The sequence below is a fragment of the Aulonocara sp. 'chitande type north' Nkhata Bay genome, linkage group LG3, assembly GCF_057382095.1.
Source record: "Aulonocara sp. 'chitande type north' Nkhata Bay isolate Kocher_YH1m ecotype deep benthic linkage group LG3, A_spYH_male_GT1.1, whole genome shotgun sequence".
Taxonomy (NCBI): Eukaryota; Metazoa; Chordata; class Actinopteri; order Cichliformes; family Cichlidae; genus Aulonocara; species Aulonocara sp. 'chitande type north' Nkhata Bay.
In genome coordinates this window covers 14152197-14284439 of record NC_141346.1, presented here as the reverse complement: position 1 = coordinate 14284439, position 132243 = coordinate 14152197, and the positions used below count along the sequence as shown (strand labels likewise).

The 132243-nt window shown below is 41.7% G+C and overlaps 6 protein-coding genes and 1 pseudogene across 8 annotated transcripts in view; 4 read left to right on the top strand and 3 right to left on the bottom strand.

Moving 5' to 3' along the window:
* Nucleotides 1-18152: 18152 nt before the first annotated feature.
* LOC147334080 (Fc receptor-like protein 5) lies at nucleotides 18153-21868 on the bottom strand. The gene is made up of 5 exons (XM_086286702.1): nucleotides 21791-21868; nucleotides 20947-20982; nucleotides 20557-20820; nucleotides 20001-20246; nucleotides 18153-18279 (listed from the first exon to the last, which is right to left on the bottom strand). Exons 1-5 carry the CDS (start codon nucleotides 21819-21821, stop codon nucleotides 18167-18169), a joined length of 690 nt encoding a protein of 229 aa, XP_086142828.1. The 5' UTR covers nucleotides 21822-21868; the 3' UTR covers nucleotides 18153-18166.
* An 11517-nt stretch (nucleotides 21869-33385) lies between these two features.
* On the bottom strand, nucleotides 33386-37544 carry LOC147334079 (Fc receptor-like protein 5). The gene is made up of 7 exons (XM_086286645.1): nucleotides 37428-37544; nucleotides 36939-36974; nucleotides 36549-36812; nucleotides 36224-36469; nucleotides 35969-36145; nucleotides 35116-35200; nucleotides 33386-33803 (listed from the first exon to the last, which is right to left on the bottom strand). The coding sequence occupies exons 1-7, from the start codon at nucleotides 37456-37458 to the stop codon at nucleotides 33797-33799; spliced, it is 846 nt and encodes a 281-aa protein (XP_086142771.1). The 5' UTR covers nucleotides 37459-37544; the 3' UTR covers nucleotides 33386-33796.
* Nucleotides 37545-43835: 6291 nt separating this feature from the next.
* On the bottom strand, nucleotides 43836-45316 carry LOC147334078 (Fc receptor-like B). The gene is made up of 5 exons (XM_086285867.1): nucleotides 45208-45316; nucleotides 44718-44753; nucleotides 44331-44591; nucleotides 44007-44251; nucleotides 43836-43928 (listed from the first exon to the last, which is right to left on the bottom strand). The coding sequence occupies exons 1-5, from the start codon at nucleotides 45236-45238 to the stop codon at nucleotides 43836-43838; spliced, it is 666 nt and encodes a 221-aa protein (XP_086141993.1). The 5' UTR covers nucleotides 45239-45316.
* Nucleotides 45317-55739: 10423 nt separating this feature from the next.
* Nucleotides 55740-74670, top strand: cysltr3 (cysteinyl leukotriene receptor 3). The gene is made up of 5 exons (XM_086286581.1): nucleotides 55740-55809; nucleotides 61702-61885; nucleotides 68476-68643; nucleotides 68986-69153; nucleotides 72283-74670. Exons 1-5 carry the CDS (start codon nucleotides 55803-55805, stop codon nucleotides 72797-72799), a joined length of 1044 nt encoding a protein of 347 aa, XP_086142707.1. The 5' UTR covers nucleotides 55740-55802; the 3' UTR covers nucleotides 72800-74670.
* A 5171-nt stretch (nucleotides 74671-79841) lies between these two features.
* On the top strand, nucleotides 79842-111744 carry LOC147334076 (kinesin-like protein KIF1C). 2 transcript variants are annotated; one of them, XM_086286436.1, is made up of 28 exons: nucleotides 79842-80434; nucleotides 94623-94748; nucleotides 95710-95786; nucleotides 95938-96016; nucleotides 96364-96464; nucleotides 96576-96641; nucleotides 96717-96895; nucleotides 97244-97355; nucleotides 97443-97520; nucleotides 97628-97693; nucleotides 97789-97867; nucleotides 98138-98216; nucleotides 98335-98483; nucleotides 99817-99936; nucleotides 100068-100195; nucleotides 100535-100614; nucleotides 101186-101261; nucleotides 102085-102164; nucleotides 102731-102825; nucleotides 104749-104832; nucleotides 105040-105220; nucleotides 105423-105495; nucleotides 105565-105663; nucleotides 105768-105929; nucleotides 107273-107584; nucleotides 107666-107755; nucleotides 107826-108060; nucleotides 108227-111744. In XM_086286436.1, the coding sequence occupies exons 2-28, from the start codon at nucleotides 94643-94645 to the stop codon at nucleotides 109111-109113; spliced, it is 3873 nt and encodes a 1290-aa protein (XP_086142562.1). In that variant the 5' UTR covers nucleotides 79842-80434; nucleotides 94623-94642; the 3' UTR covers nucleotides 109114-111744. The 2 variants fall into 2 exon arrangements, with proteins under 2 accessions (XP_086142562.1, XP_086142561.1); XM_086286435.1 differs by having other exon boundaries at nucleotides 108185-111744.
* Nucleotides 111745-114741: 2997 nt separating this feature from the next.
* gp1ba (glycoprotein Ib platelet subunit alpha) lies at nucleotides 114742-120642 on the top strand. Its single transcript, XM_086286481.1, has 6 exons — nucleotides 114742-114926; nucleotides 116096-116191; nucleotides 116301-116492; nucleotides 117354-117449; nucleotides 117569-117748; nucleotides 118087-120642. Exons 1-6 carry the CDS (start codon nucleotides 114765-114767, stop codon nucleotides 119404-119406), a joined length of 2046 nt encoding a protein of 681 aa, XP_086142607.1. The 5' UTR covers nucleotides 114742-114764; the 3' UTR covers nucleotides 119407-120642.
* Nucleotides 120643-131106: 10464 nt separating this feature from the next.
* Nucleotides 131107-132243, top strand: part of LOC147334074 (uncharacterized) — a 15819-nt pseudogene continuing 14682 nt past the window's right edge. Inside the window, exon 1 of the transcript XR_015128409.1 lies at nucleotides 131107-131262. The product of XR_015128409.1 is annotated as an uncharacterized LOC147334074 (transcript). The remainder of the gene's footprint in view (nucleotides 131263-132243) is intronic.

Genomic DNA, 132243 nt, shown 5'->3' with positions numbered 1-132243 from the left:
ATGCCCCAGGTTGACCTGGACTGGTTAAGCACTGCTTATTTTTTATCATGTTGGATTTAACCAATGCCTACGGGCAGATTCCCTTGTCTGCAGAGTCCAAAGACAAAAACGAGCTTCTGCACTCTGTATGGTTTGTACCATTCGTCACTCTTCTGTTTGGCTTCTTTGGAACCGCGGCCATTTTTCAGCACGTGCTGGAGCGATAGCTGCGTCCTCACACTGCATATGTTAATTCCTACCTGGATGATGTTGTCATTCATAGTGATACCTCGGTGGATCATGTGCAGTGGTTGGTCACGGAGTCCGTGAGGCAGGCAGGGCTGATGGCAAACCCAAAGAAGTGTGTGGTTGGATGGAGGGAGGTACAGTATGATAAAACTGGCACAGAGCTTCCCCCATGTATTACCAAAGATTCACATCAAACTTATCCCATTCTTGGTTGGTTTAATGAACATTTTTTATTGTCACAGTTTGATACTGATGATTTCTTGTGAACACTCCTTCAGTTTGAACCCAGTGACAGTATCAAGTTATTATGTTTATGTCTTCTCTCACCCCCGTTCTCTGCGGCCCGCTGGAGCGGGGGGGCTAGGAGGAGTTGGCCGTCCGACTGCAGTCTGGAGTGTGGGGCCTCCCTGCTGCTGCGGAGTCGGCCTCTCCCCACCGCAGGGAAAAGGGTAACACCACCTGGGTCTGGGTGCAGTTCCCCCCTCCAGGGGCAAGGGTACCTAGACCCGGTTTGTAGAGTATGCTTGGGGAGTGTGATCGTGTGTACAGCGTCTCTTTATGTCTGTCTCCACGTTGGTTGAGTGTGGAGTAAGTGCATATGAGAGCATGAGGGTGGGAATGGATGTTTGTATCTGTGTGTGCCTGTATGTCTGTGTCTATATGTCAGGTTGGGTATCAGACGCCACCTCTCTGGGGACACCTCAGGCCCTCCAAGGTTTGGAGGCCTCTCTCCCCCCACCACCACTTCCCCTGCCAGTGGCGGACTCCCTCAGACATCGGTGCGTTGGTGGTTCTTTGTGTCTGGGGATGGGCGTCCAGGTACACACCGGCTCACTCCTTGGCAGCCGCTTGTCGGGGCCTGGAGCCTGGGGCTCGCTCGGGCCACTTCGGGGTGGGGTGGGGTGCCCCCGGCCTCTCGGCCTGGGGCTCGGTCACTCAGGCACGGCTGGCTGCCGGCGGAGCTCACGGGCGCGTCACTGCAACTCCCCCTGGCTTCTGCTCCGCGGCTGCTGAGTGACCCCTCATCTGGGACTCTCCTCAGCTCTTTCTGGGACAGTGGCGCGGCTGCCCCTCTGTTGGTCTTCCTTGGTCTCTTGTGTTCTGGGGGCCTCTGGATGTCTGGAGTTTTGATCTCCTCCATACCTGCTTCATGCCCTGGAGGACGGGGCTGTGGCCCCCCCACACCCTCTAGCAGGTCATTACATGAAGGAACCTTTTAAAAAACAAGCGCGTCCATGCTCACAGGTGTACACACGGGTGATCACACCCACAAACTACACCCTTTTTGGCTCCTACCTCAAAGCACACTGTGTTCTGTTGATCTTATGTGCTGCACAATAATGTTTAACATTTAGTATTTACTGTCATATTCCCATATATCATTGTGATGTTGTTTATTCTATTACTCTTGTTCTCTTCTGCTTGCTTTCTTTTTTCTTTCTCAGCAGGTGATCCAGGTGATTGATATATGCATTTTTTTCTCTGCTCATTCTGTTGGTTTTTGTCTTTTGCCCTTCTCCCCCGTCCCTCTTCTCAGCTGTTTCTCTTTCCCTCTTTCTTTCTCCCCTTCTTTCCCCCAGTCAAGTCTGTCCCATATTCAGTAAGTGAAAATAAAATAAACAATAAAAGGTGAATCAAATGGACCATTACGGCAAGGCTGGGATGGTCAGTTTGGTAAAGTAAATCCGTTGGGCATCTTTCTTTACCTTTAGACAATAATTCTGATGGCAAAAGAGCCAAACGGGACAGGCAAAAAAAAAAAAAAGTTATTATGTTTATTTTCATGTTAGTGTTTTCATTTCCAGCCTTAAAGTATCTCCACGTGATGTTCCTCTTTCACGTTTTCTGAAAATAACTGTTCCAATTCAGGATCTGCATCCTTCAAGACCCAATTTGAAGGCTGATTACGTCACGGCAACATGATGAAGCCTGTCCCAATTCGAAATGCAGCCAAAAATGCGCCCTTCATTTCCCCAGATTTGAAGAATGGGTCAGGTGTATCATTTGTGGCCCAACATATCCCAGAATTCATAGCGCAGTGGCTGTGGCCAATTTTTTCTAATAAAAACGGTGGATGGCAGAACTGTGGTGAAGAAACTTTTCAAAAAAAGCATAAAATATTATCTCACTTATTTATGTGCAAATGTTAAATATGGAAGAACATTACAATATTACTGTTGGCCAGTGATGGCCAAATAAAGCTTTCTATCTGGAGACCCAAAATATGAAGCACAGTTTGAATTTTCAAATGAAAGTGTACTGCTTCATTATGACTGCCCACTCTACAGAGTGACGTTCACAATTTTGTTTGACATTGGCCCACTGTTGTGTTGCTTTGAACAGCTTTGAAAATTGTTATGTTTATTTTTTAAATATTTTTTATCAATACTTTCCTTTTTAAAGATTTACCATGGTGTGGTCTTTCTTTGCTTGTGACTTCTTGATGTTGGTAAATGCAATAGATGAAAAATACATTTAATATACATATAATAATGTACAACACACTGTGACGTGCTGTGAGGTCTGGACAGGTATGTTTAATAATATTATATTAGGTCAATTTTCTTGCACATAATTTTGACCTGGGGTTAGAATTGATCGTAAACTGAAAATGGAGAATGCTTATGAACTTGTTAAGTAAAAGCATGGTGCATTTAAGGTAATCCTGTTTCAAATCTATTTTTATTTAAGAAGAGGATTTGTTCCATTCTGTTTCTTTTCTTGGAGATAATTTCTTCTGCCTCAGAAAATCATCTCACATGGAACAGAAGAGGCTGGAGTGCACAGAAACTGCAATGTAAGTTGATACAGACTCTTCCTGGGTACCACAGACTATCAGCTCAAAAATATTAAACAAATTTAATTGCTGCTAATTTTGTAGAATAACATTTTAAGTTCATTTTAAAAATACATATCTTTTGATTAGATTAAATTCAAAGAGTCTAAGTCTTTCTAAAGTTAATAAATGATATTCATATTATGAATATTATGATTTGTTTTGTTCAGACATTTTAAGTTTCTTAAGCAAACAACAAGAACAGAAAGCTGGAAAAACCCGCCCGATGTACCAAAATCAAAATACTCCCACACAACAAAACCTCCTGTCTTCCTTGCTGGCTCCATGTCTCTTTATAGAATAATCAGTGGTTTGCTGTCTCTCACCATCAAAACACTCCATAAATCCCACAATTGACTTCCTTATAAATCACTGAATCAGTTACTTTCTAAATGAAGCTTCGGACGTCACTGATCATGTGACTGTGGCCAAACAAATTAAGCCTCGACACAGTGCTTCTGAAACAGTGTGTTCTTTTTTTTCTGACACACACACCGGAGCCTCAGGTTCAAGTGGGCCATCACTACTGTTAGCCACATGTCGGCAAAGTTAGGCGACATTAGTGATGTTTGTACTTTCAGCTTTAACTTGGTTTTAAAGCCTTGACTTTAAAATATACACCGTTAAAAGTTGACCTTAATCTTACAGAGAATGTGATGATTTTATGGATAATTAAAGTCAGTCATATCACCGCACAAGCAGGGTTCACTGCACTGTTAATGTTAGCTACTGTATGTTATATTTAACAAACTTTAACGTGTGTGTTACATCCCCCAGGAGGATGTCTCTTCTCCCTATTAACCCTTTGTTTTGTCCATGCTCCACCTCCTCTGTTCTGATTGGATGTTGCGCAGAGTCCGGCTAATTGGTAATCGCGTCACTGCAACTCCCCCTGACTTCTGCTCCGCGGCTGCTGGGCGAGCCCTCATCTGGGACTCTCCTCAGCTCTTACTGGGACAGTGGCGCGGCTGCCCCTCTGTTGGTCTTCCATGGTCTCTTGTGTTCTGGGGGCCTCTGGATGTCTGGAGTTTTGATCTCCTCCATACCCGCTTCACACCCTGGAGGACGGGGCTGTGGCCCCCCCACACTCCCTAGCAGATCATTACATGGAGAAACCTTTGGAATGCAAGCATGCTGATCCACACAGGTATGCACACATGGGTATTCACAGACGCGGACTAAAGCTTTCTTGGCTGCTGCCTCAAAGCACACTGTGCGCTGTCTATCTTGCGTGCTGCACAATATCGTTTATTACTTAGTAAATACTGATATCTATGACTAGCTAGTTTATTGTGATGGTGCTTTGTTTTCTCTATTATTATGTTGCTCTTTGTTGTTTGCTGTCTCCTCTGTTTGTTTTTGTTTGTTTGTTTGTTTTCTTTTTTTTCTCCATACAGGTGACCCAGGAGTTTTTTTTTTTTTTTTGTCTCTCTTCCCCCCCCTTCTCACCGTCTCTTCTCCCCTTTGGTTTCTCATTCATTCCCCCTGTCCTATTTATTAAAAAAAAAAAAAAAAAAAAAAAAAAATGACAAAGGATGAACTGAAGCTCTGCCATCACGTAATGTCGCATACTGCTGTTTCTGATGTCATTTAGAAAAAAAAAAAAAAAAAAAAAAAAAAAAAAAGCACATAATACATAAAAATGAAAATAGCCTTATATTTAAAACAAGATAAAACAGTACAGAATAATTAAATAAAAACAAAACAAAAAAAGAAACAGAAGTGGCCTGTCTTATCTCTAAAGGCAGATTGTTCCACAGTTTTGGAGCTGTTACAGCAAAAGCACTATCTCCTCTACGTTTACACTCAGTCCTGGGTAGACTCCCAAACAGCTGATCACCTGGTATCTAAATACACATTTTGGGGTACCAAAAACCATCACTGCAGTCAGGTCTGGACTGCGACAAAAAATTGCCCTGGGCATTTTGACTGGATATCGGCCCACCAGGTATTAAAGCCATAAAGTCTTTGAATGAAAACAAACACAGCTGTGACAGTGATTTACACTGTCTTCTTGGTATATGTATGATTTCTATACATTTTACATCAGATAAAACTTTGGTTCAGATAATTATTTATTAAAAGTTACACATTTTAAAAGAGAATAAGAAAGAAAAGTATTTCTTTGTGCCCCCTTTCCCTGTTAATGCCCTACCTGGCCCCCTGGCAAAACTTTGCTAGATCCACCCCTGCACAGTTACCAGCTGTCAGCTACGTAGAAAAGGATCCTGGTGTTATTTGTCTCTCAGAAACCTGTTCAGCTCTGATGATTCAATAAGGACATCTCCTGGTTCCATCTTCACGTTTCCTTCTCACCACATATCAAACCAATATCATCAACAGCAGCTTTTACAGCTGTGGCTCCAGCAAACATCAGCTGATCAAGCTGCTTAAACGTGCTGCTGTTGTTTAGCGCGACATCTGCTGGTTTCCTCTTTCTAGCGCAAAGTGGACGATAAACGAATAAGAGAGAAAAGCCGAGGGGAGAGAATGAGAGAAGAAGAGGCAGCTGACGGCATAAAGATGCAGAATAACTCCAGCTTTGTGTCTTTTTCCATTCTAACTGAAGTCCGGGACAAACTGTTCCGTTTCGCCTCAATACAAAACACGTAATATTTTCTCTGAATACGAGACAATTACGTTTTTTACGGGACAGTTGGCAACTTTACTAACTAGCCTTATGAATAAAATAAAGTTCACTATCAGTAACATCATAGAACCCGCCCAGCCGTATATAAACTCCGTCATGCTAGCTAGTACACAGGACACGTTATTGTAACTGTAAAAAGTCAGCACAACAAAAATAAACTCCACCTAAACTTGGTTTATATCTGACCCAGATCGACTGCAGGTCATAACTTCTTACCTGAAGTTCAGTAAGAAGCGGACCGCCGGCCGCCTCGGGTCTGTCCCTATGACTGTAGCAAACATTAACAACACCTCCTCCCATTGTGCAAAAATGAAGCCAAAATATCCTGCTTGTGAAGGCTGCCATCTTGCATTTTTGGAGCCAGAGTCTGCGCAGTAGTGTCTTGACGTGACCGCACATACGCCCCCCCCCCCTACACTTTTTACGTAGCCCGGCTGCTCCAGTTTATTTGCTGATGGGTTTACCGCGACTGACAACTCGTTCAATTAAGGTAAATACAACCATGTCACTGTTATGAAAAAGGCACGCAACTTATCATCTCATAGTTCTAAAACATCTAAAATCACTCTGTTATTAATTTGTTTGCTAGATTAGTCGCTAGCATACGCAATGGGTTGGAGCCTTGTTGCTAGCTAGTTAGCGATGCTAGATGCAGATGTGTAGCGATGTAATGCTGTCCTTTGAGATTTTAACATTTAAGACTGTGAGTGTAAAGGATCTAAAGCTGTTTAAAATCTTCAGAGCCCTCTACGTCCTGGTAACATGGAAACTTTAAAAACAGCAGCAGGTTTCAGTGGTGTAGTCTAATTTGTTCTTTTCATTTAATAATAGAGTCCATATTATATCAATAGCTACATTCACGCTGGGGAGAAACTAGTGAGGGAGACTATGAGGACTAAGCTGGGTTTCCTGGGTCCAGAGGTTTGGAGAAACTTCTTCCCTTTCTTTCATCACAGCTGTCCTGTGCCAGATGTTCTGTTGACCCACTGAGAGAGGCTTTATTTAAGAAACACCAGGAACACTGAAGCTCATCGCATGGATCAAGCAGGACTCATGATCTTCACCAGCAGCTCCCTCACAGGGAAATCTTCAGCACTCCCAGGAGATGGATAAACCCAGCATTTCATGAACACTGTGATGATACCTTTGGTCTGTGTAATGCTATAAATACTTAGATACTCCCCAGAGGCTCCGGACTTTTACATACAGATATTATATTCAGTCCTGTAGAAAGTTATATATTTAAAAATATATGATCCTCTCTGGTTACTCTGGTACAAATACCTCTTAATCACTTTATGGTAAATAACAGACTATCTGCAAAAACTGTGAAAGAATTCCAGATCACAAGTTTGTAGTTCGACATACAAGTGACGACCTTTGACCTTCATCAGATTTTATTTAACTGTGTCAGAGAAAATCAGCTTGTGCTCTTCGTGCAGCTGAGTACATCAAGTGTTTAAAACAGAAGCTGTGCAGGTCTGAGATCAGCAGCTTTGTGAAAAACCAAACTGAGATCCTGTTAATGCTGATATACAGTGACAAAGTGACATGGATGATGAATTCTTTGTCTTTAACTTTATCAATAAAACAGCTGCAGCTTTCACTGCAGCACGTGTGGTACTTTAACCTTTGTACTGTTTTCATCAGTTAATTTTGCTGTTAACATGTGAACATGATGGATGATCTGTCTGCTGTCACTGGGTGGTGCTGAGGTCTGAATCTGAGGGCAGCTCCTGTAATCACAAACAGAACAGAATTATCACAAACTGAAATTCAAATCTGAAATAAAGCTGATCCTTCTTTCACCAGAGTTGGGCAGTAATGCGTTACTGTAATCTGATTACTTTTTTCAAGGAACGAGCAAAATAAGGGATTACTATTGCAAAAAAAAAGTAATTAGATTACTGTTACTTTCCCTTAAGCATCTACGTTACTGCGTTATGAGGAATATTTAGCTGATGTAGAGTTTAGAAATGTGTTATCATAGAATGTAGAACTATTGTAGAGACACTGTCCTTAAAGTAATGAAGGTCTCATTGTGTTGTGAACTTAAGAGTAGATTGTAGAAGGCTTCTCCCCCACTGAGTGGAAATTCCCCAGAGGATGTTTTAGGGTGGGGGTCTCTACATGTGTAACTGGATACCTGTGGTCTGGAAGTGAGAGGGGTTTTATGACCTCTAGGGAGTTACCTACACCCACAGTGTTTTAACGGTCACGCACACACATCCACACGCACACTTACTTACGTGCTCGTGCACATAGACACAGACACAGAGTTTGCAGCACACCATAGGGGGGGGGTTTATGATGGGGTCGCCCTATAAAACTGTGTTTCACAGACAAAGGGGTGAAGATTTTTGCAGAGGGGCACCGGCCTCGTCTTCCCTTCTAGAAGTGGATGCTTAAATGAAGATGAGTAAATGAAGATGAATAAAGGTGAATAAAAGTTTTGTGAAAATGACTACTGAGTCCGGTGCCATCTCTGGATGCTCGAGGAATAAAAAGAACCGGGGTAAAACTGATTTCCCGACAGTTTTGGTGCCGAAACCCTTGGGAATTCGCTCGAGGCCCAGAGATGAATTGGCAGAGCTGAGCTCGTGAAACGAGGCGAACAGAGAGCTAGCTCACATGATTAAAAGGTAAGCACGACCTGTTTATTTTCGAACCGTGCATATTGTTTAAAGCCTAAATTATCTGTTCGCTAAGTTGAACGTATCCCAGTGTAAATTCACTCAGTAGAAAAAAATAAAAGGCGGCTAGCGTCCGTCTCAGTGCGTTAAAGCAAGAGACTTTTGTAAGAACTCCAAGTTGATGTTTAGCGCCCCGTAAGAAAATCTCAGTGCGTTAAAGCAGCAGATTTTTGTTACGGACTAATAGAATCGGTGTTTCATCCGTCTTAGTTATTAGGAAAAAAGTGGCGGTGATCCGTCCTCTTGCGTTAAAGCAGGAAACGTGTGTTACTATTAGTTAGAAAGCGGGGCTGAGAGGCCTCGTCGCCAGCTGAGCGCTGCGCGTGTCACGGGTTTGGTTACCCCACCTAGTCTCGAACGCGGGGCTAGGACCTGAAGGCAGGAGATCCAGGGTGGTGACCTGGGGATTCGTGGCTCCTTAAATAACTAAGTCGGGGAGAGGTCCCTGTCACAGTCTGAAGTATGCATAAAAGCAGGATCGGTTGCTTTCGCCGGTTAGATTCCAAGCTGAGTTGAACCGGTGCCTGATGCAGAAGGAGGACGGTGTAGTGTGTGTGAAAGCGCCGTTAGAGTCGGCGTCTCATCTGAAGTACGGGAGTCAATTAAAGTAACAAAAAGAATTCGTGTCTAAAAGTGTGTGTTTATGGTGTGCAGAAATCGCGGCAGGCGGCCGTGTCGCGAATTGTTGCAAACTGTGAAGTTAATTGGGGGGTTTAATTTGGTTTTATATTTTTTTGGGGGAGAGTAGCTGCGGTATCGAGTCCGTGGCGCAGTTTGAATGATTTGTGAAGTGTACGAGAGCGGACGGCACCCGCTCTATGTGCTGATTGGGGCGTTGTCCTGAATCAGCAGAAGTGTCTCGCAGAAAGTTTGAATGGGACTGCGAGAAGCATGAAGTGTGCCAGCCTCGAGGGGGCGGGTTCACAGGTGGGACGAACGAAGAGTAAAGTGTGAGTGTGTGTGTGAGAGAGAAAGAAAAGGTGGGGGCGATTGATCAGCCCGTGAGTGTGTGTGAATTCCTTGATGACAAATGGCCTGCATTTGTATAGCGCTTTTCTAGTCCCTAAGGACCCCAAAGCGCTTCACACTACATTCAGTCATTCACCCATTCACACACAGGCGATGGCAAGCTACATTATAGCCACAGCTGCCCTGGGGCACACTGACAGAGGCGAGGCTGCCGGACACTGGCGCCACCGGGCCCCCTGACCACCACCAGTAGGCAAACATGGGGTTAGTATCTTGCCCAAGGATATTTGGCATGCAGCCAGGAGGCAGCCTGGGATCGAACCACCGACCTTCTGATTAGTGGCTGACCTGCTCTGCCACCTAAGCTACAGCCACCCTTTATCTCCCAAAGAGGGAGATAAAGTAGATTAGTTGATTTTCTGTGAAATAATAAGAGTCAAGAAATCGTAGTGATCAAAGAGGAGAAAATGAATTAAAAGTAAATAAAGCAAATTAAAGAGTGGATTAGTGCTAGAGTAATGATAAATAAGTTCAAAATAATTAACAACAACATCAAGAAGATTTTTGTGTTTGCGGTTAAGAATAAATAAAATTTCATTTTTGGGGTTTAAAGTCAGTAGAGTTCAAAACAAAATAAGCAGAGATGTGTTGCTTTAGGAGTGATGAAAACATATGCAGTCACAGTGAATAATGAAAGTCTCTCAGTCTGTCGTTTACAGGTGGGGAACGGACCTGGATCAATTCTCCACGGGCAGCAGTCGGAAGAAAATTATAGGTTGAAATCATTAGAAAAAATAGAAACACCCAGCCAGAATTTTTTGGCTGAATTGTTTTGCAGCTTCCCGTCCTCATCCTGAACAAGCAAGCTCCAAGGAAACGAATCTCTCCCTGAAGACACAGAGTGCAGTTCCAGAAGCACGAGCATGAACATCAACAGTGGACAGAAGTCCAAGAGACAATACCAGAGTTCTGAGCAGAGAGGTCCAGCAGCGCTGTGGGCAAACGGCATCAGAAAGAGAAGAACCACCATCTAGATTGGATGGATGGAGATGCGTTTCCAGCAAGCTGCAACCTCACTGTGTGTGAAGGACTTTTGAGAAGACTGTCTGAGTTTGACATTTGCCATGTTTGGAGTGAGATGGCAATGAAAGAGACAGTGGGACAAAGAGAGACACGGGACAAAGCTGAAAAAACTGACTGCCATTGGACTGAAAAGTGGGAGAGAAGGAAAGGAGCAGAAGAGGACTGAGGCGGCTGTTTTAGTGTGGGGAATCAAATTAGGTTAAGGAATCCGGGGAGACAAGCGACTGCCTGGAAGTGGAGGATTGACACAGTGTCCAGACCACCACAAAAGGGGGGAGGAAGACAAGCACTGAGGTATGCAAGTGTACTGTTAGAAAGATGGAAAGGTGACACCACACATGCAGCTAATATGCACCAGAGATAAAAAAAAAAAAATGATACACAAAGTGTTACACATTAAGAGAGGGCATTTCTAGAAGGGGTTAACAACACACAGTGTGGTTGCCGATGGTAACCTGCAAGCATTTGGGGTTTAGCTGTGCCTGACTATGACAGAGTTTTTCATTTAGATGTTTCTGAAACAAAATTTGGAACGGAGTTTTGTTTCAGAAAAAGGGGGAAGGTACATGAAAGGATACATAAAAACAAAATGTATTAACCCAACTAACACACACACACACACACACACACACACACACACACACACACACACACACATGTAATGAAGATCAAACACAATTTTAAGTAGGTAATTTTGTTACCATCATCCTGTCTGGTTTATTGAGTGGATTGAGAACTGATACATAGACGACTGAATTAGTATTATTTTGGGGAACATGATAGCAGGGGTGAACAGAATCCTGCAGCCAGAGTTTAAATGAGAGAAACTAAATGAGTGAAACTAGCAGATTTTTTTGTTTTGTTTTGTTTTTTGTTTTGTTTTGTTACTGAAGTATGGGTGTTTTCTCACCTATAAGAGAAAGAATATCCTGTGACAAGTCCTAAGACCGGGCTTCTGTATTTTTTCTTTTTATTTTGTTTTTCAGTTTTATTTGTCATTTTTCATTTTATTTTTATTTTTTGAACAGTGCACTGATTTTTGTTTGTGAATTTCTTTTCTTTAAGCAGATCTGCACGTCGGGAATTAAAAGCGCTACACGTCATCGAGAGAATTGTTGCAAGTGAGTTTCTCCACATTAAAATGGGCTCTGGAGAAAGCCACTTATTTGGGACAATTAGTCCCTGCCTAAAAAAGATTCAGCGAGGTAATCCGATCTAAAGTTCTTCTTTTTCTTTTGAAATGACGTCATTTTGCTGAAAGTGGAAACTAAATGCGACGATAGGTTCCACTATCAGCAAAGAAAGAAAGAATGGATGAATGAATGAATGAATGAATGAATGAATGAATGAATGAATGAATGAATGAATGGAAATAAAATAAAAACAAACTGACTGACTGGTAAAAGCTGACAAGACTTAACCACGACTCAAGGTTAAGCTCCACCTAGACAGGACAAAAGGGTGGATGAATTTATGTGTTTCCTTTTACAGGAGCAGAAAGATGACAGCAACATCTGAGGTTGCGTGATGGTTTCACCTTTTAAATGCCATTTTCTGTGTTTGTGAATCTACCAGGGGTGTATTATTCATGTTGCTCACAGAAGTTACTGTGAGAAAGTGTGTACACACCTGCGCAGCGCTAATATTTGCATTCTTTTCTACAGCATTACAGTTCTTCATGTGATTTGATGATGTGATTTCTAACAGAACAATTGGTGGATGTTTGTTTCTCTACTACAGGTTATGAGTTGGTGATGCTGTTACACTGTGTTGTTGGGAAAATGTGAAGGCTACTTTGATGATGTGAATAACATGTGAGAAATTTTCTGTGTTGAAAACTAGTGTCACTTCTTTCCACAGCTATGGATGGCTAACTTTATGGTCTTTTTATGGCACCTCTGGAATGTGGATGGCCGACGCCTGCCCACCACATGAGCCATGTGTGCTGCTAATGTTTGTTTTCTTTAAGAGTGCATGTGGAGGATTCAGCAGAAGTGGACAAGTGACATGAGAAAAACAAATAAGGGATGCAGTGTTTATGGAATAGTTGAATATGGGCTCATTAGCCTGCCACTATTGAACTCAAAGTGATAAAATGGGTGGAGTGAAATTGTTTAAGGAAAGTCACAGATTAATTGTGGAATAAATTGGGAATATTCATGATTTGGGACAAATTATGGTAATAATAGTGATTTCATGATTGGAGAAAACCTGCACATGATACTTGTCTGTTATGCTGAGTACTTTATCACTCTCATGATCTATAGTTGGTTGCAAATGTGAAGTTTGATTTAACAGATTTGTCTTCCAGGTTACAGGCTCCAGGTGGAGCTGGGAGTTAAACAAGCTTAACATGTGACTGCTGATTAATGTTTTTACACAGGGTTACAGGTTGGAGTGTGGCTGCTCCAAGTGGGAAACCCTAGAGATTGCTTTAGAGAGAATGTGCAACATTCTTGTGCATGTCTCATTGGGGAGTTGACACATGGCGAAAGCCGTGTGACGAGAGGAGTGTTAATTTTTCAATTTGTAGATGTCGTGAGGTGCCATGACGAGAAGGAGTGGCTGAGAGGATCGTCCACAAGATGGGAGCTGAGGCCAGGAGAGAGGCTTCAGGAGGATCAGAGATCATCTTCAGCACAGCAGACATCACACAGAGAGCTGTGCTACTGAGCTTCCAGGAGATCAAGAGGAGACTTCCCACAGCAAGATTTTAAATAAAATGAAAGATTCAATGTTGACGCTGAGGAAGACGACTAAGGTGTACGACGTGCTCTGCCTTAAACCTTCAGCAGCGTTGGAACATGAGAACCTGAGGGATGGAGAGAGCGTGCCAAGCTCTAAAAGTGACGGTGCAGAGGAAGTCCAGCGATGGAATTGTGTTTCTGTGTGAGGCACAAATACTAGGAGACTGGGAAATAGTTGACACCACTTTTCCCAAGGATGAAGATCACCTAAAGTGTGTCACTTTGCCATGCAGATTTGATGCTCTGCAGAGAAGCCTTCTGTGAGGGAGAGATGTAAACAGACGAGCCTTTTATTTACATTTAAATCATGTTAACTTCTCTAGGCTGGTTGAGGGGGAATTGGAGAGAAACGGTAGTGTTAGGTGTGACTTTTTGAATCAGTTGTTCTGTTAAAACATTTTTGTGGGTGGATGTTAACCAAACTGTAACCATTACAAATGAACTTTTTGCTTTTTACATAAAAAGGCTGAAAATGATTTTAAAAAAGACAGCTAACACTTACTTTTAGTTATTCTTAAGAAATTCTTAAATCCTCAAACACTCTTCTGATCATCAGGATGGAACAAAAATCCATATAAAGATAAAAAGTGAGAGTTTCTCTGTCGGTTAAAAGGGGCCCGATTAAGGTTTGTTCAACACAAGCAATTTCTTTTTTGTAAAAGTAATCTGTGGGTGAACTGACCTTTGTACTAAAAAGCTGAACGAACTGATTCCTGTTCCTCTTCAACACCACTGTGTGTGACATCAAAGCTCACATCCTCATTTTTTTGACAAAGATCTACTGTATATGCAAAGCAAGTGTCACAGTTACAGCAATTGGATTTGTTTCCAAGGAAACAGGTAGATATGTAAAGACAAAATCTGTCTGTCTCTCAGTGAACTGCAATATACTTGTTCTAATGAATAAAGGTACAGCTGTTCTGGAGAACTTTGTCCACCTTTGATTGTCTTTAAGTTGTGTTGGAGCCACAGAGAGCAAATCTTTGTTCTTCATGGAGAACCAGTGAGGCTGTTTGGACTTTCCTATGAAACGTCAGTGCAGGAGTCTCTCAGTACATCTGTCCTTGTGCAGTTTTTGTGTGGGTGACTGGCACTCCTGCACTTGGCACGGGGAGCTCCATCTGGGCCCTCCCTCTTTCCCCTGCTGGGATGGACGAACAGTTGTGATTGAGATGTGTGACTCTAGGTCTTCAGCACTCTCGGGGGTCCATGAACAGCCTCAACCTCATTTCCAAGTTCATTTTCATGACAAATGCTCAACACAGACACTCACATTCTCTCTGTCACTTCTAATATCTTAGCGTTCTTCTCCTGTCTTCTCCCAAAGTGGCTTTCATCCACTTTTTTGCTCTGGAAGTGATAATGAATTAAATAGTAATAAAATAAATAAATAAAACAAAAAGATAAAAAAGAGAGGAGCCTACAGAGAGTCCATAATGCATCTCTTTGTGTTTGGCACAACAAAGCATTCAGACGATGATTCTGCTTCTAAAACTGCCAGACAAAAAAAATATGCTCATCCACAGACTGTATGGGAGCATCACACAGACTCAGATACCTGCTAATTAATGCTCAGTATCATTTAAATCAAATCCCAGGATTTCTCTCACCAAAACTGGGGAATTTTTTTAAGTGATAGAAAGCAGCTCTGATACCCTTAACAAAACAAAACCGTGACTGACTTCCTCACTGTGACTCAGAGATAAATATGACCACATTTTGTGTCTCAGACTTTTGGACCAATCACAAATATGTCTGTCTCGTCTCTTTTCAGTTCCATTTCTTTCAGACAACCAGCTCATTGGTTTGTTATATTATCAGAGGACAATGGTGAGTAAAACTGCATAAGTGTGGTAAAATACATGAAAATTATTTATGATAATAATAATAATAATATCAAGCAAATGTATGTAAAGGTTGAACAGTTAGAACCTTTTTCCCACTTGTACCTAATTGAATCCACTCAGTTTTGTCCATTTTCCATTAGAATTCATACCTCCTAATATGTGGGGTTGTTAGAAATGTTGCCCAAAGTCCATTTACGTATGTGACACAAACACAACACAAAAATAGAGGACCCCTGATTGCCTCCGATTGCTTTGAACCCTGTCCAGTATAAAAAAATTACCTGTTATTAGGTACTACCCCCTAATGGAAAACCTTAAAAACCAAGTCAATCTGACCCGAGTAGATACTCGTGAAGCAGGGCTAATAAGAACGAAGGACTAAACTTTGCAGAAGACCTGATTGAATTTCTCTTTGAGCAGATCTAAAACTAATTACAAATGCTAATTCAAACATAATGTCTTTAATTTGGCCTTCAGTGCTACTTTCAGGAACTATCGTTTTTTTGGCTGATTTTTTACTGGTTTTTGCTTTCTGCTTCTTCAGCCAGGTCTCTGCAGCAGGTCAGAGAGTATTCCTCGTGCTCTTTACCAGAGCAACTTTTATCCAGCCAGCCTGTTAGTGGATCGGGTTAAGCTCACAGATGGTTTGTAAGTGGAATGAAACCATCATTTAGCATGTGTTTAAAATGCAAACAAATCCTAACCTTACCTCTAGGGTCACCAGGTGGGCACTGAAAGCTCAAGCTATTAATGACTGCTGTCATTTAGAAAGAAGCTGCTATGCTGTAACACCCAGTATTACCAGTAGATGGCAGCAGATTTCAAATGTTATTCCTGGGATCACTGTTAGTAAGAGGAGCTCTGAGCTGAATCACGAGTCACATGTTCATGAGTCTACTTTCTCTCTTCAGCTCTCCGTTTTCATGCTATGATATTTTTTATTCTCCTGTATCACTAAATAAGTAAAATATTTCCTAAGAATAAATACACAGTGTACTGTTTTCCCCTTTTTTGTCAGCCAGTTAATAAAGAACCTGTGATACATTTATTGGTTAGTTGACCTCGAACAAGTCAAATTTTCCATCTGGCACCTTTTTGAAACTGCAGACAAGCAACAGACAAACCAGGTCCCCAAATGTAGTATCCAACAAAGATAAAGAAAATATAGAAAACAGTAAAACTCCAGAGGACGCAGCATTATAATAACAAATGACTTTTTTAATGTAAGACTTTTAAAATGGTGCTTTTACCAAAAGGCAAAAGTAGAAAATCCAAAGGGTTTAATAGAGAAATTAATGAAAGACTGAAGGCTGGTAGAGAAAAGACAACTAATCAACTGAAAGTCGGTGTTAGATTCTATTCAATGGAAACATATTCAATTATATTTTATCTGATTCAGATTTATTTCTAATGTCATGGATTATATGTGGATGTCCTCTGGTCTGAAGTGCTGGGGGGACCAGTTAGAGACCAGCAGCTGGACATCAGTGGTTGGACTGGTGGACTACTTCAGTGAAGAGTAGACGACGTCTGGCTCTGGTTTAAAGTCTGAACACAAACACACACAATTCAAACAACAGGAAACATGATTACAAGCTTTGTAGTTCAATCAAGACCTCCAATCTCCACCTCTCTGCATCACACACAGTCCCAGTTCAGACTTTACTGGGAACCAGCTCAGGTACAAATCACAGAGCTTCCATACTGCTCACATGTTAACTGCTTCTTCAAATTCAAAATCTCAAATGTGGAGCTCACAAATCTGTAACCGTTAGCTGAAGAAATGCATGAAAAGTCATTTTTTCCTGCTTCCACCTTCTCTCTCTCTTCTTTCTCACAGTCAGAACAATGTGACTTAAATGTGACTTAAAACAGGAACCATTATTTAGTTTTTATTAAAATCGTTAACAAATGGAAACTGTTACACTGGAAATGATACATTTGTCTTGTGGATTATTTACATAACTCATATTTTGGGTTACAAGCATCAACAAGGAGATATTTTAAATAAACATCAATGTAGAGACCCAGGCCCTGCTGACAGGTATATGAGTCAGGTGTTACATGTTATTATTATTTGCAATGTTGCATCACAATGCCAGTAAGTTTATTTTAAAAGAGCAGCTGGTTTTCTGACAAACACACACAGCCTCTGTTGTGATCAGAAGCTTCCACTGTGGTTAAAATGTGTTAAATGTTCACTGTGTTGCAGATGTTGAGAAATTAGAGTAGTGTGACAGACACACACTGTGTTTTCACGGCGTAGTTGTTATGTTGTGAAGGTGTTATGCACCATGTTGGTGTTTGACACATTAGCATGAAGGTACTTCACCACAGCTGTGTCGCAGCTGTGGTGAAGTACCTTGTGTTTTTCCCAGCTGTCAGCACTTCTGCTGTGAACCAATGAATGACGGACAGAACGGCGAGGTGTTTGTGTGAACAGGAAGGTAGCGTCCACAAAGCTGCCATCTTCTTTCAGTGCAGAGTGAGACGCCTCACCACAAGCTGGAAAAACAGTGAGAACTCTCACCAGCATCAGACTAACTGCGGTCGTCAGCAGGATGTTGCTGCTGTTTAACATGCAGAACTTTAGAAATGATGCTGTAACCAAAGGACCGTTTGAGAGGCTGAAAACACACATTTGATGATCTTGGGTCTCTTTATGTGTCTCAGGCCCAGATCTCGTTCACACTTGTTTGTGAACGACATCTGGGCCTCATATGTGCCGCTACTGTACTTCCAAATACTCTGTGATCCAGATGTGGCCCAAAAATCATGATATTAAAGGTTAATAATTTCAAGTCTATATGACAGCTAGCAAACTACATGCAACAGCTGCCATCCGGCATCACAGATGCTAACAGAGTAGGAAACAAGCTGAAGTTGTCTAGAATGGTTCATAAAAGGTGAATTTCCATCATTGTTCACGACCACATGTGGTTCTAAGAAAATGCAGATGGGCCTCACTTAAATCGAACAATTCTGAGATATTTTACTCCTGCTACAGCAAGTCAGCGAGCTGCACTGTTGAACTGACTCCTTCATCAGCATCAACACAGACCCGTTAATGATGACGTGAGTCTCACCTTCAGGTTTCCTGTCAACATCTTGTCTCACCAGAAGAACCAATAACACCAGTAGACTGATCCAACAGATGACAACACAGAGAGAACAGGAGGAGAGAATGATGGAGGAGAGATGGATGTAGGTGTGGTGGTGTGTTTGTCTAAAATAAAGCAAACGCACTCATTAAGTTCTCGTCACATTGTGAATGTTGAAACCTCTTGATACATGCTCAATCATTCAGGTAAGTAAATCTCCAAATATTGATTCTGTTCATCGGCACGTAGCGTTTTTAGTGGGAGAAACGTCATGAGACCGATTGTCTGTATGATCAACTCGGTCACCTATAACATCTCCAAGTCTCTTCACTTGTATCCTAGTCACAGAAGCGTTGGAGGTAGTCCGTAAGAGATTACAGGATGACCCCAACCTCAGCAACAGGACCACTCTCAGCATCGACCAAGTGTGTTTGCTTCTGGAACTGTGTCTTCATTCCACCTACTTCACATACAAGGGTCAGTTCTACAGGCAGAAACGTGGGTGTGCCATGGGCTCCCCAGTTTCACCCATCGTGGCCAATTTGTACATGGAAGAAGTGGAAAAGAGGGCTTTGCTATCCTACCCTGGAACACCACCAAGCCATTGGTTCAGATATGTGGATGACACCTGGGTGAAAATCAAATCTCAGGATGTACCACAATTCACGGATCACATTAACTCGGTGGACCGACACATCAAATTCACCAGGGAGGATATGAAAAGTGTCAGGTTAGCCTTCTTAGACTGTGAGATTTCCATCAGTAATGGGGGACATCTAAAAGCTGACGTGTACCGTAAACCTACACATACGGATCAGTATCTAAGGTTTGACTCTCATCATCCACTGGAGCACAAACTGGTTGTCATCAGGACGCTACAACACAGAGCGAACACCATCCCCACTGACACAGCGGCCAGGGAGGCAGAAGAACAGCACATCAAGAAGGCCCTGAGTAAATGTGGTTATCCCAGCTGGACTTTTGTCAAAGCTGGAAAGGCACCTAAAGAAAGCTCCAGCCGATCCAGGAGAGAAGAACAACCGCTGCCTAAGCGAAAACCTGTAGTGATCCCATATATGTCCAGAGTATCGGAGCAGTTGAGACACATTTTTTCTAAACACCGTGTCTCTGTGGCTTTTAAACCCCAAAACACGCTGCGCCAAAAATTGGTCCACCCCAAGGATCGGGTCCCCCGACACAAACAGAGTAACATAGTGTACGCTGTTAAGTGCAGGATTGCCAGGATTTATACATCGGGGAAAACAAACAACCTCTGGCGAAGCGGATGGTACAACACAGAAGAACTACCTCGTCAGACCAGGACTCTGCAGTCTATTTACACCTACAGGCCAGTGGACACTCTGTCAATGATGAGGATGTAACATCCTGGACAGGGAGGAACGCTGGTTTGAGCGCGGAGTCAAGGAGGCCATTTACGTGAAAAGGGAAAGACCATCTCTGAATCGAGGAGGGGGCCTAAGGGGACATCTTTCATCATCTTACAATGCTGTGATTGCAGCCATTCCCCAACTCTCTGTGAATGGTACTCATGGCCATTGATCAGTGGGTTTTGATCAATGGGTTTTGGTCAGTGGTCATGTGAATTTGCATAATTATGATCAAGGAACTGACCTCCCAGCCCATTGTTCCTTCAGTGGGCTGGTTTCATTCATTATGCAAATGTACTGTTTATAAGTTTGGGGAAACCTGCCGTCAGCTGAGACTGAAGAAGTCACTTGGATGAGTGACGAAACGTTTCTCCCACAAAACGCTACGTCCAGATGAACAGAATCAACTTTTGGAGAATGTTGAAAGCTGCAGAAACACAGACAGGTGAGTGTGTCACCTGTGACAGTGATCCAGCTGGATGGAGACTCTCCATGACCGCTGATGTCACACTTGTAGAGGCCTTCATCAGACCTGGAAACATGCTGGATGGTCATGTGACCTGTAGTCTCATCCCCAATGAGGGAGCCATCTTTATAGAAAGCAGCTGTGAGGTTGGAGGGAGTGGTCTTTGTTTTACAGAGCAGAGTGACGTCATCTCCCTCCATCACAGGGAGGACAGGACTCTGCAGGATCACTGATCCACCTCAACACAGACAACAACAACAATCTTTATTTATAGAGCACATTTAAAAGCCAAGGGCATGCCAAAGTGCTTTACATAAAAGAATAAAAGAATAAAACAATTAACACTATAATATCAGAGTCATATAAGTGTGGAATTATGTTCACAGGTAAAAACCACTAATAAGAGTAAACTATAGCACATAGCTATAGCAAAGTAAAGCTGTACTTCGCCTTATTTCTAAGGCGAAGTACAGCTTCAGAGACAAACTACAGCATTTCATCCATTTACACACAGCTTCATCAACACTAACTCCACACACTCAGCTTACCAGTGACTGTCAGGTTAACCATGTTACTGATGGGACCCTCTCTGGACTCACACCAGTAAACTCCACTGTCATGCTGTTTCGTTATACTGATGGTACAGGAAGAACCAGCACCTTCTCCCCACCCATCTCCACACTGAGTCCTCTGTTGTTTGCTTGCGTTTCTCCTCAGAGTCCATCCAGCAGAGCTGTCGTCCTCCTCACAGCTCAGAGACACAAAGTCTCCTTTAAAGATCTGAGAGCTGCTGGGACTCACAGTCAGACGAGCTGTGAGGGTTACAATGAAAAACTGATGATCACGTCTTTGAGATCTTTACTGAAAGTTTTAATCCAAATGTGTGAAACCTGTCAGAGTTTATCAGGTTTAAACTGTGACAGAAGAAGGTTACTGACCTTGGTTTGTTGTGCAGCTCAGCAGTGAGATCAGAACTAAAGAGAAACAACACTCAGGTTGATTTGACATAAACACACAAAGGTGATCACTCAGAACAACTTTGTATTATTTGATGTTTCCCTCTAAGACAGAAACATCAAACTCTCCATGTTGTGTCGCCTACAGCCCAGTTTGATCTTCCTGTCAGAGGAAACGTGGATCTAAACCAGGTCAGCAAAAAGCTGCTCGTACTAAACCAGAGACTCCAGGATTTCACTTTTCAACTTCTCGATGATCAGAATTATTAAATAAAACTGATCACATCATTTCATGCTTCATGAGCTGCTTCTGGAGTTACTGTAGAACAAGGAAGTACTTCAAGTTACATTATAGTTACACTGAATACATACAAACAACTAGTACTGAACTAAGGTCTGTCCTCTGCTCTGTTCACACAAACACCAACATTTTATTTCAGCTTTTCACTCATAAATTCATCAGTAACTCTGTTTGTTTCTATCTCAAAAGCAGCTCTTAATGTTATCACAGTAATTATGTGCCCTGATAACACCCATAGTATATAAAAAATATCCACAGCATTTAAATAACACAGTAAAGTCATGTGTCCTCTGTGCAGCTGTGTTGATATAATGAGTGAATGATTTGATCTTTTCACTGCCTGCTGTGTTTCCTCGACTCCTGAGCAAAGATAAAGAGTCAGTTCAGACCTGCAGTTGGTCCTCGTGGTGTTTGAACTTGAATTCAGCCTGATTTGTTTTTCATGTCTTCACCTCCATCATCAGTTATCAGGAGAGCAGACAGTCAAAGTACAAGAATTCAAACAAACACAGAGATTCTACTTACAGAGCAGACACAGCACAGATGTTTCCTTCATCGTCCTTCTCACTCATTTGAGCTTCTTTTCATTTCTGTCACTGACACCAAGTAAAGCCCGCCCTCTTCCTCTGAGCACCAGCTTTCTATTGGTTCAAACACAGAGGTGAGAAGTATTTCCTTTCCATGTAGTGGACGTCCCCTCAGTGAGAGAGGCAGATATGAGCTGAAACACAGGAATCAAACCAGGGACGCTGCTGTTATGGAGCTGAACTGGAACCATTCAGACACTGAGGCCCTCTGAACACACTGAACACATGCAGAGAAGTGTAGAGGGAGTAGAGCAGTGGCGAGAGGACACATCCCTGAGGTGCTCCTGTGTTGATGTTGATGCTGTTGGAGAAGCACCTGCCCACCCTCACCACCTGAGTTCTGCCAGTGAGGAAGTCCAACACCCATGCACACAGACGGCTGTTAAGTCCCAGATCCCTCAGCTTTGTGAACAGTCTGCAGGGCACTATTGTGTTAAACGCTGAACTGTAATCAACAAACAGCATTCGCACATAGTTACCCTGTTTCTTGTCCACGTGGCTGAGAGTGGTGTGTAGGACGTGGGCGATGGCATCCTCTGTGGATCTGTTGGATCTGTAGGCGAACTGCAGCGGATCTGTGGTGTCTGGGATGGAGGAGGAGATGATGTTCTTCAGCAACCTCTCAAACACCTTCATTACTACCGAGGTCAGTGCAACTGGCCGGTAATCGTTCAGGGATGAGGGTTTGCTGTTCTTGGGCACAGGGATGATGGTGGATCTTTTGAAGCATGTGGGGACCACAGACTTCGCCAGGGACTCGTTGAAGATGTAAGTGAACACACCTGCTAGCTGATCAGCACAGCAGCGCAGCAGACGGCCGGTGATGCCGTCTGGCCCCGCCGCTTTCCTTGTGTGTGTGTGTGTGTGTGTGTGTGTGTGTGTGTGTGTGTGTGTGTGTGTGTGTGTGTGTGTGACCCCATAAACGACTTCCGTAAACCTGCTGGTCTGGAAGTCCAGCAGTTCATCTAAACAAAAGGCACTTAGACTAAAACTGACATAACTACGTTTATCCTACCACAAAACAATAGGAGAAGGTACGACCTGTCGCATGCTCCCAGGATGTGGGTGTGAATGCTGGAGCACTCTGAAATGCACACGAAGTCTTTGCAGACTATTAGGGATCAAACCTCTACCAACATGACATTGATTATACACTCTAAGCATATATGAGTAGATATTTCTAAGCATAAATGACAATCAACAATACAAATCTAACAGGATGTGAGTGAAAATTTTCTACTTAAAAGCTCGTTAAAAAATCACCTTGCTGCATTTACATATAAAGGATCTTCACATACTTTGCCTCCCCATGTAAAATTTCCTAGATCTTCCGCCAGTCAAATGGTATACCTGGGGTATCATACTGTTGCTATTTGTGTAGCTGTTCCCTCGCTGCCTTGGTTTCATAAATGACAGTGTTAATTTTTGTGAAGGAGATAATAATAATAATGGATTGCATTTATGTGACCCGTGGTAGGTATAGTAGGCCACTCACACTGAACCCCAGCTGGGCAAAACACAGGCAAATCTTCAGTGGTGTCTTCACTCAGGCGGTGCATGCAAAAAGCGGCAAGACCAAAGAAAAAAGGATTTGTATTTCACCCCGCCACCTGATCCAACTCACCACCAGGTGGTGATCAGTTGACAGCTCAGCCCCTCTCTTTACCCGAGTGTCCAGAACATATGGTCGCAGGTCTGCTGATACGATTACAAAATCGATCATCGACCTACGGCCTAGAGCGTCCTGGTGCCACGTGCACTTATGGACACTCTTATGTTCGAACAGGGTGTTCGTTATGGCCAAACTGTGGTTAGCACAGAAGTCCAATAACAAAACACGCTCGGGTTCAGATCAGGGAGGCCGTTCCTCCCAATCACGCCCCTCCAGGTCTCGCTGTCGTTACCCACGTGAGCATTGAAGTCTCCCAGCAGGACAACAGAGTCTCCAGGTGGAGCACCCTCCAGCACCCCCCCCCCCCCCCCCCCAGGGACTCTAAGAAGGCTGGGTACTCTGAACTGCCACTCGGCGCATAAGCGCAGATGACAGTCAGGACCCGTTCCCCGACCCTAAGGCGCAGGGAACAAACCCTCTCGTCCACCGGGAAAAACCCCAACGTACCGGCAGCAAGCCGAGGGGATATTAGGATACCCACCCCAGCCCGCTGCCTCTCACCAGGGGCAACTCCAGACTGAGACAGAGTCCAGCCCCTCTCCAGGAGACTGGTTCCAGAGCCCAAGCCATGTGTAGAGGTGAGCCCGACTATATCTAGCCGGTACCTCTCAACCTCACGCACTAACTCAGGCTCCTTCCCCACCAGAGAGGTGACATTCCATGTCCCTATTGCCAGTCTTGGCAGCCGGGGGTCAGTCCGCCAGGGCCTCCGCTCCTGGCCGCCACCCGACACACAATGCACCCGACCCCTATGGCGCCTCCTGCGGGAGGATGGGCCCATGTCTCCTCTTCGGGCTGTGCCCGGCCGGGCCCCATGGACTAAGGCCCGGCCACCAGACGCTCGCCCTCGGGCACCCTCCCCGGGCCTGGCTCCAGGGCGGGGCCCCGGTAACCCTATCCCGGGCAGGGTAAACTGTTCCCTCGGTGTCCTTTTCATAAGGGTCTTATGAATCGCTCTTTTTCTGGTCCCTCACCCAGGACCAATTTGCCATGGGAGACTCTACCAGGGGGCAAAAGCCCCCAGACAACATAGCCCCTGGGATCCCAGGGACACACAAACCCCTCCACCACGATAAGGTAGCGATTCACGGAGGGGTACAATATGATACAACATATTGAAGAAAATCACCTCCATTATAAACGGTTACTGCTCGTCTGTTTCTGCTGCTTCTTTGTCCCTCACTGTAAACAGCCTCACTGGTTCTCCATGAAGAACAAAGATTTGCTCTCTGTGGCTCCAACACAACTTAAAGACAATCAGAGTTGGACGAAGTTCTCCAGAACAGCTGCACAGGAGGTCATGATCTTTACTCATTAGACCAAGTTCATTTTATTTCACTGACAGACACTGTGGAGGGTTGTCTGTATACACCGACCTGTTTTCTTTGAAACAAGGTCATTTCCTGTTACAGTAATACATTGCAAATGAGGCTGACTGTGGGTTAAATGGTTTACAGATATCTAAGATGCATCTGTAAAAACAGGATGTCAAAGTGAAACAGGAGTAATTTGAATCAGCTTTGTTCATCTGAGATCCGTTCACCTACAGATTAACTTGCTACATTATTTTAATTGTTCACATTTAAAAATGCTTGTGTTGAATAAACCTAAAAAGGAGTCAGTGAGTCATATTTCATCCATCAGTGATTGTGGCACAATGTTGTGTTTAACATGTTACAGAAAAACAGCATTATAAAGAATTTTTAAGTTGTTTTGCGGGGTTTTTTTTGTCATTTTACAAAAAATCTTGTAATATAAGAGTTAAACTCTAATTTCAACCAGTTGTCAGACACCAAACAAAGTTTGTATGCAGCTTTGCAAGCACAATTTTTGCCCCCATGTTGTTTTCAGAAAGAAGAGGCTTTCTCATGTTAACAGTCAACACTGCTTCAGTCTTTATTTAATTGTGTCATGAACCTAAACATTTTGTGCTGCTGTGCTGCTGCTTTGTCTTTTCTTTTGGGGTTTCATTTCTTTTTGTCTTTCCTTTCTACTTTCTGCTGCCAGCTTCCTAGAAGTTAACATTCTAGAGCACAGTGGCGCCGTACATGCCAGATATAGAAGGCATTAATGGACTGAATCATCCAATTAGAGGACTTGGATACATGCTCTAGATTGAAGGATTCATTTATTTTAATGTATATTTTGTTTTTGTTTTACACCACTCGGAGGAGGCCCTTTGTCTAGCTGCGGATCACCAGTGTGTTTCTGCAGTTGGGCTAGCCAAGGGGGTGTATATTAGGTTTATTTTTAAATACATTATAATTTTGTTTGGTTTTTTTTCATTCAGATGAAAGTGTGTGTGTTTCTGCTGCTTTTTTCTCCCTCACTGTAAACAGATGTACTGAGAGACTCCTGCACTGAAGTTTCATAGGAAAGTCCAAACAGCCTCACTGGTTCTCCATGAAGAACAAAGATTTGCTCTCTGTGGCTCCAACACAACTTAAAACGATAAATGGCCTGTATTTGTATAGGGCCTTACTTAGTCCCTATCGACCCCAAAGCGCTTTACACTACATTCAGTCATCCACCCAGTCACACACAGGTGATGGCAAGCTACATTGTAGCATCTGACAAGGGGGGCATCCTTGTCAGATGCCCGAACCACCTCAGCTGGCTCCTTTCGATGTGGAGCAGCAGCTGCTCTACTCTGAGCCCCTCCCGGATGGCCGAACTTCTCACCCTATCTCTAAGGGAGAGGCCAGCCACCCTTCGGAGGAAGCTCATTTCTGCCGCTTGTATCCGCGATCTCGTTCTTTCGGTCACTAGCCACAGCTCATGGCCATAGGTGAGGGTAGGGACGTAGATCGACCGGTAAATTGAGAGCTTCGTTTTTACACTCAGCTCCCTCTTCACCACGACAGACCGGTGCAGCGTCCGCATTACTGCAGCTGCAGCCCCAATCCGTCTGTCGATCTCCGGCTCCCTTCTCCCATCACTCGCGAACAAGACCCCGAGATACTTGAACTCCTCCACTTGGTGCAGGAACTCATCCCCGAACCGGAGTGGGCACTCCACCCTTTTCCCGCTGAGAACCATGGCCTCAGATTTGGAGGTGCTGATCCTCATTCCCGCTGCTTCACACTCGGCTGCGAACCGTTCCAGTGCGAGCTGGAGGCCCTCACCCGATGAAGCCAACAGAACCACATCATCTGCAAAAATCGGAGATGAGATTCTGAGGCCACCAAAGCGAAAGCCCTCCGCCACTTGGCTGTGCCTAGAAATCCTGTCCATAAAAATTATGAACAGAACCGGAGACAAAGGGCAGCCCTGGCAGAGCCCATCACCCACCGGGAACGAGACCGACTTATTGCCGGCAATGCGAACCAAGCTCTTACAACGGTTGTATAGGGATCGAATGGCCCGTAGCAATGGACCAGACACCCCATACTCCCGCAACACCTCCCACAGGACACCTCGAGGGACACGGTCGAATGCCTTCTCCAAGTCCACAAACCACATGTAGACTGGTTGGGCAAACTCCCATGCACCCTCAAGTATCCTCGAGAGGATAAAGAGCTGGTCCAGTGTTCCGCGACCAGGACGAAAACCGCATTGTTCCTCCTGTATCCGAGGTTCGACTAGCGGACGAACTCTCCTTTCCAGCACCCTGGCATAGACTTTCCCAGGGAGGCTGAGGAGTGTGATCCCCCTGTAGTTGGAACACACCCTCTGGTCCCCCTTCTTAAAGATGGGGAACACAACCCCGGTCTGCCAGTCCACAGGTACTGCCCCTGATCTCCACGCAACATTGCAGAGGCGTGTCAACCAGGACAGCCCTACAACGTCCAGAGCCTTCAGGAACTCGGGGTGGACCTCATCAACACCAGGGGCTCTGCCACCACAGAGCGTTCTCACTCCCGAGGCGTAACATGTCGACGTTTTGTCACGTCCCGCGGCGTTCCTGAGGAACGCGAAAGGAGACCTTCGGCGTTCTTATGGTACGCGGCGGGTTATTGCTGGAATCCAGTGCAATGACGCTCCCGCGGTAGTAGACGTTCCAGCCCTGTATTCCAGCCCTAAACCTAACCTTATCCCTAGCCCTGACCATAACCTTATTCCTGACCTTAACCAGGACTTTAATGATGTTAAATAGCGTGTTTCTAAGCGATTTGAAGAAAAAGAGCGAACATGTGTAGGTTCAGTCCAGACGGTTCTCATATTTCCTCTTTTTCCGAGGTCGTCATTTAGGAACGTGGTGGGTAGCCGAAAACGTAATATGGTGACGATTTGTCACCTAGCGTAAAATGTTACGCTTTGGGAGTGAGAACGGGTTGGCCACCAAGGAGTTGTTTAACTGCCTCAGTGACCTCGCCCCCGGAAATTGGCGGGTCATTCCCCTCATCCCCAGACTCTGCTTCCTCCTCGGAAGATGTGTCAGTGGGATTAAGGAGGTCCTCGAAGTATTCCTTCCACCGCCTGGCCATTTTCTCAGTCGACGTCAGCAGCACTCCGCCAGCACTATACACAGTTCAGGTAGAGCACCGCTTTCCCCTCCTGAGACGCCTGACGGTTTGCCAGAATCTCTTCGAGGCAGTCCGAAAGTCTTTTTCCATGGCCTCTCCAAACTCCTCCCACACCCGAGTTTTTACTTCAGCCACTGCCCGAGCTGCATTCCACTTGGCCTGTCGATACCTGTTGGCTGCCTCCGGAGTCCCACAGGCTAACCTAGCCCGATAGGACTCCTTCTTCAGCCTGGTGGCTCCCTTCACCTCTGGTGTCCACCATTTGGTTCGGGGATTACCACCGTGGCAGGCACCAACCACCTTGCGGCCGCAGCTCAATGCAGCAGCTTCGGCAATGGAGACGCTGAACATGGTCCATTCGGACTCAATGTCCCCAGTCTCCCTCGGAATGCTGTTGAAGCTCTGCCGGAGGTGTGCGTTGAAGATCTCGCGGACTGGGGCCTCTGCTAGACGTTCCCAGCACACCCTCACTACGTGTTTAGGTGCACCAGGTTTGTCCAGCGTCCCCCCCCGCCACCTGATCCAACTCATCTCAGCTCAGCCCCTCTCTTTACCCGAGTGTCCAGAACATATGGTCGCAGGTCTGCTGATACGATTACAAAATCGATCATCGACCTACGGCCTAGAGCACCCTGGTGCCACGTGCACTTATGGACACTCTTATGTTCGAACAGGGTGTTCGTTATGGCCAAACTGTGATTAGCAGAGAAGTCATTTTGTACAACCATTTAAAAATATTACTAAAACTAAAATAAGAGAACAATCAGGTGTCACAATAAGATGCCCCACAAATGATGTGTGCCAGTAAAAAACATGTTTTTCCACCAAAAGACAGAACAGCACAGGGATAAACCTGCAGGCCTGACAACAGGAGGTGTATCACTCTGCTGGTTTTCTACTTAGTGACAGTGTTTACATTGCAAATGTGCCTTTGTGATATAAACAGAGATGGGCAGTAACGCGTTACTTGTAATGTAATGTAATTTAGGAGTAACATGGCCTTGCAAACCTAACATCTTAAGATCTTAAGAGATCCACAGCTCTTCGATGGGGTGTCACGGGGTCCCCAGGAAAAAAAAAAGTAAAATAATAACATAAATTATTCAGTAGCATTATACAAGAATACCCAGTAATGTCCCTGCCTACAATTGAAAGAAAAAAGGATTTGTATTTCACGCAGCGTCTTCACTGTCTGCAACGATATATATATATATATATATATATATATATATATATATATATATATATAAAGGTGTTTTCATGTAAAAAACTAAAAGACAATCAATATCTGCTGTGTCTACTGATACAGAAAAATAAAACAAGAAGCAAACACAATCGACAGCCGCAGCAGTCACAGTCCATCGATTTACACCACGTTAAAACAAATTAAAACACACTGATGTGTCGGGTCCTTTGCCCGCAGCCAGAAATCCACTTGGCAAAGCAGCAGCTCGGTACTCTGTAAATGAAAGCAGGAGATGACTTACGCTGGACAGTAAAACACAGGAATATCCCTCCAACTGTATTGTTTTCCTTACCTGTCCACAAGTTCCCGTCACACCCTAATAAATATTGGTCAGTGGCGGTGGAGTCCACTACACATTTCTCACAAGAACGCAATGTTTCCCACCTACAAGGGTGCAAATAACTTTAAATCTCTGCTAAACAGCCAGAACTCATCTCATGACTCATGAGATGCCACTGACAGCCAGTTGGTGGAAAATAGTCTGCTCATGTCACATTTTCAGATTGCTTAGAGCCCCAACAAAGTAGGTACTACAGAAGTACCCGGTGCCAGGAACTACCACCTAATGAAAAACTTAATTGGAACTTCAGTGGAGCAAAGTTTCAGGTCAGACTCAGTGACACTCAGTGACACATCACAGCACTTCCACACTCCACAAACATTAGCTGTGAGACATGGATGAAATAGACAAAACCCAAACCTTTAACCCACAGAGACCATCAGCTTGTGTCTCTCTTGTCTCCCCCTCAACAGGCCGAGCTGTGAGACTTAAACACAGGAACCACCAGCAGAGTCTGCAGCCTCTCTGTCCAGAGCAGCTTTGCAGAATTCATAGTTCACAATAATTTAATCTGATATTGGTGCAGCTCCTCAGTCCATCCTCAGTCTGACAGAAGCAGCTTTAGCTGTGTGGAAACTTCTCATCTGGGTTTTATCTTAAATATTTTGCATTCAGACGAAGAAGAAGATGTCTTGTTCACACATTTTTATACACTAACTGCATGTTACAGCTGTGTTTAAACAGTATTTATAATGATGCATCGGTGGGTGAGTGCAGATATTTTTCCAAAGAGCCAGTGGTTCCACCTCTGGGCGGAGTCACCGCAATCCAGCGTGCAGTCCACACCTGTTGGCAATCAAGCTGTTGGTACTTAAGACCAGCGATGGTCCTTTGCCAGATCTTCCTCTAACCTCTGTTAGTGTGGGCCGCCACAACGCTCGTGAAACTTTGCTCATCTTGTGCTCTCTCTGTTTACAGTAATCCACCTGGTCACCTCGCTGAAACATGACTCACCTTCAGTAGGATGCTGGTCTTCTTGGCAGCTTCTTGGTCACTCCTTATGCTCACTTCACTCACCTAACTCGACTACTTGATTCCTCTAGATTTATCTCTGCTCACCTGGTTCACTTACCCTCTCCACGCCATCAATCCACCTGCAATAAGTGAGACATTTCACGACCTCGTTTTCACTCACCTGAACTGCATCCAAACACCTTTTGAACCTCGTCTCCTCTCATTACTGTAACTCTGAGCCTCCTGGTCCAACCCCTCAGTCTAACTACCCCTTTGCCCCAAAGTCACAGTGTTCAAGTGAAAACTGCTTCATAGTATTTCCTGTTTATTTCATAGCTCACGTTTGCATCATAATTCACAGTTCATGGTTTGAGTCTCAAGTTGTATATTTTGTTATCATGTTTATCAGTGCCTCCGTCTGTGTCTGTGAGTCCGTTCTCCTGGTTTGGCCTCCCAGCTGTGACGCCATCTTCTTTCAGTGCAGACCGACACACTAACCACAAGGAAGAAAGCCGACACGTTCTCGTCAGTGTCCTCAGATTCAGTCTGACTGCAGCCAACAACAGGAAGCTTCTGCTGTCGTTTCACTGAACTCAGTTTGCAGAAGTTAAAAGACGTAAAAGGTTTTAAAATGTTTCACTGCGTTATTGGACAGTTCGGGAGGCTGAGAACACTTTGTTTTGTTCAGCCTTCTTCTTCTTCATATAACTCATATTAACAACTAACTCATCTTTTTTAGAACTTATGTGTGAGCTGAAGTTGTGCGACATCTGAAGCACACTCGAACACAGACGGATAAAAACCACGTGAACATCATCAGGACGTTTTTATGCAGAAGTGAAGAAGAGCAGCTTTACCTCTTATCTGTGATCGTTTGTTCTTGTCTGTGATGATTTTTCCATAAGTGACGTCTTCAGTTCTCACTGCTGAGTAAACTGCAGCTGGATCAGTGTCTGCACAGTAAAACACACACAGAGGACGTCACTGCAGACAAAACAGCTGAGAACAGACATGAAACTGCTGCCACTCACCAATCTTTATATGAAACACTCAGAGAGTTTTCAGTTACTGCTCAGGTTATTTTAGAAATTTAAAATAGTTTAACATGAAGTCAAATGTGAGATAAACACACCTAATAAAGGACGAACTGAATGATCTGCATTCAGTTCCTCACAAAAGCTGAATGTTGGTTATTTGCACTAACAGGATATTAAAGTCAGCTCACACGTTAGCCAATCAGACTAACAGGCTGTCACTATTAAAATATTAACTTTACCAGAGGTAGGCTCAGAATTTAGATACTGAGACAGAAGGAATGTAAGATGCTGGTGTCATAAATATGAAAGACTAAATGTTAAAAGGAAAACTGTGAATAATACAGCAGGAAATGTGCTTAATTTACACCAATAATAAAATATATTTTCATGTTTAGTAAATATGATAACAGTGTCTGACCTGTGTGAGTTTACAGAAATGCTCTTACAAATAACTCACGTGTTTCTTCCTCTATTTAAAATTCACACCTCTGTGTTGAAGCACACGTAGATGAAGCTTTTTTTCCTCAGAAACAGTCGCAGACTCGTTAGTGTTAACCACAGACGACAAACACACAGAACTTAACATGGTGTGAAAATCTACAGACAGACTGATATATATTTGACTGATACCATCATGCTGTTAAATGTAAAATCATTTACTCATAATCCAAACTGGGTTTATTTTACACATCGTCACAGGCTTCCAGTTTCTTAAATTCAGCTACTTTTGCTTCTATGACATAATTAATCTTAATCTAATTTAATGTTATCCTAATTTAACATTAAATCTTAATTCCGTCCAACTGTGTCTCTGACTCCTCCCACTACAACACTGAACAAACCAAGAGCACCAAATGCTGCAGTTCCTCTAATGTCCACTTGAGATTTGTAAAGTCAGTCACTCTCCATAGACACTCATGTGAACATGTTCAACTTTACAGCAGAAATAAAAATGTATAGAACCTGCTATTAAAAATATATTTGGTCTCTATAGCTAACACTACCCTTCATTTGAAGTATGCCTGAGTTGAATGCCTTCATAACCCAGCTGTTCAAATGTTAATGAGCCTGAAAGTTTGCATTATTAGGGGCGTGGCCTCTTTGAGAGGTCGATGGACACAGGCTGCTGTAACTGCCAACTGTCTGTTAGGCTTCACCTCAGCCAATTGGACCTCTGGACCATGTTTGTGCTTTGGGGGTATTTTTAATGCAAATGTGTAACCAATACTATGTGGCTTATTGCATAAACAAACATTACCAGTTCTGGTAAGTTTAAATCTAGGATCTTGTTTTTATGTTACAAAGCTCTATTTAGCAGCTATCAGTGCCTTTCTGTTGACTCCTTACAGTCTATGGAAGCAGCTTGATAGCAAGCTATCTGACACTAGCTAATAAATTAGCACTGCACCCTTTCATCAAAGCTAAATCGCTCTTGGCAATAAAGACAAACATGATGTTGGTAAAAATGTTAAGGCTGGAAAAAGCAGTGGAGATTTAAAACAGAGAGATTCAAATCTCCATGTTTGAATGAAGTGAACATACAGTTCACACCTCACCCTGGGCCCCCCAAATTACTTCTGCTTTGTTTGACTGTGTGCTGTTGGTATGTGATACTTTAATATCAGTGTATGTGAATCATCTTCAGCAGCTTTGTCTGAATATGCTGAAATTCCACAGTGACATAATCATAATTAAATCATAACGAAACCAGATATATCAGGAAGCATCAATGTTTAAAACAAATGAGAACAAACCCTCAGAAGCAAGGCGTTTGCCATGGGAATAAGTGCTAAGAAATCAAAAAAAGAAATACAAATCACATTTTTATTTTCTTACTGCAGATTTGCTGCAAAATGCATTTTTTTAATTCCAGTTAAAATGTGTTGTATGTAATTTTTTTGAGTTGTTTAACTCATTTCACTTCTACAAAAGAGGCACATAAAAAACACATAAAAAGCATAATTTTTAAGACATGAAACATTTTTATAGAACCATGAAGCTTTGATTCCTTATTAAAGGACACTTTAAAAAAATCCATGATGCAATTTTTGAGTCCTATGGGTCTATGGGTTTTCTCAGTGAGAAAAAAAAAGACTTAAGACATCTAAAAATCTGTGGATGTCCTCTGGTCTGAAGTGCTGGGGAGACCAGTTAAAGACCAGCAGCTGGACGTCAATGGTTGGACTGGTGGACTACTTCAGTGAAGAGTAGACGACGTCTGGCTCTGGTTTAAAGTCTGAACACAAACACACACAGTTCAAACAACAGGAAACATGATTACAAGCTTTGTAGTTCAATCCAGACCTCCAATCTCCACCTCTCTGCATCACACACAGTTCAGACTTTACTGGGAACCAGCTCAGATACAAATCAGAGCTTCCGTATGAATAACATTGTAGTCCAATTTAGATGTTGGTTGGGGTTGACCTTCTGATATAAGATATTCACAGCAATTGACCTTATTTTTACCAACTCAGAGACCTTGTTGTACGACCTTCTCTACTCCGTTAGTACATTTCCCCAGAAAAGGCCAAGAAAGTCATTTATATCATTTATGGAGTCTTTTGGCTCTTGTGCAGGTTGTCTTCAGACTGTTGGTGGCCTACCTCACTTGTACTGATTCCTAAACAATGAATGCTATAGTAAAGTTGAAAGTTTGCACTTCAATCACATCTTGATTAATTGATTTTAAACCTGCTGTGTTGGTGCACCGATGCAAAATTACAAAATTATATCCAATAAATTTTGAACATCACTGTAAGTTTGGGTATCTTTAATCTGATATTACATAACAGATGCTGTATTTTACATTTGAGGTGGACATTTTCTGCTAATTTCTAGCTGCATGTTTTTCTTTTCTACTACAGTAGCTTTGTATGATTCACAGTTCAGTATAATCCTTCTTTACATGGGGCCTTTGTGCAGCCTCTGTCTGATGCCAGCTGTGTTCCCTCCTGTCCCTTTAATCAAAACTCTCTTCTGATTGGTTGATTAAACAGCACGTGGGTGGGGCTTGACTGGTTGAGATGGACATATTGATACCCTGCCTCTGTGACATCATTCACACACAACAACAAATAAAAATAGACTGTGGTAGAGTGTTTGGAGCACTCTGCTTTCTGAGCTTTTGCTCACAGAGATGATGATGATGATGATTATTATTATTATTATTATTATTATTATTATTATTATTATTATCATTATCATTATTATTATCATTATTATTATCATTATTATTATCATTATTATTATTATTATTATTACTGTGATGATATTTGTTGTATAAAAATGTATTAAAGCTTAAAACGTAATATCATAGTTGTTGTTCAGCATTGTTTCAAGACCAACAGGGGTGGATTTAACGAAGCTCACATCTTGCTGCTCATGTTTCTTTAAATGAACTAGACAACTTAACAGGAAATCATTTGTCACGGAGAGCTCACAAGTCTGAGCTCGAAGACTGAGCAATGATGTGGTTAGCTTAGCTTAGCATGATGTGTGGAAACAGGTTGTGCGGTTGGGTTTTCTCTGTTAGAGAGCAGTTGTACCTTGGACTCCTCTTTCTGATGGTTTTGTCTCCAATACTGACGTCTTCAGCTCTCACTGCTGAGTAAACCACAGTTGTATAAATCTCTGCAAAATAAAACACATTTAAATTACAGCAGGAATGAAATCTGCACATTTTCTTTATTATTTGTCTAAAAAAAAATCACTCATTTTTTACAGAGAGCAGCAGGTTTTTGCTTTTTCCTCATTTTAACACCTCTGAATAACAGAAACCGCCGGCTTTTGTGTGAAAAAAGAACCTGGTGTCCACAAAGCTGCCATCTTCTTTCAATACAATCAGACACACTTCATCATGAAGCAAATATGTTGTCCCAACATGAAAACTGTTATTAGCCAAAGTAGCACACGCGGCAGTGACAAATCTAACCAGAACAACAAAACTCTCTCTGAGACTGGAAACCACCTAAGCTCCCAGATAAAGTGTTTCCAGTTAATGTTACATTTTTTCCTGTGTTGCAAGTGTCACTCTGCATTTAACTTTCAGCAACAGGAAGTTGCTGCTGTGGTTTTACACGCATGAGGTAATAAAAAAATATTTAATGAAGACAAATCATCACATTAAGACCCAGTCTGAGAGAATGAAAGAAAAACACATAAGGATATTTTTTTCTCTCTCCACACCTTTAACATTACAATTTCTTGACAACTTGTGTGTCACCAAAACCAAAATCAAACACATCTGAGCAGTTACAGCTTTGACACCTGTTCTCTGGGCCAGATGAAATACAGACGAGCCACATTTGAATCAAACTATTCAAATGAGCTTTTTTTAATTTAAAACAACTGGCTGCCATCTCAATGCAGTGCAGGTAATACAAACTGACAACAACCCACCTTCAGGTTTCAGGTCAACATCTCTTCTCACCAGTAGAGCCAGTAACACCAGTAGAACCACAACACAGACTGACCCAACAGAGATTAACACAGGAAGAACAAGAGAGGCTGATGTAGGGATAGAGGTGGATGTATATATAGGTGTGGGAGTAGATGGAGATGTGGTTGTAGGTTTCCCTTAAACATACAACATGTAATCATTAGTTTACTGTGAATGTTGAAAGCTGCAGAAACACAGACAGGTGAGTGTGTCACCTGTGACAGTGATCCAGCTGGATGGAGACTCTCCATGACCGCTGATGTCACACTTGTAGAGGCCTTCATCAGACCTGGAAACATGCTGGATGGTCATGTGACCTGTAGGCTGCTTCCTGATGAGGGAGCCATCTTTATAGAAAGCAGCTGGGAGGTTGGAGGGAGTGGTCTTTGTTTTACAGAGCAGAGTGACGTCATCTCCCTCCATCACAGGGAGGACAGGACTCTGCAGGATCACTGATCCACCTCAACACAGAGACAAACTACAGCATTTCATCCATTTACACACAGCTTCATCAACACTAACTCCACACACTCAGCTTACCAGTGACTGTCAGGTTAACCATGTTACTGATGGGACCCTCTCTGGACTCACACCAGTAAACCCCACTGTCCGACGTGAAGATGTAGCTGATGTTACATGAAGAACCAGCACCTTCTCCCCACCCATCTCCACACTGACTCCTCTGTTGTTTGCTTGTGTTTCTCCTCAGAGTCCATCCAGCAGAGCTGTCGTCCTCCTCACAGCTCAGAGACACAAAGTTTCCTTTAAAGAACTGAGAGCTGCTGGGACTCACAGTCAGACGAGCTGTGAGGGTTACAATGAAAAACTGATGATCACGTCTTTGAGATCTTTACTGAAAGTTTTAATCCAAATGTGTGAAACCTGTCAGAGTTTATCAGGTATAAACTGTGACAGAAGAAGGTTACTGACCTTGGTTTGTTGTGCAGCTCAGCAGTGAGATCAGAACTAAAGAGAAATGACACTCAGGTTGATTTGAGGTGAATGTAAAGAACAACTTCGTAATATTTGATAATAATGAATTCTAAAATAAAACTGCTCTCATCATTTCATATTTCATGCTCTAATGTAGTTACTGTTACACAAGGAATCACATACAGTTATGTTATAATAATATGTAACTGTATGTATTAGTAAATACAAAAGACTAGCACTAAACTGAGGTCCACGTAAGGTTCAACGGTCTGCTCTGTTCACACAAACACCAACATTTTATTTCAGCTTTTCACTCATAAATTCATCAGTAACTCTGTTAAACTTCAGACCTGCAGTTGGTCCTCGTGGTGTTTGAACTTGAATTCAGCCTGATTTGTTTTTCATGTCTTCTCCTCCATCATCAGTTATCAGGAGAGCAGACAGTCAAAGTACAAGAATTCAAACAAACACAGAGATTCTACTTACAGAGCAGACACAGCACAGATGTTTCCTTCATCGTCCTTCTCACTCATTTGAGCTTTTTTTCATTTCTGTCACTGACACCAAGTAAAGCCCGCCCTCTTCCTCTGAGCACGTATTCTTCCTCTATTTGAGAGTTATTGGTGGATTTCTAACCTCTTAATGATTCATGTGATAAATTTATTCCAGAATATGCACTTAGACACTCTGTAGTTCCTCTTTTGTTGCAAAACTAAAATTAAGTTGTTTTTTTAAGTGTAACACACAGAAATACATAAAACCTTTTGTGCTTTCAAAAGTTAAGAAACCAGCAACGTTGTTTTGACATAATTTGAGGTTAACTGAGATGATTACATGATATTTGAGTTTCTCTGTGATAATCGATAAAGCACATCCTGACATTATGACTTCATTCACAACACATCAATTAAAAATATCATTTAAAACGTCGACTCTACTTCAGTCTGCTGTCAGTGTTGCAGCTTAGTTAATGAAACAAACTACAACCATTATAACCATTTAGTGGACGTCCCCCTGAGGCAGCATGGTGATGCTGTTGTCTGACTGGAAGAAGGTGCTGGGTTTGAATCCAGCCTCCATCTTTCTGTGTGAGCCAATCACATTCTCTCACAGTTTCTCCTCTCAGCACCTTTGCTGTGAGCCAATCGGTGAAAGGATAGAACTGTGACGCCTTTGTGCTAAAAGCAAAGCCGCCATCTTCTCTCAGTGCAGACTGACACACTAACCACAAGCAAGAAAGCCGACATGTTCTCATCAGTGTTGTCAGGCTCATACCATAACACCTTTACTGATAAAGCACTTTAACATAAACCAGGGTTCACAAATGTATGTTGTTCATATATAAATAACATAAACAGAAAATAAAATCATATAAAATAGAGTCACCCTCTTAAAAGAGTGCCAAAGGCATCAGCACATAAACGTGCTTTAAGAAGCGTTTTAAATTCAGAAAGCAATGAGGCCAACATGGCTAACATGGAAGGATCATTGCACAACTTCGGAGCAGCTACAGCAAAAACGTGGTCACCTCTAAATTTGTGCTTAGTTTTTGGCACCATAGGCAGAGTTTCAGGCTGAGAGCAGCCAACAACAGGAAGTTTCTGCTGCGGTTTTACTGAATTCTGTTTGCAGAAATTAAAATAAAAGGTTTTAAAATTGTGTTAAAGAACAGTTTGAGAGGCTGAAAACACTGTTTGGTCTGTTCAGCCTTCTTTATACGACGCATTAACAACAAATTCATCCTTTTAGTTGTGCAACCTTTAAGGCACAAATAAAAGAGAAAGAGCTGCTCCAGTGTTACAGATCACATGACCATCCTCAGGATGCTTTAATCCAGAAGTGAAGAAGAGCAGCTTTACCTCTCGTCTGTGATCGTTTGTTCTTGTCTGTGATGATTTTTCCATAAGTGACGTCTTCAGTTCTCACTGCTGAGTAAACTGCAGCTGGATCAAACCGTTCTCCTGGTTTGGCCTCCCAGCTGTGACGCCATCTTCTTTCAGTGCAGACCGACACACTAACCACAAGGAAGAAAGCCGACACGTTCTCGTCAGTGTCCTCAGATTCAGTCTGACTGCAGCCAACAACAGGAAGCTTCTGCTGTCGTTTCACTGAACTCAGTTTGCAGAAGTTAAAAGACGTAAAAGGTTTTAAAATGATTCACTGCGTTATTGGACAGTTCAGGAGGCTGAGAACACTTTGTTTTGTTCAGCCTTCTTCTTCTTCATATAACTCATATTAACAACTAACTCATCTTTTTTAGAACTTATGTGTGAGCTGAAGTTGTGCGACTTCTGAAACACACTCGAACACAGACGGATAAAAACCACGTGAACATCATCAGGACCTTTTTATGCAGAAGTGAAGAAGAGCAGCTTTACCTCTCGTCTGTGATCGTTTGTTCTTGTCTGTGATGATTTTTCCATAAGTGACGTCTTCAGTTCTCACTGCTGAGTAAACTGCAGCTGGATCAGTGTCTGCACAGTAAAACACACACAGAGGACGTCACTGCAGACAGAACAGCTGAGAACAGACATGAAACTGCTGCCACTCACAAATCTTTTTATAAAACACTCAGAGTGTTTTCAGTTACTGCTCAGGTTATTTTAGAAATTTAAAATAGTTTAACATGAAGTCAAATGTGAGATAAACACACCTGATAAAGGAGGAACTGAATGATCTGCATTCAGTTCCTCACAAAAGCTGAATGTTGGTTATTTGCACTAACAGGATATTAAAGTCAGCTCACATGTTAGCCAATCAGACTAACAGGCCGTCACTATTAAAATATGAACTTTATCAGAGGTAGGCTCAGAATTTAGATACTGAGACAGAAGGAATGTAAGATGCTGGTGTCATAAATATGAAAGACTAAACGTTAAAAGGAAAACTGTGAATAATACAGCAGGAAATGTGCTTAATTTACACCAATAATAAAATATATTTTCATGTTTAGTAAATATGATAACAGTGTCTGACCTGTGTGAGTTTACAGAAATGCTCTTACAAATAACTCACGTGTTTCTTCCTCTATTTAAAATTCACACCTCTGTGTTGAAGCACACGTAGATGAAGCTTTTTTTCCTCAGAAACAGTCGCAGACTCGTTAGTGTTAACCACAGACGACAAACACACAGAACTTAACATGGTGTGAAAATCTACAGACAGACTGATATATATTTGACTGATACCATCATGCTGTTAAATGTAAAATCATTTACTCATAATCCAAACTGGGTTTATTTTACACATCGTCACAGGCTTCCAGTTTCTTAAATTCAGCTACTTTTGCTTCTATGACATAATTAATCTTAATCTAATTTAATGTTAACCTAATTTAACATTAAATCTTAATTCCGTCCAACTGTGTCTCTGACTCCTCCCACTACAACACTGAACAAACCAAGAGCACCAAATGCTGCAGTTCCTCTAATGTCCACATGAGATTTGTAAAGTCAGTCACTCTCCATAGACACTCATGTGAACATGTTCAACTTTACAGCAGAAATAAAAATTTATACAACCTGCTATTAAAAATATATTTGGTCTCTATAGCTAACCCTCTCCTTCATACGAAGTATGCATGAGTTGAATGCCTTTATAACGCAGCTGTTCAAATGTTAATGAGCCTGAAAGTTTGCATTATTAGGGGCGTGGCCTCTTTGAGAGGTCGATGGACACAGGCTGCTGTAACTGCCAACTGTCTGTTAGGCTTCACCTCAGCCAATTGGACCTCTGGACCATGTTTGTGCTTTGGGGGTATTTTTAATGCAAATGTGTAACCAATACTATGTGGCTTATTGCATAAACAAACATTACCAGTTCTGGTAAGTTTAAATCTAGGATCTTGTTTTTATGTTACAAAGCTCTATTTAGCAGCTATCAGTGCCTTTCTGTTGACTCCTTACAGTCTATGGAAGCAGCTTGATAACCAAGCTATCTGACACTAGCTAATAAATTAGCACTGCACCCTTTCATCAAAGCTAAATCGCTCTTGGCAATAAAGACAAACATGATGTTGGTAAAAATGTTAAGGCTGGAAAAAGCAGTGGAGATTTAAAACAGAGAGATTCAAATCTCCATGTTTGAATGAAGTGAACATACAGTTCACACCTCACCCTGGGCCCCCCAAATTACTTCTGCTTTGTTTGACTGTCTGCTGTTGGTATGTGATACTTTGATATCAGTGTATGTGAATCATCTTCAGCAGCTTTGTCTGAATATGCTGAAATTCCACAGTGATATAATCATAATTAAATCATAACGAAACCAGATATATCAGGAAGCATCAATGTTTAAAACAAATGAGAACAAACCCTCAGAAGCAAGGCGTTTGCCATGGGAATAAGTGCTAAGAAATCAAAAAAAGAAATACAAATCACATTTTTATTTTCTTACTGCAGATTTGCTGCAAAATGCATTTTTTTAATTCCAGTTAAAATGTGTTGTATGTAATTTTTTTGAGTTGTTTAACTCATTTCACTTCTACAAAAGAGGCACATAAAAAACACATAAAAAGCATAATTTTTAAGACATGAAACATTTTTATAGAACCATGAAGCTTTGATTCCTTATTAAAGGACACTTTAAAAAAATCCATGATGCAATTTTTGAGTCCTATGGGTCTATGGGTTTTCTCAGTGAGAAAAAAAAAAGACTTAAGACATTTAAAAATCTGTGGATGTCCTCTGGTCTGAAGTGCTGGGGAGACCAGTTAAAGACCAGCAGCTGGACGTCAATGGTTGGACTGGTGGACTACTTCAGTGAAGAGTAGACGACGTCTGGCTCTGGTTTAAAGTCTGAACACAAACACACACAGTTCAAACAACAGGAAACATGATTACAAGCTTTGTAGTTCAATCCAGACCTCCAATCTCCACCTCTCTGCATCACACACAGTTCAGACTTTACTGGGAACCAGTTCAGATACAAATAAGAGCTTCCATATGAATAACATTGTAGTCCAATTTAGATGTTGGTTGGGGTTGACCTTCTGATATAAGATATTCACAGCAATTGACCTTATTTTTACCAACTCAGAGACCTTGTTGTACGACCTTCTCTACTCCGTTAGTACATTTCCCCCAGAAAAGGCCAAGAAAGTCATTTATATCATTTATGGAGGCTTTTGGCTCTTGTGCAGGTTGTCTTCAGACTGTTGATGGCTTACCTCACTTGTACTGATTCCTAAACAATGAATGCAATAGTAAAGTTGAAAGTTTGCACTTCAATCACATCTTGATTAATTGATTTTAAACCTGCTGTGTTGGTGCACCGATGCAAAATTACAAAATTATATCCAATAAATTTTGAACATCACTGTAAGTTTGGGTATCTTTAATCTGATATTACATAACATGCTGTATTTTACATTTGAGGTGGACATTTTCTGCCAATTTCTAGCTGCATGTTTTTCTTTTCTACTACAGTAGCTTTGTATGATTCACAGTTCAGTATAATCCTTCTTTACATGGGGCCTTTGTGCAGCCTCTGTCTGATGCCAGCTGTGTTCCCTCCTGTCCCTTTAATCAAAACTCTCTTCTGATTGGTTGATTAAACAGCACGTGGGTGGGGCTTGACTGGTTGAGATGGACATATTGATACCCTGCCTCTGTGACATCATTCACACACAACAACAAATAAAAATAGACTGTGGTAGAGTGTTTGGAGCACTCTGCTTTCTGAGCTTTTGGCTCACAGAGATGATGATTATTATTATTATTATTATCATTATTATTATTATTATCATTATCATTATCATTATCATTATTATTATTATTATCATTATTGTGATGATATTTGTTGTATAAAAATGTATTAAAACTTAATAAAAACGTAATATCATAGTTGTTGTTCAGCATTGTTTCAAGACCAACAGGGGTGAATTTAATGAAGCTCACATCTTGCTGCTCATGTTTCTTTAAATGAACTAGACAACTTAACAGGAAATCATTTGTCACGGAGAGCTCACAAGTCTGAGCTCGAAGACTGAGCAATGATGTGGTTAGCTTAGCTTAGCATGATGTGTGGAAACAGGTTGTGCGGTTGGGTTTTCTCTGTTAGAGAGCAGTTGTACCTTGGACTCCTCTTTCTGATGGTTTTGTCTAAAAAAAAATCACTCATTTTTTACAGAGAGCAGCAGGTTTTTGCTTTTTCCTCATTTTAACACCTCTGAATAACAGAAACCGCCGGCTTTTGTGTGAAAAAAGAACCTGGTGTCCACAAAGCTGCCATCTTCTTTCAATACAATCAGACACACTTCATCATGAAGCAAATATGTTGTCCCAACATGAAAACTGTTATTAGACAAAGTAGCACATGCGGCAGTAAGCAGTCTAACCAGAACAACAAAACTCTCTCTGAGACTGGAAACCACCTAAGATCCCAGATAAAGTGTTTCCAGTTAATCTATGTTACATTTTTTCCTGTGTTGCAAGTGTCACTCTGCATTTAACTTTCAGCAACAGGAAGTTGCTGCTGTGGTTTTACACGCATGAGGTAATAAAAATATATTTACAAATATATAGACAAATCATCACATTAAGACCCAGTCTGAAAGAATGAAAGAAAAACACATAGTGATATTTTTCTCTCCACACCTTTGACATTACAATTTCTTGACAACTTGTGTGTCACCAAAACCAAAATCAAACACATCTGAGCAGTTACAGCTTTGACACCTGTTCTCTGGGCCAGTTAAAATACAGACGAGCCACATTTGAATCAAACTATTCAAATGAGCTTTTTTTAAATTCAAAACAACTGGCTGCCATCTCAATGCAGTGCAGGTAATACAAACTGACAACAACCCACCTTCAGGTTTCAGGTCAACATCTCTTCTCACCAGTAGAGCCAGTAACACCAGTAGAACCACAACACAGACTGACCCAACAGAGATTAACACAGGAAGAACAAGAGAGGCTGATGTAGGGATAGAGGTGGATGTAGATACAGGTGTGGGAGTAGATGGAGGTGTGGTTGTAGGTTTCCCTTAAATAAACAACATGTAATCATTAGTTTATTGTGAATGTTGAAAGCTGCAGAAACACAGACAGGTGAGTGTGTCACCTGTGACAGTGATCCAGCTGGATGGAGACTCTCCATGACGCTGATGTCACACTTGTAGAGGCCTTCATCAGACCTGGAAACATGCTGGATGGTCATGTGACCTGTAGGCTGCTTCCTGATGAGGGAGCCATCTTTATAGAAAGCAGCTGGGAGGTTGGAGGGAGTGGTCTTTGTTTTACAGAGCAGAGTGACGTCATCTCCCTCCATCACAGGGAGGACAGGACTCTGCAGGATCACTGATCCACCTCAACACAGAGACAAACTACAGCATTTCATCCATTTACACACAGCTTCATCAACACTAACTCCACACACTCAGCTTACCAGTGACTGTCAGGTTAACCATGTTACTGATGGGACCCTCTCTGGACTCACACCAGTAAACTCCACTGTCATGGGTGAAAACATCGATGTTACATGAAGAACCAGCTGGTTTTCCCCACCCATCTCCACACTGAGTCCTTTGTCCTTTGCTTGTGTTTCTCCTCAGAGTCCATCCAGCAGAGCTGTCGTCCTCCTCACAGCTCAGAGACACAAAGTCTCCTTTAAAGATCTGAGAGCTGCTGGGACTCACAGTCAGACGAGCTGTGAGGGTTACAATGAAAAACTGATGATCACGTCTTTGAGATCTTTACTGAAAGTTTTAATCCAAATGTGTAAAACCTGTCAGAGTTTATCAGGTTTAAACTGTGACAGAAGAAGGTTACTGACCTTGGTTTGTTGTGCAGCTCAGCAGTGAGATCAGAACTAAAGAGAAATGACACTCAGGTTGATTTGAGGTGAATGTAAAGAACAACTTCGTAATATTTGATAATAATGAATTCTAAAATAAAACTGATCACATCATTTCATATTTCATGCTCTAATGTAGTTACTGTTACACAAGGAATCACATACAGTTATGTTGTAATAATATGTAACTGTATGTATTAGTAAATACAAAAGACTAGCACTAAACTGAGGTCCACGTAAGAGTGCACCACTCTGCTCTGTTCACACAAACACCAACATTTTATTTCAGCTTTTCACTCATAAATTCATCAGTAACTCTGTTAAACTTCAGACCTGCAGTTGGTCCTCGTGGTGTTTGAACTTGAATTCAGCCTGATTTGTTTTTCATGTCTTCTCCTCCATCATCAGTTATCAGGAGAGCAGACAGTCAAAGTACAAGAATTCAAACAAACACAGAGATTCTACTTACAGAGCAGACACAGCACAGATGTTTCCTTCATCGTCCTTCTCACTCATTTGAGCTTTTTTTCATTTCTGTCACTGACACCAAGTAAAGCCCGCCCTCTTCCTCTGAGCACGTATTCTTCCTCTATTTGAGAGTTATTGGTGGATTTCTAACCTCTTAATGATTCATGTGATAAATTTATTCCAGAATATGAACTTAGACACTCTGTAGTTCCTCTTTTGTAGCAAAACTAAAATTAAGTTGTTTTTTTTAAGTGTAACACACAGAAATACATAAAACCTTTTGTGCTTTCAAAAGTTTAGAAACCAGCAACGTTGTTTTGACATAATTTGAGGTTAACTGAGATGATTACATGATATTTGAGTTTCTCTGTGATAATCGATAAAGCACATCCTGACATTATGACTTCATTCACAACACATCAATTAAAAATATCATTTAAAACGTCGACTCTACTTCAGTCTGCTGTCAGTGTTGCAGCTTAGTTAATGAAACAAACTACAACCATTATAACCATTTAGTGGACGTCCCCCTGAGGCAGCATGGTGATGCTGTTGTCTGACTGGAAGAAGGTGCTGGGTTTGAATCCAGCCTCCATCTTTCTGTGTGAGCCAATCACATTCTCTCACAGTTTCTCCTCTCAGCACCTTTGCTGTGAGCCAATCGGTGAAAGGATAGAACTGTGACGCCTTTGTGCTAAAAGCAAAGCCGCCATCTTCTCTCAGTGCAGACTGACACACTAACCACAAGCAAGAAAGCCGACATGTTCTCATCAGTGTTGTCAGGCTCATACCATAACACCTTTACTGATAAAGCACTTTAACATAAACCAGGGTTCACAAATGTATGTTGTTCATATATAAATAACATAAACAGAAAATAAAATCATATAAAATAGAGTCACCCTCTTAAAAGAGTGCCAAAGGCATCAGCACATAAACGTGCTTTAAGAAGCGTTTTAAATTCAGAAAGCAATGAGGCCAACATGGCTAACATGGAAGGATCATTGCACAACTTCGGAGCAGCTACAGCAAAAACGTGGTCACCTCTAAATTTGTGCTTAGTTTTTGGCACCATAGGCAGAGTTTCAGGCTGAGAGCAGCCAACAACAGGAAGTTTCTGCTGCGGTTTTACTGAATTCTGTTTGCAGAAATTAAAATAAAAGGTTTTAAAATTGTGTTAAAGAACAGTTTGAGAGGCTGAAAACACTGTTTGGTCTGTTCAGCCTTCTTTATACGACGCATTAACAACAAATTCATCCTTTTAGTTGTGCAACCTTTAAGGCACAAATAAAAGAGAAAGAGCTGCTCCAGTGTTACAGATCACATGACCATCCTCGGGATGCTTTAATCCAGAAGTGAAGAAGAGCAGCTTTACCTCTTATCTGTGATCGTTTGTTCTTGTCTGTGATGATTTTTCCATAAGTGACGTCTTCAGTTCTCACTGCTGAGTAAACTGCAGCTGGATCAGTGTCTGCACAGTAAAACACACAGAGGACGTCACTGCAGACAGAACAGCTGATAACAGACCTGAAACTGCTGCCACTCACAAATCTTTATATGAAACACTCCGAGTGTTTTCACTTACTGCTCAGGTTATTCTAACTTCATGTTAAAATAGTTTAACATGAAGTCAAATGTGAGATAAAGGAGAAACTGAATGGTTAACATTCAGTTCCTCAGAGCAGCTGAATGAAGCTGTGAGGAACCGAATGTTAGTTAATTGCACAGAATATTAAAGAAGTGAGTTATTAAGTATATTTTCATATTTAGTAAATATAGCAGTCTTTGATCTGTCAGAGTTTAAAGAAATGCTCTTAATGATAATAACAGATTGCATGTATATAGCGCTTTCTAGGCACCCAAAGCGCTTTACAATTCGTTCACTCTAACATTCACACACTGGTGAAGGCAAGTTACTGTGGTAGTCACAGCTGGAGCAGACTGACAGAAGCGAGGCTGCCATATCGCACCATCGGCCCCTCTGGCCAACACCAGTAGGGTGCTGCAGCCACTGAAGGAGCTGCTCAGGGATGACAGCTTAGCCACCATTCTCCCTCACTCACCACACTGGAAGTCTACCACCAGCTCCTTGGTTTTATTAGTGTTGATCTGGAGGTAGTTCCGCTGGCACCAGTCCACAAAGTCTCTGTACTCCTTGTCGTCCCCATCAGTGACGAGGCCGACTATTGCAGAGTCATCAGAGAACTTCTGCAGGAAGCACTGGGTGGAGTTGTGGGAGAAGTCTGCAGTGTAGATGGTGAAGAAGAACGGAGCCAGAACCGTTCCCTGTGGGGCCCCCGTACTGCAGACGACCCTGTCTGACACACAGCCCTGAGTCCTCACATACTGTGGTTGGTCGGTGAGGTAGTCCAGAATCCAGGTAGTGCGCTGATGGTCCACTCCTGCTTGTCCTTCAGGACTGTGGGAAGAATGGTGTTGAAGGCACTGGAGAAATCAAAGACCATGATTCTCACAGTGCTCCCAGTGGTCTCCAAGTGAGAGAGGGAACCATGTAGGAGGTGAATGACGGCATCATCCAGTCCAGTGCCAAGTGAAGCCGTCTTCCTCTGAGCACCAGCTTTTCTATTGGTTCAAACACAGAGGTGGAGGGCTACGTTTTTTCTTTGTGAAAAGACAACTTAAAAAAAACATTCAAACATGAAGCTTTTTTTTTATAGACAGTGGCAGAGAAAAGGACATTAAAGAAACTGATGGACATTATGAACAATGCCAGGCATCCTCTGCACACGGCCATTAACAACCAGAAGAGTCTGTTCAGTGACAGGTTGCTTCTCCCCAAGACAAGAACTAACAGACTTAAAAACTCCTTTGTCCCACACGCCATCAGACTGTTTAACTCCTCTCTGGAGGGGAGAGGGAGGGGAACAACTAAGCTGTAGTGCCTCTTCACCTCACTGTGCAATACCTTGTACAATACTTTTTGTAAATAGTCAACAGTGCAATAGACTCAATACTTGAAATGTGCAATTCACTTGTATTTTTATTTTTATTCCTATTTATTCTATTTATTTATTATTTATTTATTATATCTATTTATTTATTTCTATATCCCCTTTGTATATTTTATTTATATTTGTCTCTGTATTTATATATGTGTGTGTATGTGTGTGTGTGTGTGTATATATATATATATATATATATATATATATATATATATATATATATATATATATATATATATATATATATATATAATATTCTGTAACTCTGTAACTTCTGTCGGTGCTGTGCTTTTTTTGGAAATCGAATTTCCCAGAGGAACCCACCCGAGGGATTAATAAAGTTCTATCTAATCTTATCGTTTATCTAGAAAAGCTAAAAAATGTATCATTGAGTAGTTTTTCAACATAATTTGAGTTTTTGTGGTAAATTTTTATATGTACTTATATGCCACAATTTTACTCTCTTAAGTGCTTTCTGTCTAACATTCAAACTGATGGATGCATCAGACAAAAAGTTTTTATGGTAAATGGCCTGTATTTATATAGCGCTTTACTAGTCCCTAAGGACCCCAAAGCGCTTTACATATCCAGTCATCCACCCATTCACACACACATTCACACACTGGTGATGGCAAGCTACATGTTGTCCAAGGATATTTGGCATGCAGACTGGAGCATCAAGGGATCAGTTCACAAGCTTTATAATTAGTGGGTGATCTGCTCTACCTCCTGAGATGAAGCCACTCCAGGAATGCCAACAATTATCCATCTGTTTAATGGAGACATCAATTGCCCCCTTGTGTCAACATCTTGTAGTTTGGTTAATGAATAAATGTATTTGCTCCCACATGGTTTATTTATGGCCACTAGAGGGAGATGTTGGACTTTAAAGACTAACATGGATATAAACAGATCATCAACATGTCGTTAATATTTTGTCAATAATAAAATGACAGTAATGTGATTACAGTAACAGTAATGTGATTACACTCACCAGTGTTAGTAATGAACAAAATCACATTAAAAAAAATTAACCACCATCTGGACACTTATTTATTTGATGGACTTTATTGTTACCAAACAGAACTGTTCTGGACTCACACGTCCAAGTTAATAGCACCAACATGTACAGATAAAGAGCAACAAATCAGAAGTTCATCTACTGCACTGATTCTTTTATGTGCAGCAGGTTTTAAGCATGACAGAGATTCTCTGCTTTGTTAAGCCGCACACTAGACAACACTATATACCACTAAACAAAGCTCCAACTGTGGGTCTTAATGTTATGGACATGTGCATATGTTATTTGGAGAATGTATAAATATTGTTGTACTTGATTCTAATCTGCTGTCAAGTCTCATATGCACAAAAAATGCAGTTACCAGAACACAGAACAAACACCAGGTAAAGCTGTTCAATCAATAAAACTAATTTCACCTGAGACAGACTGAAGTGATTTACACATCTCTGTTATCAGGCTGTGGGACATAAAGTTTAATGTTTAAAGGGGTCCAGTGTAAAGATCCACAGCTCTAATGTGCAGCCGTCACCTTAGAAATAAACAGCAGCACCGAGAGTGTGCTAAGTGGTTAAAATATTTCTCATCACCATCTGATAACAACTGTTGTTGTGTGGAGGAAGGGTCACATGACTTGCAAAACACTCCTTTTAATGTGAATGCAGGCAGGAGTGTGAGCAGAAAGCCCAGCTGAACAGACATCGATAACCACATTTCTGAAACCAGTTATCTGCAGCCAGCTAATGATTGACTGTGTGTTGAACTACACCCACAGTGTACACTGCAGGTTTCTCTAAGTTTCATCTCTGTGAGACTTGAATGTGTTTTAATATGAGTTATATAGGAATATATAAAGGAACTCACAAACTGAATATTTTGTGTTCCCAAGTTACTTTTTTTTTATCAACAGAAAAAAAAATGTTTGAAAATACAAATCCTGTAATTTCCAAATACAGGACATAAATAGGAAAACCTATGCTACAGAAAAGTACAATAAGATGAGCAGCTGGAAGCCAAAAAAAATTCCCATCAACAAATCGCATGAAAACTGTGAAGATGAACAAACACTGTAGTTCACAGAGTCTCTGACAGACAGCACAGAGACACACTGACACAGTCTGAACAGGTTTGATGATAATCAGGGAAATTTAACGTCAAACCAACTCTGGACATGTTTGATGTCTGTCTGCTGGATGATCAGAACATCTGTCTGTATCTGAATGTTCAGTGACAACACTGAGAGTCTGAACAGCAGCAGGAGAAAAACTCTGAGACATTTCAAACAGGCTGCAATTCAACAGGAGGCTGGTCTGAATCCTGATTCTGCTTCTTTTTATGTTTTCTGTAGATCAGAAAAACAACAAAATCAGTAACAAGAAGCACAGCAAAAATTGACAGACCAACAATTAGTACTAGAGATCCATTCTCTGTGTGTCCTCCGTGGTGAGCCGTGGTGGGTTTTTGATCTAAAAGACAAAACAACACAGAGCAGAGAGGTTAAAGGTTGGAGACTAGGAGATGGTGAACTACAGAGACCACAGAGCTTTATTTATTTGTAAAACAAACTTCCTGAAATTCTTAGGTTTTAATATCAACACTTTTGACTACTGCAAGTCATTATTATCAGGATTATTAAATCTTATGATTTAATAAAGAAATTTGCAGACTTGCACAGAGATGGTAAAATTATGATGACGGACAATGGAGATGAAGACAACAGACGACGAGGACAGAGAGGAACAGGGGTTTACACCAAGGAGGCAGTCAGAGGGAACTCGGGACAACTGGAGACATTTAAGGATGCAGGGACTGACAGAGACAGGGAAGACGTCTCATTGGGACGAGTAAAGTTTACCTTGACTGGATGGGCAGCTCTCTGGGTGCTCAGCAACCCCAAATCTAATCTAATCTAATCTAATCTAATCTAATCTAAGATGTGATATTGATGAGCCCGTTAACTTTCCAGGCTTCAAACAGGTTAAACTTTATTGATATAGCAGCTCTTCTCCCATCTTACTGGCATAAACATTTAAAGCACTCACAGCTGATCTGTCTACAGCAGGGGTTTTAGTTTCAGTCTTCATTGTGTGTTTAACCTCTTCATATTTTTCTGATATTGTAATTTTATCTTCCTTTGTAACATCTGCCGCCATGGCTGTGGTTGGTCAGATGTTGCCATCAACGGGGAAAATCCAGGATTAACTTAGCGAGTTGCTAATCAGGTTCGTGTGATTGTTTTTCTCCTGACTGATGATGTTAGTGTGAATCCAGATAACAGAAAGATCCTTTAGCCCTACAGAGACAGAAAAACGCCACATTAAACCTCCCCGAGTGGGTTTAGGACCAACAGTGAAACATGACAGACTGCTGTGGTTGACCTCTGACCTCTAACTGATCCTGTTTGATCTGTGAAAGGATGAGCTCAGATGAAATCAGGTGTGTGAGGCAGAGAAATAAGAACAAGGACTTTGGCTACGTCCACACTAATGCATTTTCGTTTGAAAACACCGTTTTCTCTCTGTTTTGGCTCTCGAAAACGCATACATTTGAAAACGGTGCTTTCACATCGCAGTGTGCACAGCTAAAATGGAGACTTTTTGAAAACAATGACACATTTTAGTCATGTGATGCAGTCAAGTGACCTATTAAACTTAGAGAGCAGAGGGCATCATACAGCAGTTGTTTTGTTTGCTCTCAATTTTGACAGCCCTATCAGTTTGTGCATGCTTCAGATAGATTTTCTTCCAATTCTCTAATTCTCACTCGCTTTTGCCACTTTGTACTGTTGTGTTACTCGCAGCAACAACTCCATCTCATTGTTAGTCCATTTAAAAACCTCGGTGCTTTTCCTCAACATTTTCCCGCAACGTTTCAAAGAGCCGAGGCAGCTGAGGCAGGCCTTGCATTTCATACTTGTGCTCAATGTGGATGCACAACTCTGTTAAAATGAAACCGATGGTGGAGACGCCGAGGATTTTCAGACGAAAACGCTGTTTTCAGATCTCTCCGGGGTAGTGTGGACGTAGCCTTAGTTTAGGTGTGGTTTCTATTAAGGAAGGGTCTTAAGTAAGCATGCAAATTGTGACTATTTTTTAACATTTGACACATTTATAATTCTGTGTATTGCTTTTGTCCTTCAGCTCCGGGACTGTTCATTGTTTTGGGATGTTTATCTTCCTGACCGGGTTGGAAGGATGGACAAATTTTATTGCTCTGAGTCATTTTGTAGGCCACACTTAAGTTATAGTATGTTAATTCCCAGATTGAATAGAATTTTTTTATAATTTTGTCACAGATCGTAAAACAACCTGTAGCTGTGATCCATGCAGAGAAGGGCGAGGACCATGGTTGGTTGGTTCAAGGATCTGCTTCCTTTGGTCGGCTGTCAGTCTGAGAACTGCCTTGTTTTAAACGTAGGTCAGGTTTTATAGAGGTCCGACTGTCTGACTTATCTGAACATGTAGAGAGCGTCGCTGCAGCTTCCTGTTTGGCCCCTGATGAAAACACCAGAACAAACGTGCTTATCACAGGAAAAAAAATCTGTACGAGAGCTTTTCCTCTTTGATAAAGTTTTTGTGAGAGCTGGACCGGAGGGGTTTGAGGTTTACAATCAAGAATCAAAAGTATGTTCATTGAAATAAAAGGAGAATAAAAGCAGTGTGACCGTTGTCTGTTAACTCCCAGTTCTCATCAATGGGACCAATGACAGGAAGGTAAAAAGATAAGATTACAGCCAAACATCCAAGTGCTTGATGATAGTTTGGAAAACTTATGAACAATGTGAGTCCTGAGCCTCTCCTCCTGTCTTTATATTTTGTGGAAAATGAGAAATAAAAGCAGTGACGGAAACGTGTCCAAACATTAATGAAAAAGCATAAAAGGCAAAACCAGAGTCAGGTTAAGAGTCCATATTTGGTGTGCCCACCTTTGTTCTACAGCACAACCTGAACTCTCTTAATCAGATCTCTTGTCATTTCTTTAAGTCGTCTTTAGGAATAGTTCTCCAGGTGTTTTGAGTGCTTTTTGCTTTTTGTTCTGTTCTCTGTGAAGATGATCCCACACTGCTTCAATAAAGCTGAGGTCCGCGTTCCGGGGAGGCCAGTCCATGACCGATAGTGTCCAGGTATTTTACTGCATTGTTAGTATGTTTAGGTTCATTGTCATGCTGAAAAATAAAGCTGTTTCTTAGCAGAAGGTATTACATGGTGGCTCAAACAACGCCCGTATGTTTATTCATTTATAATTCTATCAATTTTAACACGGCCTCCAACCCCTCTGGCTAAAATGCAACCATGCAAACCATGACGGAGCCTCTACCATGTTTTACTTGTGTAGTTTGGCGTGCCTCAGCCTTTTCCTTGACAACTTCTTGGCAGACATTTTTCTACTGAGACCATTTCTGATGAGGCTTCAGTATACAGTCAGGTCCTGTGTCAGCTGTTTGCTGGATCTTTGCCTACTTCCTTATAACGTGACTTTCAGACACTCCTCAGCACTGGTTCATTGCTTGTGTTCGGAGCTGTTTTTATGCTTTAATGATTCATGGGACTGGATTCTAGGATTTAAGGACTAGACAGGAAATGAAACAAAAAGCAGCCAATGTAAAAAAAATAAAACAAATCAAATAACACTACTGCTCAGAATAAAGGCAAGAAAGAAATTTACAAGAAAGCCTCCAAAGAGATTTCAGGCTTTGCTGAAGAATAAAATACTGACATTGTAGCTTGTTATAACTGTACAAACTCTCTTTTTGCCGTACAAGCTGTATTCCCACATGTTTCAATGAATCAGTGCACCTTTTTTCCATTTTCCTAATGAAATATAAAAACATGAGGGGAGGTTTGAGACTTTGGGGCATCTCTGTAATTACACAGAATGTTCTCCGGCCCATTTTCTTTTTCTCACTTCCTTTTCCATTCTTTATTAAGCCCTCATCCCAACTTTTGTTTTAGATGTGTGGCTGCCATCAAACTTAAAATTAAGTTTGTGCATTTTATGTTCAATATAGGTATTTGTTGTGCCTGGAAATGAACAAATAAATGAATGAATGAATGAATGAATGAAGTAATACGTTTCCTAAAATGATACTGTTCTCAGTTTGTACGTTTGATATTGTCAAGTCCGGCAGGAGCAGGACAAAAAGCTAAACTAAGTGCGGCAGCTTTATTGCTGTAGCTTGAAAACTCAAGTCAGGCAAGGGGGGAAAAGCCTGAGTGAACGACACAACAAGGAATCGAGGGAAACTGAGGACATAAATGCACACAGGCTCAGGAGAGGATGGCCAACAAGTGGGACTCATTACAGAGTAAAGTGACACAGGAAGCAAAACTGATGCCGGATGAGAGATTATCAAAATGAAATGAATGAATGAAACTGGAATTAACAAACACAGAGACGAGGACAAAGACATGTGAACTTGACCCTGGGGCTAAGGATAGACAGACAGAAGACAAGTGGGATGACAATGGGACAAGAAGGGAGAAAACACAGGGAATACAAACATAAACCTAACCTGAGACAGGAAATGCAGAAAGACACTAACATTATGAGGAACCAAAGGACTAGAAGCAAAGATAAACTCAGAAGCACAAAGAAAAAAATATTATACTAAATAATACAAACTGAACATAAATCATCACTTTAATCCAGAAAAAGTCAAAACAAAAAACTAATTACTGGGTCAGACGACCATGACAACAATGCTTTTATATGTTTTTATTTATATGTTATTCAGCATGCCAACTAGTTATTCTTCATAACTACTTCCCTGAATCGGCAGTGGGTGATTTATGCACCTGCAGCTTTCCTCGCATGTGGTAGTCATTTCTCACGGTCAAGAAGAAGAGAGAGAGCCCACGGCCCTCATAGGAGTCGTCCTTGAATAACACCACTACTGTTAGTCAAACACGTTTATAATTTTGCTGCTTAGTAAATTAGTTGGACTCAAAATACAGAAGAAAGAGGAAGAGACATTATTACAATCAAAGGGATGTTTAATTTTGTGTAACTCCTCCTGTGTAACTTATGAAATTACACAGATTCTGTATTTTTTTAACTAAATTAGAAGAAATATTTTTTTCTACCAATTTAAATATATTTGGTATTCATTCAGGTGTTGGGGGGGGGGGGGGGGGTTTCGGGAGAAATATCACACTGTGGATGTGGAGGTGAGGATGACTGAGTTGTGTGACGTTTTTCTCTAAGATGCCTTCAGTTACAGGTAATTTTCAGAGTGGATTTCTGGTTAATCCTTCACTCGGTCATGTAAACAGTTTGGTGCTTTCCCCTAACTAAAATGCATTTCCACTTTTAGAATTGGATTTCAGTTAAAAACTGGACCCACACAGGTGGGGAGCTGTAAACAGGAAGCAGCTTTAAATGTAAGTGAGTCTATATTTGTCGGCAGATTCATAAGAAGTCATGAAAATAAGCGTTGTGTGTTGGCTCTCTGCCCAGACTGTAAATGTGTGTGTGTGTGTGTGTGTGTGTGTACACGCCTACTTCCAACTAAAACCACACGACACACCCACAAACTCAGTGACTTGGAGAGCGGTACAGTGCAGCTGTGAACACACACTACAGGACAGACGGGTAAACGGATGAGCCTGTGACGAGATGAGCGGTGAGTGAAAATGTTCAGTTAATTAATGGAGAAAATAAAAAGCTGGAAGCAGCGAAGGGTTAAAGAAACTCTTTACCCAACAGGCTCAGATTGTGCTTTTCCTTCACAGCCTTACATGGACTGCAGTAGCGTTAGAAACTGACGGCTCTGTGTTCTGTTTACTGACACATCAGCTGCTGTCTTTGAACTTCTGCCTTTAATTTTAACTGGATCAGGTGGAAACCTGTGTCATCTCTGTGTCTTAAGTTTGTACTTTATGTTTTTAAGACATTAAAGAAATGACAGAAAAATGTAAACTGGAGCTCAAAGATGTAAAATAAGAAGAAGAAGAAGAAGGAAAATAACTGTGAAAAAAACTTTTCTATAAGAAGAAACCTTTGAAATGTAGTAAGTCTCTGTGATTTGAAAACCTCCTTTCTCCTTGTCATTACGGTTAAACAGAGCTTAAGCTTTTGAACAATGAGTGATGCTGAGGTAGGTGAACCTGATCTGAAATCCTCAGGTGCAGCTATGTGAAACTTGATGCGACAGAGAATAAACGGGAAATAAAGCAACATCAAACATAGAGTGCTTCCAGATGGGCTCTTTCGTAATATTGAAAAAGTGGCATCCTGGATCCATTAGAGGGGCCGTAAAGGTGGGCAAGGTTTAAAAAAGCATTTTATAGTCTAAAAAAAATAACTCAGCACCTACAGACAAGCAAACAGAAGAGCCAAAGGACTTCAGGGAGATGCTAAATAACCTGAAGGAGACACAAAACGACCACATGAAATACTACAACGAGGTTTTATGTGACTGCAAACTCAAAGCGACGACAGTGAGAAACACAACAGGTTGAAAGCAGCCAGGAGACAATAAAATCATAACATGGCGGGATCACAGAGCTGTGTTCTTAATCACAAATCACTGCTTTTTTACTATTGAATAAGGTTTGCTAAAAAGGGTAAAAATACGCTATAAAAATAAGACACAATAAAACATGTTTGCCTAAAAATGTCTTCATTATTAAACAAGTTGTAATGAAAATATTTACTCCACTGCTCTCCAACCTGGTTGTGAAAACAAGTCTGGGTGTATGGGAACCTGTGGGTGCGGTTGAATATTCAGTCTTGCTTGGGAAGTTTCCCAGCTAAGACAAGTGGCCTGTTATTAGTTGGGTGGCAGCCATAATGAGATCTGTTTGAATTGTCCCAATACCACAGAAAGGTGCTTCAGTGCTTATGTCATCCTTCAGCAGAGGAAACACTGCTTCATCCTTTTTGACGGAACAGGAGGCAACTGCATCCTATGATTCATAGCTGTGCACCATTTTTTTTAATGATTGCATGTATATTAGTAATAAGTTTTGTGCTGTAACCTGTAGATCAGTTTAGAATTTTTGACAACAACTGAAAATCATACTGCATGAAGAATGTAGATCGTATATAAGCTCTCTAAATTATTACGACTTTAATAAAGTGGAAAAAAAAATTTAAATTGATTCATGTTTACTTCAGGTATGCTGGGATAAGTGATGGATGGTGAGAATTTTTCATCAGCCATAAAAACCTCAAACAAAGAGCAGCAAAAAAATCAATAATTTAACGGTTATTTGTTTCTTTGTTTCTAAAACTCCAGCCTTTATAATGAACTGATCTTTTTCACTGGTTTTACTCATTTATACAACCCAATTAAAACAGCTGGGGTGAGATGAACATTTTGTACTCCATGTGGAAGAGAGCTGGAGATTAATAATAAGTAATATAAAAGTATATAATAATATATAATAATAATAATTAAATACACAGTGAGTGAAAAAGAAACACTGACTGTATCATATCACAGTGTGAGAGCGAAGTGCTCTAATAGGGTGATATGGTACTACAAGGTCATTAAGATAAGATGGGGCCTGATTATTTAAGACCTTGTATGTGAGGAGCAGGATTTTGAATTCAATTCTGGATTTAACAGGAAGCCAATGAAGGGAAGCCAAAACAGGAGAAATCTGCTCTCTCTTTCTAGTCCCTGTCAGGACTCTTGCTGCAGCATTTTGGATCAGCTGAAGGCTTTTCAGCGAGTTTTTAGGACATCCTGATAATAATGAATTACAGTCGTCCAGCCTGGAAGTAATAAATGCATGAACTAGTTTTTAGCGTCACTCTGGGATATTCACAAAAAGTTAATTCAGTGTCTTATATATAAATTATATAAAAATATACTGTTCAGCTGAGACTGGAGAAATAACTTGGATGAGTGGCAAAGCATTTCTCCCACTGAAAAACCTACATCCAGATGAACAAAATCTCTTTACCTATATGATTGAGCATGCATCAAGGCATCTGAGACAGGGTGTTTCTAATTTTAGAGACACAAGAAAGCAGTCATCCATTTCTGTTTAAAACCAGTTAAGCCTCAAATGGCTTGCTGAGCTTCCTGCTTGAAAATGACATGCACAAAATGAATAGAGTATTTCTCTGCAACAACAAACTCTGTGTAAACAGTCTTGGCATAAAAATGAAGCTAACACTTGTGAAATTTCATCAGAAGTGTAAATATTAAGATGAGATGAAATTTTACTTTGTTACTGAACTTAGAATACAAAAAAAGTAAGTAAATTTTTTCCTTGGCTAAACTTTTTTTTTTAGCATATAATATTAGCCTACATTATTGGTACATGCTTTAGTTCACATTTTAATACAAGAATTCAATAATCAACATAGAAACATAATCTGTCCAAAGATTTATGCTAGCAGAAAGTTAGCGGCCATCCAGGTCTTTATGTCTTTAAGACATTCCTGCAGTTTAACTAATTGGTGTGTGTTATCTGGCTTCATGGACAGATAGAGCTGGGTGTCATCAGCATAGCAGTGAAAATGTATGCTATGTCTTCTAATGATGCTGCCTAAGGGAAGCATGTTATCATCAGATACAGAATGACCACACAACAAAAACATTTGAGGGAGCAACTGCAGAGCTTTACAAGTAACAGAGATAATTTTACTGTTGTTTTGTTGTTGTTGTTGTTGTTGTTGTTCTTTTTTTGTTTTTTAGCAGAGTGCAAATGAAAGCAACTGTGAGACCTTCTATCTGTAGCCAGTCACTGTGGGCCAAATGCAGTAAACTATTTTCCAAAGAGTCAAAGTTTGCAGCAGCCAGGCCGAGCAGTGCTCCAGTATTTGTATTCAGTGGATTAAATATATATGGGGAGATCAAAAGTAAACAATGTTCAGAGTTGATGCTGAGAAGAGAAAAGTCAGAGGACAAACTGTTTCATTGTTTAGGTGCTAAATGATGCTGAAGTAATGAAAACTAAACTGTATGTAAATTATAGATATTTCACAGACACAGAGAACAGAGTGAGTGGGAAACACCAACGCTTACTTTAGCGGAGGTTTTTTTTATTCAAACCAATGCTATGTGCATGCTTTGGAAAGGATTGCTGGCTTTTAACCTTTATTATAAATGTGTCAGTTTATATTTAATGGTTTTTTGCAAAGCTCATATAAAAACGATGTACTTGTCTTTTGATGAAAGGTCATAAGTACGTTAGCTGCCAGCTCTGTTAGCATGTTCACTTAGAATGTTACATCCATAAAGTCTGCAGATAATATGGATGTGAGGTTGAAATTTTAATGATAAATTCCATCTAAATACAACAGGCGAGTGAATGCTTCTCTGTTGACTTTCATTGAAGTTATAAAATAAGATCACAGCTTTTAAATCCTGAGGTCTCTACATTGGCCTTAATTTCTTCTCATTCATTCTCGCATTTAACATCAAAACACTTGATTGGAATTATTAATCTTTTTAAAGACTTTATATTGACTCTCATCCATTTTCAGCCCCAAAACACAAAACCACTCATTTTCATTCAACATAACCTCTTAGCACCAAAATTATCAATGAAATCTCTATTTGTATGAGATCTCTGCATGAGTTTTAAGGTATAACATCTGAAGCTTTCTGAAACTATGCGTGTTTAGCATGTGGCTAAAGGGCAATTGTTGGGTTTCAGTTTTATTTGAGATGAATAAAATCTTTAGTTTTTTACTGATAGAATAATTCCTTAGAAAGCTGTAGACATATCAGTAAAAAAGAATTTGTGGGGGCAGCTCGAGACACGATAACTGGCGCCTGATAACGGTCATGGCCACCTCTTAGCTCAGTACCTGCAAAACAAGCAGCTTGTCCCCTCCAGTTTTAACTGATTAGATAGATGCACATTCTCTACCTGCTACTTTCATTTTTAAAAAAGCATAACTCAAACTGTTGTTGTTCATCTTTTTATATATATTGTCAAAGCTGCTGGCTTTTACTCTAAAAGCATACTAAAGTTCACCAAGACACAGGTCTGTCTTAGCCAAGTAGAGCTTTTCTGTTTTGTCCAAACCTCAAAAGGGATTAACTGTTTTTTTTAGTGGACATTGTAGGCTTTCTCGCACAGTTAACCCTGCATGTGTAAGTCAGTTATTCTCCACCTCAACACATGTTAGCCTGCAACATTCTTCTTTTCCATTGGTATTTTCTTGAATGTAGTCACTGATCGTTAAAGTGCTGCTTGTTTCTGTTTTTGTGGACACACCTTAAAAGGCTGGTGTAAATGCAGTGCAAAATGCAAAGGTTATATTGCAGTAGGGAAATGCTCTGGGAAACCTTCATCTTTTTTACTTTTCATGAGAGAGGTTTTATTATAAACTCCAGAACATGTTTCAGCTCTATAAGGCTACAAAGTCACACATTCACCCCATCATAAGCAGATCTCTGCCAAACTTTGAGTTAAATTTAAAAGGATGAAATATAATCGTTTATGCCGCCTCCTCACAAACAGTGGATTTCATAAGCTATTTAAGTCCATGATTATCATTTTGCATTCAACAATTTACATTTCATGAGATAAGCATCCAGCTGGACAGCCTGAATTCAAATATAGAGTGCAGGAACAAACAGCGCTTTTCTCACCTGCTGGACCTATTAATAAAAGCAGCTTTATTTAAAACAGGCTGGCTGTTTTGGTTTTGTATACCTCATATGGATGCACAAGAGTGAACAGTTTCCTGGTTGTGCCTTTTTTGTTTAGGCTCATTCAGACATCTCAGCTCTTATCACAAAATTATCTTCAGTTGATTGGCATCTGCAGTCTGACCCAAACTTCACCCATGTGCTTTAGCCCTGAGATAACAGCTGCACGAGGAGGAAATAAAGCAGTATTTTCCTTTTAGCTGAATTTTAATAGAAGCAAACATTAGACTAAAAAGTCCCTCTTCTGTGACCTGAAACTTAAAGGTAAAAGAAATGCATAATGTCCCCATCACCAAAGTGTTACTAACTAATTGTTTCTATTAACCAAAGCTTTTGCTCTGAGGGCTGCTGACTAAAAGCGAACCAAATATTGTTTTTGTTCATTTACAGAGCCACTAAATATTTATCCTGCATAAAAGGAGACTGTACATAAGCCCCCTCCTTCTGAATTTTTGGAGTCTCATTATTAGCATTTTGCCACAACAATATTAGTGTTGTGAAGCTGGATTTGAACCTATTTCGATAAGATATTACATACCAGCTAAAACAAACTAGCTTAGTTAGCTAAAAATGGGTATTCCAGTATTTAGCCACATCCTGTCCATTACCATCAAGCTTGACAACAATACTAATTTAAATAGCGTTTCCAAAGAAAAAAAAACTTTATTCAGTTCTACAATCTTTTAAAGACACTTAGCTGGGCCTCAGTCATGCTGAGCTTTGCCCTGTTATTTTAATACACTAATGGTATGTATAACACTTCTGATATATTTTGTATTAAATGGTGCGTTAAAAATTTAATTCTATTGAGATTACAGATGATTGTAATCTCAACATTCACATTTCTGACACAAAAAATCATCTTCTACTAAAAATATTTGTGTGTTTCACCAGCACGACAGATGAGCATGACTGTTGCCACGAACAACAACACTGCAAAGTCCCACTTGGCATGCTTCCACGAAGATGATGCCTTCAAGTACAGCGCGTACAGATACACATATCTGCTCGTGTTCCCTGTGGCGTTTATCTGCAACATCGGGGCGCTGGCAGTGTTCTTCAGGCAGAGCAGCCGCAGGTCAGGACACGCAAACACAGAAACATGTGCCTCTCTTTTCTTGGTTCTATGCATTGACTTATATTCAATTTACTTTATTCATATATGTTTTAATGTATTTCATATATATATATATATATATATATATATATATATATATATATACATATATATATATATATATATATATATATATATATATATATATATATATATATATATATATATATATATATATATATATTAGGGGTGCAACGATACACAAAATTCACGGTTCGGTTCGGTTCGATACTTTGGTGTCACGGTTCGATATTTTTTCGATACAAAAAAAATGTTCATGCATTTTTAATTTGTCATTTATTAAAATTATAAATATATATTTTAACTCAAAAGTACAGTTTTTAAATTTAACCCTAACCCTTGTGCATGTTTTTTATTTTGACAGCGAATGCACACCTGCGGACCACTTATGTGCAGCCCTGGTTATTTAGCTCGTCATATTGCAGCCACAGAAATTATTTTGTCCATGAAACCATAAAGCTGCACTTTCTTTTTGCCTTATAGTCTCATTTGTCATAACTTCTCCGTTTTGTGGTAAGCTTTTCTTTGGCTGTCACTTCTTCACCCTGACCTGTCTTATTTGGCTCAGCAGAACTGAAATGCTTTTACACACGCACTCACATAAGCTCAGCGATTCTCTGCGCGATCAACCTCTCACATGTTTAAGCTGCGGGAGATTTCACTTGTCATGTTTCCATAGTAAGCTAACGATTAATAAGACGATGTCAGAGGAATTGGTGCACAAATTATCATCACTCACAGATCAGTGCTGTCGCTCTCTATACACAGTTCGCACGATTGCAAAGTGAAAGCAAAAAAACAAGCGCAAATTCAAACGCGACTTCAATATGTCACATATTGACAGTGGCTCACCGATGCCAATGACATAATTACCCAGCTACATTTCTGAAAGAATGCAAAAGCATTGACATATATTTTTCCTACAATAGCCCGACGGGCAGGGAAGAGATAGATTTTGGTAGCCCGACTGAAAAAAATCGCTAGCTCCGGGACGTCGGGCTAGCGATATTGCGAGCCCTGTATCTGATTGAGGAATCACTCATCTTTGGAAAAGAGAGTTTATTACAGAGAAATGTCTCTTTCCAAAATAAAAGCTATACTATCCGCTTCTTCTGGGCTATATTCTCAGCAGCATAAGGAGAATCATGTGCTAACAGCTGTCTAAATGACTCGGCTAAAGTTAGTAGCATGCTTGCTTTTTTTTGTCTTTGCATTAGGATGATGTCGGCGTAAATGTGCAGTCATATTCGTTGTGTTCCCACTAGTGCTTTCAGGTTAATCTCGTTGAAATGACCTTAACGCCACAACACGGCAAATCTCCGTTAACGAGCTACCGCCGATCGCTCCGTGCATGGGGCTAGACGGCCAACACGTTAACGAGCTAACTGCGCTAACACACTAGTTCACACCAATGTAATTGAGCATTGCATGGCACATCCAACATACTGTTTTACTTTAGTCCATGACTCACTTACCTTCAGGGTCATAAGTCACATGAAAACCAAAATAATTCCAAACGCCAGATCTGAATGAGGTTCAACTTGCCTGTTGCAAGGAGAGCTTAACTTCTGTCTTGCTAGCTTGCCCTGCGCTCTTCCTTCTGACTATGCTGTCTGTGTTGAGCGCTCAGTGGATCTGCGCTCGACAGTGCAGCCTAGGCGGAGTAGTCGAACACAGATTCACTGAGCGCTCAACACAGACAGCATCGTCAGAAGGAAAGTTGATAAAATAAATTACAAATGTTGTATTGTTCGATACATATGCGTACCGAACCGAAAGCACTGTATCGAACGGTTCAATATCGATATGAATATCGTTGCACCCCTAAGATATATATATATATTACATAATTGTTACTATGCAAACCCACAAACACACATCAAGTTTCTCCTGTTCTCATTGTTTACCATTACAATAGGCAATTAGCAAACAAAAAGCATGTCTCTATCTCCTGAGTACTCTGAGATTATTGTAATTTGTTCTCATTATATAAAACTACTATGAACATCCCTGTGGTGAGGTGTGCGCACACCCAAATACAAATCCCAGAGGCCAACTTAAACATAAAAAAATCCCTTTACTGGGGTGTTACAGGCCATCTGGAAGGCAGTAAATAATCATACATCTAGGGGGGGCTCATACTAGGGAGCGCAACAAGTATGCAAAAAAATAGATGCAAATTGAGGCTCTAATAGACACACAAGTTAAACAGGGAAAGAACAGCTAGGTGGGGAGGTGGATAGGACCATCGTCTCACAGCAGAAGACCAGGATTTGAATCTAGTGTGGGGCCTTCCTGGCATGTTTTCTATCTGGTTATGTTCCCCAGTCCAATTGCATGCATGGGGTTAGTTTAACTGGTTATTGTCTCGGTGTTGTTAAGATTCAAAAATTGAGGAAGGGTACAAGAGGTGATCGAAAAATAACCACACTGGTCCGGCCGGGTGAAGTCAAACGAAGATTTTAATTCACACGTGGGAAGATCACTGGAAACAGCAATTGATCTTCAACTTACTCAAAGCATTAAACAGATATTTATACCGTCAGGGCTTAAATTTAATGACGCCCCTTCAACGTCACAGATACATTTTATACATAGATCAAATCAAAACCACAACGACTTTTGACACCGTTTAAAAGAACATCGTCTTCCATCTTCATAACAGGTGCATCCTGTCACTGCCGGATGCTCGCTTGTCATCTTGACACCTCAGCAGCAGTTCTGCGACAAACTTTTTGTTCATCCCCACAGTGTCTTAGCCCTGCAGTAGATTGACAACCAGTCCAGGCTGTAACAGGTCTGATGCACTATGACAGCAGGGATAGGCTCCAGCCCAACCACAACCCTTAGTCTGACAAGTGGAAGAAAATGGATGAATGAGTAATCAGGGACAGTGAAAATACCAAGTTGACAGTTGAAACTAAGACATTAACAAAAGAAGTAAAAGTAATAAGCACCAAAAGACCTCTAAGATAATAAACAAAAAAATCAACATAAAGAGGATCATTTCAAAGATGAAGACATCCAATGAGATCTGAGAAAACATTAAGGAGGTTAGGCTAACTGGTAGTCTCAACACTAAAGAAAACCACACTGTAGCAGAACCAGTTCTTGCTAGAAAAGTAGCAATGACTAATAGTCTGGACCGTAAACAGAAACTGGAAATGATAAGTGCAACCATAATACGTTTACATTAAATATAAACTTAGAAGTTCCCACAGAAAACTGAAAATAACCCCACAGATCCCCACAGGCTGCGACACTATGACTTACAGCCATCGTCAGAGCGTTGTGTCAAAGGGGGTAAACAAGAATCAAAGGTTCTTCTCCACTGACATCCATCCAACTCCAGTCTTCATATTCAAAACACACAAACATGTGTCTGTAACTGAGATCTAAGCGTCGGCTGTAATCCGCTGAGGCCATTGTTGCTGTTTATCATTAAAAGAAGTAAATATTTCTGTTATCTGCACTTTTGCTCTGAGTTCAACTTTTTTTCACCCAGCAACATCAGAAAACTCAAGCATGCTTATCTTTGAGGACTTCAGTGACTTTCATCAACTGCTAAAATTTTAAAACATGAGAATTTTACTGTTTAGTATTAAAATATTTTGTATTTATTCAGAGCAGAGTATAGAGGTCTGATACTGGCATTGGGAGACGGTTGCAGTTCCAGCCAATCCCAGAGGAGCACTTTGGTGTCGTACAGTGAACCATTGTCTAAAAACCCCAAGAATCTGAACCAGAAAGACGTCCTTTTTTATCTAATGATTCATTTCAGGAGCTTGAAGTTCTTTTTCCTCGATGTTGGCGGAGGACTTTCTGTTTACTCCTGCTGCTGTTTAACTGATGGGCTTTCATTTTTTTTATGGATGTGGAAGAATGTCGTTGAACTTTCACGGCTTGATGGTATGTGGGTGGTTCTTTGTCTCGTACTGCTCAGCAGTGCGTTGAAGAAAAACACGTTTTTTGTCAACAGGTTTATTCCTATTTCACAGTACTGAAATATTTCACACAGCAGCTTTTGCTTTTTAAACAAAGATACACCAGTAATAAAGTAAGCTTAAACCTGTAGTTCCTGTTTCATTACATCAGAATTCCAAGTGCAGAAAACAAACTGGTGGCTTTAATAACAACGACATACTGGAACTGGCATTTTTCCATTATTTTATGGGCAAACGTGATGAGTTTGTTTTTCCAGCTCGCATCAGGTTTACTGTAAGGTAACCAACCTGCTGCTCTTCTTCTAACAACTCACTGCATGTGCTTTTTCACATCCCTCAATTTCTCATGCAGATCCTCTCTCGACAAAGGGTCCAAGCAAGACAGATATTTACATATTTTCATATTATATTGTTACAGCTCTGCTCACAAGCTGCAGCAAGTAAAGGGACCTTCTTTATTTGAAAATAATTAATCATTCAGATTTAAAACAAAACAGCAGATGGCAGAGAGCAAGAAGTGTTGCCTTCATCCACACTTGATATATTATGTAGACAGTTAACAATTAAACCCAGGCAACACCCGGAGAAACTTGCACTGCCACTGCATGACCAACTTCTAGAGCAGAGCTGTGCATGCTAGTGTAACAGAGAAACACCAATAAGTTCCTATAAATACTTCATCATAAAATAAAATAATGAATGAAATGAACAAACGAAGCCCATATGTTGCAACGCTGCAATACTTCATCGGTAACATCATGTTGGACCTTGATAGACTTTTATTGAATCCTTGTGTGGTGTTCAGGTCTGTTGGACCTGTTTTCATAGTTTATCAAAAGAAAAGTATCCAATTATTTATTATTTGAAACTCTGATTTCTTTCTTTTGAATTATTTCTTACATAAATAACACATTCATGTTATACTTCAGGTGCTTGGGTCTTTGTGTATATGTGTGCTGTGTCTTTCTACTCCAGCCTTTCCTACACACAGTTGCAGTACCGTTACATTTCCTTGCATTAAATTTATTGCTCCCACATCCATACACATTTCCTCTGGTACACAACGGACAAGAATTCCTTGTGTGGATGTGCAGGGGCGTAATTTCCAGGGTGGTATATATATAACCCCCCCCCCCCCCAATAAAATTATGAACTATCTTGCATAAATAGGCTCTTGATTGTCTTTACTGATTTCAGGTATTACCAGCAAAATAGCATGTTTTACCCAGATTTATTTATTTATTTATACAGTGATCTTGACACCCCCCCCAATTTTCAGCACAAAGTTACGCCGGTGTAGTTGTGTATCGCTCAAGATGGGGTAAAGATTCCCCGCTCAAGAGGGAAGATGATGAAGAGCTTCAGAGCATGAGACCTTTTGACTTCACCAGAAAAGATCTAAATCTCTAAAAAGTTAAAGAGTTATTAATATCTAACAGTCTGTGATTGGGCTTCCCTGACCCGTGTCAGCGTGCATGCTGTACTGAAGGCCGACCTCATATGACTGCGTGAAATGTCTGTTTACTTTTTGTTCATTTCGTGCTCGTGGGGTTAATTTGCTTATCAAATTGCATACAAATTAGGGGCAATATTATGGCTACCAGCTTGTTTATGCACCATGCAAACTTGATCTCATGATAAGATCCAAACTTGGGATAACCGTCACGCTCTGTAATTATGTGCAGGTGCGTTCACAATAAGAGTTTTATGTAGTTAACAGTGACCTCCATGCAGCCTTGCTGTGCCTGTGACTGACACCTGACATATGTGAGTGATGAAGCCCACATAAAGGCTCAGATCTCACCAACAAGGTCATTATGCAATGTGTGAAACTTTACAGAGTCACAATAAACACAAAGATATCAGTAAAATACATGTGTCTGCTGGTGAGATCAGCCTGGAGTCTCAGTGGATTATGATGTTTGTGAGCAATGCTGTGATCTGTAAGGAGTAGGGAACAGGTGGAGGAGAGCCTGGAGAGGTGGAGGCATGCTTCAGAGAGAAAATGACTGAAGGTCAGACAGAATACATGTGAGTGAATGAGACAGGTGGAAATGTGAAGATGCAAGGAGTAAAGATACCAAATCAACCAAAGCAACAGCAAGAGTGCAGTCAGGGTGGAGGGGGTGGAGATGAGTGTCAGGGGTGACATGTGACAGAAGGACAGCAGCAAGAGTGAAAGGGAAGGTTTATGAGATGGTAATGACCTACTGTCAGGGTTGGTTTGGAGACAGTGGCACTGACAGAAAGAAAGGAGGTAGCAAAGCGGAAGATGTTCACCTCTTCATTGGAAGAGAGCAGGATGGACAAGTTAGAAATAATGCATCAGACGAACAGCTGATTTACTCATTTCCCCTTAGAGAGCCCCTCTCCTGTTCTCTGTTAATCTACTGGCCTACAAAGCTGTGAGGTAACACACGCCTAGTTGCCTAAAACTGAACCTCTTATTAAAATCCACATTCGGTTGCTCTTCAGCTGTAAGTTCTTCAATAATTAAGTGAAAATGTCAAAAAACAAAACAAAAAATGACTTTTTTTGTCCCTTTAAGAGACTTTAAATCATCCATCTTTTTCCTTGTCCCCTCAGGAGGTCGGCCTCCTGTGTGATCATGATGAACCTCGCCATATCAGACGGCAGCTTCTCCCTGACCCTCCCGCTGCGATTGGCTTATTACTTTAATGAAGGGAAGTGGTTCTTCCCAGACTGGATGTGCCGACTGTGCGTCTTTGGCTTCTACGTCAACCTGTACACCAGGTAATTCACATTCACTGATCATCACATCCCTTTAGGGAGCATAATTAAGTTTATTTGTAGTCCCCCAAAATATGTGTGAAATCATTATGTTCAGAATATGAGTATATATAAAAGTAATAAAGTAAAATAAAAGTAAAAAACAATCAGTTAGTGACATCAAACAAACAAACAAAAGCAAGTATTGGAATTAAGCATTTGCATTATGGGGACGTTACGTCCTCAAACAGGATGAGTCCATGTGTAAGACCTCACATCACCAGCTATACCAGTAGACAAGCACACATACACACACTTAAAACAAACGACAGACATTTACTAAAATAACCCTCTTCCACCCATCAGCATCCTCTTCCTCACTCTGCTGAGCGTGCTGCGCTGGTTGGCTGTTGCTCAGCCGCTCCGTCACCGCTCTTTAGCTACGCCTGCTCGAACCTTATGGATCTGCCTGGGAGTCTGGGTGTTTGTGGGCGGATCCTCTGTGCCCTTCCTGTCCAATGGGGTTGTACATAGGTGAGACATCCCGCAACATGTTTTGTTTTCTTCTTTGTTTGTTTTCTTTTTTACGAGACAGAATCTAATAGTTTAACAAATACTTTATTTCATGATAATATCTATTAATTGTTTTTTTCATTAATTTTTTTAAATTGGATTTAAAAAAAATGTTTAGTGAAGGTTCATTTCAAATGTTTGGATTTGATATTATGACTTTTTTTTTTTTTTAATTTTACATATGTAGATCCTTTTCAGGTTTTAAATTAAGGGCTCAGGGCTGAAAAATGTTTATTGTGATAAAGCCAGTTGAAGGTGTTTTTCCTTTTTTGCATGTCGTTGTTCATTGGATTCACTGGACGTTTTAGAGAGATATAAAAAGTTGCGTCCATGTGGTTTTATCCTTGATTTGGCTTTAATGCTTTCGCACAAACTCAGGAGGAACCTTGTTGGAGTGTAATCAGATTAGCTGCTGACTGATCCCGTGCTTCCTGCTTTGTCTCATTTTTTTCAATGACAAAATTAACTCACTCTTGAACAAGTTGTACAAGGTCTGAAAACCTTTCCCTGACAAATGAAACCCCCCCAGGTGTTTTCATGTGTTACAGTTCTCTCTCACATGTGAAATGAATAAGAGAGCAGATTTAAGCACATCCCAAGGCCTTAAAACCATTAAACTGGTTTCCGTGTGGTTTATTAGTAGGCATTGTGTCTTGTGTTTGGATTTCCAGTTAAATTAACAGTGATTTCACGCCTGTGATCAGTTTGTGTATACTTATCATGATAAATTTCGCCTGATATTGTCACGGTTACTGGAAGAACTTAAACAAACAAGGAGGCAATGTTTAGCATTAACAACAGTACAGCAAACCTTCCTCACATATTTTCCAACTGAAAAAAACAACATTGTCATTAGTTACTATCTCTCCTCTGCACAGCCTTTTCATAGACTCTGGAAAAGACAGACTAAGCTTTCCTATCTGACAAGGGCTGAATATACAGAAGTGTTTTAAAATGCCTGCATTGTGCTGTCTGATAGCATCAGAGACTCAGAGCAAAAGAGCCTCACTCCATCTTCTTTTTATAATATGAATGCAAATAAATACAGATTCTTTTTGGATCATTAATCACATAAAACTGCTTTAGTAGAGCCCTAAATTATAAGTGTATAACTGGAAATGAACAAAATCGGCCCACTTTCCCTGACAGTGGTCTTTGTAAAATTGGTCCGAGGAGCAGGAAATGTATGTCTTCCTGTGTACAGGAAAACTAACAACTCTGTCCTGATGTTGAGGGGAGATGATAAAAGCATCAGGGAAATGTCTCCTCTGGGAGGTGATGATAGAACCGAGTCTTGCATGTTTTGGCCTACTGAGCAGAATTAAAGTTGTTTTTTGGCTCCATTTGTTATGGAGTTCTTGTCCACCTGAAGATGCAAGATTCCCAAATAAAACAACAGTCTCTTTAGACAAATGCCCCCCAAAAACTGACTGAAGATCTTTTTTATCTTTACAGTATTGTAGTATGTCATAAATTTCTAATCTGTAAAGTAAATTTGCCTTTGAAAAATAACTGAAAAAAGTATGAAGAAAAATTATTTAATCAGCATATTTACCAACTGTTGGTTCTCATCACTTGTCAGGCAGTCAGACCATTTCCCCAATACTGGAAACCTTAAGTCTTAGCACTATTTAAACGAGTGAAAATGTAAAAAAATACTTCTTTTTTTACCATCAGTGACGGCTGATGGCAAAAATTCTTTCTGGGGTGGGGGCAACATTGGGTCTGTCGACTTTTCATTCTTGTCTTTGACTGAGTGCCTTAAATATGTTGCAGTAAATAAACAATCAAATTTTACTTTTACCGTTTCAGCGCTTGAAGTTGCCATCCTCAGTCAAAAACTAGCTAATGAGTTAGTCCTTGTTCTTCTCCAGGACAAGAGTCCCTGTGCTGTGGCGATGTGTGAATGTGTGAATGATGCTAAATTGTCCAATCAAATTCTTAAACAAGGCAGATTTTTAAGGCAAGTGATCAAGGACACATAAACCAACTCCAGACTTCCATTTTGCGGCTTCCATGGAAGGAAGTCGATATATATGAACTTAATGCATAATCTAATGAAGTTTGACCACTACACACACAGTCAGCCTCAAATAGACACCTGAGCTATGGCTTTTTTTTCAGCCACTGCACACATGGTGTCAAATCAAATCAAATCAAATCACTTTTATTGTCACATCACATGTGCAGGTACATTGGTACAGCACATGTGAGTGAAATTCTTGTGTGCGAGCTTCACAAGCAACAGAGTTGTGCAAAATACAAGAATGGCTACATCTGGAACTAATAAATATATGTACAATATATAATAGTATATGCTAGTATATGTCACAGCTCTAAAAAGCTAGCTTAAGTGTCTAAGCAGTTTAACATTAAACAGCATCACAACACCAATATGCTTATTATTATTTTTAATGAGCAGAGTTGTAATACTTTATTTATTCATTGTCAAGCTTCCCTGCAGGACTCTTAACTTAACAGTTGAATGTTTCTAGTTCAATGGATGGTGGCTTATGTTGGAAATCTTTGTGCCAGTTTATAATTTTCTAACCATTTGTGAGGTGGTTCTGTTGGATTTCAACACATTAGCTTTATCTGGTAATTCTGAAATATATAAAAAAATATTGATATGCACTAACGCCTATAACACTGCACTGCCGTAGAGTGATTGAATAAATAAAGTTCAAAAAGGTGGCGGCTGGACTGTGGGGTTTTTATTTATGCCTTTCCTCCTGTCCTCTTGATTGTATTTGGAAACAGTCGGACATGCTGCAACATGCTCAAAAAAAACATGTTCAATACTCATGCCAATGTTAAAAGTCTGTGAAGGTTCTCAGTCATCCAGGTCATCGTAGTCAAAGGAGCTTGCAAAGAAATGTTAAAACAACAAAAACAAATATAGGTTATGGTGCTTCTAAAAGGTGCTTCCTTAAACCATAACATATGTCAAGCTAATCCAAAGTTAATAATCTACAAATTTAATAAAATGTCACAGAAACACAGCTGAATCTATTTAATTAATTTAATCAAACAGTTATGTAGGTATGATGGATAAAACATCATTTCTTTGCTTGTCTCGCTCTCTCTCAGGAACAATGCAACTCGCTGCTTTGAGCCAGAAACCCCAAAGTCCTGGTCGATTATCCTGGTGTTAAACTACGTGGCGGTGACTTTTGGTTTCCTCATACCTTTCCTCACCATCATCATCTGCTACAGCAAAATCATTCGACAGCTAACGGCCGACTCGAGCCCTAGCGGCACCAACCTGGCCAGCAAGAATCGCACTCGCAACCGGAGGCGCTCGGTGCATTTGGTCAGCATGGTGACAGCGACCTTCCTGCTCTGCTTTCTGCCCTATCACCTGGTCCGCTCGCTCCACCTGCACGCTGTGTGCAACCGCTGGAACTGCAACATCTTGCTGGCCCTGCAGCGAGGGGTGGTGGTGACCCTGTGTCTGGCAGCATCGAACAGCATGGTCAACCCGCTGCTGTATTACTACTCTACAAGGACGTTCAGGGAAAACATGAGGGAAGCCCACTCCTCACTGCTGTCCAGCAGAGGAGGGTCCATCAAAGCATCAAGCATGAAACGGAGGAACACCAGCTGAGGAGGCTGTCAAAGTGAGGCTGCTAACAATGTTCCTCATAAAAGCTTTGAGTTAGACTTTGTTTTATCTACTCCAGTGGAAATATAGATGACATTCCACTAAAGCTCTTCTTTCCTAATATGGAGTGAAAAGCCGGTGGAACTACATGACTGACCTTTTCACTAGGACTAAGAGTCCCTAAAGGGACAAACAGACCAAAAAGCTACCAGGAAGGACTTGAAGGACTGTGAGGAGTTGAGAATGGTTCATGAGTTTTAATGGACTCCTAAACCCTTCTCAAATGACTTTAATGGGTGGTTCTGAAGAGTTCTGGGGTCTTTGAGTTCAAGGGTTACCCAAGAGTCTGAGAGGTTGTGAAGTTTCAGGAGTTGTTGAGAAATTCATATCAGATTGATAAGAATAATTCTGTTCAAATGTTGCTTTTGCCAAACTGTAAAGTACTTCTAGACGCAAATCTTGCCACTCTTCACATTCCTCTGAGCACTTATTTCACCAGTTATTTTGAAGCAAATTCCGTTTTAATTTTAGTAAAGGTGGGTCCATAAAAACTGCATGTAAAACTCACCTGTCAGATCAGGTAAAATTCAGCTTCTTTCTTTTGATTTTCCTGTCGTGTGTTTGGTATAAAAACCAGAACATGGAAAAGTTGCAGAGTAAAAGCAGCCCCATTTCTTGCAGAGTAACAGCGCCCTCTTCAGGCTTTAGTGAAGTGTTTGGAGAAGTTACTGAGTCCTTTTCTTAATTATATGCAGCAGGAGACTGCAGACCATAATAAGCAACTCTGAGCAATTTTGACTTAGGGAGAGGCAATTAATTCGATTTTGATTTAAATTACGAGTTTGGGTTCATTTGATCATTTTCATTGGAACATTATTAGAATAAGATAACTGGCATGAATGCATTTATTTTTTCTTTGCGATATAAATCAAGTGGACCATTTTGCTTTCCAGTGGTGCATTTTTGTTCCCTGCTAAGCTCAGTCGCTTTTTAGTTCAGCTCTACAAATATCTCGTCTAGGGGTCTTGAACCCACAACTATTTTGGCAACGAGTAAACTCGATCAATTACAAAATTATCTTATACATTTTTCATGGAGAAAAATAGATAAGTTTATGAAGTCCATCACAGGCAACCAAAAGTCTGAAAATCTTTTTAATTACAGCAGCAGGTGAAATGTCAAGTTAAACACCACAAATGTAGCTTAAAAACAGGATATTATCATAGCAAGACTTGTTTGTGGCTATTTTGTGGGATTCCTTTGGTCTAGAATTGCTTAAAATATATTTTTTGATAATGAAGGTGAACCAGTGGAAAGATATATATATATATATATGGAGAGAGAGGGTTAAAAATGCACTTTTCATAAGTTTAATGAAAATCTATGGAAGGTTTCAAACTGTGAAACAGCTTATACTGAAACACTGTTGTTGATTACTTCTTCCACCTCTGACTTCATCTTTTTGAGGACTTTGGATGACATGATATGTACTAACACTGCGCTTTGTTCCCGAGTGTGAGATATTTGTGTCCGTGTGTCATTATTGTTGAAACATATGATGCTGTTTCCAGTAAAAAGTTGTTGTTTACATGTTTATTTATTTGCAAATAAAAACTTCAGGGACATTTCACATGAAATGGAAACATCTCCGTTCCCTCCTTTCCCCCAAATTCATCTTCCTGTTTATTTTCCACAGAACAGAATTTTTTTTCTTTGGATTTACTACATTATATATTTATTTATTATTGAAGGTCAAATATGATTGTCTCATCCCTGTAGGGGTCGCAGTGGGACCCTGTGTGCACTGAGCAGCAGTGAATGATGATGTGTTTATTTGATGAAAATACACTGGCCCTGAAGTTAAACAATAACGATAACGCACAATAAAATGTGTGCTCGCTTTCAGTTTTAAGGTTTTAGATATCAGAACATAATGCAAAGTCTGTTCATCACCTCAGATTAATAAAAACATCCATATTCCCCCATGTCCTTGTTTATTTAACACGAATTAAGCCAAAGCAGTGAAAACCTAAGCTTATGTAGGAATTGAGAAAAAAAAAGAGCTGCTAATCAAATGCAGTTGATTAACTGATGATCAGTAAGATGATGATCAGATAACCACCTGCATACAACCAGAGTCACAATATTTATTGTCATTGTACAAAAGCTAAAACCTAATTGTATCAAGTCCCACTGAGTGCAAAGAGAGCTGGGTGAGATGCGTCCTTTGGGAGACTGTGGGCTTTACTGTTGCAACTGTGATGATCTTCTGTGCATTCAAAAAGGCATTTGTAGAAGAACAAGCAGCTCCTCAGCTAGGGTGTTGTTTTACCTTCTTGACTAGTGATGTGATTTTAGTTTTCCAGAATAGATCATCATCCAGGTGCAGGCCCAGAAATCTGAAGTCAGAGACCCTCTCCACAAAACTGCTATTCATGTATATAGGCTGAGCGTCACATCTGTTTCTCCTGAAGTATTTCCATAGTTTTTTGTGGCATTGAGGACCAAGTTGGTATTACTAAAGAGTGTACAGTAAGGATTCAGCATCTGTGGGGAGCCAATGTGTAAGCTGAGTGTTGGGATGAGGTAGGGCCCTACTCTGACACTCTGGGTGGTCGCTGAGGACCTCGTCAATTCAGAAGCAGATGTGTAGCCAAGGTTCATCATTTTTGTAGGCAGTTTGTTATGGCTGCGTTAAACATCTGGCTAGAGTCAGTGTAAAGAAACTCAGTATAATTGTATTCCAGATGGGTAAAAGCAGTTTTGGGTTGATGAACCTTTCAGTGTGTTAACACAACGCCAAAAGGAAAGATATAATCTCGAGAGAAGCAGCTATTGTTGCCCGTCAGTCTCAGAATAGTTATAAGGCCATTTCCAAATAATCTACGGTCCATCATCTTGCAGTGAGATAGATTATTCTCATGTGGAAAACATCCAGAAAAGTTATCAGGACTCCCAGGAGTGGACATTCCAGGATTTAATCCCATGGTCATAGCGTGCAATGCTCAGAGAACATGCAAAAGCCCAAGAGCTACAACTCAGACTCTGCAGACCTTGATTAGCATGATAGAGGTTAAAGTTCATGACAACACAATTAGAACAACACTGAATACGTTTGGGTTGTTTGGAAGGGTTGCTAGGAGATTGGCTCTCCAAGAAAATTGGTTCTGTTCATATGGACGTAGCGTTTCGTGGGAGAAACTTTTCGTCGCTCAACCAAGTGACTTCTTCAGTCTCAGCTGACTGCAGGTTTCCCCAATCTCATAAACAGTCATGTGCATGGCTGTGCCGTGGTGGCAGTTTGATGATTTAGCTTGTTCAGCAGTCACAAGACCTTCAAGCCATTCAGTGGACCATGAACTCCTCTGTATGCAAAGGTATTCTAGAGTCAAACATGAGGCCATTTGTACAACACCTATTGGCTCATGCTACAGGACAATGATCCCAAATGCAGCAGCAAATCTACAATTTGATGGCAGAAAAAGAAAAGGATCAAGGTGCTGCAACAAGCCAAATTCCAGACTTCAGTCTGATTGAAGTCCTGTGCCAGGACCTTCAGAGCTGTGCATAAACAGATGACTTCAAACTGCAATAAACTGAAGGAAAGTTGTAAAAGTGAGAGGGCAAAGATTCCTGCATCATGATGTAGTGACTGCTAAATTTATCCTGGACAAACTTTATGTTGCTGCTGCTAAAGGTGGTTCTACAAGCTAATGAATCATGAGCTATTCTCAGATTTTCCACACACACTTCTTCATTTTGTCTTAATTTTAGAACCTTTTAAAGAGCAGAATGTTTTTCTAATATGTCCTAAAACACCGAAACCTTTTCCACTGCTGTATTGTTGACTGGATGATTGAAACAGCTCAGTTAGTTTGAAGCATTACTTCAATTAATATTACTTACAGAGATCATAGGGAAATGAAAACTGTGTGTAAACAATCAGCTGTCAGGGCTGGTGAAGTTCAGTGCTTACTGTCGTGTGGCTACGACATGGAGCAGATGAGACGCTGCAGAGTGAAAGCTGCTCTTTTTCCTGCAGAGTAAGAGCGCCCTCTTCAGGCACTACACTCAAAAACAAACAGTCTGATTTCCTTTGCTGCCTGTTAATCTGGTTTTATTTGAGGCTTTTAGCTTTATGAAAAAATGCCAACATCAAGAAAATATTAAAAACACCTCTGTCAGTACTTTATTATTATTATGAATATTATCATTGTTGTTGTTGCTTTTGAACTGTTTGATCCTATACTTGTATGGATATGTTGTGTCTTAAAAGCAGAACCAGGGGCAAGACCTACAAATTAGCTTTGGCTAGAAATCCTGTATGCACTGCATCAGCTATATACGTGTTTAAATGCTGCAATGTTAATATGTGCCATCAAATAAACACAAATACAAAGCTATATGAGTCTCTGTGGTGGCTCTGAGGTTGGAAAACAGCAACAAAAATGAGGGGAAAAACAGTAAAACCTTTTAAAACATAGTTTAAAGTTTGTGTAATGATAATAATGATAATATTTCACTTTGTGAAAATGTTAGGGGCCAGGTTTTGTTTTTGTTTTGGGCAAATGCATGATTTTTTCACATAAAGAATAGTTGAAGCAGGACTCTAAGGAGCAATTCTGAAATACCTGTACTGAGGAAGTGGCCATGAAATGGATTTGGATTTAAGCAATTTGAGTTTCCCTGTGATCATTAAAACAAGATAATTAGGATTTTTAATAAAAGTATTTTTGCTCTGGTTCCTTTTGTCTTGTGTTAAATGAAGAGCACTTATTTACTTTCCAAAGATGCATTTTCGTGCCATCCTAAAAATTCACTCACTGTTTAGTTCAGCTGCAGCCACAAACATCTAGAACATCTCAAACCTCCAGGTCCATGTGTTTTTTATATCGATAAGAACAAAATTTAATATGTCATATCTGAGGCCATTTTTAAATAATGTAATTATATAATTTAACGAATAATTTAATTCAAATAATTGTAACCCCTCATTATAAAACATGAAATCCAGAGAGTAGGAGTTCTATAAAGTTTCATGTTTTGATTTTGACTGCCTATCAGTAGTGATGCAGACACTGTGCTGTAATGTTCAGTGGTGTCCAGCAGAGGGCGCAGCAGCTGTGGGGATTTTCCCTTTAACTCGGCAAAGTGTTGACCTTTGACCTCTGAGCTCCACCTCAAATTTATGACATCACAGGACAATCCCAGGCCTTCCTGAAGGAGGCAAAATGTGGACCAATCCACTTTCAACTATGCTATGAGTCACAAGAAGGTCAAAGGTCAGCCACAATCAGCAGCATGTTGACATAAACTCTGTAATGTGTGTGTGTGTGTGTGTGTGTGTGTGTGTGTGTGTGTGTGTGTGTGTGTGTTTCCTGACTTCCAGGTGTTTCCTGACTCCACCTTCTCTTGTTTTATAGACGCACACACACTCAAGCTCGTACTTTGTGAGGACCCTCCCTGAGATAATAGAGTCACATGTCCTTGAAAACCAGAACTGACCCCTCCAGCAGTCCTTTAAAGGTCCCAAAGGAGGACTGCCCACAGTCCTCACAAAGACAGAGAAACAATAGACACACAAAGTAGTTTTTTGGGTTGTTTTTTTTTCACTTCAGAGGACGTCACACAACTTCCAACCTTTCCCGGGACTCCCACCCTAAAGTCCTCACCCAGAAACGGAATAACCTGTCTTATGGGGATGTGCTTTTTGTCCGTTAAAGGAAGTCAAGTCGCCACAGCATGACTGTGTAAACAGCATAAAACACACACAGGCACACTTGTGATGTTTTACCTTAAACACGCATACAGAAAGACACAGGATAAGAACGTGTTTACTCATCAAACAGAGAAGTTAATTTACTTTAATCACACTGTGGTGCTGTTCAGTTTTAAGCATTACACAGAGATGTATTTCTTATATTTCGCTCTGCCCATTAACACAAATACAGTCGTGTATTTTTCAGATTTTTCCAGTTGTTAAGAATAGCTAAATTAACTATCAGTAGCTCCTGTGTGCAGTAAACCCATGAATGTGCACACAGCTCCCACTACTATACTCTGAACCTGAAAACTGACAGATTCTTAATGAAGTTCTGCAACATCTGCTGAATCTAATGTAATTTATGAATTTTTATTATAGTGGACATCAAAAGCGATGGTTTCTGTAAAAAATGAAGATCACATCGATCTTATCTTTGCCGGAGGCATGATGCTGCACGTTTCCCACAAAACACTAATATTTGACATGACTCTGTTCAAGTGTGGCTGGAATTTACTATCTTGATTAAAATGATAAGACAGCAGTTTTCCTACAGTCTCTGGAGCGTTGCTCAGAAGTCCATCTTAGATTGAATCACTCAGTTTGGATTGCATCAGTTACAACAGCTGATCAACCCTCAGGGTGACTGTGGTCTGGGAAACAGACGGACTGCTCCTTTAACTCCTCCACCATCAGGGACGACATGGCGCCAGAGATCGTCTCGGAGTGAGATGATTCACTCCACCAGGCCTTCAGTTAGCGATCCTGTAGACTCAGAGTTCATTAGCGGCTCATGCCTGTACGTTCCCCACTGATCCCAGAGCAAGTCACCACTGTCACGGCAGCACTGGACGATTTTCAGCTTTTAATTAAATTATGTATGTATTCTGAATTATGTGCGTTATTTATTAAACATAAAGGTTTTTAGTTGAGCACAAAGAGAAGCATGTTTAAAATGTAATGCACTTATTTATAGAGAAGCTCAGATCAGCTTCATTTCAACGTGGAAACACTGGCATGACGTGTTCAACCCTAATGTAGCTCCTTGTTCCGGTTGTCATGTTGCTTATGAGCATCTTTAATGATGAACGCTTTTACTAGTTTTTTCATCAGTGGTGGTAAAAGTAACACTTTGTTACGTTTTTGTTACAAAGTCCCGCGCGGACAACTACAATGTAACTAAAAGTATCACAAGTCACGTGTGCGAGCAGAGTGAGACCTCTGTCCGTCTGTCTGTCTGTGAGCGTCCCAGCTCCGTCACGGGGACGCGCCCGCACACACACGCACTCACCCGCCGCGCGGCCAGGCCACCGGCCAGCCTCTCCGCCTCTCTCCCCTTCTCTTCTCTCTCCTTTTCCTCCATTTTTCCGTTCAAACTCTCCGCTCACTCCCGGCTCGCCGCTCGAGGCCCGCTCCACGCGGACAGGAGCGCGAGGAGGCGGACTGACCACCGGATTAGCAACTTTTTCCAGCGACGGGCTGTCCCGGAGCTGCCGTGATTCACCGCCCCAGCAGCGAGCGGCGGGCCTCAACTTTCCCCAGCCTGGGCTCACCGGACGGTGACGTCAGCCCGGAGAAAAGTTGAGCTCGAGGCGCCGGTGCTGCCGTTATTCCCGGGAGCAGCTCCGGTTAGTGTACGCTGGAACTTTTCTGTGAGGCAGCAGCGTCCCCACCCAAATCCCTCCACCCCCACCCTCTCTGCCCGGCTGTCCCGGTACCGACAGGCCCGCACCGGGACCGGAACCAAGAGAGGCTGCTGCCCCGCGTGCCTTTGTTTGTTTATTTGTTTGATTTGACTGAAGGTGGGCATGGAGAGAGAGTGAGCGGGGCATCGTGTGGCTTCCACGAGACTCACGGTTTCCTCCGGTCCTGTACAGGTGAGTCATCTCCGGTAACGGGATCCAATCAGAGCGGAGCACACATAGTTATTAATGCTGTTATTATGACTGAGGTACTTTTACTGCACTTTTCCACCTTTATGTGTTATTAATCCATTTAAGTGTTAATTCTTCTTTTCATGTATTCATATTTTCAGTCATTTGTCGTTTTTATTCATTTGGAAAACAGATTCGGTTAGTTTAGAAGTTCAACTTTACAGTAAATAAAAGTTTAGAAACTTAAGAACAGTAAATACAAATAAACAACCTGTGGATTTAGTTCATTTCAACTCATTTTTATTCATAATTTAAAGTGTGAGGGGTTTCTTGCCCCGCATGTTAAATGTCTTAGTTGTTCTAAATGTATTTTTCATTATTTTGAGCACAAATGTCTCCATTTGTTTCAAGCACAATCCTGTAAAGAATGCAAATCTCTGCGGATTTATGCATCTGAAAAGGAAGACCTGCTGATTTATTTCCTCTTGTTTTATTATAAAGTGAATAATGGGGCTGGAGTTAAGACTAAATGAGATGCATCACCTTGAAAGCGGCACCGTGTCTCAGAGTTAAAGCTGCCCGCTGATAATGAAAATGATAATCGTTTGCAGCAGTGCTCTGTGAAGGTCAGGCTGTGATAATCAGTGTCATGTTTTTTGGTATTCTTGGTATTCTCAGGTAATCTGCAGTTTTATTGCTAAATGGTAGTTGGAGCTCAATCTGTGCTAGAGAACATTTTCATTATTGATTAATCTGCAGATTATTTTCTCGGTTAGCTGTCTTGTCTGAATCAGATAAAGATTATCAGAAGACAAAGTCTGTGATGTCAGCAGGGATTGATGCAAAATATTAAACATTACATCATCAAATTATAACAAAAACTAAACTAAATCTACTTTAAACACATTTTCATTCATCAGAACGGAAGCCTGTATATAAAAGATGGACACAGCTACTGCGACATCGCCCACTGGTTTCTGGATCCAGAAGTGATGTCTGTCACTAGAACATATGCACCAACTTTTTCTAAACATTGGCAAAGCGGGTTTCTTCCTGTTCCTGCATTTCACAATAAAAGCCCTCAGATGCATTCCAGCACTTTTACACTCACCTAATTGGTCGCTTTGTGCACAGTGATGTAACAACAGCTTTATACCAGCTGTTGTTGAATAAGTGCTGCATAATCTGTAATTTGTATTTGTGTTAGAACTAGGGCTGTGCGATATGACCAAAATCTCATATCCCGATATAAGAATTCTATCGTCCGATAACGATATAAATCATAAAAATGTAACATTTTCTGTAAATTCTGTGAATCTCGGGCAGCTCGACTTGCGTGAAGTGTTTCCAGCTGGGCGTCGCGTACCTGGAGTCGAGTTTTTAACAGATGCATGAAACTACACATTTTTAGACATAAGTTGTAACGGCCGCCGTTTTTTTGTGAGTATTTATTACACGGCGTGCTGCGGGGAAAAGCCTGTTCTAACGTTTGAGTCTAAGATTTATTTTTTAGCACCTGGTGGCTCTTTTTTGCTTCTCATCCGTAAATAGTCTGCATCTTTCACGTGATGCAGTTTATTTTGAAAAGTCTCAACAGGATCTTGAGCTTTATTGTGAAAGGTTTATGTGGAAAATAAACAAGCGGACACGCGGTGGTTTTACCGTCGTTGCTAACGTACAACGCATAAAAACAGGCGCTTGTCCGTCCATAGTGTGGTTATATAAAATATAAGAGAAAGAGAGAACTTTAAGAAATGAATATAGCCACTACAGTGACCATCAGAAATATCAAAATAATGAAAAAATATTGCCGTGAACAGTTTATTTTGCGACACCACGAAACAAACAATAGCGTAAAATGAAACGATAGATGTTTTTATATCGTCATCCGATATATATCGTTATATCGAACAGCCCTAGTTAGAACATATTAAAATAATAATAATTTACACATTTAGACCAAGCTGAATAAAAAACAGATCTTTACACTGGTCATTTTGCATTATGTGAGTTTACATTAAGGTAATTTACATTAGCACAATGCTTCTGTGCATGCATGTGCATCGACACAAACATACAGATGATAGCTTATTTCATCCGTTCGCTTCTCAGAAACAAGGAAAGCTTGATAACTCCGAACTGAGATCCTGAACTGGTCGTTTGCTACAAGTCACTAAAGATACAGCTCATGTGACTCACTCTGTTCAGGTATTTACTTTGTATACACGGATTAAAATTGTCTAATGTTCATCATACAGTGTAAAGCAGTTTCTCTGGGAATACATCTTTGTTTTAACGTGTTTTATTAACACAAAATAACAATGTTAACATTTGTCAGGCTTTTGTTTACTGTATCTACATCAGCCTGAGGGGGAAAAACGTTGCCCTCATCTGCTTTTGTCAGTCCTTCATTTTCATTTGTGATTAGTCAGTTACTGAGTCAGTTTCCAAACAGCCGCTAATATAATGTTTCTGCATTGAGAAATCACAGCTGAGGCTCGTGTTTCCAGTTTCTCCGTGCCGCTCAGTCCTGCGCCGAGATGATCCAGGTGATCAGTCGGGGCTGTCTGCGTGCTTTCAAGTGCATTTCTCAGCTTTTATTTTGAAACTTGTGTTTACTAAACTGCCAACAAACCGGCTCTTTCAAAGAACTGCCTTTTATCTCAGCCTCAGGTTGTTTCCTCACCGTTACATCAATGTCATAGCTGTTCATGTGACCATAAGTATGTGGACGAATGGACTTACTTCATCCCAGAAGCGGGAGCGTTAATCTGCTCATTGTTTACAGATGTAGTCGGCTTAAATCCTGCTATTACCTGCTGAACTTTGCCCTCAGCATGAGCACAGGTGTGTCCACATACTTCTGGCCCCGCAGAGTTCAGCATATTGAGACTCTCCTCTGCCGCTGCTCATGTTGGCCTTGCTAAAGTTAGCCCAGGAGGCTAAAGCATTTCTCAGCTGGCATCTGAGCTATCTCTCTGTGTGTGTGTGTGTGTGTGTGTGTGTGTGTGTGTGTGTGTATTTTTAGCTGCATGCTGTTTGAATTCTGCTCTGACGTTATTGGGTAACGCCACAAAACCTTAAACAAACCGTCTCCTCGTCATGTCAGAGTGTGGATATCTATCTTTGTTTGTGGTTTAGATGAGGGAAATGAGGACTATTTCGCTGGTCCTCACTGTCTGAGAGAGGAAGTATACACATGTCAGAGGCTGGGTGGTGCTTCTCAACCATAGACTGTAGATAAAAGATGGATGTAGTTGTATGTATTCAACCTAATAGGTCAAATGTAGATTTTTGAGGACTTCATCTGAGCTTTTTATCCTTTGCTGTCTTGGTGTTTGATGACTGAGGGGAGGACCTGATGGAGAAACTGGTGACTTGTCAGATCCTCCACCCTAAATCTTCACTCCTTTCCTTCACACCTCTGTCATCCTGTTTGGCTCAAACCAACGACTAAGACCATAAACTCATCAGAAATGTTCATGGAGCTCAGAGTTCCCTCACTTTATATATTTAAAGGTAATTTAATTAAAAATAATCTGTCTTTCCAAAAAAAAAAAGTTTTTCCAAAGTCTGTGGGTAGTAGAGGTGGGAATCACCATACATCCCACGATACGATATTCCTACAATACTTAACGCACGATACGATATTATTGCAATTTTTAAAAATATTTTGCGATATTCAGATTCTGTACATAAAGGTAAACTTTATCAATATTCATTTATCTAATATCAAACACTCCGTCTTTCTCTCATTTCAGTCAGTTTTATTGTTGACAAACTGAACGGTTTGTATTACAGTCTAGTCCAACTTAACTGAATGCAACCATCTGGTACAATTATAGCTATTTATGAAAACTATGCAGCCCCTTCAGCAACTGAAGAATTTGAAAGTAAATTAAAACAAAATAGAATTTTACATTAAATAAAAAAGTTTTAAACTTAATTAAAATAAAACATGTCTTAAATTAAAATAAGTAAACCGTCATGTTTATTGATGCCAAAAAAAAGTTAAACACATTTGGACAGTGAAGGAATGTCAGGATTCTTGCTCAGAAAAAGGATCAACGTGCTCTGAAGTCAGAGCACAAAAACCTTTTTTTGTAACAAAATATCGATTTCTGCTGTCCCTGTATAGATACATTATTAGCAAGCGAAATATCACGATACTACGCAGTATCGATTTTTTCCCCCACCCCTAGTGGGTAGTTGTGTAAAATAATCGTGACCGAAAATGTTGTTTATGATTTTGGCCTCCACAGACTGTATATAAAAGATGGATGCATTGTTTTGATCAGGCGACTATTTTCAAAATAAATAGGTTATTTTCAAAATAAAAGCTCCAGGACATTGCAATTGAACAGAAGTGGTTCTTTACAACTCTTTAAACTCCAATCATCAAACACTACTGGGATGCTATAATGCTGTGAAATTTCAAAATAAAAGCCCTCTGGTAGTTTAACGAGTTAATGGGTATGTTTTAAGAGACAAATCTTAAAAACTCAAAAGCATGTTGTTTAGGTCTTTTCATCATTTCATGTTTTTTGATTAACTTCTCAACCACCGTCTCCATTCAGGTTTTGTAACCAAACTATTCACCTCCAGCTTTTCAGCTGAAAGCTGCAGACCGAGTCTGCCATAACAACAGTCTCACTGCAATTTCTCCACAATTTATAAAGTAAAGTTTGGGTTTTTTTCCCCAGACCAAGAACAGCACATTTCAGTATTTCCTAACAAAGAAAGAAGAAAGCAAAATTAAACTAGCTTTTGAAAAAAGTTTTTGTGACCCCAAGCGTTCCCTCGCTGAGTTGTCTTACTGTTAACCGTTCCCTGGAAACAGCAGGATGCTTACAGGGAACATTTGATAATTCTTCTTTGTCGGTTTGCGGTCAGAAAGTTGAAATGGTTCCTGAAAGCTTCAGATCACAGTCAGAGTCAAGCTCATTAGTCACCACATATACGATACACATAGAAACTGGGAGGAGTGACTGGGAAACCGGAGACTGCAGGTGGATGCTGGGGCGGAGGAGGGGTTAAAAAAAGCAGTAGGATCTGCCTAACCTGCAGATCCTGCAGGTTACACCAACACTGGGAGGGTGTTTGGTGGAGAGGCAGGAGCTGTCTGTGCAAACAGCTGTTTGTAATGTAGTGAAAGAAATGAGCTGCAGCACTGACGATGAGCACATGCAGAGTTTATTTAATGCAGTCTTCTAGGAAACGTGCTGGATTGCCAAATAGAGTCGTTCCATGCATGTATGAGTGTTGTGTTGCAAGAGTTGAAACATCACTGGTGTTTTCAGAACTCTGGTCCTCAATATGAGGCCTGCAGACCAATGGTGGCCCCGCCAAACATCCACATTATGTAAAGCAGCACAACATGAGACTGAAGGAGAGTCTCTCTTCAGGTAAAGTTCTTCTGTTTGAGCCGTCACCAGTCTAAACCTTCCTAGCATAAACAAATTCATGTGGCGTTAAGAAATACCGCCTCACTCATGGTGACACCATCAATCAGTACAAAGCTGACAGCCACCAGCCTGAGCCAGCATTATTGTCTGAGCAGACATTAATCATACGCACATGGCATCCTAAAACTGGCACTCATTCAACATTTTTGCAGCAGAGCGTCACTGCTGCTGGTTTCTGATGGAAACAAATATGGCTGCAGCGGATTGTGGAGGTGATTGGAGATCAAGCATGAGCCTGACTGCAAAGCGGTAAAGTTCAGCCTCCTCCTTCCCACCTGTGTTTACAGGTTTCCTGCTTCTTCTCTTAAATCTCTAAACTTGTTAACCAGCAGCTGTTCCCAGGTAATCCGATTACTGATAAGGACCACAGAGAAGAGAAAAGCTCTTTTATGAAGACTGAACACTGAAACACCATTTAGATGTTTCCTTATTCATATGGAGAAGAGAAAGTTTGAGGAAAAGAAAGAAAACTAATGATTGCCGAAGCTTAATTTGTGTTGATGACTTTTAGTCTGATCGGATAGAAAAAAAATGATGCTTCAGTTATGATGTTTGGACTTGTTTTTCCTCTGAACAGACATCAAACTGCAACCTGACAAACAGGACAGGATGTTTGCTGCAATTAGTTAATGACTTTATTTGGTTTGTCCCATTTCCTGTTTTGTCTTCTTCTGTCTGAGGCTGTTGAAAGCTGGAGTCTTAAACTACAAATGTTGTTGTGTACATATCAGGCTGGGCTGCTCCGCTGCTCCATTTTAAACTTAAAGTGAAACTCATGTTGCTCTGTGGAAGAAACTTTGAAACCAAACTGTTCCCAGATGGCTGAACTGGTTTCAGCTTCATCTTTCTGTCAATCCGGCTCAAACTGACCTGCCACAACCTGTCGGGGAGTGAGTCTGGGGCTTTTAGAGAGAGGGCTGGTTTTATAACATAAGACCAAAGGAGAAAAGTTTGCAAAAAAGGAATGCAAGCATTAAAAGCTTTCTTTGGATCGTCTTGTTTTTATAGTCATTAGAAGCCAGTGGTTCTATATTTAGATTCGTTGCACAGCTGTAATGTCAGAGTAAAAGGACCTGTTGTTTTGATTCAACTCCTCAAACATCAGGACTCAGTGCTGTTCTCTCTCATCTGCAGGATTTATGCCTATGTTGGACCAACAAATAAAGCCATGTAAATAGAAGCCCTTTAGCTTAGTGCAGCTTTTTGAAAGTGTTTGAGGCCTGATGGAAGATGGAAGTCATTGACTAGTACTGACTGTAAACTGATGTATTCATGACCAACTAAAATCATAGACAGTTATGAAAGATGCCAAAGCTACCATGTTGGATTGTTGGAGTCGGAGCTGATTGTATTTGGTTGAGAAGGTGGTCATCAGCCATCTTTGTTATCAGTCAGGATCACAGCTGCTACTTAGTGTTAACTAGCATCCATCCATCCATCCATCCAGTTCAGGGGTCAGGGGAGCATTGTAGCCTCTCCCAGCAGTCATAAGGGAGAGGCAGGCTGTGTTGAGGCAATTTCACCTAACAATACCGGAGCTCAGAGTCTTGGACAGCTTGTGCAAAGGTCATTGTTTATTCTGTAAAGTTGGAAATCGCAACGTGGAAGTCTATGGGGACTGAATCACTTTTTGGAGACTGCCTCAAGTGGCCACTAAAGAAACTGCAACTTTGTTTTCCTGCTCTTGGGGAGTTTGATGAGTCTGACTGTGTGTAAGTGTGAGGCTTTCATTATCCACGCTGAGTCTGCACTGTTAATATCTCCCACTGCACTGAAAGCAGCACGGGGTTCCAGGTCATGTGACCAGGATGCAAAGCCAGCTCTGATCAAACAGTGTAAAAAGTTTTGTGCAAACTGGGTGTCGAGTGCAGCCGATGGCTATCTTTAGCTTTCTGTGTGTATATGTTACCATAGGACGTGTGTGTGTGCGGTATGAAGACCATTCATTATCACATTCCTCCACAGAGGCCGGCACATGGGAGCGGAGCTGTGGGAGTCTGAACACATGACTGTCAGATGGTGATGATGTCTTTACAGCAGATTAATAATCAACCCGTGAGATGTTTTTCTCTGCAGGATGATCCCACAGAAAACTGAACGGTGTCCTTTAATCTGTGAAGTTTTTTATGGAAACAGTGTTTATGAATAAACTTCAGTAGAGTGAAGAAATCCACACGTTTCCAATTTACTCAGGGTTTAATGTCTGAAGTTAATCGAGCATAGATGAAAACAGCCACTCGTTGCATGTGCAGAAGTCACCTGAGAATCTGTCAGTTTTTAAGTTTTCTTCAGTATCACATTAATAAAGTGAACTGTGTCCTTACATTTATGACTTCACTGCATAGAGGTGCTGTTCAGGCCTCATTCGGCTTTGTTTAAAGTGGTTTTTTGGATCATTTCTGTCCTGCTTTACATGAAGACGTGTTTAGTTACTGGCTAAAGTTTGCATTTGTCCTTCACTCAGTGATCTGAGGAGACTGTGCACGGTGGAAGGAGTTTGTTTCCTGTATGCTGAGCTGTCATGTTGTTGTTTCAGGGTGTCACAGCGATATTGCAGCTGTGACAAACACAGAGATGCGTTTGTGCAGGTCCTCGTTTAAAGGACTACAGAGTCTGAATCAGGATGTTGGAGGGGTCAAAGTGTATTGACAGCAAGGTTTACCTGAGATGTGACGTCGGGGGAGAGCTGGCCTCCTGCTGCTGTTACCACTGTGACTCCCAGCATCCATCACTCTTGGTTGGCCTGAGCTCCACTCCTGCGAGTCCATACCTATCAAGTTTTTGATAAATGTTTAAGAAAACCCCTACAGTCATTCTTTAGATGTTTTTTGAGGGAACTGATGACAGCAGGGACCTGAAATTTTGCATGTTTCCCACTAAAAACAGATTTTTTTCTTCTGGAAGATTTCTTGAACCCCTGTGAAGGTTATGTTGGAGGCTTCTGATCCAAATATTATTCTGGAGTTCAGATTGAGATCAGATTTGACTTTTTAAACTAAAAAGTTGTATGTCTTGAACTTGTTCACCAAAGGCTCACTTTTACTCACCTTCAAGTCCCACTCACACTGACCTCATAGTAACCACCTGTTGCTAGGGGAAAATGTGCATGCCCCAGCTGTGTGTGTGTGTTGCTGACTGTCTCCAGGCTTGTGTGACTTTGGCCTTGCTCGACCTACAGCACACAGCAAGTTTACTGACTGTGTTTACTGACTGTGTTTACAGACGACTGCTCCTTTTATTGATTTCTCTTGCTGAGCGTCCTTTCCCTTACGTTCTTGCTGTTGTTCAGAAAGCCGAGTCTCTCTAAGGTTACCTGGGAGCGCGCAGGTAGCGTGAGCAGGTAAACACAAGCGAGCGCGGGACTTTTCCATTTTCCCGTCAGTCACTTGAACTCTTGTTATTGGTGAAGTTTCCCAGGTCGTGTTTATATCTGCAGATGCAGTTTCGTGTTTCAGGCTGAGATGGTTATCGTCACATGACGCCATCAGAGAGGCATCCGATCGCCTCACGGTCGTCCTCCTTTCTTTACCACCTTTGTGTGAAAACTTGTCTTTGAGTCTGAGCTGCTGCTTCAGTGCAGAGAGAGACAGATGTTGAGCCTGAGACGGATTCTCTGCAAGACTGCGGCTGCCTCTGTTTCCAGACTCCTGCTCATGTGGTGTGACTCTGTGTGTGTTGTGTAATTTCTGTCTGAGTTCGCTCTGTCTCTGTCTGAGAGGTAGCTGATTGGCTGGCAGACGATCCAGCTGGTTTAGCTGTGAGATTAAAGGCGAGAGCTGCAACAACGAGCACGGCTGGATGTTTTTTTCCCGTGAAGCTGGAAACCTCTTTGTTTCCCTGCATGTTTAAACAGCTGGTTAGTCTGTCCAACAGCAGCTCGACCAACCGGGCCTGTTCCACCGCAACACTCTGAATCACTCCCTGTGTGTGTGTGTGTGTGTGTGTGTGTGTGTGTGTGTGTGTGTGTGTGTGTGTGTGTGTGTGCTGGGATGCCTGTGGCGTGAAGTCAGCGTTTCTGCCGGGCTCTATGGTATGAAGGCTGCTTGCTCACCTAGAGACACACACACACACAATCCAGTATCTGTGTCCACCATCTTGTCTGTTAGCAGAGTAAACACACACACACACTGTAGTTGCTGGTCTGTGTGCATGCTGCATTCACTGTCCCCTTACAGCAAAGGACATTTACAATCATTTGGAGTTCAGTTTAAGTCATTAAAGTTTAAAATAACTCACATCTGTTCACATCTGTCTGTGATCAGCTGTTGGTAAAGGAGAAACCACGAGAGATCAACAATAATCTTTAAATGAGTTAATTAATTATAATAATTAATTAATGGTGTTGACAGGCACAAAATATGTACATTAAAAATGTCAAACAAATATTATCACTGGAAATTTTAAATAATGAAGAATGAAATAAAGTATTAGGAAAGTAATACCAGATATTACTGTTTAAAAATTGTAATTGAAACTGGAACTCGTTTATTTAAAAGGGCAAAAAAATGTATGTGAAAAACCAAAAATTATTACAAATATTGAAAAATATCTTGAAAATGAATAATTTAATGTCACAAGAAATGTCAGAGCAGTCTATGAAATGTTAAGAAAATGTAAATAACGTGTCTTACACAGGAAATAAAGGATGTTTTAACAAAGTAACAAAGTAAAAGGAAATTTTCTATAAATAAAAGATAATATAAAAAATGTAGTTTTTTAATTGTGAAAATTGGAAATCCCTTAGAATTTCTTATATTATTTTTTAAATTAAAATGAAAATTTTTATTGTAATATTGATAATAATAATAATAATATTACAATTTCAATACATTTAAAAATAGAAAATAAAAAAGCTTTATATAAAAGGTCATAAAACATTAAAAACGTTTGCAAAAACAGAAAAATCGTAAAGTATAACATAAAATCATTTAAATGTAGGGTTGCATGTAGGGTTAAAAAGTATTTAAAGAATTAATACAAAGTCAGAAGCAGAGGTGCTGCAGATGCTGCAGATGTTGATGCAGCTGTGTGGAAATGTGCAGCGAGACTGACGGTGCTGATCAGAGCGATGATGTCACAGTGTGTGTGAAGAGCTGACCACGATTTGAGGACCATTGCCTGCGTTTGTAAATGGCGTCTGGATTTGTGATGCTTGAGGAAACTCGTGATGTTTCATATAAATAATGATCACATTACTCAAACAGAAAAACCTGTAAAACCTGATCACAGAGTTAAATAAAACTGGCTTCAGACTGAGCCTGAATAAAAACAGTCCAGCCTGAAAGCAGCTTGTTTGAGGTTTATTAGTTGTTTTCCTGCCGCGTGTGTTTAAATAAATGACACAACTGTAGCTTTCATAATGTTGAGCTGCTCTGTGTTTAGTGTTAAACATTCCTACGTGTTTGCAGGTTCCACCATTTGAAATAACAGTTTCTTAAATATGTTTTTAGATATTTTTTTTAATCATTTTCATCGCTTCATATTTCCTCTCTTATTCAGGACTGATTACATCATTTCTGAGCATTTAACCAGTGCAGGCAGCAGATAAATATCAGCCACAGACGTCAGTGGATGTTATCGCTGGCATTTCTAATAACTGACGAGCATTAAAGTTTGTGAAATATGAAAGGGGACAAATGTGTGGGGGTTTCCATGGTTTAAAATTCGTGTCAGCAGAAAGAATAACAAACGCGGTCGTAGTGACGACTGATTTGTTGTTTGCTATATTTCACACAAGGAGAGAGAAGAAAAAGTGAAACGATGTTTTTGTTGCTCTTTAATGCCGTCCTGTTGTCCCTGTGAAGAACTTGCTGCCAGCTTTGCTTCAGTATCTCCGGGTTTGATCTGAGAAGCGTCACCTCTGTGCTATGAGATTAAAGGCTGAGATGGAAATGAAATCAAAACCGCAGCAGATCAAATTTACAGCAGGAATGTCAAACAAACTTGAAGTAAAACCGTCCGTTGGTCCTCGGAGTCGCGCTCTGGTTTCATCAGCCTCACTTCACTGAGACGACACACAAAGATGATTCGCTGCTGCTTTGGTTTAAACATGTGTGATGCTTCAGTGCAGTCAGCAAAGGCAGAAGTTGGGCGCCGCTTCATTTGTTTCTCTTTGCATGAGCATCCCCATACTGACATCTCACTCAACCACAGAGGAAACAAACCAACCTGATCTGAGACAGGACGTCACAGAGACCCAACAATCGATCCCCCGATTCCTGCGCTACACACTCCAACAAAGTCTTATCGTCATTAATGTCGCTCTTATAGTTTTTTATTTAATGTTGAGGAGTTTACGCGTAAGCAGGGGGAAAGGTGTGTATATCAGGGACTAGTTTTAGTGGCGGATTAATCCGTGTTTGTTTCTAAACCTGCAAACGAAGCTGTAGTGTTATGTTTCACTATTTTCCTGAGTCAAAAAGGGAACAAGATACAGACAGAGTTAGGTTTACTCGATAGTGAGGCCAGGATTGTACTCAGTTAAATGTACTTCCGAGGGTGGTTTCGTTTTTTTATTTGAATAAATTGTTCAGTAAAATCAGGAATTCATTCACACACAAGCGTCTCCAAAGATGGAATAAATGCACTGATGTTTATATAGCGTGCCTTTCAACTTCATTTAAGCACTCGAGGCTCGTACTTACTACAAGATTCAGTCACTTATTCATACAGACATACAAACATTTTTCTGTTTTATTCTAACATTCACACACTCGGGTGGATGACTCTGAGACAGCTCTGGGTTCAGAAAATTGACCATGGAGGATTTGACATGTAGGTTGGAGGAGCTGCTCCACCACCTGAGCCACACCTGTTTGGCTGATGTCCATTGATGTTCACTAGTTCACTCGTTTGCTATTGTGAACGGTGCTGTTGGAGCTACCACACAGTTAGTCCTTATATATTTTGTAGGTGGGTGGTGAAGGGGCCTAAAATGCTCTGGTTGAAGCTGGAGTCTGATTGGAGGACAGGGTGGAGGTAGAGCAGATCGTCCACTAGTTGAAAGGTTGGTGGTTCGATCCCTGGCTACTCCAGCGTGTGTGCCAAAGTGTCCTTGGGCAAAATACCGAAGCATTAGTTGCTCTGTGTGTTTATCGAAGTGTTAATGTGAGGTTAAAAGTGCTTAGAGAAAAGCACCTGTGTGGAAGAGACTGGTACTCAGGCACTGGATTAGAAAGCACTGTGAAACACATACTCAGAGAAACTGAACATTTTTCAGCAGACACTCTCCTTAAGCCTCAGAACGAACTAAAATGCGCTTGCTGTGGATTCATGTGAACTCTGAGCTGAACCAAAGGTTGTTTTTTCAGAGGAGATGTCCACGCTGTAGCATCACGGTGCAGTCGTGTCGCGTTTCCGTGGTTAATCAGTGAGACGACTCCTCTACCAGAGGATCACACACTTTTCATCCACGTCAGATAGTTTTCTCTATAAAACAGTGAAGCGATGGAAACATTAAGTGCTCAGGACTTCCCCGAGTCGCCGCTCAGTGAGCTTATGTTGGAATGTCAGTCATGTGATTATTACAGACCGCCGAGGACGAAATTATAGAGCAGCCGCACACACGTGCTAACACATCAACACCAGCAGACCAATCGCAAACAGGCTGATGATCATCCCACTCTGATAGATGATTGACTGTCAGATCAATAACCTGCTCACTGTTTAACAGACCTCACACACACACGCACACACGCACACGCACACACACGCACGCGCACACACACACGCACACACACACACGCACACACACACACACACGCACACACACACACACACACACACACACACACTGACTGTAACAGTATCTGATGAGGTTCCTTCCCACGAGAACCCGACTGGAGTGTAAAAATGCCCGAGGCGAGGGAGATCGGCATACACTGGCACACAAAGAGACATAAAGGTTTGGGAAAAAGAGGAACAATAAAAAGGAAAAAAGTAGGAAAACGGGTGAAAAAGAGCCTCGTGGAGACGAGGAAGAACAGGAATGTCAAGAGAGGGGAAAGAATGAAGGGAGGAGCTTAGGAGACGCTAATGAAAGGGGGAGAGAGGAGGAAACATTGTTTGAATGCTTCGGATGAGTTAGAGGTAAGAAAGACGAATAAAAGCACGAGAGAAGCTGGGAAACAAAAGCATAACGAGAAAGGGAAGAGGAGAAAAGCAGAAAGATGAATAGAGGAAGTAAGAGTGCATTAACAAGAAAAGGAGGAAGAAAAGGAAAGATGGAGATGAATGGGAGAAGATAAGAAAGGCAGAAACCGTAAAACAGAAAAGAGAAGAAAGAAAAGAAAAGGCAGTTTAGAGAGTCGAGGAAAACTTAAGGACGAGGGGAAAAATAAGCGGTGAGGACTATATGAAAACTGTATGGAAGAGGACAGAGAAGAGAAGGAAAGGAAAAAAGGATGACGGGGGAATGGAAAACTGAGGACTGGAAAAAGAAGAGGAGGGAAAGAAAAGAGCGGGAATGAGGAAAAACCCGGCTCGTAAAATGAAGGGAGGAGTGCTGGGAAAGAGGAGGAAAAGTGGTCTGAGCAGCCTGGAGGTCCATGGAAAAAATAGATATTAAAACCACAATAAAAACAGTAGAAACACGACTAAAGGATCAGCAGAAAGACACTAAAATTGACAAAAGTAGTGAAGAAACCCTCTGTGCTGTGTGATTTGGATTTTGTTCTGTATGTTTATGACGATTTTTTAAACCGTGCTTTCTCATTGGCTGTCCTCAGGTGGTGGGCGGAGCTGAAAAATGGCGGGTGCATCAGTGAAGGTGGCGGTGCGAGTCCGCCCGTTCAACTCCAGAGAGATAGGACGCAACGCAAAGTGTGTGATCCAGATGCAGGGAAACACCACCTGTAAGAATGACACACACACGTTCTGTCCTTTAGGATTTGTGGGGCCCCTCGCTGAGACACTAACCTGAAGACGTCCTCACAGGATCTGAAACATACAGACGTCCTCAAAAAGATAAAGAAAGAAGAACAAATAAATTAGAAACCATAGAAATATATCACAAAGGTTTTTAGATAACGAGAGGCCTGTCACTGTTCTCATAATAAGACACAGCATGATGAGGACACACCACTGGCTAAGAGAACAGAGTTTTTATGATCACCATCTCATTATGATGTAATGAGGATTTTTATTGTGACCTTGAATCATAAACTGTGTATAACATGGATATACACATATTAAAGCTTCAGGTGTAGCATTGTGGCAGCACCCATGTTGGTGTTTTGGAGGTTAATCTTCTGTCACGAGCGTTAATGAAGTTAAAACTGACCTTCAATTTAAATGCTGTGAACCTGCTCGTCGCAGATTAGCCATGACATCACTGTGACATCACTTTAATGTGACTAAAGAATAAAAAAGTCCCTGAACTGGAATAGAAATAGCAGCATTTAGCTTGAAGCTAACAGTCACTATTGATTTTAATAAATAATGCTGATGCTCTCCTTACCTAACCTTTCTGTGGGTTAGGGGCTTTTATGGCCTCAACGTTCCCATGGGAACGTCATGTGAAGTCTGATCCGATTGCTGCATAAACTGACAGACACACACAGGCTGTTTATTAATAGACTTTGCTGCAGCAGGGCTGTTATTAGCAGCTGTGTGTCCATCTGACAAATACTTATATGCAGAGCCCGTCATATATTCTGTGAATGCTGGGAGTGGTCACATGCGGTTATCCCCACTTCAGTAGTGACACTTTGTTGCCTCCACATTTGAAAGTGAGGAGAAAAGAAATAAAACTGGAGTGTGTCCACAGACTTCTCGTCATGCAGTGAAGGTTGTTTCTTTTATGATTCTTTCCAGGCATCTCCAATCCCAAACAGCACAAAGATGGAGCCAAGAACTTCACCTTTGACTACTCTTACTGGTCACACACAACGGTGATAACACACTCTCTCTGTCTCACACACACACACACACACACACACACACACACACACACACACACACACACACACACACACACACACACAGAAAACATCAATAGTATAACCCAAAATCAGTGATAACAGTGTGTTTGTGTCCCTGCAGCCCGATGACCCCGGCTTCACCTCTCAGACACAGGTGTATAAGGACATTGGAGAGGAGATGCTGCTGCACGCCTTCGAAGGTAAGCCTGAACGCCCTCTCAGAGGTCAAAGAAGAGCCCAACCTCTATTTGCTATAATGGAAATATTTTTTTTATTAAATTCTAAATTATTTTGGCGGTTTCGGTCCTCCACAGTCCAGCTCCAACTATGTAGCTAATGAGACTAATGGTGACCAGTAACAACGCTGATACTTGTTACTCTACTGATACTGATGTGTAAAATGATACTGTTGTTGCTGATGATGATGCTGATCATGACAGCACGATTATATTCTACATAGGCTGGCTGATGGTCTTAATGTCTAATACAGGAATGAGTTATTTATAATTTTACAATAACTTGTAATGTTGTGGTTGTTGTTTTCCAGGATACAATGTGTGTATATTTGCTTATGGACAGACGGGTGCAGGGAAGAGCTACACTATGATGGGCAAACAGGAGCCTGGTCAGGAAGGGATCATACCACAGGTCATATCACATCATTGCTGCATTAAAATGCTGCTGTCGCTTTAATGTTTGCTGATTCAAAGGGATAACTGATGAAGAATTATATTAACGTGCGTCTGTCTGTGTGTTCAGCTGTGTGAGGACTTGTTTCAGAGAACAGGAGAAAACACAGATCCTGACCTGACCTACTCCGTCGAGGTAAGCCCTCATCTAACCTAGATCAGTTTTAGTTAAATCGATTTCCCTGATTAAACATCATCTTCTCCATCACAGGTGTCCTACATGGAGATCTACTGCGAGCGGGTTCGGGACCTGTTGAACCCAAAGTCCCAGGGCACCCTTCGGGTCCGGGAGCATCCCATCCTGGGGCCCTACGTGGAGGATCTGTCCAAACTGGCTGTGACTGGATTCACGGACATCCGGGACCTGATGGACGCCGGCAACAAAGCTCGGTCAGTTTTCTTCCAGATAATTTCAGAGGTCGAAGTTTTAAAGAAAGTGCAAAAGGCTGCAGATGTCTGAGGAAGTTTGAAAAACATAAACGGTTTCCTACTGGTAACCAATCCACCACATAATACAGCAGCTCTGTAGACTTGTTGTCTATCTTTTGAGCCAAGATCAGATTGATACCCAGTCAGTCCATCACTGGTGATATGTTATTTGCCCATTAGCCGATGTTTCTTATTCTAGTTAGGCCTGGTTAAAACATGCAGATTTGTTATAAATATAATTTTTTTATTATTATTATAAAGAATGAATTGCAGTAACATCAAAATAATCAAGTTCATTTCTGATTGCAGGACGGTTGCAGCTACAAACATGAATGAGACGTCATCCAGGTCCCACGCCGTCTTCACCATCGTCTTCACCCAAAAACGACGAGATCAGATGACCAGCCTGGACACTGAGAAAGTGTGTCTGCTTCTCTATTTTGTCCCCGCGGGGCATTTTCTTCCAAATGTCAGGTCTTTATTTTGATTCTTGAACTTTTCTCTTCAGGTCAGTAAGATCAGTCTGGTCGACCTGGCTGGAAGTGAACGAGCAGACTCCTCTGGGGCAAAGGGCATGCGGCTCAAGGTTGGAGATAATGTGGAGCAATCACATTATGTATCTACTCATGTGCTGCTCATTTTCATGCATCCAGTGCCAGATTCATCATGTATTCACTGTATGTTTGCATGCAGGAAGGAGCAAACATCAACAAATCTCTGACCACATTAGGAAAAGTGATTTCAGCTTTGGCTGAAATGGTAATTCAACACTGTCCACATTTACAAGTCAAATAATATCAGATGTGTGCAATGTGGGAGATGATTGCTGACTGCTTCTTGTCTCTGATCTGCAGCAGAGCAGTAAAAAGAGGAAAAGTGATTTTATTCCCTACAGAGACTCTGTTCTCACCTGGCTACTGAAGGAAAACCTGGGTAAGTAGAGCATTGGTAGGTCCAGTGTTAAAGGAGAACAGTAGAAAGAGTCATTTAAGGCTAACAGCCATTAGTAATATTGTCAATACTAGGACCAACGGCATGTTTCTTTGACCAAACTATTAATAAGACTTGTTGTATCAGGACTTATAGTACATCTTAACCTGTCAGGGCTAATAGTACACTTAACCACACAGACATTATGGAGTTGCCGAGTTAATATCAGACTTAGTTTAAGTACCTTAAAGGTTTGATGTGTGCTTCTTTCAGGAGGAAACTCTCGCACAGCAATGATTGCTGCGCTAAGTCCTGCTGACATCAACTACGAAGAAACACTGAGCACTCTGAGGTCAGTTACTGGGTGTCATCTGTCTATGAGGCTTTTTATGGATCAGTTAATGTGTTTTTAGGCAGCAGATGATTTAGTCAGATCAATATAATCTTAATTCTCTCCGGTTCGGTTCCAGGTATGCTGACCGTGCCAAACAGATTCGCTGTAACGCTGTGATCAATGAAGATCCAAACGCCAAACTGATCCGAGAGCTGAAGGCTGAAGTGGAGCGACTGAGAAATCTGCTGTTTTCTCAGGGCCTGCAGGAGCTGCTGGACAATGCTGGTATGCACACATTTTATACAGAATAATGAACCTTATCTGCTGTTCAGTCTGACGCCCGGGTCCAAATCCTACTTCTTCCAGGTCTTACAGTAAAAGTTTAACATCAAAGTAAGCATGAGAAAAAGAATGAATGAGGCGATTTTCTGACTGAAATATTTGTAAAACTGAATCTTTTCAGCTCTGCTGTTACTTTGGATGTAAAGAAACATTTATTTTGGTGAAGTTGGGCTAGTTGGCTAATGATGGTGGGAAGCTACACAGCTATGGTGATTCTAACACTTCATTCACACAGGCCTGAAAACCTGTGAAAACCTGAGAAATGTCACAAAGAAGGTCCCGACACCCAAACTTTGCTTGCGATTGCTTTGGGTGCTGACAGATTACCTTTGTCGCCAACAGCTTTTATGGAAGATGCAGATTGGTCAGCATTTATTCACAGTTTACTCTCTCTGCTGTTGTGGAACTTGAACTACATTATAACAGCCTCACTACTGAAACCAGCACATTTCAAAAGATGCAGATTTTTCAAGGCAAACGATCTCTGCTCATGGTTTGTGCCACACATTTCACTGCATCTTCCAAACAAACTGCTGGAGACCAAGGCAATCTCTTAAAGAGCAAAGCAGTTGCAGGGCTTTGGTGCAGCACTGTAAATTTCTCTGTAACAAGTTTTTGTGCCAACAGCAATCATTTGGGGAATACAAGTTTTTCAGTTGCAACAGGTGGTTGTCAACGGGTCTCCAGCCCCGTGTGACTAGAGCCTAATACAAATGCATTAGCAGAGGGAAGGAGCAGGGCTATAGCTCATAATCTTTAACTTCAACCAAGAGAAAATGTGATGTTATCTGTTATCTGTCCACAACATGAGGTTAATCATTATCTTGCTGCTGCATGATTTTGATCTCTCCATGTCAAAAAGTGCATGTGCTTTTCTATTGTGAACACTATGCATTGCTAAACACAGAAACGCTGTGCATGTGATACTCAGACTGCACTTCATATAAACATGGAATGCAGTCTGTTTACAGCCTAATAAACTGTACACATCACATGCTGTTGTTCTTTCATTTGGACCTGGTATGAACGGCATGTCTATGTGCAGCAGGCTGTAGAGACGGTTATTTACAGACAACAGCAACTGTGTGTGTGTGTGTGTGTGTGTGTGTGTGTGTGTGTGTGTGTGTGTGTGTGTGTGTGTGTGTGTGTGTGTGTGTCTGTGAGTGTGTGTGTGTCTGTGAGGATATTTACAAGCTGTCGTTACATAAGCAGGATTGCTGAGATGCCAGCATGTTAGAAATTAAACCTCCTCCTTTTCACTCTTTCTGCATTTCAGTCAACAACAACAACAACATCAACAACGGCCCCGGTGGTGTCGCAGGTGCGTCCCCCTCCCCTCTTCAGCTGGCTCTCACATCCAATGGGATCACGCCTGAGAATGGCCCCGCCCCTCCAGGTCACCCTATGTGTTTATGTGGATTATTGGGAATCTAATAAGACCGTGCATTTGTGTTTAATCACTTAAATAAAAAAAATACAAAAGTGGTCCATTATGTTTTTGTAATAAATGTTTTATTTGCTGTGCAGGCGCTGAGCCGGTATCTGAAGGGGACACACCCGCTGACCCTGATCAGCTGATCGAGGATGGAGAGGAAAGGGAGGAGGGAGAGTCCACAGAGAACATCAGCAAAGAGGAAGCAGCTGAGAGACTGATGGTAGGGCGAGACGTTTTATCACCTCGCACGTTTCCGGGTCATAATTCCATCATATCTAAATTTGTGAAACATGTGGCTTCCACTGTCAGAAAGATATATTATTTTTTGTATAGTTTTCTGGAAATCCAATGAAAAAACTGACTTACAACTTCAGAACGTGTCTGGGAAGCCTCAACTTTTTAGATTTTCTCAGTTTAAAAGAAATCCACGAACAGTTTTCTGTACATCTATGATTAAACTGCAAACAGGAGCTGCTATTTCACCTTTTTTGAGTGAGAATGAAGAAGTTTTATAGTCATGCGTTTATAGTACAATACGTTTGTGTGTTTTTGCTTTAAGGAAACAGAGAAAATCATCGCTGAGCTGAACGAGACATGGGAGGAGAAACTGAGAAAAACAGAATCTATTCGTCTGGAGAGGTTCGTTTTATTGGACTCTGAGCTTTTTACATGTCTTCAGTTAATTTAGTCAATGTGTTTTGTTGTCACTTGTAAAAGTGCTAACGCTACCGTGAGCATCAGCGTTCGTACTGGTGCCGTGGGCTCTTTTTCTCCTGCGCTTATCAGACAAAACCTCAGGGCAGGTGTAGGAGTAGAAAAAGTCTCATCTCAGCTGCTGCATCTTCGTCTGCATTAGCAGGAAGTCTTGGAGCGTCTGCACTGACATGGAGTCAAAAACTCTTGTCTGTAACCCGGCAACAGCAACCACGCAAGGTTTAAAAGTCTAGAAACCCACCGAAGCGCGGTTTATGTCAGTCGAGTGATGCGACTTTTGGTATTTCACACGGTTTATAAAGGCAACAACAGGCTTAACGACCCTTTATTCACCATGGCACACGAGGCTCATGGGAACTGTAGTGTTTAGAGTGTTTAGGTGGAAAAGCTGAGTGTGTTTGTTCAGTAACTCACAGGGGAAAACATTTGGAAACATGAACAAAGAGAAGAAACATGGATGGTGACTGATGTCTCTGTTTCTCATTCACTCCCTCAGAGAGTCCCTGCTGGTGGAGATGGGCGTGTCCATAAAGGAAGATGGAGGAACACTGGGCGTCTTCTCTCCTAAAGGAGTGAGTGTATATTTAACCTTTCTCTCTGGTTTAGTAATACTTTAAGTTTAGGATTGTGTGATCACCTGCTGACGCACAATAATGCAGCTGTAGTTCCTGCTGGTACTTCAAACTGTGTATTTATTGTTTGAATTCACCTTTATGTCAGGTTAAATCTACCCTTTGAGTTAGTTGGAGATTTGTTTTGTTAGAACAGCCGATAAATGGGTTTTACTTCATGCCTGGGAGTGTTCGTCAAAGTCAGAGCCGAGTGTCTGCTGCTCATAAGCACCTGTGTCGAGTCACACTCAGCTTTGGAAGTGATGATGTCACTGTTTGCTTTTAAGTCTCTCTGGTCTTTGAGGTAAAATCGGTCTGCTGAGCAGATGTTTGAAATCCAGATTAAAACTCAGAGATGATCGATCACGCAGCAGCTTTTCTTTCCGTACCACGACCTCACCAACACTTTTAAATCTTTGCCTCATAAAGACGACATCTGACAGCCTCCACTCTGCCCTTAACGACCAGTTTTGACAGCTCAGCTCAGTAAAAACAACCTCGACTCAATGTCAGCATTCACTTTAATTGTGTTGTCTTCATTCATGCTTCACTTTGGTAAATTACGCTGTTTATAAAAGTGTTTATAAAAGGATCTGACTGAACACAGTCGTGGCTCCAGTCCTGTGTTCAGTGCTAGTTAAAAGTCAACAGCATCTAATCGTGTTTAGTGTTTTCACTAATAATAATAGTTTTCACTTTCACTGTGGGGATCTGCCCCACTTTTAAAGGGAAAAAAAAGATGTCCCCATCAAGTAAAACTCAATTTTGTGTGTATGTGTTACAGACGCCTCACCTGGTCAACCTGAATGAAGACCCTCTGATGTCTGAGTGCCTCCTGTATTACATCAAGGAGGGCGTGACCAGGTCAGCTGTGATTTCATCAGTTAATCGATCGCTTTGCTGGTCTTTGCTCAGAAAATCTGATAAATTGAGTCTAAAGTTAGAAATAGTTTTAGTCGTCCTGTGAAGAGACCGGAGGTCAGAGACGCCTCAGCTCACCTCCGTGTGAAAGCAACAAATTACATACAGACACAAGTCTATCACTAGTTTAGCTGCTTTACTTCAGTAGTAGTAGTAGAAGTAACGACACTGTTTACATGTAGTGCATGCAGAAATCTGCTCGTGCAGAGGTTACCACATCAATAATGATCCACAGAGTCCTTGTTGAGAACAATGACAATGAGTCTCGTTACATATCATCTTATCAGACACGAGACTCGCAGTTATCTAACAACAACACGCAACAGCTTTATGATTTTGGACATCAGAAGCTCCTCCGTTAGTTTTATTGCAGGAGAAGTTGCACCTTCATCTTTAATCCTGGTGGAGTTGTATAACTAACTTGGCAGGTGTTTACATTAAAGTTTTTTCCTCTGTGTGTGTGTGTGTGTGTGTGTGTGTGTGTGTGTGTGTGTGTGTGTGTGTGCCAGGGTCGGGCAGCAGGACGTGGACATTAAACTGTCGGGTCAGTTCATAAAGGAGATTCACTGCGTTTTTGTCAGTGAGACCAACGAGCAGGGAGAAGGTGAGATTTTTACTCCTTGTATAAACCTGGTCACATGTCTGACACTCTGTTCCCTGATTGGCTGACTCTGCTCTGCTACACTGGTGTTCTGTGTTCAAACAGCTTCATTGTGCAGAGTTTAAGTAGCCTCGGTCCTGTGCTTTGAGCGCCCTCTGCTGGTATAAACTGATCAGCTCCTGAAGTTCACTGCGTGATAACCTGGCCTGAACCACGAGCCGTTCAGTACTTTACAGACACCAGAGAAACATATTCTACTCTTTACCTGGAACTGTTTAACATCTGAAGTTATAAAAGAATAAAAGTACAAACTACAGTTGTAATTATTATTTATTAAAATCCGCTTCATTATTACCACCTGTTGCGTCATAGTTGGCCTATTCTACAGTCTGCTGTCATGGATCTCCTGTACAGTGCTGGAAGTTTTTCTTATTATCAAACGTGGTGTGAGGTTGTAATAATGATGTAGTGAACATATCTGTCAGCAGCCTGCCCTGCTCACTGTGCACAGTTTTTGTTTCTATTATAGGATCTGTATGATGTCATAAAGAGGTCATATCAGTAATATAGCCAGCTGTGAGCACACCTGCAGTCTGTCCTTCAAAGAAAGGAGCTCCAGCAGCTTGCTTCAGACAGAGGGGCTGCTCCCAGGGTGACATAGATAAAGATGATTTTGAACGGTTAGTCATGCCGTGCTGCTGTGGCAGTGTGAGCATAACAGAAATAAAAACATGGATTTGAAAATGCATTTTTAATCAGGTTTGGTTTCCATCACTCCTCAAAATAAGCTCTCTGACATGTTTGAGCAGCAGCTGGGTTTAAAGTCAGACCTGCAGACGGCTGAGTTGATCATTAACATGACTAATGGCTCGACTAAGTCACCATGGCAGACAAATGTGCTCTTGAGTTCTGTCACATTACACCTCCTGATTTCACTGGCTTATGTTCATCTTCAAAGACTGAGAGCACACTCAAACCTGTCTGTGAAAGTTTAAGACAAGAAGGAATAAAAAGGTCCTGCAGTACTTTTCTTTAACACATGATGGCGCCACATGCGCGACGTGTATGATGTGTGGATTTAGAAACCTTGCAGCCAGGACATGTTGATTAGAAAAGTTTGAGTGTGTGTTTCTATATATATTAGCTTCAATTGTGTACTGACACTAAAATATATTATACAAATGTGGTATCACATGGGGCTAATTTGCATAAATGTACAGTAGATTATGAGGGGGAAGGTTCCTGTCTCACCTTAGAAGTCTGGTCTGTGTGTCGGCATTAGATCTTTGTTCTAGGAGCGTGTGTGGAGTCTGAAGCTGTGAAACCTGCAGCTCTGTTTCTGTTTTCATTGAAAGCTTGAAAAACAGCCGTGTGTGTGCTCAGTGAGTGACTCTCTTTCTTCTTCTCTTTCTGTGAAAGCTGCCAGGAAATCTGTCAGGTATTAGTCCCTGTTACTTGTTGTCATGGTGACATCATCCTCATGTTCACGCCCATGTTTCCTGTGCCCACCCTCCAACCTCCCCCCAACCCCAACCTCCCTACACCTGCCCTGCTCACCCTCTGTGTGTGTGTGTGTGTGTGTGTGTGTCTGCTGCTGTTACCCTGAGCGCTGTAGCACAATCCCTGGTTTCGGTGCATGTCTCTATGTGAGACCTCGAGGCCTCTGCAGTTGTGGCCACACCACTTTCAGATCCAGGTCTCTGTCTCTGGATTTTGGATCAACCTTTCTGCTAATGTTACAGGAGGAAGCCCAGATATTAAAGTCTTTGATGAAGCCCCCATAAAACATCCATCACTGCTGCTGATTCCTGCCTTCAGACTGTTTCATGCTCATGAGTCATATCCTCGTGTTTCACAGTTCTGTCTTTCAGTTCTCCTGATGAGTTTTTCTTCCTTTGCTTGGACTCTCTGTGTCTCCCTCTGCAGTGGTGGTCACTCTGGAGCCGTTAGTCGGAGCAGAGACCTACGTTAATGGGAAGCAGATCACAGACGCCGTCATATTAAAACAAGGTACAGAAACACACCCGGCAGCTTTAAACAAACAGGAAGCACCTGCCGTTACACGGCTGCTGCAGCTGTTACATCAGGTTTCCCTTTAGTTTACAGCTTATTATGCATCACGTGAAAAACAAAGAAGGTTTGATCGATGGAGTAAATACACCACCCAAAACCAGCAGCCGGCCTCAGACTCCGCTTCCTGTCTGTTTCCGTCTCTAGGTAACCGCATCGTCATGGGGAAGAACCACGTGTTTCGATTCAACCACCCGGAACAGGCGAGGCTGGAGAGGGAGCGCAGCGCCACGATGGAGCAGCAGGAGGAGCCGGAGGACTGGAACTATGCCCAGAAAGAGCTGCTGGAGAAACAAGGCATCGACATCAAGCTGGAGATGGAGAAGAGGTAGACGTACCTTTACTACACCCTGAAGTTTGGGTTTCAGATAGCATCTCTAGACACACTGTAAACCACGTCAGATATCAGAGCTGTTGCCTGATTACTGATCATCTCATTGGTTGTGTGTGTGTGTGTGTGTGTGTGTGTGTGTGTGTGTGTGTGTGTGTGTGTGTGTGTGTGTGTGTGTGTGTGTGTGTGTGTGCTGCAGACTGCAGGACGTGGAGACTCAGTACCGTAAAGAGAAGGAGGAGGCTGACTTGCTGCTGGAGCAACACCGACTGGTGAGTTTCTCCTCCACGTGAGCTCGTGTGGTGACCGCTTCTGGTGTTTAACCTTCTCTGTGTGTGCAGTACGCAGACAGCGACAGCGGGGACGACTCGGACAAACGATCCTGTGAGGAAAGCTGGAGGCTCATCTCCTCCCTGAGAGAGAAGCTGCCAGCTAATAAGGTACCAGCTCCTCGAGCTGCTCCTTCATAGCTCCTCATGTAGCTGTGACTTCACATAAAGACCTTAGTGGCTGTTCCCCGGCTCACCTGTGTGTCTGTGTCCAGGTGCAGTCCATAGTAAAGCGCTGCGGTCTGCCCAGCAGCGGTAAGAGGAGGGAGCCTCTGCGAGTCTATCAGATCCCTCAGAGGAGGAGGATCAGCAAAGACCCCAAACGGGTGACCATGGAGGACCTCCGCATGCAGGCCGTCAAAGAGATCTGCTACGAGGTCTCACAAACACACACACGTGATATCAGTGTTTTCTGTCTGGTTTCAGAGGGACAGATAAACATTTTTGAACGTTTTCTAATAGATGCTCCCATATCTGTGCATTCAGGGGCAAAGAATTAAACCTTTACCTTGAAAAATACACTGGACGTGTCCTTTAAACCATTAAACCCTCCTGGAGACGGCTCCAGGTGGGCACTTTAGACTGCTCTGTAGTGTTGGACGTTTTGGTTTAATCCAAGATGCAGTTTACCAAAGATTAAGGACTTACTTAGACAGACTCCCAATTAGTTAGACTCCATCGCTCCAGTCAAACACAACATATGAGTGGTAAATCATGAGAATCATATATGATGCATTTCCCATTAAAGCCAGCATAAGTAGATTGTTACAGACTTTGCTGCGTTACCATAAACTCTGTATAACAGATAATCGTAGCTAATGCCACATTTCCTTTTCCTTTCCACATTTTGAAGCCTCGGCTGTAGCATTTTGCCTGCCACTGTGTTGAGTTCTCAATCCATAGACTGTACGGAGCGTCACACTGACACTGGTATCAGCTAATTAGTGTAAAAAATAAGTCCACTAGAGCTCAGAGTTCTTGGATGGTCTGTAGTACAACTAGTACATACCCATGATACAGTGTGGATTGGTCTGTTCAGCCTGTGTGTGATAAATTATGTGACTGTCTGAAGATATCAAACCAAAACATAGAGAGGCAAATTACAAACCTAAGTGGGTCCAGATTTGCCCATTTTTGTGGGTTCTGTGCAACGCTCAGGCCCTGCTTTACTGTGTAAATACCATTGAAGTCCATTGCTAGGTGGCTGTCAGGCAACCTGACACGTCATAATATATTGTGCACTGTACATTTAATGAGGTGTTTCCGGAGCCTTGATACTAAAAAAGGGTTATTGTAGCCCATTGATATGTGGTTCCAAGGCCATGTGATGATGTCATTGTATCTGATGTAGATAATAACCTGCAGGAACAAGAATCTGTGGACAAATTTGGTGGATTAACAGTAAATCCACCAAATCCAGGGGCAGGGATTGCTCAGTAGGTCGAGTGGTGGCCCCATGATCGGAGGTCGGGGGTTTGAATCCACTAAACAGGTACTATTAGGTATCCCTGAGCAAGGTACCGTCCCTGTCCACTGCTTCACTGAATGAATGGGTTAAATGCAGAGAGGAATTTCCCTATAGAGATCAATAAACTATATATTATTATTACTATTAAATTAACCAGCACAAACAGTCCAGAGGACATTAGAGGAGGAGCATTTTGATGTTTTCTTTTTTCTTCTTCTTTAAACTGTTCCTCTGTGTGTGGCGCCCCCTCAGGTGGCTCTGGGAGACTTCCGTCACTCCCGTCAGGAGATCGAGGCGCTCTCCATCGTCAAAATGAAGGAGCTGTGCCGCATGTACGCCAAGAAGGACACCAACGAGAGGGAGAGCTGGAGGGCCGTGGCCCAGGACGTCTGCGACACTGTGGGCATCGGAGAGGAGAGGAGCCCTGCCGCTGAAGAGGGAGGAGGAGGAGGTGGAGGAGGAGGAAGTGGTGGTAGTGGAGGAGGAGAGACAGTGGAAGGTGGAGAGAAGAGAGGCGTGTACGATTTGAAGGCTCACATCGATAAGCTGACAGATATTTTGGAGGTGAGTTATGCTAAGCTTGTTTTGTTCACAACCTGAGGATGGTGCTAGTGGAGCAGAGCTAAACGTGCGCGACTTCTGCAGGAGGTGAAGCTGCAGAACAACATGAAGGACGAGGAGATCAAAGCTCTGAGAGATAGAATGATCAAGATGGAGAGCATCATACCTGTTCAGGTAAGTTCGCACCTCCCGTCAAACCATTGTTGCCTCCTCCAGTGTTAATTTTTGTTTGACTTATTTCCAGGACGACGACATGAATGGTGAGGGAGGAGAATCCCCTCAGAGAGAGAGAGACGGGGACGTGGACGAAGACGACGACTGCCCCAACCACCCAGAGGTCAGAGTTCAGCGGCTGATGGATGAGGACCCGGCATTCAGGAGAGGGCGGCTCCGCTGGATGAAAAAGGAGCAGCAGCGGCTCCTGAACCTGCAGCAGCAGAACATCACCAAGAAGCTGCGAGGACAGAACCAAAGCCAAGGTGAGCACGGGGGTGTGGCTGTACCGTTAGAAGTCCCCACTATTGATCGTCATCGATAAACCTATCAAATGATCTGGAATTAGTTGAGTCGGTTGCTTGTACTGTGTCCATCTTTTATTTACAGTCTGTGCCCTGACCCCAGCCCTTGCTCCTCCAACTCTTCCAGGTCAGAACACCCCCACTGTCCCGATCCACCTCCCGGGAACCGGTCGCTTCATCCCTCCCCAGGAGTGCAAGCTCAAGTTCCCCTTTAAGAGTAACCCTGCCCACCGGCTGTCCTGGGGACCCGCTAGCGCTGCCCTGCAAGCTCTGGGTCTGGGCGAGGGAGGAGGAGCAGGAACTGATGCTGGTGAGCAGAAGGAGAACAGGGGAGGAGAAGCTACAGGTTCTCCCTCACCTCCGCCTCCCCCACAAGGTCAACTCCCTGGTCTCTTGCCCCTCCCCTTCCCAGCTCAGCCTCCTCGCATGCGCACCCCCAGCCCTCATCGTGCCTGGCAGCAGCGTAACCAGGGCAACCAGGGTGGCTACCACTACAACAACCAGGGCAACAACCAAAACCAGCAACGTCGTTACCGCCGAAACTCCCTGGACAGCTCGCCACAGGGCAACGGGAGCTACGACAATGACCAGCACTTCAGCGGCGGTGGCAACGGTGGTCACCAGGGGCGACCAAGACAGAGGAGGGGGTTTTCCCCTGGGCCAGGGGGGGAGAGAGGAGGAGGAGGCAGAGGAGGAGGAGGAGGAAGCAGAGACGGGGACAGAGACAGAGACGGAGGCTTCCCTTATAATCAACGCCAGCACCATCAGTACCACCACCACCATCCCTACTACAACCCCCACAATGCACCATTCCAACCTGGACCTCACCCTCACCCCCATTACCACAGCCTGCCGCGGTCAGGGGCCCCGGCCCTTCCTGCTGACATGCTACTGGGCATTGTGCCGCCGCCAGGGGTGTGGGCTTTCAACACTCCGCCCAGGATGAGGCGGCAGTTCAGCGCACCGGACCTCAAAAACAACAACAACAATAACAACAAGGAGACACCGATCTGACCTCTGACCTCCTGAACATGGAGGCTCCTGATTGACTGCGGGACATGGGGTGATCCTGATGCTGTAGAGAATCGGCTGAGAGTGTGGTTGTGTGTGCACGTGTGTGCATTTGAGCACTTTTACACACCCTGTATCCTCTATCCTGCTGTGCGTGTGTTTGTGAAGCTTTTAGCTTAGCACAGGTGAGCTGTTAGCAATGCTGACGTGCAAAAATTGAATTTCAATTTGTTTTATTCTATTTTATGGAGTTTGTCATTCTGTCAGACTTTGATCACGTAATGATTTAGCTTTTTTTTTCTTTTTTAAATTTCACCGATGGCTGATGTTCGGGCGTTGATCACTGTGTTAACGAGGTGCCTTAAAGCCGACATGTCTGCTGGTGAAGCTAATTTTGTTTTAAAGATAAAGGACGTCAGTTAGCAGGGTGGTGTTTTTGTGTTTGATGAGGGGTTTTTTTAGCTTTTAGTGCTAGCAGGTGAAGAATAGGTGAAATTGTGAGCTTCGCCTAGCCTACGCTGCATTCAAGTTCCATGGGAATTACAGATTGTACAGCTTGTTAAACTCACTTCAACCCTCAAACTGATGATTAGGAATTTAATCAGAAACAGTAAACTTGTATTTACATCTTCTCCCATGTGATTTGAATGCAGCATCGCTGAGTGCTACAAACCAAAGAAAGCGACTGTGCGGCACTTGCTAGTCAGGGTAAAAGCGTCAGTGCAGGAATAATAAGTGCCAATGGGGCATTTGCAAAAACAGCAAAACAAAAATGGAGAAGTTGAGGGTGAGAACGGCGAGTGTAAATGGGCCCCTGAGGAAGAAGAGGTGCAGAGAGGAGTAGTAGTAGGTGCTGCGCTTGTCTTACCTGTCAGATGTTTGTTTTTAAGAGCTGTGTGTGTATATTTGAAGTGTTAAATCTGATTTTTAAACACGTGAAATGTCCTGACGGTAGGTTCACCGTCTCTGGCAATCGTGGGAAATGCAAGTGATGCGTAACACATGATGATGTCCCAAGGTGGGAGTTGATGTTGGAGCTCAGAGACATAATCATGAAGGGATGGATTTGTTTATGTAGGGCTAGATAAGCAAGGAATTCTGGGAGATGTATTGAGAAGGAGAAGGTTTTGAGGGAGAGAAGAAGCTGATATACAGTAAGCGTTTTGTTTTTGAAGAAGTAACAGACACTACAGCATGTCAGGTGTGATACAAGATTCCTGCTGTAAGGATGTGACACTTTTTACATTATATCCAATTCAAGAAGGATGGGAAAATTCACTGCTGCCTTCCTGGCACGTAGGGATCCTGGAAATTGTGGCCTCCACCTGTTTCAGGTTGCTTTTAATTTCTTCTCTTTTTCAAACATGACATTTACACACACATATTTTTGCTGGTGTTGTGTTCACTTCACATCTTTAAGATAGGAAACAAATTTCCAGCTTCCTGCGTCACAGCGAACGCAGCGTTTTATGTGCGTTTTATTCGCACTGAATTAATGAAGACAAGTTTACTGCCAAGAGGGGCTGGGAGAGTTGGCGATACTGCGCACACTCCACCCACTCAAAGCAGAGGATTCTGGGAGTTAACAAGTGGAGCAACTATGAGCTCTGTGGCTTTTAAGGCTTTTTTCATAAAAAGGTTAGAACCAACCAATGGCAGCGCTCCTTCCTGCTGCAAGAGGGAGTCAGTGCCATGACGATGACGATAATTATGATGAAAATGAAAGTGATTGCAGTTGGCCTGAGAAGCATGATGTCAGCAGAATCTCTGGAATTGACCAATCACAGGACAATCTCTAAACCTGCTTCCACTGCCGGGCCTGATGGGAAAATTAGTTTTTTAATTATTATTTTTATTTTTTAGATTTTTTTCCAGCTTGGGCCTCCGATTGGCTGTTTGTTTTTCATTTGTGTATCACATCATGTACTGCGTATTTTAACCAACCTCCATGTTTGACCTTTGGTTTATGATGTCATCAGTCATCATCACTTATTAATATAATTATCCTAAAGTTATACGTGTCATTAATACTTGGTTATTGTGGATGCTGCTAAAGGGAGTTTCTTTGCCCTCACGCAAACCGTTGAGTTAGTGTATGTGTTTGTGTATGTTGAGTGTGTGTGTGTTGGGCATCTGTTTGTGTGTTTGTGGGTTAACTTAGAATCAAACAGTAAAGTTTGTTTTACTTCATAAAGCTGATTTTAGTCATTATTCTTTTTCTTTGGTTAGTTTTGTTGTTTTTTGAGGTGGAATGGGGGAGGGACTTGGAGGGGGTGGGGTGTTGCCATAGCAGCCATGACTCGGCAGAATTCCAGAACATTCTAGAACTCCCCTCACTGACAGGCTGTGCCCATTCCCTGCACCTCTGCTCTAATCATGACCTCAGAATCTGTGACATTACGGCGTGTTATCGCTTCAGAACTCGAAACACGGATATGGATATGATGACATCATGGTGTAGCCCTCTTCCTGTTGGCCCAGACCCCCTCAGTTGCTTTTTTGTTATTGTTGTTGTTTTCTCTCTGTATGTGTTGGGTTGTCTTTTGTTGTTGTTTTGGTTGTATCAGGAACCAATCTCAGGCTCTACCTGCAGACAACATGATGGCAATAAACTGTCTCCAAGATTCAAAATAAGACTCACTTCTTGTGTTTTTATTGGGTCTTCATCCATGAAGGATGGCTATGGAAGCTGAGAGGTGTCAGTGCATTCAAACACCCCCCTGCCCAAAACAAAACATTAATGTGGGTGTAGTTTCCAGGGGCCCGTTCTTCGTACCTCGCTAAGTAAGTTAGCTGGATTAGATTGTTGACGATTTCGCGTGATCCTGGATCGTTCGGTTCCCCGAAGCTCATCCGGGACTTGCTGTCATAGCAACAGAGCCGTAAGCGTAAACCTGCTCGGGAGCAGGTTTACTTTATGTAAACAGGATTAGATCGCGGCCACGCAAGTATGTCCGCTTCATTTATACGAAAGCAACAGCGATATTCCACCACTGTTTCACCATAAATAAATATTATCAATGTAACTAAAGATAATGCAGCACTTGATCCTTGTATTGATGTCACACAGATACATACAGGTCATTTCCTAAAAAAGGGAAATGTACTATTAACATTCTATTACATGTATGTGATTATTACAGATGTAATTCATATTTCAGAGTAGTAATTGTAAATCACTTCATGTAATCAAGATGAGAGACCACGGCTATAAAAGCGAAGGTGGATTTGGGAAGTCTGTCGCAGCCATGTCCTGTCCGTATACGCGAGCCACCCATTGCAGAAAGTGCAAGATTGATAAGGAGAGTTTTCAGAATCCAGCGTATATTGCGGGATAGACAGGATCCTTTAGCTCAGCGCGACAGTGTGCTCATTGAGAGATATCGATTTTCCCATGAGGGTATTATTTACTTAACCAACTTGTTGACGAGGGGGTGCAGGACCACCACCTGTCTTTTTTTTGCTGTTGTTAAATGATTTCCATGACAAAAATGAGCCTGCTGTTTACTGGTCCAGATCCACTGCCTGTTTGAGAAAATAACTTTTCCTATTAGTTTGTTGTAGTAAGTGAAAATTGTTAAGTAATAACCCAGAAGTTTAATTTATGGATGGCAACAATGTGTTTTTCCAGGGTGCAAACAAGTTTCCCCATTTAAGAGTTGCTTTAAATGAGTCCTAGAATAGAAACGATAACTCTGATAGAATAGAAACGACAAAGCGGAAAGTATTTTTCGTTGCAAAGATCACAAGCAAAAAGAGCTGTACATTTATGCATTTTTTGTGTGCGTAATGTGACGTAGAATTCATCTGTATGTTAATTATTTTCCCTTTAAGGCAATGTCACAGTGGCAGTGGATTCCCAAGAGGGGTTTCAGACCAGATGGCATATAGAAATTTTCCATTGAATTCTGGATTTACATCAGGGTCTCTTCCCAGGTAGCACTTAATGCATTTATATGAATTAAAAAAAAATGCAACCTAATATAAAAACATGATAACGGAACAGCAGCTGCCAGTCAGAAGCAGGAACCTTTACCTGGAAACAAAACACTAGTTTAGATCAATGCATCTTTGTATTCTCTTGTAAAACAAGCTTTTTCAGGTGTATCTTCCAATCTGCAGTAGTGTTTATCATGTTGGCTGATGGCTGCTTTGTTAGAAGTCAAATCCATGTGCTTTAAATTTGAGTCCCAAACTCACAAATTCTATTTTTTTTTTCAGTGTAACACTGTTTTTCATTTTAACTAAATTGAAGTCAATTCTATCAACCACTCCAGCTTTTCCTGTAGCTCCAGAAACTACCTGAGAATCTCTGTTCTCTGTTGTGAAACCAAAGGTTTCTCGGTTTACCCTGGGGTCTCTTCCTTTCCTGTCTGGAAAATCACCAATTGGAGGTGCCCAGGAGGCAACCGAACCACTTGGCCAAATCACCTCAACCTCACCTGCACCTCCGTGCAGTATCCTGGCTGTTTTCTTTCAATGGACCAGGGAGGTGGACCCCATCCAGAAACGTTGGCGTTATGGATGCAGATCCAGCTTAGAAAGTTACAGGGTCAAGCTTGATGAAGAGGCCAGGTGAACAATGTTCATGTTCTTTAGCTCCCTGCAAAACTATGTTACATTTGGGCCTGATACAGCTACTGAAGTGAGTGTATGAATGTGTTTGTGAATGGGTGAATAAGGCCTGTATTAGTCAATTTGCCTTTTAGTAGACACAGGCCTCATAGCCATAAATGCTGACAGCATTTTTACCTATTTAATACTGCAGAATGGCCTCTTCAGTTTTCTACAGCTTCAACTATTCATAGATTCACATAAATGAAGCGTAGTGTTATGCATACTGGTAAGGTTGGGTTGCCTCTATTTTAAAAACTCAATTTTCTTTGTTGCCAGGTTGACATGTCTTTGTTAAAGTATGTTAACAGCGGTCACAAAGTATCCTTCTATCCATTGAGCCATCATCTTTTCCTTGTCCAGTGTTGGGTATTCACAATGTCCTGACAACCTAAAATGGCACAATTTGACACTCAGGAGGAGCAGCTCTACTCCGAGGCTACATCAGTACTGCCTTTGGGATAGATGTGGAGAAGACTTTCTCCTTTGCTTACATGGAGGAGACGTTGTTCATTGCAGCCATACACTGTGTTTATTCACTGTGTTTATTCACTTTAGCAGATCCAACTTTATTTCAGCGAAGTTTCAAATGTAACACGCCTTATTTTTTCACGCCGCATCAGTTGGATTTAACTGAAACAGAGACCGCTTGACTCAACAGATTTCCTGCAGTAACCCACACATCAGTGCTGGCAGCTCTGCTGTCAGAATGCTTCAGAACATCCTTATCGACTCTGGTTCACAACAGCAGGAAGTTTGAACATGCAAGTAAACATTATGTGAAACACTCAAAGAGGAAGCTGTCGAGAAGACATGAAAAAATCGAAACACACATGCCGTGAGGCTGGAGAGTCAAACATACACAATCTGTCAACTGAACAGTTATCACACTTCCTGCTTCAGTAGCTGTCAGTCAAAACACACACACACGTACACAGGAAGTGCTCACTTCCTGTTCTACCAGGCATCTCCTCCTTCACTTTCTCCATCTCTTCTCTAAGACTGAGACATACCGACAGTCTCTGAGAGTCTCAGTGAAGATGCGGCACCTCCTCCTCCTTCTCATCCTCCTGTCCTGTGTTCCCATGGGAGTAGCAGTGGCCGGTTGCCGCAGTGACCGGGACAAGGACCACCGGCCCAGGGAGAACTGCACAGCAGCCGGCTTCAGCGACATCGCAGTGGGGCTTGAACCCACGACAATGGTAATGCCACAAACCACAGGAAGTCAAGTGTGAAGGAAATAACTCCGTTTAATTTAAAAAAAAAAACTGTGAGTGTGAAATTATATTTATAGTTTAATTCTGTAATTAGATTAAACCATTTTAAGACATCAAATTTAATTTAAACAAATTAGAATGATGATGAATGAGTTAAAAACATGTGACTAATAAATAAACATGTTTATTATGACAAACATAAATCCTTCGAGGAGCTTTTTTATTTTTATTATTATTTTTTATTGTAATTGGCTTGAAGTTTATCTTTAAAACAGAAATTTCAGAATGAGCGGAGTTTAATTAATTTCTGCAGAGAAATGTCTTTCTTACAACTGCTTAAACTAGTAATATACTAATGATGACGAATTAACATTTAGTGAATAGAAAAGATACACCTGTAAATATTAATATTAATTTGATAAAGTAGAAAAACTGACAAAGGACATGAATGAAAATTTAGGAAGTTGAACAGACTTTAAAAACCAGCAGCATTCTGAGAATTTACAGTAATAAGCAGCACAGTAAGCAACCTTATAACACATTTTAGGTTCCGTTATCCATATCCATGAACCTGGCATCCATTTTTTGTAATTTGTTACACCAGTACATTATAAGTAGGTATTTTATTCGGTGAGCATGTTTTACTTTCCCAATAAATACACAGGATTTACTAAAATGTAAAACCCAAATATTGAAGGCCTGCTTAATGTGACTTAGTTTCTCGTAATTACAATATTTATGAAGAAATTCTTGTCTTGCTCTTTACTTTTTAATATCTTTGTTTTGACAAACTGACCATTTTGGATCTTTGTCAAGAACTAAATGATTATCTGGGATTTGCAGACTTTCCGCTGTGACAACTGCAGCTAAGACTGACAGCCAATATCAAAAACGTTTAGCTAATCTCTCCATGCAGCTAGACAATTACCATACACTTACACAGCTAAACACTCTTTATTTTAACACATGCAGTGAGGAAAATGAGAAAATTTTGTTTAAAGTGTTGAAAAAAAAGTTTAAATCCCATAATGGATCAAGTGTTTGACTGACAGGAGGAGACCAAAGCAGAGACACAAATTTCCTGTTTAAGAGATGACACTTTACAGGAAACCACCACAGCTCTAAAGGCTTCCACATTTTCTGTCTATCTTTAGATCCTGTTGTTTCCCAGTAACCTGTTCTCCAGTCTGTCCTGGTCCTCCTTCCAGGTCTTCCCAGAGATCTATGAGATCGACCTCACAGGAAACAAGGTTTGTGTCTGCCTGTACAGTGGCCACAAAGTCAACAGTGGTTGTAAATGAATCTTAGAAAACATGAAGTTAGTCAGCTTCTAATACAAAGGGATGTTTTGTTGTCCAGGTTCCAGAGGTAATCCCGACTGCTAGTCCCATTCTCCCCACACTTAGTGTCCTCAGGCTGGGATCAAACCATCTGACCTCCCTCCCTGACGGCTCCTTCTCTGCCTGCCCAGGTCTGACTGAACTCTACCTGGAAAACAACGCTATCAACTCTCTGAGTGATCACACCTTTTCTGGACTCACTAAGCTGGAGGTCAGTATGTGCAAAATCATAAAGGAGGTTTAGAAAATACAGACAGTCAGTGTCATGTCATCAACACTTGAGAATTGAAGGTAGTGAGAAACATAGCTGATAAGATTCAAGAAGTAAGAGTGTAGCAAAGTGGTCCTTGGCTCCCTTTCATTATGGCCAAAACTTGATTGGACTTGAAGTCATTCATTTCCACTCACCAGCTAATGTGTTAAATACACACATTCAACTGCTTGTTAATACAATTATAGAATCAGCCAATCACATGGCAGAAACTTGATCCATTTAGATCTGTATGGTCAGAATCGGCAAAATCAGCAGGATAACATGCCATGTCTCAAGTCTCAGATCATCTCAAGCTGGTTCCTTGAACATGTGAATGAGTTCACTCTACTCATATGGTCCCCACTGTCATCATATGTAATGCCAGTAGAGACTCTTTGGGATGTATTGGAACTGGAGAGTCACCTCATGGATAAACAGCTGAGAAATCTGCAGCAACTGTGTGATGCTCTCTTTTTAATTGGACCAAAATCTCTGAGGAATGTTTCCAGAACCTTGTTGAATCCATGCCATGAAGAATTAAAGCAACTCTGAAGGCAAAACGTGATATAAGAGGGGTACAAAGTATAAAATTGATTTCTGGTGTGAGTGTCCACGTGTGGATTATTTTCTTTTAAATAAACTTTTTGTGTATTTAGACTCAAACCAGTAGAAAGTGCATTCATGTAAATTAATATACAGAAGAAAATTGAGCAAGTTGATTTTTTTGTGGTTCAGGTGCATCAATCAGCTGATTTTTTGATTTTTTTTTTGTATTTCAGTAGCTTCAATGTCACATTTTTTTTCTTTATTTCCCTCTAGATCCTGGACCTGTCATCTAATCACATCAAGGTGCTTCCTCAAAGTATGCTTCACCCCCTCCCAGCCATAGAAACTCTCTACCTGGAGAAAAACAAGGTGGGAAATACACACCAAGGAGTATGTGAATACAAGTTTAAACCTTCTCTCAGCTGCAGCCACTCATGGCACAGCAGTTATTTGTCTCTAAAATTGTTAAAGTTTCTGTTCCATTACAGATCAGCATGATGCCCGATGAATGGTTCAGCCAAAAGGAGGAGGTACCTTATCTCTACCTCTCAGCCAATCCCTGGTCATGCACCTGCTCCCTTGGTTATTTGCGCAGGTACCTTGATGGCTATGAATACAACGTCTATGTGCGGGATGGTCCTGATATCAAGATTGATGTAGAAAGCGTGGTATGTACTACAAACAGAAAAATTAAACAAATACAGACACATCTAAAAGAACACAAAGACTGTGGGCATTTTTGGTTCTGCACAGTTGCTATTAACTTTTTAAAATCCAACAAGTCACTGGTAAACCACTTAGGGTTTAGGTTATAGAGGCTACTAAACATAGTTTCTGAAACTTACCTTTCAAATCAAGCTGCTCACATTTTGGCCTTACAGTTTTTTCTGTTTGGACATTTCTATATAAAGATGTGTTTGAGTGTGGTGGGGTCATCGGTAATGGTGGAGATTATATATATTAAAACTATACCTGAAGTATTTTTAAATGGTCGCTGTCTTTTTAGGTGTGTGACTCTCCCCAGCGGCACAAAGGTACACCTGTAACAAGTCTGGAAGAATCCGATCTGTGTTCAGCATCTGGTCCACGAGGAGATTTCTACCAGCCAACTACTCAGTACTCTTTTTATCCATCAACTTCTCCTCCAGACACAGCTCCTTCTACTTCTTCTCCTCTCGATTCCACAACATTTGTAGATTTATACACAATGCACACAACAATCAGAAGGTCCTGGCATGAAGCTATCACCAGCCTTATTGAATGGTCAGAGTATTCACACAAAGAGACAACAACAGAAACAACAGTTGGGTTTCATGACTTGACCACTCATTCTACTACTTCTACTGCCAGACATTTGACTAAAACTCAAACAACACCTGTTGAAACAACCACAACTATTGCTGTAACTACAACACTGCCAACAACAACAATGAACATAGTCACAACCACCACCATTGAGGCTACCACAGCCTCTGAGGCACTCACCACCACCACTAAATCCAGCCCCGATGAAAAACAGGAACGTGAAAAATCTATTTCTTCCAGGCCTGCAGGGGTGTTCTGCATTTGGCTGTTTGCGGGCTGCCTGGTGCTCTGTGTGGCATCAGCTGCATGTATATTGGCAACTTTAGCTAGTATGGCCATCTGGTACAGGAGAGTGTATAAGCCTCTATGTTTGCGGTTAGCGAGGAGAAGAGGAGGAAGTGAAGGACTGATGCTTTTAACATACAACAGGGTGGAAGGGAAGGGAGTGGGAGGTGAAGGAGTAATGGCGCTTTATCGCTCTGTTCTTTTGGTCCACAGAGAGGCAGGAGAAGGTATGCAAAGTGAAGATGTAGGTGAAGGAGGGGAAGGAGACAGGAAACAAGGACAGCTTGTCATTCTAAAACCTGCAGGTGGAGAAGCAACAAGGGAGGAAGAAGGAGAAAGAAATGGGAAGGAGGAGCGAGCAGTATATAAGAAGACTTTGTACCGTCTGTTAAGCAAAGAGGAGGAGATAGAGGGATGGAGGGATGTGGTGGAGGAGTGCAGAGTGTCTGAAGAAGATGGAGGTCAAAAAGGATATCGGGGGATAGAAAGAGAGAGGAGCAGAGGTGGAGAAGGAGTGTCCAAAAAGCGCTACAGTGTGATTCTGAGGGAGGAGAGACAGGATGTGGGGGGCGGTAAAGAAGAGCTGGACTGGGTGGTGGGAGGGTGGGAAGTGAAACGAGGAGGGGCGGAGACAGAAGAAGAGCCAAGGAGCAGCTGGGGGGAGTGGCTGGCACACTATTTACCCAGCATGCCGTGGGGAGTTACCACACCTCCTGAGGCCGAGGCAGCCCTCTGATGTCATCAGTGGAAAAGAACCTCTAGTGCTTTGAAAAACTTGTATGCTAAATCAACTGATACTTGAAATATTCAAGTTTTTATTTACTTTAAGTCCCCTTCTCCACTCCTGTAGCTCAGTCCAATTCTTACGTTCATTTTTCAGGTCTTCAGTGTGCATTTTTATGCTGATGACATCATCTTTTTTTGCCATCTGACTAAAAATACTAAAAGAAGGCTGGAGCCTATCCCAGATGTCATGGCAGCACGGTGGCACGGTGGTTAGCACTGTTGCCGCACAGCAAGAAGGTCCTGAGTTCAATTCCACCATCAGGCCGGGGTCTTTCTGTGTAGAGTTTGCATGTTCTCCCCGTGTCTGCGTGGGTTCCCTCCGGGTACTCCGGCTTCCTCCCACCATCCAAAGACATGCAGCTTGTGGGGATAGGTTAGATTGGATAATCCAAATTTCCACGAGGTGTGAATGGTTGTCTGTCCCTGTGTATTGGCCCTCTGGGCCTTCTTATTTGGCTAGCATGCAAAAAGACCTACAGATCTTTAACATTAACCTCACCTTGCTTAAAAAGAACAGCTTGATTCATCTTTAAACCATTATTATACAATTCACTGTACTGTTGCCAAAATGAGAAATTAATTAGAGATGTCAAACATACAATGAAAAGGGTCAAATGAGGTTCAAAAGTGAAAGCTCAGTAGATGAAAAGCACTTTGACGTTATTTGAATGTCATTTTAATGAATATGTATTTGTACAACTGCAACTTGAGCCATAACATACATACAGTACAGTAATATACTGTTGAACAAATCACCATACCATTTATCTTCGTGGTAAAATTGTTAGACTCTATAACCTCCAGGCCAATAAAGATAACCTCACCATGTGCCACAAGATGGAATAAAAGTCCTTTAACGTGTGAACATTGCATCGCCGTCTGAATGAAAATAATTCATAAATAAAAATACATAAAAATGTTTATTAATGTTATGCAATTATTATGTATACACGACTCCAGAATTGTTTATTTGTCTTAAAATCATGTAATAAAGACATCATGTTATGGTTTAAAAGTGATCTTTATTTAGTCTGAGATCTTATGGCTGTATGAGAGCTACAGCAAACGTAGCTTTGAAACTGGGTCAACTACTCAGCGGTATCGGTGATTTCCAGTTTGTTGTTGCTGCTGTTTAAAAGCATTACAAAATGTAATTGCACAAGACCACCAGATTCAGCCCTATAATTTTTGTAAAGGGATAATATTGTCATTAATGTCATCCAGAATGTATCAGCAGTCCTGTTTGGTCTTTTATGAAGCCTTATTTGTTTAGGTTATCAAGATCTTTATCATCTTTAGTGAAGTCAGAGCTGAAACATATGAAATCAGACATTAGTGGAGAATATATATAAAGCGCCTTGAGGCGACTGCTGTTGTGCTGTTGGCGTTGCAGATTTTATATAAATAAAATTGAAAAAACAAAAAGAAAGAAGAATAGTTTCTCTCCACAGTGAACATTCAGAGTATGTTGGATGTGTGGAAAGCTTCCTCACATTGGTCTCAGCTGTAGGGTTTGAACACAGAGTTCATTAGTTCTCTTTGCATTCAGAACATGTGATCACACTGCTGGTGTTTCTGGGGTTTCTCTGCAGTGTAATGTTTTCAGTAGCCGCCTGTGACTTTTTCATGGTGCAGATGTAAGTAAAGCAGTACCGTTTTTGAGCAACGTTTTATAGTTTGTCTGCTACCTAATGCACAGTTACCATCCCAGAGAGAGACAGAGGAAAAACTCATCAATGTGGGAGATCTAGAAAGATGTAAGAAGGACAGGACAAGAGTGGAAGACGAGAGTTTATTTTTAGAATGAACTACTCAGTGACATCTGATGAAGTGGATTCTTTTTTTTTAGTTTTTGTGCAGTATCTTGTAAAATAAATTCTTCCAAGTTTTGGCGATCATGGAACAAAGTAAAATAAGAAACTAGTCGGATTTCTTCACTTGCAGAAAAGATCTGCAAGTAAAGAAAAGATTGTTGTTTCGGGTTCCAGTTTCAAGTGAGGATGCCTGAGCTTTGACAAAATAGCAATATCTGATACCTCGATTTATAAAGACATATTTTACATTTGTATTGTTCTTTTTTTAAAGTTTAATCTTATAAATTAATTACTTAAATAATATAAAAATATGAGATTAATAATGAACAGATAGCAGTTATGTTTTGTAACAGTAAATTAATATTTACTAAAATCTAAGTCAGAGTCAGTTTTTTAGCACTGGTTATGGCCAGGAGGAGTGAAGGCAGCTTATTGATGGGGCCGCCCAAACTTTAGGATTACCCCTGGTGACAGATTGCCCACAGAGGGGGTGAGAGAGTGGGGGGGAAGAGCAAACGAAAGCCTAATCTGTTCCACCAACTCATGTCTAACGCAAAGATCTCGACACTAAAGTGTGGGTGAGTAAGAGCAGACGACAGGAAAGACTCTACAGCCACATCTTTAAGCTCACACTCTCACTGAGAGAAACTTTTTTTTGATATTTGCCTATTACCTGATGATCAGTCAGACACGTTAGAGTCTTAGTTAGTTAGTTTCCGTCTCTGTTTGAGTGTGCAGCGATGGAGGAAGTCCGGAGAAAATTTTTTTTTTCAACGGCTGATTTTAAGAAGAAAAAGCCTGAATTATCTCAGTAAAACCCGTGTCCGGTAATATGTAATAAACATGCAATCACACAATGTTTTTATCTCATTTTCTTCACATTAGCATGTACCCATGTGCCAACTACTTTAAGGCTAACGAGAGATGAGGTCACGTGACTGGATTTTGATAATAAGATTAGAACAGAGTATTTTATTTAAACAATGTGTTATTAGGATCATAGTATCACACCAGAAAACACCGTAAAAGAAAACAAACATGATTTATGCTTGGCATAAGTTACTGACCTCTACACTGCTTTATTTGGATTTTTATTTGAAAATCTGCAAAATAAGAAGTGCGAAAAGCTTTAAAATTAATGTTTTGGAGTACACCCACCCAATGTTTAGAAAGCAGCAGAACATAGAAGTACTTTGATCGAAGTACAAGTACATTAAAGGTGTACTTTAGTAGTAGAGTAAATAAGCTACATTCTACCTCTAACAGTCAGAAAACCTACCTTTGCTGACTTTTTTCATACATACTCAGGGTGATCTGTGAGGAAGTCAGATGGTGTTCAGTTCATGAAAATAAGTCAGGAAGTCAGAGGCCCCGATTATGAAGCCTGATAATGGGTTTAATATTTACTGCCCAGAGAATCCCTACAAACTTCAACAAGACTTCAGAACTAGATATTTCAAGGATCTTTAAAAATCTGATCTGGTAGTTTTCATTTTTGTTAGTTTTCATGTGTAAACAGGCTGTTTCAAAATTTAGGCAAAACTAAAAATGGCAGCAAAAATGATAAAAACCTTCACAGTCAGCATCCTGATCCACGGGCAGCTTTTTAAGAAGCCGCCGAAGACCAGCAGACTGCATCAGCATTGAAACTCAGGGAGCCAAATAAGAGAGAGCAGCAGATCCTCTGCTTTTACACGAGCCCCAAAGTCCCAGAAATGTCGCTGCTCGCTGTCACACGCATTCCTGACTGTCTGCAAAGCTTCTTATTTCAGCTTGTCGAATGGGCTGAAACTGCTGTGACAAAAATAAGGAGCAGCCAAAAGATCAGCCGACCCCCCCCCCCCCCCCCCCTTCTCTGAATGAATCAGAGGTTTGAGCATGTTACACAGGCAGTGAGTCATTTTCTCATATTCACTGAGTCTCAGAGCCTCCTGTTGATCAGCTTTGGCTGCAGAGATGAAGCTTAAAGAGAAGTGATGTGCTGCAAACAGGAAACTGAACAGGAAATGGAAAAAAAAAACTCAGATGGTTTCCTGAGTCTGACATTTATAAAGATGCTCTGTTGTACTGCTGCACTTTGAGACGATTTCTTATTAAATAACAAGAAGAAATCGAGAAAATTGTTGTGTGAGAGCAACAAAAGGTTAAAATCAAATCTCAGAAAGGTAAGAAATTACACTAAAAAGGAGCTCAGTTAAAGGAAAAATAGAGAAATATGAAAATGAAGAAAAAGCCAATGATTGTGTGGTTTCGGTCCATAAGAGGAGAACACGAGACTGAGAATAGCACACAAATAATTCAGTTGTTTTGCTTCTAAATAAAGAGATTTAAAGGTAAATGTGGTGGTGATATCTTTAATTTCTCATTTTTTTGTAGTCAAAGTTCACACTTATTCTCAGCAGTGATATTAAATACACTATAGGCCCAGTTTGGTTCCAACCCCCCATAATTTTTTTCTTAAATCGCCCGTTTTCGATTGCAGAAGGATTTCTACAAGTTTGCCTGTTACAGACTTTTCATTCTTACCAAACGAGGAACGAAGACTCATGAATCGAGATCCGGTCGACTGAATCCCTCGTCTGAAAACTGGCTGACTTCTTCCTAAAGGTGGAACAGAAACAGCCTCAAACTCTGAGATGGCTTTTTCCTCGTCTCTCAGCAGCCTCAGAGACTCCAGGCGAGCGTCTGAGTCGATCTTCGTGGTACTGAAAACTCAAACACCTCGCTGTTTGAGGTTTGGTTCAGGTCGCTGCAACTTCCTGTTGTCAGACTCGGTCTTAACGTACAGGAAGCCGAATGAGAAAAAAACACGTGAACAGCAGGCTCAGCTTGTCGTTCTCAGTGGGCTGTTCATCGGAAAGGAATGAGCATAGTGTTCACACGCTGGTGGGTGTTTCTTCAGTCTTCAGGCGTGGAGGTTTTCACAGCTTCTTTTGAATTTCCAACGAATGCTTCGACCAGAACTTTGGGACGTACAAATATGCATCACCATCACACCACAAACCTTCATTTGTGTTATTTTTTAGTTTAAAGATGAGCAGGAAGGAAAAGCCGCAGGTTGATCTCCCTCACTTTGTCTCTCAGAGCCACAAATACCTCCTTCCTGCTTTCTCTTTTTCTGTCTCATAAAGAAAGTGGATTTTTCATCAGTTTCATGCAGCAGATTTCCGGTCGCATCACCCCACAAACCCACTGGCACTCTCTCAGTTTCACCCAGAGAGTCACACAGACACACTTTATTCACATACTCTAATTTAGCTGTAAATACACGTCTCACACATGGTTCATGCGTCATCAGCCAGACATTAAAGTGAAAACGAGGCTGGTTTAAAACTTGGGGCTGCGCGTTTTACACGTGGACCACTCACATCTCCTTTTTCTTATCATCGCTGTCTTGCGTTCATGCATGTAGATACCAATAAAGTTGTAAAACGTATTCTCAGAATCCAGCCCACTGAGAAAAAACAAAGTTACGTATTTAACTTCTGATTATGATGTTGAACCTGTTTTTTTCATGTCAGTGCCAGAACCAGACAGTTTAACCCAGTGCACACTAATCTGTCAGTTTGTATGTGGTGAAGTTGGAGATAATAATGAAGTGAAGGACTCGAAGGAGCTCGGTGCTTGGAAAATCAGCCTGCTTTCACACTCCTCTGGTTCATTATGTGATGGTGGATGTTGGTTATGTGGGTCTGTGACAAGAAAAGCTTAGATACTTCACAGGAGAACCATGAAAAACATTGTTTCAGTTCAGAGGCTGTGATTTTAAAGGAAGGAGTAAGAAGAAAGATGTTTGTCACATCAGGTGCTCATTTGTCCTCCTGCTGCAGAGATGATCCAGTGTAACTCTGGACACAGCGTTTTTAGCTGGAGAAACGTTTCATCATCATCAAAGTGACTTCTTCTGCCTTAAAGAAGTAAAACTCCAAAATAAAACAGGAAACATACCAAAGACAAATTTTTACAACAAAAATAATCAATTCAAAATACCATGTCAGGGCTTACCAGAGCACCTATGATGCACGATGTAGAGGTGTAGCATTTGTGACATCTGTCTGTGTTGTGAATTTAATTCAAAGTGTCCCTAAATATAAAACGTGCCATGAGCACTTTTACATCTGAAAACTTGAAATAAAGCTCTAGTTGTGTTTTAACACAACTAATTATGATGAAGCTGTGTCAAAAGTCATATTTAATTGATATCAAAACATTATTAGTAATCTGGCAATCCAGTCATGGGCAGGAGGATGGAGGAGACGAGGAGAAGAGCTCAGTAGGGAAATCAATGATATGCACAACAGGAAATAAGAAAGGGGGAAAGAAGAAACAAGCAGAGAGGGAGGAGTCATCACACTGAGGAAGCATCACTGATGATCTGCTTGTATCCATGTTAGTGTTTAAAGTCCAACATCTCCCTCTAGTGGCCATATGTAAACCATGTGTGAGGATGGTGTTAATGTAAAATGTGAATCATACTGTTCCAGTCAGTCATCAGCAGAGATGGGCAGTAATGCGTTATAAGTAATGTGTAACTGTAATCGGATTACTTTTTTCAAGTAACGAGTTAAGTAAGGGATTAGTATTGCAAAAAAGTAATTAGATTACTGTTACTTTCAGAATCAGAATCAAAATCAGAAAGGGTTTTATTGCCAAATGTTGAGCAGGTTTACAACATTAGGAAATTGCTGCGGTGCTTCAGTGCAAACATAGTGTCATAAATTACGCTTAAATAGACATGAAAATAAAAATGAGAATAAGAATTAAAAGTGCTAAGTAGATAGATATATACATGATATATACATGAGTGCAGGTGGTGATCAGTGCCAAACATGGAATGATGCAGTGAACACAGCGTAGGGTCATGTGTTAGTGGTGGGAACAGTCATACGGTTAATGTTCATGTGTCCGACAGCAGAGGGAAGAAACTGTTCTTATGGCGAGAGGTTCTGGTGCGAATGGACCGGAGCCTCCTGCCTGAGGGGAGCAGGTCAAACAGACTGTGTCCAGGGTGAGAAGGGTCAGCTGAGATCCGAGCTGCACGCCCCAGTGTCCTGGAGGTGTACAGGTCCTGCAGAGATGGGAGTCTGCAGCCAATCACCTTCTCAGCAGAGCGCACAATACGCTGCAGTCTCTGTTTGTCCCTGATAGTGGTTCCAGCGTACCACACAGTGATGGAGGAGGTGAGGATGGACTCGATGATTGCAGTGTAGAACTGCATCATCGTCCGTGTTGGCAGGTTGAGTTTCTTCAGCTGCCTCAGGAAGTACATCCTCTGCTGGGCTTTCTTAATGACGGAGGTGATGGTGGGCTCCCACTTCAGGTCCTGGGTGATGGTGGTACCCAGGAAGCGGAATGAGTCCACAGAGGTGATGGGGGTGTCAGTCAGGATGATGGGGGGGAGTGGGGCTGTGTGCTTCCTGAAGTCCACAATAATCTCCACTGTCTTCTGGGCATTCAGCACCAGGTTGTTGTGGCTGCACCAGGACACCAGACGTTCAACCTCCCTCCTGTAGGCAGACTCATCCCCGTCCGAGATGAGTCCAATAACGGTGGTGTCATCTGCAAACTTGATTAGCTTGACAGACTGGTGGGTGGAGGTGCAGCAGTTAGTATACAGGGAGAAGAGCAGAGGAGAAAGAACACAGCCCTGAGGGGAGCCGGTGCTGATGGTCCGAGAGTCCGAGACATTCTTTCCCAGCCTCACATGCTGCTTCCTGTCCGTCAGGAAGTCAGTGATCCACCGGCAGATGGGATCAGGCACATTCATCTGGGAAAGCTTGTCTCGGAGATGGTCTGGAAGGATGGTGTTGAAGGCAGAGCTGAAGTCCACAAACAGGATCCTGGCGTAGGTTCCTGGGGAGTCCAGATGCTGCAGGATGAAGTGTAGGGCCATGTTGATGGCGTCATCTACAGACCAGTTGGCTCTGTATGCAAACTACAGGGGGTCCAGGAGGGGGGCCGTGAGGGTCTTGAGGTAGGAGAGAACCAGGCGCTCAAATGACTTCATGACCACAGATGTCAGAGCCACGGGTCTGTAGTCATTTAGTCCAGTGATCCTAGGTTTCTTGGGGACAGGGATTATGGTGGAGGACTTGAAGCAGGCAGGCACATGACATGCCTGCAGTGAGGAGTTGAAAATGCCAGAAAACACTGGGGCCAGCTCGTTTGCACAGTGTCTGAGGGTGGCAGGAGACACACCGTCTGGGCCGGGAGCTTTTCGAGCATTCAGACTCTTAAACTGCTTCCTCACATCTGCTTCATGAATATGAAGAGTTGTGGTGAGAGGGGGTGGTGTGAAATCCTCTTTTGTGTGGGGTGAGGAGGGGGGTGTTGTAGGTGAAGTGTTTGAAGGTGGTGATGGCTCTATGGAGGGGGGAGAGGTGGGGGAATGAGTGTCCAAAGTGTCTCTATTGTTGGGGCCGTTGGAGGTGTGAAGGCTGCCTGATGGCTCGTCAAAACGGCAGTAAAAGTCGTTGAGGGTGTTGGCCAAGAGCAAGTCATCAGTGGAGTGGGGGGTTTTAGGCTTGTAGTTTGTAATATTCCTAAAACCTTTCCACACAGAGGCCGAGTCATTCTCTGAGATCTGCTGCTGCATCTTCTCAGAGTGCTGATGTTTAGCAACGTCCACTTCTTTAGTGAACCTGTACTTGGCCTCTCTGTAGCAGTCTCTGTCTCCGCTTCTGAACGCCTTTCTCTTTTCCAGCCACAGCTTTTTGAGTTTAGGAGTAAACCAGGGTTTGTCATTGTTATAACTCACCCTGGTGCGTGATGGCACAATGCTGTCCTCACAGAAGTGGATATAGGAGGTGACAGTGTCCGTAAACTCGTCCAAGCTGTTAGAAGCAGCCTTCATTGTGTCCCAGTCTGTAGACTCCAAACACGTGCGAAGCTCCTCCACAGCCTCGTTGCTCCACAGTTTTTTGGTCCTCACGACAGGTTTGGAGAGCTTCAGCCTCTGTCTGTACGCGGGGATTAGGTGGATCATGACGTGGTCAGAAAGTCCGAGTGAAGCGCGGGGTACCACGCGATAGGCCCCGCTGATCGTGCTGTAACAGTGGTCTAATGTCCTCTCCTCTCTGGTCGGGCATTTAATATACTGCTTGTATTTGGGAAGCTCATGGCTCAGATTGGCTTTGTTAAAGTCCCCAAGAGCAATGATGAGAGAGTCCGGGAATGTCCGCTCCGTGTGGAGAATCTGCTCCGCGAGTGCGCACTGAGCTGCCTGCGCATCCGCATCTGGCGGGATGTAAACAGCGGCCAGGATGAATGAAGCAAACTCCCGCGGAGAATAAAACGGTTTGCAGTGAATAAAAAGGTATTCCAGAGAGGAAGAGCAGTGCTGAGCAATCACTGTTACATCTGTGCACCAGCCACTATTAATGTAGAAGCAGACACCTCCAGCTTTGGTCTTACCAGAGAGAGAGCGGCCTGCCGGTCCGCACGCAGCAGATGAAAACCATCCAGCTTTAGCGCGCTGTCCGGGATGTCCTCACAGAGCCACGTCTCCGTAAAACATAACACACAGGAGGAGGCAAAGTCTCTGTTCATGCTTCTCATCAGGGCCAGTTCGTCTGTCTTATTCCTGAGTGATCGTACATTGGAAAGGAAGATCCCAGGAAGAGCATTTCCCATAAGCATGCTGCCTTACTGTGTTACTAAACCGTGATTTTGTTTGTGAGAGTGTCTCGTGACAATGACGTATGAGCATGCGACGTTCGTGGCAGCAGCAGACGTATGCAGATCAACAACGGATAATATGGAGTGCAGGATAATATGGAGTGCAGGAGAAAGTAGGACCATGCAGCGTTTAAAGCGTGGAAGTGCTTACAGTGGGGCAAAAAAGTATTTAGTCAGCCACCGATTGTGCAAGTTCCCCCACCTAAAATGATGACAGAGGTCAGTAATTTGCACCAGAGGTACACTTCAACTGTGAGAGACAGAATGTGAAAAAAATATCCATGAATCCACATGGTAGGATTTGTAAAGAATTTATTCGTAAATCAGGGTGGAAAATAAGTATTTGGTCACCTCAAACAAGGAAAATCTCTGGCTCTCACAGACCTGTAACGTCTTCTGTAAGACGCTTTTCTGTCCCCCACTCGTTACCTGTATGAATGGCACCTGTTTGAACTCATCATCTGTAACATGCAAACTCCACACAGAAAGACCCCGGCCTGATGGTGGAATTGAACTCAGGACCTTCTTGCTGTGCGGCAACAGTGCTAACCACCGTGCCACCGTGCTGCCTATGAAAGGGTTTAAAACCAAATTTGAAAACGTGTAAAACATTTTGCTTTTTCAGGAAGGTCATTCATTGACTGTCAACTCTCTTTTCAAGAATTTTGGAAAGAAAAGGTAGTTAGAAGAAAGGCCTGTAATTTGCAAGAATCGTAAGATCGAGAACAGGTTTTTTTTAAACAGGTGTTTGACTACAGTATGTAAAAATTTTGGGGCTACATCTGAATATGTGCTCAGCTCGACGGCACTCGTGTCTGACAGCTCGGGTCGTGTCGTTCAGCCAGGGCTCAGATTTAGTTTTAGAATGGCTGGATTTTAATTAAGCCATGTGCAAAGCAGTCCAAAGCAGTCTGGCAGGTGGAATAAAATCATGAGCTCAGTTCTGGCTGCATTAAAAATCTGGGATTTTGCAGTTCTGGTTAAAACTGATGAAAACTGCTCAGCAAGGGAGGAGTTAAAAACTCGTCAGCGCCGAGCAGCAGCGTGAGGTTTAACTGAGGTACAGGCAAGAGGAACTTCAACCATCACAGGACTGTGGTCAGAAAACACAGCATCACAAATCTCTACATTAAAAACAAAACAAAAAAAAACAAAACAAAACATGAGATAAAACAAGATCAAGTGTGTGTCCACATTCATGTGTGGGACAGGTCACACATTGCACCACATTAAAAGAATCAGTAAGGCCTTAAAAGCCCTTTGCAATGGGCATATCAGGACAACACACATGAATATCAAAGCCCCCAACAATAGGAACACAATCATATTTTGGCATGTATTCAGCCAAGATGTCAGCAAAGTCCTTCACAAAGTACTTATTGTATTATATATTTAATTTTATATGTTATAGAAGTTACAGATTTGTAAAGTGAGGCAAATTATTGTGATGTCACAATTACAGGATGATCTACTAACAGTGTGCTTTAATCTCTCTATGAAGAAGCCACTTCAGTTCAGTAAAAATCAGCTGGAGAGCATCTGTGAACAGCTGACTCTTTGCTGTGCTATAAATAAGTAAAAATAAGTGGGGCTCACCTCAAAACACAGCTTGAGGACTGACTGGAGAGTTTTAGGACAGTCTCTTCAGTAAACCTAGCAGCTCTTTAACATCAAAAGACGTGTTTGACCTGCTGCAGATGTTAGTAAATCTGACCCTAACTGTTTGTTCTTCTTTAAAATTCAAACTCAATAATGAAGCAATATTTTTAACAGGCTGTTCCTGTTTATATAACCTCCATAAAACAACAGGGTTAGAACACATTGTGACGAAGTAAGATGTTTGTTTTGTAGTCCATCTTCTGCACAATGTAGTTTCAACAGGCGGACATCCGGTGTCACGTTGTTACAGAGAGACGAGCGTAAGGCTGTTCCAATTCTCAGCACCGCTCCTCTCTTTCCCTGACATCTCAGCAGTTGTCCTCCCCACGATGACGTTTTCATCGAGGCCAAGGAAAAGAGTTTAGGAAAAGGAGATTGGCGCTACTTTTGAAATAACACTCCACGGGGTTACGTTGTGCAGCTGAGTCACGTGACCGCACAGCAACAAATCACAGCGGAGCCGGGTAAAGGGGGAGGAGCAAAGTGTGTGTGTAGGAGAGGATTCGAGCAGAGCGAGCTGCTTTTTCATGAAACGGGAGTAAAGTAGTAAACTTACTGGAACAACGTGGGTCTCTGCTCCCTGATCTGTTTCCTGTGTTTGGAAAGTGTTCCAGCTTCATCACGGAGTTTCTCTCGGTTTGTGGGCTCGTCTAAAGGTAAGCATCGAGCTAACTTTAATGTGGGTTCAGTTTATGCTGAGTTTAGCTCTGTTGAGAATAATAGATTGCTTGGTAGACATTGGAGTTAGACAGACTGTAGAGTTTGTGATTGCTTGCAACATCATAATATGGCGGTTGCTGGGGGGAAAGAATACATAAAGAAAAATAGTCTTGGAATATGAACAAAAGGATGGGGTGCAGGGCAGGAGAACAACCAACCCCCACCCCAGGACATGAAGCCACAGGTACAAGCCTGGGGGAGCGCAACTCCAGGGTGAGAGTAGTGGAAGCTTGCTGAGAAGGAGGCTTTGGAGCGTGATGTCACAGGGGTGGGCGTGGAAAGGATTTTGGCCTGACGCGCTATTTTCTGGCAAAGCTCAAGTATGGGCTCAAAATGTGATCATAAATATTTTGTACTTGTAAATCAGGATTTGTATGTGTATGTGTTTACGACTGTGCGTAAATCCCCCCTAATATTGGTATGATCTGAGCTCAGGCACTAAGCAGGACGGGGCAGCTACTGCCTGCGAGTTAGTGAATGGTAAATGGCCTGTATTTAGAGAAACTGTTTTTATTCATCTGTTTATTTTTTTATGAGCTTTGTTTGAATTTTTGAGTATCTGCAAGTGGGACCGCAAAAACATGATTGTTGGCCTGTATTTATATAGCGCTTTACTAGTCCCTAAGGACCCCAAAGCGCTTTACATATCCAGTCATCCACCCATTCACACACTGGTGATGGCAGCTACATTGTAGCCACAGCCACCCTGGGCTGCACCGACAGAGGCGAGGCTGCCGACACTGGCCCTCTGACCACCACCAGTAGGCAACGGGTGAAGTGTCTTGCCCAAGGACACAATGACCGAGACTGTCCAAGCCGGGGCTCGAACCGGCAACCTTCCGATTACAAGGCGAACTCCCAACTCTTGAGCCACAATCGCCCCGCAGTGACAATGTGATGGGATTTCCGGCTCTTTC

Coding starts and splice junctions, on each gene's coding strand:
- LOC147334078 (XM_086285867.1), bottom strand. CDS start 45,238: ATGAAGGAAACATCTGTGCTGTGTCTGCTCT. Junction 44,754..45,207: donor ATCTGTGCTGTGTCTGCTCT/GTAAGTAGAATC, acceptor ATTTCTCTTTAG/TTCTGATCTCACTGCTGAGC. Junction 43,929..44,006: donor CAGCTGGATCACTGTCACAG/GTGACACACTCA, acceptor TGTTTATTTAAG/GGAAACCTACAACCACACCT.
- cysltr3 (XM_086286581.1), top strand. Junction 68,644..68,985: donor TACGTCAACCTGTACACCAG/GTAATTCACATT, acceptor TCCACCCATCAG/CATCCTCTTCCTCACTCTGC. Junction 69,154..72,282: donor TCCAATGGGGTTGTACATAG/GTGAGACATCCC, acceptor GCTCTCTCTCAG/GAACAATGCAACTCGCTGCT.
- gp1ba (XM_086286481.1), top strand. CDS start 114,765: ATGCGGCACCTCCTCCTCCTTCTCATCCTCCTGTCCTGTGTTCCCATG. Junction 114,927..116,095: donor GGCTTGAACCCACGACAATG/GTAATGCCACAA, acceptor GTCTATCTTTAG/ATCCTGTTGTTTCCCAGTAA. Junction 116,192..116,300: donor TCGACCTCACAGGAAACAAG/GTTTGTGTCTGC, acceptor TTTGTTGTCCAG/GTTCCAGAGGTAATCCCGAC.
- LOC147334079 (XM_086286645.1), bottom strand. CDS start 37,458: ATGAAGGAAACATCTGTGCTGTGTCTGCTCT. Junction 36,975..37,427: donor ATCTGTGCTGTGTCTGCTCT/GTAAGTAGAATC, acceptor ATTTCTCTTTAG/TTCTGATCTCACTGCTGAGC. Junction 36,470..36,548: donor GGTTAACCTGACAGTCACTG/GTAAGCTGAGTG, acceptor CTCTGTGTTGAG/GTGGATCAGTGATCCTGCAG.
- LOC147334076 (XM_086286435.1), top strand. CDS start 94,643: ATGGCGGGTGCATCAGTGAAGGTGGCGGTGCGAGTCCGCCCGTTCAAC. Junction 97,868..98,137: donor GCTACTGAAGGAAAACCTGG/GTAAGTAGAGCA, acceptor TGCTTCTTTCAG/GAGGAAACTCTCGCACAGCA. Junction 98,217..98,334: donor GAAACACTGAGCACTCTGAG/GTCAGTTACTGG, acceptor GTTCGGTTCCAG/GTATGCTGACCGTGCCAAAC.
- LOC147334080 (XM_086286702.1), bottom strand. CDS start 21,821: ATGAAGGAAACATCTGTGCTGTGTCTGCTCT. Junction 20,821..20,946: donor GAGCTGCACAACAAACCAAG/GTCAGTAACCTT, acceptor TAACCCTCACAG/CTCGTCTGACTGTGAGTCCC. Junction 18,280..20,000: donor CAGCTGGATCACTGTCACAG/GTGACACACTCA, acceptor GCTTTATTTTAG/ACAAACACACCACCACACCT.